This window comes from Patagioenas fasciata, chromosome 1 (assembly GCF_037038585.1).
Source record: "Patagioenas fasciata isolate bPatFas1 chromosome 1, bPatFas1.hap1, whole genome shotgun sequence".
Classification (NCBI taxonomy): domain Eukaryota; kingdom Metazoa; phylum Chordata; class Aves; order Columbiformes; family Columbidae; genus Patagioenas; species Patagioenas fasciata.
Window position 1 is genome coordinate 158,524,741 of NC_092520.1, and position 115,875 is coordinate 158,640,615.

General features: G+C 42.8%; 4 protein-coding genes across 10 annotated transcripts; 3 read left to right on the forward strand and 1 right to left on the reverse strand.

Moving 5' to 3' along the window:
* The first annotated feature begins 2,735 nt into the window (after positions 1-2,735).
* On the forward strand, positions 2,736-9,149 carry HMOX1 (heme oxygenase 1). Its single transcript, XM_065862535.2, has 5 exons — positions 2,736-2,889; positions 3,214-3,334; positions 5,730-6,221; positions 6,821-6,929; positions 8,412-9,149. Exons 1-5 carry the CDS (start codon positions 2,858-2,860, stop codon positions 8,546-8,548), a joined length of 891 nt encoding a protein of 296 aa, XP_065718607.1. The 5' UTR covers positions 2,736-2,857; the 3' UTR covers positions 8,549-9,149.
* Positions 9,150-12,028: 2,879 nt separating this feature from the next.
* Positions 12,029-22,922, forward strand: MCM5 (minichromosome maintenance complex component 5). Its single transcript, XM_065842349.2, has 17 exons — positions 12,029-12,119; positions 12,338-12,520; positions 13,426-13,552; positions 13,664-13,792; positions 14,447-14,619; positions 16,518-16,673; positions 16,778-16,944; positions 17,527-17,698; positions 17,881-17,992; positions 18,767-18,910; positions 19,200-19,265; positions 20,230-20,406; positions 20,512-20,624; positions 20,865-20,993; positions 21,254-21,396; positions 21,991-22,118; positions 22,563-22,922. The coding sequence occupies exons 2-17, from the start codon at positions 12,354-12,356 to the stop codon at positions 22,662-22,664; spliced, it is 2,205 nt and encodes a 734-aa protein (XP_065698421.1). The 5' UTR covers positions 12,029-12,119; positions 12,338-12,353; the 3' UTR covers positions 22,665-22,922.
* An 11,248-nt stretch (positions 22,923-34,170) lies between these two features.
* Positions 34,171-51,847, forward strand: MDM2 (MDM2 proto-oncogene). Of its 6 annotated transcripts, none has more exons than XM_071798945.1 (12): positions 34,177-34,309; positions 34,706-34,788; positions 34,928-35,276; positions 36,764-36,838; positions 37,203-37,336; positions 37,495-37,544; positions 38,802-38,869; positions 39,023-39,116; positions 41,627-41,787; positions 42,737-42,892; positions 44,471-44,548; positions 46,087-51,847. In XM_071798945.1, the coding sequence occupies exons 4-12, from the start codon at positions 36,830-36,832 to the stop codon at positions 46,654-46,656; spliced, it is 1,320 nt and encodes a 439-aa protein (XP_071655046.1). In that variant the 5' UTR covers positions 34,177-34,309; positions 34,706-34,788; positions 34,928-35,276; positions 36,764-36,829; the 3' UTR covers positions 46,657-51,847. The 6 variants fall into 6 exon arrangements, with proteins under 6 accessions (XP_065694522.1, XP_065694541.1, XP_071655046.1 ...); XM_065838459.2 differs by having other exon boundaries at positions 34,928-35,000; XM_065838450.2 differs by lacking the exon at positions 34,706-34,788 and having other exon boundaries at positions 34,171-34,309; positions 34,928-35,000.
* Positions 51,848-53,061: 1,214 nt separating this feature from the next.
* CPM (carboxypeptidase M) lies at positions 53,062-90,589 on the reverse strand. Of its 2 annotated transcripts, XM_065838492.2 has the most exons (9): positions 90,494-90,583; positions 90,197-90,347; positions 67,778-67,875; positions 58,611-58,783; positions 56,955-57,139; positions 56,546-56,716; positions 55,609-55,761; positions 54,424-54,572; positions 53,062-53,706 (listed from the first exon to the last, which is right to left on the reverse strand). In XM_065838492.2, the coding sequence occupies exons 1-9, from the start codon at positions 90,509-90,511 to the stop codon at positions 53,473-53,475; spliced, it is 1,332 nt and encodes a 443-aa protein (XP_065694564.1). In that variant the 5' UTR covers positions 90,512-90,583; the 3' UTR covers positions 53,062-53,472. The 2 variants fall into 2 exon arrangements, with proteins under 2 accessions (XP_065694564.1, XP_065694573.1); XM_065838501.2 differs by lacking the exon at positions 67,778-67,875 and having other exon boundaries at positions 90,494-90,589.
* Between the last annotated feature and the right edge of the window lie 25,286 nt (positions 90,590-115,875).

The window sequence follows — 115,875 nt, forward strand, 5'->3', positions numbered from 1 at the left end:
TTCCTCTGGGAATCACTTGCAAGGGTTGCATCAAAAGCAGCGTGGCCAGCAGGTCGAGGGAGGTGATTCTGCCCCTCTGCTCCGCTCTGGTGAGACCCCACCTGGAGTCCTGTGTCCAGCTCTGAAGCCCTCAGCACATGAAAGACATGGACCTGTTGGAGAGGGGCCAGAGGAGGCCACAGAAATGATCAGAGGGCTGGAACAGCTCTGCTGTGAGGACAGGCTGAGAGAGTTGGGGTTGTTCAGACTGGAGAAGAGAAGGCTCTGGGGAGACCTTATTGCAGCCTTTCAGTGATTAGAGGGGGCCTATAAGAAAGATGGGGACAGACTGTTTAGTGGGGTCTGTTAAAATAGGACAAGGGGTAATAGTTTTAAACTAAAAGAGCGGAAATTCGGGCCAGACATGAAGAAGGAATATTTTGCAATGAAGGTGGTGAAACACTGGTCCAGGTTGCCCAGAGAGGTGGTAGATGCCCCATCCCTGGAAACATTTCAGGCCAGGCTGGATGGGGCTCTGAGCAACCTGATCTGGTTGAAGATGTCCCTCCTCATGGCAGGGGGTTGGACTGGATGACCTTTGAAGGTCCCTTCCAACTCAAACTATTCTATGTTTCCAGACAGTCCCTCACAGATCTCTGCCAGCACTTTGGTGCACTCGGTGTCATTAACCTCCCCGCATCGCAAAGCAACAACACAGCAGAAGCAATGCAAGTCCTCACTGCAAAGCACCGGATGGAGCCAGAAATGCCTCAGGCCAGCAACTACAAAGATGATGACACCCTACTTTCAGTTCTCCTTCCATCTTGCTGCAGGGCATTTTGGCCTTTCTGGAGACCTGGGCCCAGTCTCACGGCTGTTCCATTCAGCTGAAAAGGACAGAAAATGTGAGCTATAAGTAGCAGTACCAGAGGGAAGTACTCATTTTGGGGCTGTATTTGTGGTAAAATGGCATCAACATTTTCAGGAGGGACTGGCCATGCAGCCCTATGCTCCCATGGGCTCTCCACAGGAACCCTCTCCCAGGGGATATTTGGAGCTTTGTCACACTTGCTTTAAAGATTCACACATCCCAAGAAACATTTATTTTACCTCACAGAAAAACGAACAAGCCAGCAGCAAGTTGTCTGTGATGGCATGGGGGTAAAGAGTGGAACGTGACAGCTTTTGCTAGCATGCACTGTTGCTTTAAAAGACAAAAGCAAGACAGGAAAAGTCTGGCTGAGTCAGGGTGGAAACGCTGAGTAATCCTTCCTGAGCGCTGCACCGCACACCAGATGTCTGCCCAACTCGAAAAACAAGCATGGAAGCATATTTCCTCCAGGATGTCTCTCTAACCTACAGCACCAAGCCCAGCTGTGGCCAGATGTAGGTGCAGGGACAGCGAGACAGGCAAAGTGTCTGGCTTGGACAGCCACATTCACCAGCAAATCCATGGAGTGGACTTGCTGGAGGGGAAAGACAGAGAGACAGAAGATGCCACAGCCCTTCTCCCTCCTCCCCAGGCTCTGCCTTCCTACCACCCCCTGCACGGGGCTTTCTCACACCCACAGCAGCAGGGGAATGGTGGCTTTAAGTGCCCTGCTCTTTGGCTGCAGCACAGAACCTGTGTTTTTCCAAAGCACAGCTGGCCAATGCACGGTCTGTCCAGGCTGGCCCTGCTCCCAGCACAGCTACAGCTGGAAATGAAGGGCCCCGCTTCACCTCTTGGCAGCCCCATTGACCACTTCACCAGATAAAACAGCAGAGCAGCCAGCTACTGGCAGAAGCACCTTGCCCAACTCTCTTTTACCAAATCAGAGAAATTATTTGCCTTTGGAAGTCTCTGCAGACTTCCTCAGTGACATCTTTTCAGTCCACCAGCTACCCCAGGTTTCTGGCTATCCAGGAGATGGAGTGCCGTTCTCCTAAATCGCGCTGCACACAGCTGCAGTAACAGCAGGGGCCAGTTGCCACACAAATCAGACGGTATTTTCTCCGTGCACAAGAGGGCACGGGAGGGATTTCACTGCACAGGTGTGCTGGCACACCTGTGCTGGCCCTGTGCAAGGTGACAGGATTTATTCCCTGGCGCTGTGCAAGGGCAGTTCTGGCACTTGCAGACCAGGGCTGGTGTGTGCATGTGCCACAGCAGCCAGATCACCTCACAGTTGGTACATCCCCCAGGGTTCCTGCTGTGCTCCCTGCTGTGCTCCCTGCCATGAAGGGCGGGAGGGGGTATGCTCCCAATCTGTAGTGCTGAGCTCCCCATCCCCTGGCCCACAGGTGCTGTGTTACCTGAGATACTCTCTGAAGATGTGCAAGGTCATGGGAAATAGGAGGTTTACACCAGTCATGCAAGAGCAGGTGCTGCATCAGCTCCCCCAGGCAGGGTGCCACAGACTGGGGTGCAAGGAGAGGAGGCTACCCACCCTGCCCCAGGCACTTGCCCTGTAAATCCAGCTCCCCTGTCCAACCCCACTGCCCCCAGCATCTCCTGCAGCACTTGGGCGCCTGCCGTGGGTGCTGCGCTGAAATGGTTACAGAGCCAGACACCCTGGAAGGAGAGAAGCTGTTGGACATCCTCTGGTTTGTGCTTAGTTACCAAGAGGCATCAGGTGACTTTCTTCTGGTCCCTGGGGGCTGCAGGCAAGGAAAGGGTGACAGCCAGGCTGGGAAGGGAAGTGCAGTTGTGTTGCAAGAAGTTTGTGCTCGCACTGAGGTCAGCGGTTCGGCTGCTCACGTGGCTTGGAACTATAAAGCTGGATGCAGGAGCTGGGCTGCTCAGCTCAGAGCTCCACTGTCCTGGGAGCAGAAGGAGGAAAACACAAGCAAGAAAAAAACAACAGGGAAGCGGAGGAGTCAAAGAAAGTGGGGAAACATGGAAACATCCCAGACACACTGCTCTGAAAGGTGAGAGCGGGACGGGAACGAGAGGGAAATTTTTTGCCGGCAGAGTGTTGTGTTTCTCCCCTTGCTTTTAGGCGTGCTGTTCCTGTTCCTGCTCTGCAGGGAACGGCACGCTCCTGCTTTCACTTCTGGATGGAGTCTGTCAGTCTTCCTCACTTGGGACAGCATTTGGGAGGCTGGTGCTCCCTGGTTCCCACCTGTGGCTTTTAGGAACGCTCTGCTCCTTCTCCTGCCATCCCAGGCTCCCCCTTTTTTCCTGGAGAGTTAAGATCCATTTTGCCAGAGGAGAGCGGCAGCACTGACATCTGTTTTGCTGCTCTTCCCCAGCATGTCCAAGGACCTGTCAGAACTGCTGAAGGAAGCTACCAAGGAGGTGCACGAGCAGGCGGAGAACACGCCGTTCATGAAGAATTTCCAGAAGGGGCAGGTGTCACTCCATGAGTTTAAGGTACTTGGTAGCAGCATTGCTTTGGGATGGGCTTTCCTTGCCGGGAAATGCACTGTTAGATCAGACAGGGCTGCGTGGGGACTAAAGCGGGGAAGAGGAGGATGGCACAAGGAAGGAGGTGCTTTGCATTACAGCTGTCAGGGATCAGCATCTCCCCTGCAATATATGCTCTCCATCAAACTCCAGCACCCTAAGATCTTACTGGCTCCTCTTGCAGAAATCGGGGTGGGACTGTGTATATGAGGACAGGCAGCCAGGCTGAAACAGGATGAAAAGACAAAGAGGTTGATGGGATTAATCCAATTGCTTTTCTCTTCATAAGTTACGGCATGTTAAATATTGGCAATGACAGTTAATGGAAATGGGACTATGCGCAAATAGTTGAGTGGCTGAAATGACAAAAAGAGGGATAATAATAAGTTTATAACACTCTAAGCAGCTACAGCTAGAAATAATGATGGAAGAGGGAGAAAATGAGGATGTGGGATCATCTCTGGCACTGAACTTTGCAATGTTTCAGTTGTCACTTGGGTTATATCAGAGCTGAGACCATGAACAATAACAACTCACAGGCAGACTGAGTATGAACATGCCATGTCTGGCACTAACAGGTAGAAGCTTGTTGCTTTACTTAAAACAAAAGAGAAACACTTGCAGATATTAGTTTGCAGCTAACCTGCCTAGATACATGATTCCTGGGATCTGAGCCACATAACAAAGCCATAGGTAAAAAACAAAGTACACACCTAGGCCAGAAATTCCTAGGAGGCTATAGGATGTGATGCACGGGCTTGCAAATAACAGCCAGTGATTCACCCTATGGATTAATTACTTTGTTGTCGAATTGTTCCTTGGCAAATAAATCCACAGGAGTAGGAAAAAGACTACTTATTTCTGACAGGTCACATTAAGGACACTTAGTCAAGCATAAATTTAATCTCAAGTGCTGACTTTGTGCTGTTAGAAATATGACATTGGTTAGGCAGTGAACTTTGAGACAGGCTGGCAATACTGTAAATTAAACTCAGGCCTTCAGAAATGCAGCTCAGTTTCTTAGAAGATACATACATGCTATCGGGGGAGTGAGATGTGACGTGAGTTTTAAAAAGTAATGGCTGTTTTCAAAAGCCACATTTCCCATTAAACCACTACCTGCCTCTGAAAACAACCAGTCAAGTTATACTTTCTTGATTTGTTAGGCAATGTTCCCGTATTTATTTCTTTCCTAAGAAGCTGGATAGCTGGTTATTGTTTAAAAAAAACCCTCTGATTTTGTTTACTCTCTTGGCAAACCTATGTATCTACCCTCACACGTGGGCCCTCAGAATCGGAATATTTGTTTCCACAACTAAGCCACTGCCTGTGTGCTTATCAAAGTCCTATTTACTGGAACATTGGGGAAAAGTTCAAACGACAACTCTGATTGCTTTGTTTGAGAGTAAACTGCTTTCTCTCCTGTCATCGGTGTAATCCCCCCCAAAAAATCCTGGCTCACCTGTACTGCTATACCCTTGTGTTTTACCCTTTTCTGCTGAGAAGGGATTCCAGTGCAAGGAAGGGGGTGGTGTGGGTGTAAATATACATACAGCCTCTGAAAAGAGCATGCCCAGGGAAGGAAAGAACACAGCTGGATTGTCTTACGCCACGTGGAAAAGCTGGCAGATAGAAGAAAGTATCGCATAAGCTGGGAAAAACAACAATAACAATGGTTTAAAAATAGAGAGGAGAACACAGGGCCTCGCAGGGCTCCCTCACAGAGGCGGCTTTCAGAGGCAGGCTGTGCTTCCAGCCCCCTCTTAGCTTGTCTCCTGGGGGCAACCGAGGAGGCAAGCCCACTTGCAAGTCTGAATGGGGAGAGCGGTGGTGCCTCAGTTCCCAGGGCAGTGGGATGCCAACAGGATGAATATGTTGGGAAATAAACAGGGTGTGTCATCGTCTGACAAGGTCCCACAAAGGGAAGCCACACATTGAAGCATTCAGATTTGAACAATGCACCAGAGAATATACCTTTGGGAATATCCCCCCTCTATTGATCAAGGGAACAAGGAGAATAGCCCAGGCATGATTTCATAGGGTTCCAGTTTCCATTACATCAAGCTGCAAGAACTTCGACTTGATAGTGAAGGCAGTGGCTTTTAAGGTCATGTAAGACCAATATCTGCTGGAAAGGTCCTAAGTCCTACTTGATGCTGCCTCAAGCAGAACGGAAAGGGCTAAACGGTGTCCTGCTGCACCTTGCAACTCTGTTTTCTTCATGGGAAATCAGGAACATCACAGATATCCCTGACCCGTACAGTGTGTGCCCATGGGTAACTTTCATTAGCAGGATTTGTCCCCAAAACCTGAACAACACAGACAGATGCACCTGTAACTCATTCTCTTCCTTCTCTTTCAGCTGGTTACAGCATCCTTGTACTTCATCTACTCTGCTCTGGAGGAAGAGATTGAACGTAACAAGGACAACCCAGTTTACGCCCCCGTCTATTTTCCGGCGGAGCTGCACCGGAAAGCTGCCTTGGAGGAAGACCTGAAGTACTTCTATGGCAGCAACTGGAGGAAAGAGATCCCATGTCCTGAGGCTACTCAGAAGTATGCTGAGAGGCTCCACTATGTAGGCAAGAACCACCCAGAGCTCCTGGTGGCCCATGCCTACACTCGGTATTTGGGAGACCTGTCTGGGGGGCAGGTGCTGAAGAAAATTGCCCAAAAGGCCCTCCAGCTGCCCAGCACTGGAGAAGGGTTGGCTTTCTTCACCTTTGACGGAGTGTCCAATGCCACCAAGTTCAAGCAGCTCTATCGCTCCCGCATGAATGCCCTTGAGATGGATCATGCCACTAAGAAAAGGGTCTTGGAGGAGGCCAAGAAAGCATTCCTGCTAAATATACAGGTGAGTAACAACCAGCCAGCCCACACCCTCTGGCAAACAAGATAATAGCTACAGGGGAGAGGCACAGCTGGTATTTCTGCTGTGGAGCTTACGGGAAGTCATGGATTACGGCGAGCTAGTCAGAGTTGGATGGCTACGCTTGTCCAATCTAGGAGCCTAATAAAAGGGTTGTCTGTGAACATCTCTTCTCCCTCCCCTACAGTTTGAATTCAGTCTCTTTCATGTGCCATTATTCAGACGTGAATGAGGGCTTAAACTGGGAGTGGGGATCACCACCTATTTGTCCTACCTCTGTGGTACAGCCCCATAGGTCCTCTGTGGATGCTGACTAGATGCACAAGTACCTTGCTTTCCTTCCCATGAGAAGATGTGCAACAGCCTTCTCCTGAGCTGGAAGCTTCAGGGAGAACCTGTAAAGTGAACAAGGAGTTTGAAAGACATGCTCTCAACCACACAGGCAGATTATGTTCTGTCCATAAAGTGCCAGGAGACTTGGACTGAAGGCTTGTGTCTTCCTCTAGTTCCTAAAGTGCCTGTGGCAGGGGCAAGGGGTCCAGTGAAAGGAGGCCTCATAATGAGACAGTGTTCCCTCTCCTCAGGTGTTTGAGGCGCTGCAGGAGCTGGTGTCTAAGGGTCAGGAGAATGGTCATCCTTGGCAGCCGAAGGCAGAGCTTCGCACAAGGAACGTTAATAAATCATATGAGCACGGTAAGACACTTCTAAGTGCAGGTGTTTAACATTGCCCCTTGTGGTTTTGTTCTCTTCCTTTCCTCTCTTCTTTACAAAAGCCACTGAGAAACAGGCATGAGGTGTTTGCCCCGTCTCTTCTCCAGCCATCAGTAGGCAGGGCAAGGAGAGGCACTGGTGTGTGCAGAGCTGCTTCTAGACCTGACCACAGCATAGATGATACATGTGGGTTCTCTAGAAATCATGTCAATGGGGTAGCTTTACAAGAAGAGACTCCCCTCTCCTCCTCTTAGGTTTTAACAAGCATAAGGTTCATTTGCCATGTGAGTTTTGACCGCAGGGAGAACTGGCCTTGAGTTCACAGAAGCAAAGGTGGCAATTTTGGGTCCAACAGATCAGCCGTGGTGCTGTAATGCTGACAGAAGGTTCTTCTGGACACACAGCCCCATCCAACATCTTGTCTTTTCGGACTAAATCTCCCTCCGGCCATTTTCCTGCCAGCCAGAAGTTTTTTCTGAAAACACTCCTGCAAGTATACTCGGTTTATAGTGTGTTGTTCTCGATGGTGAAATGTAACCAGCTGGGAAGTGGAGATGTCCTGGCTGCCCATCAGTTCTGCAAAACTGAAAAAGCTTCATCTGCTGCCAAGTCCCGGCCTAGAACTGGGTGAAGCCCGAGTAGCGGCTGTGAACAGTGCAATCCCTTTTCATGAAGTCAGGCCTGTGATCAAGTTAGGAGCAGGCTCAGATGTTTACGGAGGAGAGTGGTTTCCCTGATAACATGTGGTCCAAATAAAAAAGCCCTTATCACCTACACATTATAAAACTATAACATGTTTTTTCAGTGCATACTGGATTGAACCACCATTTTTATGTGGCAAAGCATGAAAAGCAAATATCGTCTTGCGCATCTCCAGACAGCAAAGCTTAAACCAACTTATTTGGGAAAGGCAGTAAAAGTTCCCTGTGAAACTTTGCTGCTCCTTTCGCAATACACTCTTAAAAGTAGGATTTTCAGAAGAGTTTGGTGTTGGATGAGGAACACCATCCTGCAGTTGTACTGGGAAAATTATTTGTCTGTTGTGCTACCTGTTTAAGGTTATTAGATGCCTAACCAATTAAATCAATTGGAAGCAGGAGACAAAATGCCTTTTAAAATTCCAGCTTAATTATCTGGCTCTCTTCTGCATACACCAGGGGTTTCATGGAGCTGGGCGGAGCATTTATAAGCCTGTAAGGAGACAAGGGAAGAGGGTGGTACTCACGTAAGGTAGAGGGGTTGTGAGCCTTTGTGATTCCCAGGTCAAATCTGCTGGTTCCCTTATTCACTCAACCCAGGAGAGCAGAACCTGCTGCTGCTGTTTCCCTCAGGGATTCCTCACTCTCCCCTTGACAACTCCAGCAGGGTCTGCTCCAGCACTGGTGAGAGCAAGCATGGCCAACCAGCAGCTTCTTGTCTCAACCCTTTCTCACGCACCTTTTCTTTTTTTCCTCTTCAATCTAGGTGCAGCGCCTGGGAAAGAATGCGAGAAGACAAACAGGAGACACACAGGCATGATGCCCACCACTCCCCTGGTGCGGTGGATCCTGGCACTTGGCTTCCTGGCCACAACAGTCGCTGTGGGCTTGTTTGCCATGTGAAGAAGCAGAACCTTCACCTTCTCTTCGTGCCTTCCCTCACTATGAACTAATCTACCTTCCCCAGTCCTCCCAAGAGAAATTCCCTCTGACTGGGTACTGTGATCTTGGCTCTGCCACTAATATTAGGAGACTTTTCTCCCCAGAAATCAGAGTGTGCTGTAAGGGGGCTCAGGCAAAGTCTCACCCATGCTTGGTGTGAGCTCTTCTCAGAGACTAACTTTATCACCAAAAACTAAGGGTAGAAAAAGCTAAAAACAATGGCCAAGAATTGTTGTTGCTTTACAGAGTGCCTGCAAAAATCCTACAGGATCAGAAATGCAGCTTTGACATCTGTCTTTCCTCAGAAATGCAAAGCTCCCCAGAGCTCTGTTTGCTCAATATTTTTATACTGCTAGATAATACTGTGATCACTTTTTCTGTGGAGCCACATGGTTCCTGTGAGGTATAGACTGTTTTATATGACACTAGTAGGTCTTTGTTAATTCTTTTCCAATCATTTTTGGTTTTTTAAAAAGCAGAAAACAGTTGTTGAAGATACAGTGTCATTCCCTTGTCTGTTATCTAATTTATACACATAATAAACTTCAACGTAAAGTCTTTACACCTGATGTTTCTTATTATTAAAACCTTACCTGGGGAGAAAGGAGGTGTCTTTCTTCCTCCCAGTTTTATGTCTTTTGGAGCTGCTGCCTCTGCAGACATGACAACAGAGGAAAGTGGTAGCTACCGCAAGAGCCAGACTCTGCTCCCACTAATAATAACCTGTCACAAGCTGAGGCAGATTTCTTCAGTTCCAACATGCTGGTCCCTGTTTCTCGAAATGGCATGGAATTATATGAGTGTACAAAGTATCCCTAAGGGGTGCAAGCCGTATGGAAGAGCTGGTTGCTATTCTATTAAAAGCAAAAGGTGATGGGTCTAAGCCAAGACAGCTCTCCCTGACGGCTACCAGCTAAGGGCTCCGTTACCAGGCTGCCTTTGCGAGAACTTCAGTAGGAATCAGAAAAGCAAGGATGTTTTCAGCAGTCAGAAATGAAATGCAGACTAGGTTTTGATCCTACAAGGCAGTTAAATGGGAGCCATCAAGCATGTAACTGCGTCCCTCACCCAGTTGACAAACCCACTCAACTTACACCCAGGAGTTGGCACACACATGGCGTTGCTAAGGGCATCCCAAACACACAGCTTTCCCCTCCCACTTTTGCTGAGACAGATCTGGAAGGCTGGCTTTGTGGCCAGCCACTGCTATAGCCACAGGACCTGTCTGCTTCAGAGGGTCTTCTAACACAGGAGTCACTGCAGGAGACGCTGAGGTTCAGGTATGGCACAGCAGGTACCAACAAGGCCGCTTCATGTCACCTCAGAGTCCTCTCCTCTCCAGAAAGCCTCTGGGATCAACCTGTCTCAATGATGCTGCCTATTCTGGTAGCATCTTTAATCCCCAAAACACGCTTTACTACTGATCTAACAACCAGCACTGAAACTCCTCAAAGAGCAAGAATCAGAAGGCAGGTCCTGCTGAAAATAAGCAGTGGGAAAGAGGGAGTGTCATTATTCTCAGTCTCTTATCTACCCTACGTCCCTTCCAAACTCCCCTTTACTACTTCTCCATTTGAACTCATTTGCCAACAGCTGGTAGAAAAAAATTAGTTAATTATTTTAAAATGTAGTCAGATGTTTGAAAAGAAGGGTTATGAGACTTGATAGCTATTCAAATATAAGAACTTACTCATTCAAATTTTCATTCTAGCTATTCAGTCCCTCTGACCCACCCGAACTAAATCATTATGTTCATTCAACCATGCTGGATAACTAAACATATCAAACACACAAACAAACACCCATGAGCTCAAATGCATTCTACCACCCTCAGACTCTCTCTGCTACCTGTCTTAGGGCATAACTGTGACCTCAAAGTTAGGAAATCTGGATTCAGTCTGACATCATCCCCTCCCTGCTCATGGCAGAAGAGGTACGGTGCTTGGAGTATCTCACGGCCATTGTGCTATTGCGCACTGAAGGACAGACTCCAGACTGAATCTATAGAAGCCTTCAGAGGTGAAGACTAAAGGTCTGCTTGTACTTGTCTATGATCTTTATTACTATACCCCGTTTCTCTGCGAAATGAGTTGGTTTCACTACAACAAGAGAAACTTTATTTTCCCCATGCTGCAGTTAAGACCTCCCTTGCAATGCACTACACTTTGCGGATTTGTTTTCATTTAGGATGCACTACCATATTTTTGAAGGACCAAAATGCTTACTCAATGACCTCCCAGCCTTCCGCCAAAAACTCACTACTAGTCAGGAGAAAAGTATCCTGGAGAAAAAGTATCCTGAGGCGGTAGCAGCCTGTTCACAGGCTCAGCCACTGCCATCCCCATGGGGCCCTGGCCAAACAATCTGCCTGCAATTTCACAGAATCACAGAATGGTTGGGGTTGGAAAGGACCTCTGGAGATCATCCCGTCCAACCCACCTGCTAAAGCAGGGTCACCCAGAGCCAGTTGCACAGGGATGTGTCCAGGCGGGTTTTGAATGTCTCCAGAGGAGACTCCACAGCCTCTCTGGGCAGCCTGTTCCAGGGCTCTGGCACTCTCACAGGAAAGAAGTTTCTCCTCATATACAGATGAAACCTCCTGTGCTTCAGTCTGTGCCCGTTGCCCCTGACCCTGTCACTGGGCACCACTGAAAGGAGTCTGGTCCCATCCTCTTGACACCCACTCTTGAGATATTTATAAACATTGATGAGATCCCCTCTCCTCTTCTCCAGACTGAACAGACACAGCTCCCTCACTCTATCTTCATAGGAAAGATGCTCCAGACCCCCCACCATCTTTGTAGCCCGGCGCTGGGCTCTCTCCAGTAATTCCTTGTCCTTCTTAAACTGAGGAGCCCAGAACGGGACACAGGGCTCCAAATGCAGCCTCACCAAGGCTGAAGGGGACGACAACCTCTTGCAGCCCCACCACACCCAGTGGGTCTCTCTCTGCTCTGCCCTCCAGGGCTGTGATGCTGCAGCACAGCCAGACCAGACCCCTCCTGCCCACAGGGTCACCCCACTCGGACCCTGCCACCCCACCAAGCCCAGCCACAAGAGACTCCAACTGTTCCCAAGGCCTTTACAGCAGTAATTTATTTTGCTGTCGGTAATTAATGTCTCCGCCTCCGCCCCGGCCTGCAGCGGCCCCTCTTTCCGCCACCTGAGCGCAACTGACGCGCTCCGCGCCCCCTCCCTTCCCCTCCCCCCTCCCCGCCCCGTTCCCACAATGGCTTCACCCGCACACCGCCATTTCGCCTCCCCCCACCCTTGTCTCCCAGATTTCGCGCCAAACTGCGCTTGGCCGGCAGGGGGCGGAGCGCCCCGGCCAATCGGCGGCAGGAGCTGTGCAGCGCGCTTCCTCTCGGGGCGGGGCTGGAGGGCGGCCGGGGCCCAATCCGTGGCGGCGCGCTGCGGACGGGCCAATCGGAGTGCGCGGCGGCGGCGCTCCCTGTACGGCGGGGCTGGTTTCCGCTGCGCGCTGCTTTTGCCGCGAAAAAGTTGGTGGCGGCGGCTTCCCGCGGGCGGCGAGGTGCGGAGCGGGACGGGATCGCGCGTCGGGGGGACGTCCCGTTGGGTTATCCCGTCGGGTTATCCCGTGGGGTTGGGGGAGGAGGGCGAAGCAGTGCGTGGTGCGCAGTGCAACCGGGAGGGGGGGAGCAGCCGGGAGGGGGGGCAGGATCCCGTGGGGCATTTGGTGCGAGGGAGGAGGGGGTGGCTGGGACCGACCGTGCGCTGTCGCCCCCGCAGAGGAGCAGCAGTCACCATGTCTGGCTTCGACGACCCCGGCATTTACTACAGCGACAGTTTTGGGGGCGATGCGTCGGCGGACGAGGGGCAGGTGCGGAAGTCCCAGCTGCAGAAGCGGTTCAAGGAGTTTCTGCGGCAGTATCGGGTGGGCACGGACCGGACGGGCTTCACCTTCAAATACAGGTGCTGCTGCGACCTCCCTTCTCCTTCTGTGGCCTCACCCACCCCTTTTTGCACATCTGATCTGCTGTTAATCTCCCTCCTGCTGTGCACTCCCCTGGTATACAATAGTGCATTTTAGCATTTTTCATCCCCTAGGCTGTAAAGAGCTCTGTCAGTATAAGAAATGTTATTGTTTTCATTTAACCCTATAGAAAAACTGAGATCTGGTGTTCTCCCAAATTTTTAGACAGCCAGATGGTGGCAGAGGTAGCAGTAGAGGGATCCGTGGTGCCAAACTTTTACCTAGTTCTGAAATTCAAGGTCTGGCTTCCAGTTCTAGTGCTTTCTGGTCTGGAGTTTTGTCGGTAGCCATTAAAATCGGTACAGCACTGTCCATGTGTGCCTTCTGATGCTGTGAAGGTTCCTTGGCCACCCCTTTGCCTGTGCAGCTTGGAGAGACAACTGTGAGAGGACATACAGATGTGTCATGCAAGGGCTGGGACAATCTTTCATCTCTGAATTTCATGCACCCTGGCTTTTTTAAGGAGAACATTGCCTGCTATGCTATTACTTTCTTTTTTAAAATCATATTTTATGTATAATAGGTATTACTCTGTGTAGAATTTTTGAATTTTTCTATTTGCCTATCTGGTTATGCAACTGTAGTAAACAATTAGTTCTATACTTTACATTGTCACAGTAAGCACTGGTGTTGCTGATCTTTTGTCACATTTCAAAGTGGGTTTGGGTGAAAAATTTGCCCAGATCCCCTTACACTTGGCAAGTCTCCTGATTTTCCTCGTTTGCTTTCCAAACTAGGGACTCCCTGCAGAACCTGCCTTCTCTGCTCCCTATTTGTCATAAGGTTACTGTGCGTGACAGGTGCTTTCTGGTCTGCAAACCTTTGCCACTTAACTCCCTTTCAGGGATGAGCTTAAACGGCACTATAACTTGCGTCAGTACTGGGTGGAGGTGGAGATGGAGGACTTGGCCAGCTTTGATGAAGATCTTGCTGACTATCTGTACAAGCAGCCAGCAGAGCACCTGCAGCTGGTAAGGACAGAGGAGGTTGGCAACCTGGCACGCTGACATTGTCACAGTCTGAAAGCAGCCCTGACGATATACTGTAATATACCCCTGACAGCCTGCTCGTTCCCTTTGTAGCTGGAAGAAGCAGCAAAAGAAGTCGCAGATGAGGTCACTCGTCCTCGTCCTTCAGGGGAGGAAACTCTCCAAGACATCCAGGTGATGCTGAGATCAGATGCCAATGCAGCCAACATCCGCAGCCTGAAGGTGAGGTGCATCAGCTGCCACGCTGGGCAGCAAGTGGCAGGGCTTGCTTGTGTGGGGGTTTGCAAGGAAGCATTTGGTGCTTGATCACATAGTTCAGGACATGACCTGTATGCTATTTTACGAGCAGGGATGCTCTGCAACTTAAATCTGACCACAAAGGGCTATTATTACTGTTTCCTGCTGTGGGGACAGTTATTGCTGTTAGTGATGTTCTGCATGGAGTGTTTTGTCCTTTTCTCACTTTCTTTGAAATGATAGATTAGAAACATAGAATCATAAAATAGTTTGGGTTGGAAGGCATCTTCAAAGCTCATCCAATCCAGTCCCCTGCCGTGAACAGGGACATCTTCAACCAGATCAGGTTGCTCAGAGCCCTGTCCAGCCTGGCCTGGAAGGTTTCCAGGGATGGGGCATCTACCACCTCTCTGGGCAACCTGTGCCACCCTAAAATCGACGTGGATTATGTCATACAACATTCCTCTACTACTGTAGAGCAAAAGAGTGACATTGTGCAGGCTTTTTTGTTCTGGTCCCTTACTCCCATGAATGTGGGAAGTGTCACTAAGAAAGAACTGTGTTTCTTTAACATCTTTAGTTTTCTATCCATCCTTCGGTGATGGCTCTTTCACCTTCCCTTCACCTTTTCCCTTTCAGTCTGATCAGATGTCCCACCTTGTGAAGATCCCTGGGATCGTAATTGCAGCAACCCCTGTGAGAGCCAAAGCCACCAGAATCACCATCCAGTGCCGCAGCTGCCGCAACACCATCAACAACATCGCTGTGCGCCCGGGCCTGGAGGGTTACGCTCTCCCCAGGAAATGCAACACGTAAGGACTGACGTGGGGATGGATGCGTGTGGCAGGGTGGTGGTGAACAAAAGGCTGCGTCCCCTCCTGCTTCCCCTCCATCCCATGTATGCTGCATAGAGTCAGCTCCCTGTTGCACAAGGCAGAGATGTCTGTGTTGCTCTCTGCCTCATCCCTTTGTGTTGCCCTTGTGCCTGCTTGCCCCCATGGCCAACAGGTTATAGCTCCATCTGTCTGTAGTCACACTGGTCATGACACTGCATGACAGAAAAGACATGGACCTGTTGGAGAAGGTCCAGAGGAGGCCACAAAAATGGTCGGAGGGCTGAAATACCTCTCCTACAAGGACAGGCTGAGAGAGTTGGGGTTATTCAGCCTGGAGAAAAGAAGGCTCTGGGGAGACCTTATTGCTGCCTTTCAGTACCTAATAGGAGCCTATAAGAAAGATAGGGACAGACTGTTTAGTAGGGCCTGTTAAAATAGGACAAGGGGTAATGGTTTTAAACTAGAAGAGTGGAGATTCAGGCCAGACATGAGGAAGGAATATTTTGCAATGAGGCTGGTGAAACACTGGCCCAGGTTGCCCAGAGAGGTGGTAGATGCCCCATCCCTGGAGGCATTTGAGGCCAGGCTGAACAGGGCTCTGAGCAATCTGATCTAGTTGAAGATGTCCCTCCTCATGGCAGGGGGGTAGGACTAGATGAGCTTTGAAGGTTCCTTCCAACCCAAACCATTCAATGATTGTATGGCCAGTGCCACAAGCAGTGTTGAGTGGCTGTGTCCAGGAAGTTCTTTTTATCTGTAATGTGTTTTGCCTATTGTAGATAAAGGTTCATTTCTGCCTCCAGCTGCCCCATAATGCTGCATTCAGCCCTGTCCCTGCCCGCATGGAGCCAGGCGTTGGTAGCGAAATACTGAGACAGCAGCAGGACGTGGAGTTGCTCCTTGTTTTGGAGAGCTCGTATTCTAGCAAGGCAGATACATCTCAAGACACTGGGAGGTTGATGGAAGCCTCTTCATGTTGCTAATTGCTTTCTCGCCAGAAACCACTTAATGTGTGCTTCCTGTGCGAGATTATAAAGAAAAACACCTTGCCACATCGCTGAGTCTACTGTTACCTTCTAAGTAATGAATTACCTTCCTCCCTGCTTTTAGTGAGCAGGGGAGAGCTGGGAGAGAGGACAAGTATTCAGGCAAGTCACCCTGTCTTTGCCTTGGTCTCATGCCCACTTTTGGTGTTAAAGGCAAGAATCATTGAATCATTTTGTTTGGAAGAGACCCTTGATATCATCAAGTCCCAACATGAACGTAACAGTATCACTAAACCATGTCCCTAAGAACCTCATCTATCTGTCTTTAAATAGCTCCAGGGATGATGGCTCAACCACTTCCCTGGGCAGCCTGTTCCAATGCCTGACAACCCTTTCCATGAAGAAGTTTTTCCCAATGTCCAATCTGAACCTCCCCTGGCACAACTTGAGGCCATTTCCTATCATCCTATCGCTTGTTACTTGGGAGAAGAGACCAACACCCTCCATGCTACAACCTCCTTTCAGGTAGTTGTAGACAGCGATAAGGTCTCCCCTCAGCCTCCTTTTCTCCAGGCTAAACAGCCCCAGTTCCCTCAGCTGCTCCTCATCAGACTTGTGCTCCAGACCCCTCACCAGTTTTGTTGCCCTTCTCTGAACTCTCTCTAGTACCTCAATGTCTCTCCTGTAGTGAGGGGCCCTCTTGTCACTTAAGGCAGAGGACTTGATGAGCCTTTGGTTCAGACCTGTATCACTGCCCTTCTCGCCTACTGGGCATGGGTCAGAGGGGCGGCTGCTCTGGGCTCTGTCATCACTGTCCCCTCTACAGGGGGGCTTCCAAGGGTGACTCTTGAGTGCCAGCAGCCTTCTCTGATTTATCTCTGTGCACAGAGAACAAGCCGGACGCCCAAGGTGCCCACTGGACCCCTATTTCATCATGCCAGATAAGTGCAAGTGTGTGGACTTCCAGGTCCTGAAGCTGCAGGAGTCTCCAGATGCTGTGCCCCATGGAGAGATGCCCCGGCACCTGCAGCTGTACTGTGACAGGTACCAGCGTGGTCTCCCCACTCTCACCCCTCAGGGATAGCGGGTGCTGCTGGTGCCATCCTTTCCCCTCCTGCCAACCTCTGCTTTCCCCTTCCTCCTCTCAGGTATCTGTGTGACAAAGTTGTCCCAGGGAACAGAGTCACTATCATGGGCATCTACTCCATCAAGAAGTCTGCCCAGAGCAAGAACAGAAGACGTGACAATGTGGGCGTGGGCATCCGTAGTGCTTACATCCGTGTGGTGGGCATCCAGGTGGACGTGGAGGGCTCAGGTGAGGGCTGCTTTTGGTGCCTGTCTGGTCTCTGCTGACCCCCAGTGATGGGAGAGCCACCTCCTTGGTTCTTCTGCAAGGGCTGTGTGAAATCAAAGCCTGGGTCCTTCTCTGCTGCTTACATAGCAGAAGGTTCAAGCCAGTCCAGGGCTCTGGCTTGCTCTTGATGCTCTGTACTCAGGTGTCCTGTGTGACTTTTTCTCAGCGATATGAAATGAGGCTTCAGCCTGAGTCCTTCAGGGTATTTAGGTGTTTTTATCTTATTGATCTTAGTGGGAATCTGCTAGTACATCCCTCAGGATCTGGGCTGAAGCTGATAGTTAAAATTGAGCTATATATTTAAAACATGGTCCTGACTGTAATTCTCCCTCTGGTTCCTCCAGAGCTGCTCTGCCCAAGATCTTCACTTTTTCCTACCAGCCTTGCTGGGATAGCAAACGCCTGCCCTCTCCACCTTCCCACCTGGTGGCTCTTAGTATGATCTTAAAGAAGGGATTTTTGTGATAGTGGGTGTGGGGGAAGTAGTGCCGTTTACTTTAAAATACCTATTTGTTTGCTGTTGCTTTATTCTCCTCTGTACAGGACACAGCTTCACTGGCTCTGTGACCCCTCAAGAAGAGGAGGAACTTCGTCGCCTCGCTGCCATGCCCAATGTCTACGAGACCATCGCTAAGAGCATAGCGCCTTCCATCTACGGCAGCACCGACATCAAGAAGGCCATTGCCTGCCTCTTATTTGGAGGCTCTCGCAAGAGGTGGGGAAAGGCCAGCCTGGTGGAGAGAGGGTGGTGACAAGGGTGTCATTCATGGCACACAGCCCTTGGATAGTCTTCTGGTGGTGCTACCAACCACTTGCCACTTCTCAGCAATGCTTGGTTATCAAAATGAAGGCTCACCATCACTTCTCGTGCTTTTTTCCCCCACCCTGTTCCTCCAGGCTGCCAGATGGACTGACCCGCAGGGGAGACATCAACTTACTGATGCTAGGTGACCCCGGCACGGCCAAATCCCAGCTGCTGAAGTTCGTTGAGAAGTGTTCGCCCATCGGGGTAGGTGGTTTGAAGTGCCCACTTGTAGTGTGGCTCTTTTTTTCCTTCCGCTCCTTGTGTAGCACTGAAGACCAGACTCTGGTCATTGCAGATACAAACTTGCCTGTACATCCATGGCTGGACAGGCTGGCAGAGCTGCAAACCACCATTTCTGGTGCTTGCCTGGAAGAGATGGGCTGCAGGACAGGGGACAAGGGAGGGAAGGGGAAGCAGGTAGTGCCTTTCATTGTGAGATGAGCTGGGCTATTTGCAGATGTCCAAAGATATGAATGGTGCTGTTGTTTATCACTGGGACTTGATCAGTGGAGAGCCTGGCTGGTCAGGACAAACGAAGTTGACTGCATCTCAGACATGGACCTCCAGACTGAGTCCAGGCATGAAATTAGATTTTCAGCTGTGTTTTCTTGTAGTTTCCATTAAACTCAGCTCCTGACTGCATTGTTCCCTCAGGGGTAAAACAAAGCTAATGCAGCAGCCCACCAAACAGTGAATCACTCTCTGTTCTGTGCTTAATACCTGTATTTGTGTGTCTGCAGCATCCCCGGTGCATTACAGCTGCTTAGTCCAAGGCCTGGAACTAGGCAATATTCTTTCTCTGCAGCAGATCTGCTTTTGGCATGGGCTGAATGGTTTTCCTGGAGGCATTTACATTTTTTCCAGCAGCTCTGGATTTTGCAGTGCTGGGGGATGCTTTGTCCTCCAGCTGGGGTGGTGGGATCCTTGGTCCTGCGGTGGCTGATGTGCTGTTCCATCCCTTGTCCCACACGCTGCTAGGTATACACCTCAGGGAAAGGCAGCAGTGCTGCCGGCTTGACGGCCTCGGTGATCCGCGACCCTTCCTCCAGGAGTTTCTTCATGGAAGGAGGGGCCATGGTGCTGGCAGATGGAGGAGTGGTGTGCATCGATGAGTTCGACAAGGTACCTGTGGGGCTGCCTGTACGGGACCGGGGAAGAGAGCCCTTGGGCTGTGACCTCCTGGGAAGGCCCACACCTGAAGGAGAAAGGGCCACTCTCCTGGGGCTGCCTTGCTTGCTTTTGGGGAAGATCAGGGATGGGGCTGCAGGGAAGTTCTGGTTACTTACTGCACTCTGGGGCAGAGATTCCTTGGGAGGTCAGCATCGGTGGGTGCGCAGCTGAAGTCCGGTGGAGGTGACTGATGGTGACTTTTTTTTCTCCCCACCTTGTTTCTCCCACCTCAAATGCGAAGATGCGGGAGGATGACCGCGTGGCCATCCATGAGGCAATGGAGCAGCAGACCATCTCCATTGCTAAGGTGAGCTGTGGGCACGCATCTCCCTGGGGTAGGAGCCTGACTTGCCACTGGGTTTCCCTGAGAGCCCAGCAACTATTGATCACTCATCTTTTGCCAGAATTGCCCATTTTAGATTGGCTTGTCTAGGCAATGGTTTTGATGGTTACTGGCTTCTCTGATCTGAGACCAGTCAGCGCTGACCGTAGGCTTTAGGTTGTCTTCTCTGAGGCAGCCTGAGCTTCAGGAGGACTGAAATGAGGTCCTTCTGCTCTGCCTGCCCTCTGCTCCTCTCAGTTTAGTAGTTCTGCTCACATCCCTGTGTCACAGGTTGATGTCACTTCTTTATCTTCCTTCCTACTGCTCTCTCCACCTCCCCAGAAGATCCACAGAAACTACCTGACATCCTGGTACCAGGTCTTCTCTCAAATCAGACTTTCTCTTCATTTCCACTGCTCTTTTTTTTTTTTTTTTTTTGTAGCACCTCTGCTCCCTCCTGGTTGCTCTGGCTCACCCCTTAGCTGTTCAGTCTCTGGTAACAAAGCACCCACCTTGACTTCTTGCTGGTCACTCTTACCATACTGCCTTCCGACCTGCACTTTGCCCCAAGGGCTGCCCAGGAGGACTGAGCCCTGACAGACCAGCTTCTGTCTCAGGTTGCACACTTGGTGATAGGGTCTTGCATGTCCCTGCCCTTGACAGGCTGTTTTAAATGAAGTTACTCAGTGCTCAAGCCTCAGCTGAAGCCAGTCTTCCTCCAGAAGGACAAACAGGGCCAGCCCCAGGCAGTTCCTGTGCTGATCCTTCTCCAATGTGGAACCATTGCAGAGCAATTTGGTGCTACTTAAAAGGTTTTATTTAAATGCAAGTGCTTGAGGATGTGTCCTTGCAAACTGCTTTGGACCTCTTACTACCAGTTAGTAGCGTCCTAGCCCTGCTGGGACATGGACATGGTCTTGACCCCATCCATTTCTTGTTCTCCCCACAGGCAGGAATTACAACCACACTCAACTCCCGCTGCTCAGTGCTGGCAGCTGCCAACTCCGTCTTCGGGCGCTGGGATGAGACAAAGGGTGAGGAGAACATTGATTTTATGCCCACCATCCTGTCTCGATTTGACATGATCTTCATTGTCAAGGATGAGCACAACGAGGAGCGAGACATGGTAGGTTTGGGGCATGTGGGTGCAGCTGGGACCTGTGGTGCCCCGTTTTTCACAAGGAGGGGACAGTGGGGTTTCCAGCTGCCTGACTGCCCTCTGCTCTCCTAGACGCTGGCCAAGCACGTCATGTCCTTACACGTGAGCGCCTTGACGCAGACCCAGGCTGTGGAGGGTGAGATTGAACTGAACAAACTGAAGAAGCTCATCTCCTTCTGCCGGACGTGAGTGAGAGGCATGATTTTTTGGCTATGCCCAGGCTGCACAGTGGGAGGTGGTGGTGAGAAGCAAACCACACAACTGATATTTGCAAGCTATCTGGGTGACCTTTTTTTAACTCCTGCCTTGAAAAAAGGGAAGCGAGAGCAGCTTGCAGCGGTGCTGCAGTGTGGCACGAGGAAGCAAGGGGTGCCGAGGGGACCCTCCCCAGTGGTGCCGTCTCCAGCTCCTGTCCCCTTTTGCAGGAAGTGTGGCCCCCGGCTGTCGGCAGCGGCGGCAGAGAAGTTGAAGAACCGCTACATCCTGATGCGGAGTGGCACTCGCCAGCACGAGCAGGAGAGCGACCGCCGCTCCAGCATCCCCATCACCATCCGGTGAGCGACCCTGCCCTCCTTGCCCCACCCAGACCCTCGGGGTTGGGGCTGCATTGCTGGGTGTCACCTGGGATAGCCCAAGAAGGGGTTTAGTGGGGTGCTGGCTTTTGAGGGAGCCCTATGTGAACAGGGCAACACTGGAGGTGCCACATGGGGAGCAGGAGTGCCTGGAGTGGGGTAGGTGAGGGTGTCAGTGGTCAAGGGGAAGAAGACCCCTTAGAGCTGCAGAAGAAAGCAGGGAATGTCTCCTTTGGCTGCAGGCAGCTGGAGGCCATTATACGCATCGCCGAGTCCCTGGCGAAGATGAAACTTCAGCCCTTTGCCACCGAGGTGGATGTCGAGGAGGCCTTGAGGCTCTTCCAGGTGTCCACACTGGATGCAGCCATGTCGGGCAGTCTGTCAGGTGAGGGGAACATGCTTTGTGCTAGGGAAACAGGGAATGTGCTGGCCCTGGGTGCTCTGGGCACAGAGAACCGAGCTTCTCTCCTGGGACCAGGCTGGCAGCGCCAAGGGGTCTACTAGATAACCCCTGAGCAGGTGCTGGACCTGCTTTCTGAGCTAAGGCAAAGTGATGCTTGTGGAACCAAGGGGCCATGGGGGCTGTGGCTCACAGGGCGGGGCAAGAACAAATGACGCCAAGGGTCTCCATTCATGCTGGGCCAGGGGAGGGATGGTTTGGCCTCTCATGGTCCCAGGGGCAGAATACAGTGATGGAAGTGGTTCCCCAATGTGTTTGTCCTCTAACTGCTTTCCTGTGGGGGTGGAGACATTTCCTTGGGAGGCAGCATGGCATGAAGGGTTGGAAGGAAGCTCCAGCAGTCAGGTCCACATTCAGCTGTGTCTTTGAAGCTTCACAGCCTTTGATGATGGATTTGCTCATGGGTTCTTTAAAGTCTCTGAGACATGCAGGTGTGGTGGGAGACACAGGAGATGGGCACTCTGGCTTTGAGAGTGATGTCTGGGCAGCGCAGAGAGCTCATGCAGCCTCTCCCTCCAGGGGCAGAAGGCTTCACGACACAGGAGGACCAAGAGATGCTGTCCCGCATTGAGAAGCAGCTCAAGCGCCGCTTTGCCATCGGCTCCCAGGTGTCGGAGCACAGCATCGTGCAAGACTTCATGCGGCAGGTGCGCCAGGGACCCTGCAGAGGGTTGGGCTGTGAAACCAGGCACCCCAGGCTGCTGCTCAGGGGTCAAAGCCATTCCCCAAGAGACAGCCTTTTTGTCGTATTTGCTTTTGAAATTGTTTGTAGGGAGTGTTGCAGGATGTGATTGTAGAGTTTAAAGAATGAGGCGGGAACTCATTTTTCTGCAAAAGCACTGGGGTTTGGAGGCTGTTCAGGTAGTTTGGGGCCCTACCCTTGAAACCAGAATGGTTTGATTTGTAATACTGGCTTCAGTCAGACCTGAAACAGTGAAATGAGAAAGGAGCATGAGCATCAGCACCTGGTGCTCCCAGGCTTCTCACTCTGGGGAGGCACAGCCAGGCTTCAGGACTGGTTGCAGGTTCCTGCTGGACTCTGGTGAGATTTTTCTTGACTGCTCATCTTCCCCTGTTCTCCCCTTTTCCAGAAATACCCAGAACATGCCATCTACAAGGTACTGCAGCTGATGATGCGGCGGGGGGAGATCCAGCACCGCATGCAACGCAAAGTCCTCTACCGCATCAAGTGACCTCCCTGTCCCACGTGTGGGGAGGGACCTTCTGCTGCCTGGCACTTATCCATGTGTGGGCAGAGAGCCTCGTGGGGTCAGCGCCTGCTTCTGGAAGAAGTTTTTCCTTTGGGAGGCAAACAGCCAGGAGCTTCCCTCTTAAACCAGGGTTTGGGGTGGTTGGGGTTCCCCTTGGGTGCTCTGATCCTGTGTCACATCAGTGTTTCTTTGAACTCCAAAATCTTTTAGATTATATTAAAATAAAAGCTGATATTGGTAGCCCAGGGTCTTTGGCTGCCTGGAGGGACAGAGGGGATGTATCCTCTTCCACCGTTGGATTTTGGTTGGAAGAGCATCCCTCCTGCTTGCTCTGTGTTACCCACTGCCCAGCACCCACCTCAAGGTGGAACACAACCGCATGGGAAGCACCAGCAGCCCTGAAGGCAGAGACCCATTTCTCACTTGTGGTTTGATCTGTCTGTTAAGGCATAAATCCTGTTAGCTCAGGCTGCCCTGCTGGGCTCGGCCACATAAGAGGCTCCTTACCCAGTCACTGTGTGCAGGCTGCAGCCATCTTCCCTGTCTGCCAGCAGCAGCAATGGAAACAACCTGCTGTTCCCTGCTTCAAAGCTGCTCTTTGCTTATCCCTCTTCATCTCCATGGACTGTGGTAAGCAAATGCTTTAGCCTGCAGTGTAAAGGGCTGTGTGAAACCCTTGCTGGAGGTGTGGGCAGAGCCCTCTGCTTGCCTCAGTGTGGTGGAGCAGTGCCCAGTGAGGATGCAGGGTGATGTCCAAGAGCTGTGTGCTCTCTTCCCCATGCCTCTACCACCTTGTTCGTGTGTTGGCAGCTATAGAATCATATAATAGTTTGGGTTGGAAGGGACCTTCAAAGGTCATCTAGTCCAACCTCCCTGCAATGAGCAGGGACATCTTCAACTAGATCAGGTTGCTCAGAGCCCTGTCCAGCCTGGCCTTGAATGTCGCCAGAAATGGGGCATCTACCACCTCTCTGGGCAACCTGAGCCAGTGTTTCACCACCCTTATTGTAAAAAAATTCCTGCTCATGTCTGGCCTGAATCTCCCCTCTTTTAGTTTGAAACCATTAGGGGGAGGGATGTCCCACTTGCCAGGAGCTTCTTGGGCTCTCTGCCCTGGGTGCACTTCTGCAGCCACTCACTCTTCTGTGTTTGTTGCACAACCTTGCACTTGTCAAACTGCAGGTTTTTGTCATTTCTAGCAAAGCAGTATTGGTTTTCATAAGTGACCTCCTGAAGATGCAAGGTGTGGGTAGGTCTCTGCCCTCAGCATCTTGGGGCCAGCTCAGATGTCTGAGAGTACAAGTGGGGGACACTGAAGACCGTGCAGCATTGGGCATCTCAGGGGAGCGAAGCTGCTGTGGTGCTGGAGAGGCTGCTGTCATGTCTGCGAGTGGCCTTTAGTCTGAAAAACACACCCCAGCAGAGGCTTCATTAGCAACAGAAACGTTCAGGGCCAGCAGAGGGTACCAGAGCATTAAGCTTAGATCCTGAGCTGCAGCAATGCACGCAGTGCTGCCTCCTCCTCTGAGAGGGGAAATCGAGGGGTCCCTTTGTGCCTGGGTGGTGGGGTGCAGGGTGCACCCAGCCTGGCAGCTGTCACACAAGGGCTGAGCTCTGCTGCAACCTTTGGGGGATTCAAGAGCATTTCTCTTTTATAGAATCATAGAATCTGTTTGGTTGGAAAAGACCTTTAAGATCATCAAGTCCAACCATTAACCTAATGCTGCCAAATCTACCACTAAACTATGTTGCTAAGAACCTCATCTGCCTGTCTTTCAAACACCTCCAGGGATGGTGACTCAACCACTTCCCTGGGCAGCCTGTTCCAATGCCTGACAACCCTTTCCGTAAAGAAATTTTTCCTAATATCTGTTGTAAACCTTCCCTGGCATAACTTGAGGCCATTGCCTCTCGTCCCTATCGCTTGTTACTTGGGAAAAGAGACCAACCCCCTCCATGCTACAACCTCCTTTCAGGTAGCTGTAGACAGTGGTAAGGTCTCCCCTCAGTCTCCTTTTCTCCAGGCTAAACAGCCCCAGTTCCCTCAGCTGCTCCTCAGCAGACTTGTGCTCCAGATCCTTCAACTTTGTTGCCTTTCTCTGAACTCTCTCCAGCACCTCAATGTCTTTCTTGTAGAGAGGGGCCCAAAACTGAACACAGGATTAAACTTGTGGCCTCACCAGCACCAAGTACAAGGGGAGGATCACTTCCCTGGTGCTGCTGGCCACACTGTTGCTGATATAAGCCAGGATGCTGTTGGCCTTTTTGGCCACCTGGGCACACTGCTGGCTCACGTTCAGCCAGCTGTTGACCAACACCTTAAGTCCTTTTCCAACAGGCAGCTAGTTTTCCCTAAGTCTGTAGCACTGCCTGGGGTTGTTGTGACCCATGTGGAGGACCCAACACGTGGCCTTGTTGAACCTCATACAATTGACCTCAGCCCGTCAATACAGCTGGTTCAGATCCCTCTGTATGGCCTTCCTACCCTCCAGCAGATCAACACTCCCATCCAACTTCATGTTGTCTGCAAACTTAGTGAGGATGCACTCAATCCCCTCATCCAGATCGTCGATGAAGAGATCAAACAGAACTGACCCAAATACTGAGCACTGGGCAACACCACTCATGACTACACTTTGGGCCCAACCATCCAGCCAGTTTTTTACACAGCAAAGAGTATACCTGTCCAAGCCATGAGCAGTTTCTCCAGGAGAATGCTGTTGGGAAGTGTCAAAGGGTTTAGTAAAGTCCAGGTAGACAACATCCACAGCCTTCCCTTCATCCACTAATGGGTAACCTTGTCATAGAAGGAGATCAGGTTGGTCAAGCAGGACCTGTCTTTCACAAACCCATGCTGATGAGTCCTGATCATGTGGTTGTCCTACATATGCCACATGATGGCACTCAAGATGATCTTCTCCATAATCTTCCCCAGCACCAATGTCCTCTCTCTCTCCAAATCTTCCCTTCCTAATAAAGACTGTGGATGTCATCCTGATCTCTGTTGCCCACCAGTACTTAGAAAGAGGTTTCAATTTGTAGGGCAGCTGGGGTGGGGGATTCCCCTTGCTTTTCCTGTTCCATATTTAGTAACAAAAAAATAATAATAATCTGGTAAGAAAAACAAGTCACGGACAAGAAACACTGGTCTTGATCAAGTTTCTCTAGTGCAGCTGGGCCTACCAGCGTCCTTCTCAGGCTAAAACATACCACGCACTGGAAACCAGTACCAGGTGGCTTTCAGGTGGAAGCGATGAAGAACTAAGAATCTACAATAAAATAAGAAAGGCAGGGTATGAAATATATGGATATTAAAACACTTTTTAAAAGGAGTAAACTCTCTTGCTATATGCTTCTTTATTGATTTAATTCCACAAACATTTTCACATGTAATTACCAAAAATTAGGATACACAAGAATATTTGCAGAATAGTTTGCAAGCTCTTCATATTAAACTATTTTATGTCTAGAGAGTATATATATTAAAATCCTGTGGAAATATTAGCAAAATCTGAAAAGTAGCAATGACATGGATGGGAGAAGGAGACAAAGAATATGCAAGTAGTAAAAGAAAAACACCATAGGGGGCAAAGTGAAGGAACTGAGAGGTGAATGTTAAAAAGAAGCTTAAGACAGCGCTGGTCATTCCAACCAGTGTCTGGCACCTGAACTCCAGAATGCCAAAATCCCACTTTCTTAGCATTTCTCACTGCAGCTGTGAGTGTGGAAAACAGCTATGAGAGCTTTCCCCTTGATTTCTGTGGCTGTCATATTCCATGGCCTCAGCACCCAGCTTAGCACAAGGACATTAATCATCAAGGCTGTTGCAGCAGAACTGCCCACTGGGTCTCTGTGGGTGGCAGAACTCCTCCCAGGAACACCAGGCTATCTTCTTAGCCAGCTCAGTCCCCTAAAGTTCTCCAGGCATTTGGAAGGGCCTGGGTACCTGTGCTTAACCCCTTGTACCTCATCTTACAGATCTTCCACGGAAGGGTTTTCTCTATGGTAGATGGCCATTGAACGACAAATAATTTCTGCAGAGATCTTTAGATCTCCAAGATCTTTAGGGACATACAGCTGCTCTGTTACAGCACAGAAATATTTCCTGCTTTGGTCTCCCTTGACAGTAGTAGATGATCAATTCTGGGAGATGAGGTTTAGTCCCTACTTTCTCAGCACTTTCTTAATAGACATTTAAATAGGAAAAAAAAAAAAAAAGTGCTGTAAGATTAACTGAGCAGCTGCGAAGAGCAAAATGATACAATTGATGCACAAATGGAGCCTAAATGCTGAGGCTGAAGAGCTGCTTTTCGTGTTTTAGGTAGCCTTTCTGAGAGCAAGGGACAAACTTTGAGGATCAATGGAAGGAACAGGTCAAATAAGACCATTAAAAACATCAGTGAATAAACAGCTTTTATCACATCTTTAACATTCACTAATATGATTATGTCATCTTGATTAAGTACTTTGACAATCCTGTCAGGTTCTGCCAAGGGAGAGCAAGATGACTAATTATGTTCTTTGTGGAGATGCAAGTACACAAAAGCTGTACATGGGGACTGGAGGAAATAAATCACATGATCAGCCATTAAAAAAATTAAGGTTCCAAGTTTTGAATTATTTCAGAAATACGAACCCTCCAATTCTAACTACTGCTAGAAGAAGAAATCCAGGAAAAGATCACTCAAGATTAAAGTATAGTGCGTGTCCCACTGCAACTATCACATAACTAGGCTTTCTGGAGGTTAGGACAGTTAAAGCAGAACCTCTCTATATGTCATGTGTAAATCTCCTTCCTTATAGATCTTTTTTAAATCAGAACACTAATATACCACTGAGAACATAAGAAAAAAAATTTTTAAAGTAACTTTACTGCATCTTAATTATGCTACACAAACTTAAAAGATCACAAGATCACACGCTTCAAGATGACTGTCTCTCCAGAATAGCCTGTTTTCTGTGTAAAGCTCAGGATGCTTGAGATGTAAAGCACTGTCTCACAGACTACTCTGGCAGTTAGATAAAAGGACAACTTGGTACAAGTTTGTCTGTAGCTGTCTGGGATTCACTGATGAATTTATTTTCTACTCTGCCAGGCTGTCACTCTTGTACATACGTGCGCTCTCTCTTACCTTCTGTTTCTTTCCCACAAGACAGACTTTTAGTCAGACCAAATACAGCCCCCATTTTGAAGTGGAAAGGGCAAGAGGACTGAATAACCACTGTCTGGACATAAAGTTAAGCAGTGATTTGGTTTACTCACAAAGAAAGCAACGCAATGCACACAAACTCAGTATTAGGAGCCCATGGATTCAGTTCTCTTCTTGCCTTGGGTCTCAAGTGGAGCTCGGGTTGATCTGTTGACGGTGATCCAGACTGCTCCAGGATCTCTGGGAATGTTGAAGTTTGCAGGTTTCACTAGATGGACAAACATCAGTTTTGTGTATTGGTCAGTAAAGTCCGGATCACTATAGTCACTGAAAGAGGACAGAACTAGCACAGATATAGCTCCCCTCCTAGTAAAATTGCACCCATTCCCTCTCATATGTTGTGCTGATGTTACTATTTCCTTGGTGCACAGAGAGAACTTTCTGTTTCAGTGCCACAAATGCGTTCTGTATTTAGATGCTGTTGCTTCATGTCTGTGTTTTAAAAAGTACTGATTAATAGGCAGGCAACTGGACACTACAAAAAACTTCTCTCCATGCTTGGCAACAAGTAGCTGCATGCCACCAATTTGATGGTGAGGTGGCATTTGATCAGGAACCACCTGAATCAAGGGAGGGCACACAGGTAAAGAAAAATGCAGATTGGGTAGCCAAGAAAGCAACATGGCTCTTCAGAAGGATGACTTAGCAAGGTACAACAGTCTATTTCAGGAGGTATTTGCATCCATGCCTGATTTGGGGGAGACTTTATCTTAGGGAAACTCTAAGAAACTCCTCAGTAAATCCACTTCCAAAGTGGACTTTGGAATACACATCCCAGACTGATAACAGCCCTGCTTGTGGTGGTAAGGAACACATAGGGAAACTACTCAAATTAACCTTCAAGGTTTCAAGTCAAGGCTACACCAAGGCACTACTAATACCTCTAGTAAACACTCCAACCTCATTGTCTAGCTACTAGCATTGTTGTTTAACCGTACATGCTGCAAGCTGTATGTTAAAAGCTGTATTGCCAAAGCTATGCTCTCAGAAATAAAGAGCCATTTGGTACCAGCAGAAAGGTAACTTTGTAAATCACAAGGAAAATTAGCCATATTAGCAGGAATACGGCTTTTCTCAGGAATGGATAGCTCTTTCTGCCTCAAGTAAAATAATACACTGGTCTGTAAGGCTGCATCAACCAAACACTAAATTGTGGAGCAGACCACAAAGTCTGCAAGGGAGGATGGTACAGCAACTCTGTGGTCCAAAATAAAGGATGTATTCCTCGTATAACAGGCAGCTAGAATGCAAGCATGGAAGCCTGCAGGGGAGATGTAGACAAACAGGTTAGCAAGGCTGGGGCAATTCTAGGAGATTTGTGATCCGATGCAGAGAATGGGTCTGAGTTATGAAGCTGTGTAATAAAATGCCCTGCAGGCTTTTGTTGTTAGTAACAAACAGTTCCAGAGCAGCAAGACGGTTAAAATACTTTTTCTTATCTTCCCCTCCTCTAACCCAAACTGCAGCCTGACTTCAGGCCTGACCTCATAATCAGCTGTAGTTCTGTCCATACATGGCATCCCAAACAGACTGGGTTTAGACTGCACCCTACGTTTGCTCTCAGCCTCTCCTAGATCTAGGTTCTCCCTAAATACATTTCAGTGTTTCCTCAGCAGCTTCAGATTTCAGGCTGTTAGCCTGTGCACACCCCACGAACACTTCTGGGCCACTCCCTTGAGCAGACACGGGGGTTTGTGCTGGACTGAATAGTAGATTTGAATGACAAATGAACACTGAATTGATAGAACAGTTCTAACCTGAACTGGAGTCTTCCTTGTTCGCTTAAACAAGGCAATGACCATTGTTAAACTGGGGTTTTCTGTGATCTAATGACACACAATCAAGTACTCCTACAGACGAAGAGATCACTGGATTATCTAATTTTCACAGCTACAGGTTAGTAAAGCAGGAACTAGTCACAATCTAGCCAGATACTTCACCCCTGCTTAATGAGAATAGGGGAAAAACCCATTTCTTCACTCAGTGATGTTCCTAACAAAAACTAATGAAAGTAGGAAGAGCCTTTTCCTGAGATTTTTCCCTTTCAGTTTTTAGTTACTCCATGGGCTCCAAAATTGAGGACTAAACAGAAAACCAGGGAGGGAAAAAAACCACCCAAACCTTCCATTCCATGTTAGATATTGAGCACATCTAAGGAGAAGTTCAAGATTTGTGGTTTTGCTAGTTGGACTCCCTTCAGAAGGCATACACTATTGTTTTGTTTAATTTTGCTTGTTGCTGATTGAGCTGCTACCAAATAGGAATCAGATTTGGACAGACAGACTACCAATGTCTCCCAGATGCATGAAGGAATGTGTACACCAACTAAACAAAAGCAGAACAACTTCTGTCTTCTGATACGGGATTGTTACAGCTCCAGGTGGTTTTGAAGCAGTTTGTACTTGAATCTCTCAAGAGCATGGCACACCTGGACTGAGTGCCTGCGGGAAAGAGGTAAAAGGTTATAAAAAGCTGCTAGACAAACATTTTATCTGAGACCACCTCTGCCGGTCTACATTAAGTAATTCTACGTTTTTTGAAACAAACAAGGTCGAATCTGGGTTTAGGGAAATGTAGGAAACTGCCAATCCCATATCCAAACGACCTATAAAATACTGCCTGCGGTGGAGCCCAGGGTGCGCACATGGGCAAAGCCACCCAGTCCCCAGAGCAGCTGGGTATGCTGGGAAGGGCAGTACAGCCCTGAGCAGCCCAAAGACACAGCTCCTGTGCACCAGAAAAACACAAGTTCAACAGCAAAGCACAGCTTAGTGTTCCATGTTCAACAGCTGCAATAGCATGGCATGCGGTCTTTGGGTTCCCACTGCTGCTATGACCATTGCTCTTGGTTTCTGCTCATCATGAACGTCTGTTCAAAATTAACATCCAGGAAGGCTGCATCACCATTTTCATTTAGTTGAATCTGAGTATCATTTAGAGTAACATGTGTCTGGTGGTGGTACTGACAGACTTCTCCATTAGGACAGGTCTTAGCTTATAAAGTATAAGTTCTCTGAACCGAATATGCTATTTCTGGCATAAGCATTTCTTATCAATGTACTTTTTGTTGCACAACAAAACAGGAATGTCAAGGCCTGGCAGAAAGCCCCTTAAGCCACACATGCCCCAGCTGCATGTCAGCATCCTTTTGCCTCTGTCCTTTTGTGTGGCTGTGCCTGACAATCTGAAGCACATGACCAATCACTGCTTTGTGTCACACTAACAGAGATGCAGTCTATAGACTTTGGAAACGATATATCAGATATATCAGCACAACGTAATGCCCCACAGGCTTCTTCTGAATTTGTTTGTTTGTTTGTTTGTTTGTTTTTTCTGGGAGCAGCTGATAACAGGTGAGGTTAATCCATCTGATAGCCAAGAAGCAGTAAACAGGTTAGAGATGAGACCTGACATGCCCTGGCCACCTCTGCCTCTGCTCAGAACTTGGGAACCTGGGACCATTTCATTTATGTGTTGGATGCTGATTAGGCAGCAGTCGGGAAAGGGTAACTAGGACATCTTGGAAAAAAAAAATACAGCGAGGAACAAAAATCTGAAACGGAAGTCCTTGACGGTCCATCCATTCACTTGAGCTGGGCACCACTGAAGCACAGTGACCCATCTTTCCTCTAGTATATGTGCCTATAGGTAGACCAGATCTATCTCAGAAAATAATTTAACTTGGAAGTGTTAAACAATGAGATGTGTACAGTTAGAATGTGCATTTATATTTAAAAGGATCTCATGCCATGTTAGTTAAGCACAATGTAGAGTGGGTATCACCAGTTAAATTAGTTGGGCAACATCTGCTCCAGGTATTTTCTGTAGCATCATAAATAAAATGCACAGATCGGGTCTCACCGTAGCAGTGTCTCCTTTTCTTTGTATGACCTTGAAATAGTGGGGAAGTCAGCTTATACAAGTTTATTCCTCACCCTTCAAGTAAAACTTCATTATACTTGTCCAGAGTTATCAAGCATAAGAAAATAATTACACATGTTGATGATGTAGCATGTGCTGCGTTAGTGACAACCTGGTGACAAACAGGACAGAAGTGGTGCAACAACGCACATCAGATAATATCCCCTGATTTCCCTGAGCAAGCACAGACAGCATATTTTCCTACTCGCAGCCTCACCTTACTTGAGATTAGTCTGCCTGAGAAAAGAGAGAAGATGACTGACGACAAAAATTCTCAGAAACTGGTTTTGTTTATTCTTAGCAGTTAATGAACTGGTAAGTTCTTATTTAAAGAATCCCAATTTAAGCTCAAAGTCATTGGTCACAAGATGTTTATTGGCTGAGAAGTGGAAATAGAAAGTCATAGTAACCAGTTTGTTAAGTCTCAGACTGTAGAAAATTCATTGCAAATTTAAAAAGCACCTTAATTTCCACACAGCCTTACAAAATGATACTGTGCTTAAGATGAGGCTCAATAATGTGCTATGGTTTTGGGAGAACTACATAAACACACTATTTTTGTTTTGCTTCAGTTCAGTAAAATGCATTTTGTACAGGAATGAAATAGTTTTCATGCCACATCAGGACAAGAGTGAGCACCGATAATACCACTGTTCAGTGTTACATCAACTGAATATAGCCATTCGATTCTGTCCTCTTGCACTTCTGTGTAGATGTAATTTTCTCCTAATGATGAAGCTAGCTACGGAACTCAGTAGCTGGGGTGCTGTGTGGAAATGAGCAGTAATGTGACTTTGCCGTGGCATGACATTTCACTTAAACCAGATTTGTTTGCCTCGAAACTCCAGTGCTAACAAGAGGTGAACATGCTTTGCAAAATTCTGGCAGCTTCTCAACTGTCCGTCACCAGACCTTGAGCTTTATGCTCCAGAAGGATAAGAAGCTCGTCTTGAAAATCCGTCATCACACAAATAACTAGATAGAAAGCATTCCTGGTGCCATGGTTGCTGAGAATCTATATTTGGGCAAGGGACAAGTCCAGGCAGTTATCCACTGCTTGTTTGGACAAGTTAGTTGTCATGGAAAATCAGCATTACGCTCACTCTGCTCTAGTGTACGTATCTTTAAACACTATCTCCAGCACTCATGTTGTCTAACAAATCTTTTCACTATTCAAATATGATTTTAAAATGTCACCATGGGCAAAGAAAAACAAACTGAGAATTAGAAAAGGGAGACTAAAAATTAAGCAATTCTAGTTGAAATGTAGTAATGAATAAGTAACTAGCAAAAAAAACCCAAACCAAAACAAACCAAAACAAACTTCCAAATATCCTACACTTTAAAGATATTCAAAATTATAAAACGGGAGATGACAGGAATACAGGACAATATGACAGCCTGCAATAACCCTCTTTGATTGTTAATTTTTCTCCCAGTTTCCTCTCTTAAATATCAGTGAAAAAAACAAAAGGCACAAATGAGCATTGGAAATCAAGCCAGTATCCAAAGGTGTCATTGCCGGGCAACCAACATTTTCATTATTGTGTCCCTGAATTTGTGAGGACTATAAGCAAGAGGCTCTGCCTTTGTTATCCACGAAATATATTGGCGTGATGAAGTTTTCTATCATTAACACGTGCTGCGGCTGGATTTACGGAATCACAGAATGTTAGTACGAGGTTGCCTTAAGGCTGTTTATCCTCAAAGGAGGTCCGATGTCTGGGAGCCGGAGCTCACGGAGCTGGGGCCAGAGGTCTGTCAGCGGTGGGGCCCGCACAGCCTTGCCCTGGGCTGTGCCCCAAACCTCACAGATGAGACCGAGGGGAAGTCAGAGAGATGTTCAACATCAACGGAAGCTTTTTTTAAATTTTTAGTGAAGTGGAGGCTCTGTAGGAAACTCTCATACTGTTTTAGGCTTGCTCTTAGCAACAAGCCCGGCTCTCCCTGCTCCATCTCCTCGATGCTGCACATCCCACACGCTTTGTTTACCACAACCCGACCGTTTTTGTGCAGCGTCTGTAAACACAGTCGGGACGGGATGAAAGGATCGATGGACAAAAAAATAATTAAAAAAAATAAAAGAAGGAGGTGCGCAGATGAGAAGAGAAAAAGCCGCCTGCAAAGCCCGAGCGTCCTGCTTCCCCGCAGCCCCCGGAGTGGGTCTCACTGACTGCTGCCAGGCCTTCACCCTCCTCGTCCCTCAGCCCGGGCACCGTTTTTCTGTTCCGCCCGTGGCCGCGGGCCCGGGCTCTGGGCTCTCTGTCCCGTGTGGCCCCGGGGACGGGCGGGCGGCGCGGCCACCCCGGCCCGAGAGGCGTCGCCCCAGGCGCGGCCGTTGCCCCGAGCCCGTTAGGGGGCGCTGGGGAGACCAACGGGCCGCACGGCGCGGCGGCCAAAATGGCGGCGTTGGGTGCAGACCGCGCTGCGGCGTGGTAGGGGCCCCTGGTCCTCTGCTCCGCCGCGGGCCGGGCAGCGGAGCGGGCGCGGCTGGTGGTGCGTGGGGGATCCCGCTTTGCTGTGGGGCAGGAGCTGAGGCGTCGCTCGGGACTGGCTTTTTGCGCGCGGCGGCCTAGGTGCTGGGTGGGGGGGAAGCGGCTGAGGCGCGGCGGGGACGCTGGGTCGGATCGGGGCGCGGCGCTGGGGCGGGCGCTGCTGCTTCCTCCAGCAGCGGGGGGAGCGGGGCCTGCACGGGGCGGGGAGGCGCGGAGCCGGGGCTGTTCTTCCGCGCCGCCGCCACCCGCTTCTGGCGGCCACGGTGAGTCAGCGTTGTCCTCCCCGCCCGCCTGCCCCCTGCGGGGACTCGGCAGCGCCGCCGCTGCGGGTCATGCTCAGGCATGTCGGGCCGCGGCCGCCAGAGGAGCTAAGTCTTGACTTGCCTCCTCTTGGCAGCGCTATATAAGGCTCATCCCGGCCCGGTCCCACTTGGCCCATACACCTGCCGCCGGCGTGTGGGTTGGACGAGGGCAGCCGAGGTGAGTGGGCACTGCCGCGGTGGCGGCTGCGCCCCCGGGTTTCGGCCCTGTGCCCATCCCGGGGTCGGTCTGCGCGGGAGGGGACGTGGGTTGTGTAGCTGCGGTACACGTTTTGAGGTGGTTCTCCCCTTAATTGCAGGCAAATGTGCAATACCAAGATGTCCTCCCTTACGGATGCCTCTTCTGTCACCGCTTCGGAGCAAGAAGCGCTGGTCAGTAGCTCTGTTGGACGTGCGAATTTTTCATGCTTTTTTGCAGATTTTTATCTGCTAATTCAGAAGGGCGGCTTTGCTCAGCGAGTGATGGTTAAAGCCAGGACATCCGGTGAAGATGGTCTCTCTTTGATTCGGCAATTGTGAAGCAAATGTTTCTCATTCATGGTTGAGAGTTGAGGGTGATGGTGTAGGTCTAGACTGTTTCCTGGAGAATTTGATGGGCTGTTTGCTTTCTTTAAATGAAAAAGAATCTTTCGATCCAGTTTAATCACGGTAAGTATTTTGTGGTGGAAATTGTTATCAGTTCATAACTGAAGAGTTGTGGAAGATCTCTGTTGTGCAAAACTGTGACATAATATTGTCATTACATCTGAAGGTTTTTTAAATATGGCATTTTCGCTTCCTCCTCTACTGGGATTCATAAGCAAGTTGTAATCAGATTCTTCCTTTGTGTTTATGGCTTTGCATATCCAGGCTTTCCATGATACAGTGCCAGTTCTGCTGTCCTGCCTTCCTTTCCAAGTTGTCCTGAGGATGGAAGTCTGTGTGTTATACTTGAAATGCGAGTTCAAAATGGCATGTGTACAATTGCAGTTGAACTCGATTACTTCTTGTAGAAGGGTAAAGCTTAAAAGTGTAGACTGATAGCAGAACTTCAAAAACAGTGAAGTGACAGAATAGCAGACTGTTCAAAGTTGTTTGTTGTTTTTCATTGTTTCTTGTTTTAAGTCATCGTAATGCGATGCTACTGTCTGCTGTCAGATCTGCAAGGCAGAGAAAGTTCATACTTGTGTCAGGGAGAGAGGGCTGGGGAATAAAAGGATTTGAACCCATGGGTCTAGTTGTGCATTCAGAGATCCGAAACTGTACTTCGCCTTCTTATGCTCAGCTGTCATTAGTAGTTTAATAAGTTACTGTTTGCTTCCTTTATGAAACTGTAATATATGCTGCGTGCTCTAAATAATGCAGCACTTAGGAAGGGGTAAATAGACATCTAATATTCTCCACAAGCTTGTTTATTGCTTTCATTATGTGTGATTCTTGCAAGTAACCACTGGTTAATGCACTAAGACATAACATCGGTTTTAGCAGATATTTGAAATGGAATGCAGGGAAGTTCCCCTCCTTCCCTTAAGTATTTATTCCCGGTCTCATAATATTATTCATACTTTCCTATAAAATGTTTATTATCTATAATTTTTTCTCATTTTGGGGAATATGTTGGGATAGCTAAATAATAGCCTGTTCTGATAATGGTTATGCTATTGTTAATATAACAATACTAGCCACCAGTGGCTCCACAGGCATTTTCTTTCCAGTTTTGGCAGCCCTGCAGCTTGTTCTCATCTCCTGGACTGGTACTGGCAGAGCTGTTTCTGGAATAGTGCAAGGAATTGGGATCAGGACACTGTTCTGGCCAGAAGAGAAAAAAAAAAAGCAGGGGGGGGAATGATTTTTTTTACTTTTTTTTTTTTTTTTCCAACTTTTACCTCCTCTGCATCTGAAATTGTCATAGACTGGCTGCAGGTGTAACTCTGCTGGCTCAGTGGCAATAGTGGGAGGTCATTGCAGAGTGATTGAAATACAATGGAAAGGACAGGGTGTGCTTAGCTCAGAAAAGTCTTCAGAATGTGTGCGGGTTTTAATGTAGTTGTGTATTTATCTAAGAGATGAATATAAAAGGAGGAAGCCAGCCTGTATAAATAGTGTTTTGTTTGATGAATAATTGGTGCATACTGTTTTTCTTCTTCCCCATACAGGTTAAACCAAAGCCACTATTGTTGAAGTTGTTAAAGTTAGCTGGTGCAGAAAAGGACACTTTTACTATGAAGGAGGTGAGAACTTTTAATCACTAAAAGTAGATTACAGTGGATCCAGATAGATTGTTCCTTTGTTTTGGGTGAATGAGGGGCACTGTAGTTCACAGCTTATCTAGAAGATACTGAGACAAGGTATTGTTTTTATTCTCCTGCTGACTTGTTTGGTGATGTTTAGCAAGTTTCTCAGCTGAACAAAAGTATCTGGTGTTCAGCAGAATAGCAGAGTGCTTGGGGAACCGTAGATTAAAATCGCAGCTCAAAGGGATTTTTAGGCAATCCGTGTGAGAAGAGTGATGAATTTAGTGTGTGTTTTCTTATGCTTAAACTTGAAACAACAGAACCTGATATTAAATATCTGTTTGTGTCATTTATTTTACAGGTAATATTCTATCTTGGACAATATATTATGTCTAAACAGTTATATGATGAAAAACAGCAACATATTGTACACTGTGCAAATGATCTCCTGGGGGATTTATTTGGAGTAACAAGCTTTTCAGTAAAAGAACACAGGTAAAATGGGATTCTTTTCTGAGAGTCGGGTTGTGAAATAACAGAGAACATAATGCGTATGGCCTTCTCTAACTCTTTGCATCTTCAAAGATGGTAAGCTCTCTTTTATAATTACATGTAGCTAATTTGCAACATCTCTTTCTTTATCCCCATCTAAGGAGACTGTATTCAATGATTTCCAGAAATCTGATAGCAATCAATCAACAAGGTAAGCTAGTCTGGGAGGATCCTTACATTAATGCATCTTGCGTGTAGTGATCAGATACATCGATCTCTCCATAATTAGCTATTTGGCTTTACACAGTACTGTCCAGAGCAATCACCAATAGTGAATCAAAGCAAACACTGTTTTTTCTCGGGGAGAAAAAATCTGAATGGCATTTGAGTAGTTATTTTGGACTAGGGCAAGAACAAGTACAATCAGAGCTGAACACAGAGGACTACATAGAAAGATCAGTTGTTTGCTTGTATTTCTTACACAGAAAACCCTCAACAACATAGGAGGTTTTAATATTAAAAAAAATCCTCTTGCATTTGCCCTGACTTCATTAACAGCACAAGTTCTTTTTATTCTTTTTATTAGTGTTTTAATTTTCAAAACCAAATGTGGAGCACAGTTAGAACTGGTCACCCTCAGCTACACTGAGTCCTCTTTTAAAAGGTCTGTGTAGTTAGCAAAGCAGCTTTGTGGTAACTTTGTGGATAGCCACTCCATAAATAGAGAATTGTTACATATGGTCGCCTTTCCTGCAGCATAAAAATGCTCAATATGGCTGTAACTTTTGGCTAATGCACAGAGTGAAACAGACATTAAACAATGGAAGCCATTTTGTAAATTTGCTTCTAAATCCATATTAAGACACCCTTTGTTTCTGATTCTTTCTAAAGACAAGCGTGCAGTTGCTGAAAGTGGGAAACATGCTCTTTATTATCCCTTGCAAATGTGGATTATCAAATGATTTTCTTGAAATTTATTATTTCAGGGTCTGTCTGGTAGTAAGTATATATAATTAACAACAGTTATATTTTCTTGTATTTAATGTCTTTTTAATTCAGTGTCCTTGTAAGATGGTAACTAGTAAAATACACTTTCAAGAGGAAGAAGTGTGAAATATTTCCTGCTTATCTTCTTTCATATCTGCAGAATCCCAGTTAATGCACAGCCTTCATTTGAAGACATCTGTAATAAAATTCTGAGCCATTTTGTGGTTGAGATTTCTTCTTCCTCCCCACCTTCTTGCTTCAGTAATGTTACTGGGAAGGTGCTGCACACACCTGAAAAGCAACAGAGCAGGGTTGTTTTTTCCATGGTGGCAAAATGTCTGGATTGCAAGTTCTGTTTAGAATTTACTTTGTAAATGCTGTGTGCAGTTAACTTCTGTCTCTTGCTATTACACTACTGGTTTTGAGCCCAAAATTTACTTTTCCTGCAGTACTGTATTAGGGTGGTTTGGTTTGGTTTCAGGCTCTACGCTTGCTGACACACCTGAGGACGATGCCAGATTTCAGCTTGAAGAAGAAAATGTTCTAAAGGTGATTAAAAAAAATATTTTTAAAATAAATGTTCTGAGATGTAAATTTTATTTAGCTTTGCATAATAGTGTCAATGATTTAGATGCAATTAGTTGATTCTAGCCTTTTACCTCCTATTAATGCTCAGGCTTACTCAGTGTTTCTGTTAACCAGGAATCTATGCAAGAGTTAGAAGAGAAGCAGACTTCCTCAAACGTGGCTTCACGACCAGCTACATCTTCTAGGAGGAGAACACACAGTGAATCTGGTAGGTGTAGATTTATGGTGCAGAGCTTTCAGTAGCATGGCTGCTTAGGAAAAACAGTATGTTCTCTTGCCTTACTGACTTTGAAAGATGCTGACAAATACTTTTCATATTTCTCTGCTTATCTGAAACAAAATGTTCAGTCTGGAAGAAATACACGATTCTTTGCATTGCTCCAGTGTCATGTTACAGTTTGGATCTCTAGAACTATTAGTAAGATGATGGAATAACTTGTTCCACAGATCTGTTAAACTTGTTCACATCAGCAGGACTTTATCAGTTATGTTATCTTTGTGATGAGAACACTCTTGTTTGTAATAGACTGATGTACTCAAATTCATATAAGTTCCCTCTCTAGATAGCCACAGATATTTACACTTTGCTCTTTAAAAGCAGTTTTCATCAGATTTCAATTGGTGGCAAAGACATCAAAGGTCTGGTTAGTAACATGGGATGATTTTGGATATGTATAGGTACTTGGCCATTCCTTAAGCACTTTTAAAAAGTCTGACTTAAGCATCACATTTGTCTCCTTTGCTATGGTCGTTCAATAGTCACTGGAAAATACATTTTCAAATAACAAGCAAATTAATAAGCTGGTCAGCATAAACCTGGATAACTTTAATTTCTCAATGGAAGTGTTCTCTACAGTTCTACTTTAATACTATTCTGTGGAATTTCTTACATTAGTTTGTTCCATCACTTCTGTTACCTCATGACTTGACAGCTGTAAATACATGGGCAGTGATAACCTTCTGTCACTGCATAGATCTTTCTTTTCTTGAATTACTCAGGAACATTTTTTAGTTCCTCAGCTTTTGTGTAGTATTTTTTTTTGTGTTCATCATAGGCCACTGTTATGTTAGTCAGTCCAGAAACTGTGCTGTGTTGCTGAGCGGTTTGCACTAAATTAAAAGAACTTTTTAATGTTGTAACAAAAACTGGTGAAAGGATGGAAAGTCTCAGTTAAACATCATAACCTGTAATATTTAGGCATAACCCAGAGCACATAAGGTCCTGTGTTGTGCTTACTTATTGGAGGTTTGATTATTAACTTGGTCTTTGCATCCGTTTATTAGTTTGTTACAGCCTTAAAAGTTCTTTTAATATAGTGTTTTTATATACACTTTTTTTCTAATTTATAGGAAATCTTCCTTTTAAACCACTCTTATTGTTAAATTGGGGTGGTAGCGGCTCCTTTGGAGCCGCTTATATAGTGTATAGAAACCTTGTGGTGGTACAGTATCAGTACAGCATGGAGCCATGACAACTAAATGAGGACAACGATGGACAGGAGCAACCCTTGGGCCTGGGGGCACCAAATTTGGTGGGGCTCTCAGGGCGAAAAAAGAAAAGAGAAAAAAGAAAAGAGAGGGGCTGAGCCAAGAAGCACCAAGGGAAAGTAAGAGAAGTCTCAAAGTATGTACAAGCGTTTTGTTCTCTTTTCTTTTACAATGAAAGATCCAAGACTTGAAGACTCGTGGATTGTCAGGATGTGTTTTACAAGGCAAGGGAGAGGATGGGCAATAGAGGGTGGGTTCAAAGGGCATGCGTAGGGGGAAGCAGGCTCTTACTGAGGTCTGTGAACCAAGTTGTCGAGCCTCTTGGGGGAATTTTCACTCCGCTGCACTTACATACCGACTTTGCAACACCTTTTTGAATGAAATTGTTTCTCACCAAACACTCTTAAAAGTCAGTGGAGCTGAATTTTGACTTACCTACCCCTAAAATGCTGTCCCCCTACTCCTTATGCTGCTGTAGGTGGTTGTTTCAAAACATGATATATTTAAAAAGCATTGTCTTTTTGCATTCAAACCGAGCATATTTAATAAGCACGGCTTAAAGCGATGCTTTCAGAGTTCAATTTTTACGTACTATGCCTTGAAGACTTTCTTGCTAGTGTGTGTGGAAAGTCGTAACGGTTTGTAATAAAATGTGGTTGAGTAAATGCACTATATGTAATTCTAAATGTTAAATTTGTTGAGGTATCCAAAACTTAAACCTGAACTTACCTTGCGTAGCGTGGGGTACTTTGTATACATGTGACATGGGAGCTAGTTGCTCTGTCCCCCTGCAAATTCTGTTTGACCAAGGAGCTCTCTGAAAGTGCTTTTCTGCCTAGTGACTGTAGAGGGAGCTAGGACAATTAAGATCCCAACTGTATTTCTTAAAATTAGGAGGGGTTTAATGTGTCATGTGTGGTTTATGAATGCTTCCAAATTTGAAATTGTTCTATTTCCTGCATGTGGAGACTGCTATTTGTAAGCTGTACTGATGGGACAAGTGCGGAAACCCAGCCCCTGAAATACTGTTTTCAGGAATATTTCATACTTTTCATGTTTCTTAGTGTTACTCTGTCTTTACTCAGTGCCTTTTTTCCCTATAAAATAATGACTATATTTTTCTTAAAATACAATTTACATATATAGGAATTTAAACTTCTGTTAAGAATATTCAAAACTGTACATTGCATAGATGTTCTTGGAGTAATAAATATTCTTCAATGTACCCAGAAGAAAATTCTTCAGATGATCTGCACAGTGACAGAAGAAAACGACACAAGTCAGACAGCATTTCGTTGACGTTTGATGAAAGTCTCTCATGGTGTGTAGTCAGTGGTCTGTGCCGTGAAAGAAGCAATAGCAGTGATTCAACAGATACTTTTTCCATTCCTGTAAGTCAAAATATGTGTTTTTGTGGTACCAATTTTGTAGGTATCGCAAGTTCAAATACGCATCTTAAAACATTATGTTACTAATTTAAAGCAGCAGTGCCTTTGATGGTGTCTCTGGAAAGAAAGGGAGCTGAAAGAAAAGTTGATGTGTGGGTGGACTGGGGTGTTTCATAGCTGCCAAAGCTGAAGGGAATTTTTTAAAAATACTAACTCTAGATATTATTGAAAAAAACGAGATTCTTACTGCTTCGCACAGTATTGAAAAAATGCCAGATATATTTCAAAATAAGTATTAGAATGCTAAGAGAAGAAAAGCAGACACAGACATTTTGTAATTCAGAATGGTTGATGCTTCTGGATATGTGGTAGTTCTGGTACAGTTTCGGTAACTGGATGTGGTAGTGCCCTGAAGAGAAGCTGTATTCGTTTTCCAAACCTTTGCTGTTTTTCGGTGTTTTCGACAAACACTGAAGCAAATTACCTGTTAAGTCATGAAGAGCTAAACTAGCAGTATTCCTAGTCATATACTGTATTCTCAATTGATAGAACTAATACTGTATCTTCACTTGTGTTGTTTTATAATTTAGTCTCAAATTACAGTTTAAAAAAAGTCCATGAGAATAGAAAATTTAATGAAGGCAGCTGAAAGACAGTATCTTCTTGCATCTGTTCTTTCACTTGTAGGAGAGCCTTTGTCAAATAGTAGCAGCAGTCTTCAAGCTGACTGCAGCCTCTATTTCAGAGCTGTCAAAAGGCTTTCAGATGTAACTTTATTTTACCCACTTGTAATTCGTTTGTCTCATAAAAGATGTTCCATCTAGCATCAGCTGGTCTCATTTCTTCAACAGCTAATTAAACTGAGTAGCTTGGTTTAATGTTACAAGTATCTTAACAGTAATGGTTACGGACTAGTGAGGTTCAATGTGTACTTTCTTTCTCTTTTTTTCAGGATCTTGATGCCAGTTCATTAAGTGAAAACTCTGATTGGTTTGACCACAATTCTGTTTCAGACCAGTTCAGTGTAGAGTTTGAAGTTGAGTCTATTTATTCAGAAGATTATAGCCATAATGAAGAAGGACAGGAGCTCACAGATGAAGATGATGAGGTATGTATTTGTTTTGCTGGGTTTTTTTTGACTCGGTGAGGCGGGGAGGAAACTTCCAGGAATATTTCATGCTGAGATTCCAACAAGAAGAAGTAACTTTTCAGGTTTATTTCAGGACTGCCTGCTATGTGACAAACTGCACCCAGCCATTCGTTAAATTACATATCTGTGCAGTTGCGTCACCGTTATGCACCCGCCAGGCAGTAACCAGAGCAATGCTAAGGCTTTATGGAGGCTCTGAAACAGTCTGATAGTCTGGAAAAGTCTGTTTAACTTCACTCACTAGCTGTTGGAGTCAGTGACAGCATGTGTACTTGAATCTATTCTTACTTTTTAATTATAGAAGTATGTGTTGAGCTTTGGCAACATTTCTAATATGAAGTGAAAAGTTTCCTCCTAACTCTTTGCAAAGGTTTATTTCTGAATTATTTGCCTCCATGAATATAGGTGTTTCATACATATGCTGAAACACAGTTTTAGAAATTTTCATTAGGAGGGAAGAAGGCAGTAAAATTGTGATTACCATCATTTTTAAGAGATTTAGATATCTGGAATGTCAGGAACAAAGTGGGAAATTATTTTTTTTCTGTGTTCTTTTTCTGCTACTTTAAAGAGGTGAATCAGGTTGAGATCCAGAGGCAGAATTTGCTGGGGACACGCATGATTGTGGTACTTGAAGGGCTGCATGGGACTGACTGTACTGATGTACACTGAGTTTATAGCACTGTGGAGCTGCACCCCGAGATAAGGTGGTGATTTGGAGGAAGAAAAGGATTGAGGCGTCCCCCTGCCCCCAGCAGCAATGTTGGGAATGGCAGAATGGTTGGGATTGAAAGGAACGTCTGAAGGACACCCTGTCATCTGCCATGGCTCAAGCAGAACTGATTGCCCAGAGCTGTGTCCAGATGACTTTTGAATATCTCCAGGGGTGGAGGCTCTACAGCTGCTCAGAGCAACCTGTGCCAGTGCTTGGCCACCCTCACGGTAAAAAAGTTATCTCCTGATGCTCAGACGAAACCTCCGGTGTTTTAAGATGTGCCTCTTGTGCCGTCACTGGGCACCACTGAAAAGGCACTGGCTCCATCTGCTTTACACCATCCTTTTAGGTATTTACACACAATTGATGAGATGCCTCCTGCACCTTCTCCAGGCTGAACAGTCACAGCTTTCTCAGCCTTGCCTCATGTGAGAGCTGCTCCAATCCCTTAATCATTTTAGTGGCCCTTTGCTGGACTCTCACCGTTAGCTCCATATCTCTCATGTACTGGGGAGTCCAGAGCTGGACACAGTGTGTATCCAGGTATGACCTCACCAGTGCTGAGCAGAGGGGATCACCTCTACTCCAGAAATTGGTCTAGTCTACATTTTTCTTCGAATTGTATATTTAGAGTGTGAGCGGAATTATTTTCCCCAAAACCAATCATCAGATTTTTTGGAGTTATTTGCTAACATTTTATTAACATATATGTGCTATTTGTTGTGGTTGATTAGAAGTCTATCAGAAAATCTGGAATTAAAAATCTATCAATTTTTAATTGCCAAGAAACAATTACATTAATACTTTTTTATTTAAACCAGGTGTATCAGCTGACTATTTATCAGGATGAAGATAGTGATGCTGATTCATTTGATGAAGATCCAGAGATTTCTCTAGCTGTGAGTAGAAACTTGACTGGCAAAGCATCATAAGTTGGGTGAACTGACAGAGTAGATCAAGGAATACAGATGGATTCTATTGTTATCGGTGATGTTTTTGTGTGGGTTTTTTTGTTGGTTTTTTTTTTTTTAATCAACGTTTTCTTGTATGTCTGAAGATTCCAAGGCAATATTTTAATTACTGAACATGTATCAAGAAACCTCGATCCTAAAAAAAAAAGTAAGCTTCCTAATCCATTAAAAAAAACCCCTAACTCACACTTTCAGTGACTTAATGGAAGGTAATTATTTGGAGCCTAAATCTGACTTTTTGCACAAAATGGTTAAAAAAAAGTCCTGTATATTTAAAAAAAAATCTTCCTGTAGATAGGATTGGACAATAAAAGTAGATATCGCTAATGAAGGATCTGTAGCATACAGATGTGAAGGCAAACCTGTTTTGAGAACAGTACTGTAAAATTAATAGATCTTGAGGCTTTTTCTAGATTTTGAAGTGTGGGAATAAATTCAGGAGTTTGAGACAAAGTCTGTAAACATATGTGAAAAAAACACACACTAGAATTAAAAAGCAGTGTATCTTTTTATTTATACTTGCATTTCACAGTTAAACCTTGAACAAAGCTGTTGGCCAAAACTGTCTGAAGTGTTCCAGTCCCTTGATGGTCTCTAGGACTGAGGGACTTTACTATGTTTGTAAAACACAGGGCTAGCCACCATCTTAAAACACAGCACTGCTTATGTATGGAAAAATACGTCTGTACGTTATTTTTAGGAATTAGAATTGGTCTCTGAAGCCTTTGATGTCACTGCTGTTATTTAGGACTCCAACCATTAAGTGCTTAAAATCTTCTAAATAAGTTTTGGGTTGTTTTTTGTTCGCATTCCCCATACAGCATGGATTATTTCTAAGAAGGATCTTTTTCCTTAAAAACAAAGTGTGTTTTTGATGAGTTAGTGGCATATTTTTGGTGGAAAATTTTCAGCTATGGAATAACCTTTGAGACAGTGATGCAGCCTGTTTTTTTTTTTTGAATAGCCGATGTTTTCTTGCGTTTCATTCTGCTGTGTCACAGCGCCCTCACCCGGCCGTTTTGCACCTCTACAGCTTAGCATCACAAAGGTTCAGTGTCCCTTCAATCTCGAATAGTTTATATTTCAGAAGTCTGTTGTTGAAAATAGTGGGAATGGTGACCATTTTATCAGAAATAACTTTTCATGAGGTTCTCTGAAGACTTTTGTGGTCTGGTTTGTTCAATTTTGCATAAGGAATAGTAAATCATTATTGTTTCACCTCTATGTTTATTTCACAAATTTCCTACAAAATGAAAAAATTCAGAGAATCATTTTAAAATCAAGACTATTTTAATCTAGAATCATAAAATTGGGCCCAACACTAAATGGAACTTTTAAACTATAAACAACTTGAAAGCTCAAGATAACTATTATTTTGGCAGTAATAAATTGTTTATAATCTCTGAATACTTGAATTGTAAGCTTTCCAAGTAGCTTAAGCTGTTCCAACCTTTAATTCACTAAAGGATTATTGGAAGTGTCCTGAATGTAGCGAAATGAATCCTCCGCTTCCACGACATTGCCACAGATGCTGGGCCCTTCGTGAGGACTGGCTTCCTGATGAAAAGAGTGATAAATTGGTGAAGAGCAAATTAGAAAGTTCATTCCCCCTAGAGTCTGAAGAAGGTTTTGATGTTCCTGACTGCAAGAAAGGGAAAATGACTGAGGATAAAGAACCAGCTGCGGAGGAGAACGAGGACAAAGCAGTGCAAATTTCCGAGTCCCAGGAAAGTGAAGATTATTCCCAGCCATCGACATCGAGCAGCATGTTTTGTAGCAGTCAGGAGGACTCTAAGGAACCTGAGAAGAGAGAACCACAAGACAAAGAGGAAAGCCTGGAGTCCAGTCTGCCTGTTACCAGCATCGAGCCCTGTGTCATATGTCAGAGCAGACCTAAAAATGGCTGTATAGTGCATGGCAAAACGGGACACCTCATGTCGTGTTTTACATGCGCAAGAAAACTTAAGAAGAGGAATAAACCCTGTCCGGTGTGCAGACAGCCCATACAAATGATTGTACTAACTTATTTTAGTTAGGTGGATATTGACTGGAAAGCAGCAAAAGAGCTTCATAAACTGGTTAAGAGAGTTAGAAACTATTTTTGTATGCTAATTGGAAAATTAATATTTGGACTGTCTTTTCATTTGGTATGAAACGTAATTGCTGAAATAAATGCACCAGAGTTGTGAAGAGGCTAACCTAATATTCGTAAGTCAACTTAAAGATTTTTAAATCCTTCTTAATAGAAATAACCAATTCCTGTAAACTATCTGCCTTTCCAAGTGCTTTAGTGACATTTGTTTTACTTGATTAAATATAGAGATTAAAAAACCAAATTCAGTGATAGTGGGAGGAGAGATGTGGTTTGTTAATGTGAGTTCCTCCTCTTAAGAAGATAAGATTCCCTAGATTCCAGTATCTGTTGCCTGATGAAGAAGCCAGGCTCAGTCAGAACCCTCTGAATAAGTCAATAAAATAAATAAATAGAATCTTGTCTCCTTTATTCCCAAAGCTTGAATTCCTCCAAGTAACCAGATCACAGAGGAGTTCTTACCAGGAAGCGGTGGAAGATGCGATAGAAAATCATGTAAGGTTTTGGAAATAGAAAAGGGTACTGTGTATCTTTTAAAGTGTGTAAATTCAGGGCTGTGTGTGTCCTGAGAAGTCATTGATTCAAGTTCAGTTTTACAGTTCTCTCTTAGCTGTCCTGAGAAACTAGCTTTTAAGATTGTTTGGAGGTTTGTACTATCCTGATGATTATTTTAGCAATATTTGAACAGGCAAGATAGATGAAGGAGATACTATATAAAATTGAATCACCAATATTAGGAGACGATGGTATTCTTTTTGTGCACTTGTTCTTGACTTCAGCAGTATAACATGCAGCTTGATCACTACCTTTGCTTGAATAAAAATAGTAAGGAAAACAAGTCCATCTCCATCTGCAGAAACAAGCTGTTTAGTTCTAGTTCACGTAGACATTCTTTAAATTCAGCAGTCTTTCCAGCTTACACTGTGTCACAAGAATTCTGAAAATCTGTCGCAAGGTATTTGGCCAACTCTAAATTGGTCTCATGGGACCTGCCCTTTACTGCTTTTAGCTCTTGTCTTCTCACTGTAGTTTGTCAAAAATTTTGTGAAGCTTGTTAGTTCCTTTATTAAGGAGTCTACGGACTCAGTTCTGTGGTGCCTTCAGAGTAGGTAGTGTGAGTAAATTTTTGTAAGCTCTGGTATCTTCAGGATATAATTAGGTTACTCATCTGGGCTGTTTTTTAGATGGACAGTTTCTGTACCAGTGAGTTGTATTTTTTCCTTTGGAGGAACTGCAGGTTTTCAGCACCTCATCATCTGGCCAACAGAGGTAGATGAATCGTTTTGGCATCAGGGGAGTGCCAAGAACAGAGATGTAGCCTGAATGCAGGAGTTGTGCTGTGTTACCATCCTGCAGGCCAAGGTTCGACAGCTTCCTCAATGCCACCTGTGCCCAACTGTTGATGCCCATGTGCTAGTGCACAGACTTTTATTGCTGTCTAAATTCCTGTCAGAGTTACTAGTTATCCAAGTATAAAATATTTGTAAACCAGGGCTGCAAATGCCTGGAATGCAAGGAAGTACCTGGGAAAGGGCATAGAGCTGTAAGGAGAGACTCCACAAACCTTTAGTTGTTACTTGCCTCCAAAGAAATACCATCATAGACAATTTCCAGGATTGGTGATGTTTAGTTTGTGCATTTGAGTTAATTTTTGAAAAATATTACTAAAAGGTATTGGTAACTCTCAAGTTTTACCACTATTGATTTTAACTAAACAAAATTTAGACCTCAGTTGTATGCATTTCCTCACATTCTTATTTGCAATTTTTTAAGGTGACAGCAGGTGGCTGCAAGTTCCTGAAGTTCTTTGGTTAGTCAAAACCTTTCATGGGGTTTGGTAAATCTTCAGCCAAACAGAGAGAAGTTCTTTGGGCAGATATTTAAATTTTCAAGTAGGCATGCTTACCTGCCTTAAGTCACACTGTTTTCTATTTTTCTTACTTTTTGATTTGATAATCTGAAGTGCAGTGAAGCTTGCAGAGGCTCTTCCATTGCACCAGAACCAAATAGTGCTCCTATCACAGTCTGGAATCTGCAGCTGAGAGAGAACTCTGGACACCTATGTTCAGGATAAGCGCTGATACTGTGGGGACTGCACTTTAAAAACTTCAGCCATTGCATTGTCTCTATGTCTTATGCTTTTTCAGTGCAATACTTTTTTTCTACAGTCACTGTGATGGCTGCGTAACTGCATTTGTGGGAGAGCAGCTTTTCTTACCTAGTTCCTGCTGGGACAAATTGTACCATCCTGCTCTTGGCATTCTCTTCCACTCCCCTTAAGTGATCTTTGTATTTTAATAAAAAAAAAAATCAGCTCTCAAAAAGGCATGTATTCTAAGAGCAATGATCCTTGCAGTTCACAGTCCCTCAGGTTTGGGATTTTTCTTCCAAACTGATTTAATCTCCCACTGATGCTTTCTGTTTTGGCAAAAGATGCAGTGAGAGCATACGGCATAATGAATTTTCCCTTTTATGATCTAAAATTGTACTTCCCTAGCATGTCTCCTATTGTGGAGAATAGCCCCGGAATTACTCATCACTTCATACAGTGCTGAGGACGTGGGTAATTTTGATATCTGCATCTGTTGCCAAACGACTGTGTCGGAGTGAATCTTTGTTTTGAGCTATATTTCCTGGTTTAATGTTATTCCTAACACCTAGTAAAGCTTTAGGGTTTGGTTTGTTTGGGGTTTTTCCCCCCGCAAAGCACACCTTTGGGGAGGGATGAGTGATGCCTATCGTGGTTCCTGTAGGAGATGCTGGCAGGCAAGTGCCGATCGGGCTTGGGGGGGTGTGTGGGTGACGTTGTGACCCCGGTGCCCCAACCCTGGGGGGGCTGCAGTCTGAAAAGGTGAAATCTGGGTCTGCCTCCACCCTGTCACCCCCACCTGCGCTCGGTACCTCTGGGGAGAGTGGTGACCAGCCTTGTGGTCATCGCCCCCTTCTTTCTGGCCTGGAAACATGTTTCTGGCCTTGGATAGCAGCATGAAATTCAGAAAAGTTTTAGCACAGAGGCTGACAATTGTTCTTACTTGGTGAGGTCTTTGGGATCGTTATTTAATATCAAGCACATTTTAATCTTTAATTTATTGCAGTTTGTAAATATTCTTGTGCTTACAGTTAGCATTTTGAGCTTTAATTTATTGAATTAGTCTATTGGTACGTGTGTAGATAAATATGCATAGCTAGTAAATCACAGTCACAAGAAAAATATTTAAGAAATTGTATTAAAGAGAACTATTCAGATCATATTCTGATTAAGAAGAGCATAAGATTTATGGCTTTGTTTTCTTTTTTTTCCTTCCCTTAAACCAACTTTTGTGTTGATCCTGAACAACATGTATTAGAGATGGAGACTAGTGGAACATTAGCAGAATGAACATATTTAGATGGTGTTTGTTTTCCTTTGGAATACTTCAGCATCTCAGAGTACAGCCAAGAAGCAGACAGACTGCTTCGTTGTGCTGCGGACATTGGGGGTGATGGCCTGGAAGATGGGGGGAGGTTTCAAGGTTAATTTGAAACAGGTGGTAATTGCTTTTGTCTTCGAATGTGTCCAGGAAAGCTGGAGGTGTGGCCACATGCTGACAAAAGTGACAGGATACAATTTTCAGTAACTGTCTTAGTCTGTTCCTTCATGTACCTAAGGTAGACAATAGTTATGTACAAATACTACAACTCACATTTATAAAAACACAATTAACCCACCTTTGTATTAAATATTACTTTTTCACTATGTAGCTATTTATTAGTATTGAAATTCAACTCTTCACCCAAGGAGGTGAAGTGCAAAGTGAAATATGTGAGGCACAAGGAAAAACTGTTTTGTTTCAGTGTCTGGCATTTCTCAAAAAAGCTCAAGTGCTGAATAATAAAATATTTGAGAACCTTTAATACGACGTCTTGACTTGAGATTAGTTATGAAATCTGCTGCTTTTGTTCTTTAAAAAACTTGCATGGCTGAACCAGAGGTAGATGGGTTGCTGGTTTTGTTGAGCATTCGCACTGCACAGATTTCGCTTGCTGTTGAGCAGCACGCCTTGAATGTTGGTTGTGTTACCCAGGAACACCCCAGAAGAGACGTGTCCTGTGCCGTAACTGTGCAGGGGCTGCAGCTGCTGCCCTCAGCAGGTGGAGTTGGAAAGGGGAAAAGTGCTACAGAATTTTAAATGATGAAAAACCTTGCATTTCGTTGTAACAGTGTGCCACAATTTTCTCACTGAATTCTGTTTGCTTTGAATTTAAACGTCGCTGTCTCTGGTGTCTGTCTCTGTGGGTATGAAGGCACGTGCAAGACTTCAGGCGGATTTTTTCTTTTTAAAGACTAATAGGAGGGAAAAACAATCCCTGCCTTGACCAGCTGAGCTTTTCCAGCTCATCCATACCTGAGCCAAAGTCTTGTCTCAAGCTACTTGTCATTTAAAGATTGCACAAGCAATATAAGGTAAAAAAACACCACCACCCCCATCAAACCTGGGATTAAGGTATATTTTAACAATTGTAGATTGCACTTACTGAACATGAAAAATGGTTGCTTTTAACTAATGTGTGATTTTTTTTTTTATTTAGCACAGATGCACTGAAAGCTTCTAGTGAAGAGCTCTCTGTAGTGTGTATATATATATTCTACATGTAAAATTTGTTGGTGGTACTTAAAAAGGTGTTGTCTTCCCTTTTGAGTAGATGTTGCTTTAACTTAACAGCCTGACTTTTAAAGGACAGTTCTTTCTTGAGCTAAATTAATGGCCAGCAGCATGACAGTTACGTAATACCTAAAATATCAAACAGCTTTTCCAAAAGCAGAGTCTGTGTTGTCTGACTACACATAGCTGGAATGACTATTCAGCAGACTGGTTTATAGTACCTATGCAACTTTGCCACTGCTCCTAGATGATCACGCTTTCAAGGACTTGCCATGGTGTGTACCTTCTAGATACCCAGTGCACATACTACCACAGTAACCATTAAAATACAAATAGCCACTCAAATTGCACAGAGTATAGATCCATTTATGAGAATAATTTTTATGTGTATTGCATTTGTATTTTGATTTTCAGTTTTTCCTTTTCAGAGGAAACTAAATAGTATGTTTCATTTAAAAGCTTTAAATAAAAATTTGTTTATGTGTTTCTTGATGCTCTTCTTTTTCATGTCAATGACTTGATTGTTAGAAGGTCCACTACTTGGTTTTCAGACAGATTTTTAGTGGGGCTTGCTCTGGCCTTCCTCAGCTGATGGCTTCTCACAGATTTCATGCTTTTGGGGAATTTTAAACTTGAGGGGGTCTCTAGTTCTTCTTGCTTTAGGTGACAGAATCAGTGAAGGGATTAGAGGAATAGATAATTATCCACTAATGAGTAAACAACCCAAAGTAGTTAAAAGGGGGAGAAAACATGGAAAATTCAAATGGCTATGATGAAGGTGTTCAACAATCTTGCACACTCAGCCCTCTTTCCAAACCAGTATTGCTGTTTTCAGTTTCTAAAGTGTACCTACAACTTCCTATGCTGCACAGAACAAAGCCAGCAGCCAGAGCAAGTGGCTGATGCCCAAGCTCCACAGCCCAGCTGGTGGAGCTTGGTGTAACAGGCAAGAGCACCATTTCAGTGGAGGTTGTATGTTTAAAAATGCATAAAAGGATTTAACCGCTTTGCTGCATTCTTTAATTTACTGCATAGAGGTAAAGGTTGATATTTCCCAATATAGTATCTTTTGATTACTTTTGAAATCGCTTAAGAAAATTATTGGCAGATAAAGTTTTAAACACAGGAGAAGGTATGAGCTGGCTTTTCTTGATAAGTTGTGTTTATTGGACAGCTGCAGACACCCTGTAAATGCCTTGCAGCCAGCCCAGTGAAAGGAATCTGCTCATTCTGCAGGCATTGCAAGCCAGCCAGTGGACCAGGGGTTGTTCAGCCACCACTGAAACGAGCCCCTGGACAGGATCTATGTTAGGGCCCAAACAATGTACTAACAGGGCTGGGAGAATTACTTCAATGCTCTAAAGCTCTTGCTAAAACTATTCAGATTCAAAAATTCTGAGTTGTATGCAGTTCTGTTCCATACCAAATTCAGTGAGGAGATGGACAACAGCAATGGTATAAAGCTGTCAATGACTTCCCACTTTGTTTTCAACAGCTCTCGGGGCAACACCATTGCAGAACTCTTGAGTTACAGTCTTTTGCCTGATGGGACACAGTAGCATCAGGCTTCCAGCAACACAGCCTTTTGGCACATACTCACACTTCATTTCCATCTTCTTGTCTTACATGTCCGTATCATGCTCATCTTTACCTTAATTCAGCACTGAGCAGTCTCATCTGTCTAGGTAAGAGCAAACAAAAATTCCTCATTTACAGCAGTGGCTTTATTATGAGAAATTAGGATAGACCTAATTGCCAACAGTTGTGTGGCACATTAACTTTTGGTTGAATGTACAGTACTATCAGACTTTTCTGAAATCAGGTAAATTCTTCTGAATATATTTGCACTTTCTGCATCAAATTTCTACAGTTATCTTCATAGACTGTACAGAATTTCTTTAGAGTAAAATACTTACATAGAAAAATATGATAGTCTATCATAATCAAAGTAAAACATCTGATTGTCAACCCAGTATTTTACAAAATACAACAGACCTAATTGTAATTTGAGAATTTGGTTTATAAAAACCTCCATTCTTTTGCATATACAATTTCTTGTCTGAAAAAACCCCACATTTGTGCAGGAAGGTTTTTGCCATCTCGTGTCATTCCTGACTTCATTTGAAAATCGCAAGCACAACGGTCATTAAAACCAAGATATGTAGAGTTGGTTTCACTGCAGCTGAAGCCCGTCTGAGCTGTTGATAGAGGGGAGATTTGGGACATGAAGCAGCTCTTGATCTGATAGAGACTTCTGAGAAAGAGAAGTCTTGTTTCAAAGCACTGAAGTTACTCGTATTGTCAGTTATTTCCACTGTCTTCAGTATAGATTTATATCCCGGTACAGTAGCCTAGGAGCAAACATGAAAGATTTCTTACATGGTTTGAAATGTTTTCAGCTGTGAAACAATCATTCTTCAATGTGCTTATTTACACTGTCAACACATAGGAAAAAGTATTCTAAACATAAGTATGAGAACACAATGAGAAAAGACTGAAGTTTTTGACATTACAGCAATGAGAGTAAACCCTCAAAAAGTGACATGGAAACTAATAGAATATTTATTTATCATGAGGGAGCACCGCACGCTGTACAAGAGCACAAATCCCGTGGTTACCCTTAAGCCAAAGGCCTTGGCTGACTGGAGGCAGCGCCTGTGCTGCATCAATGTTCTCTGATCCCAGCCATTGCCAGCCTCTGCAGAGAAGCCATTTCCACCCAGGGAAATAACCGGCACTGATGGTGCTGTTAGCCCATCGCTCTTGGACTACATGGGTGCTGCCTCCACCTCCTCACCCCTCTGGAGCTCTGTGGTTTGTTTCAAACACCTCAAGCTACTGTCAGCTTGGTCCAGACGCTCATCCCAGCTGGCTCCACCACCCTGGTCAGATGAGTGCTTATCTCTGGACAGGCCAGGGACTCGAGATCCTACTGTATCAATTTCCTTTCTGCTAAAGAGTCTTTAGAGCTCCTATATATGACTTGAGCAAGTTCAGCTCATTCATCTCTAAGGATGCCATCTCACTGTGCAATTAGAAACAAGACTTCAGTAAGGCCGCACACTTACATTGATCACGTACGTCCCAGGCAAAAGGAGAAGAAAGTACTCCCCATGCTTGTTTGTTCTGTAGGGGCAGACATGGGGCCTTCCTTTGGCTTCCACGATGGCATTGGGAATAGGATTCCCATTCCCGTCTGTAACTTGACCCTTGACACCTATGAAAGAAGGAGAGGAAAGAAAGATCACAACTGCCAACGGGTGAGCCTCCCTCTCTGAGAAAGTCAGACTTTGTTGCTGGATGCACTCAAAGGCTATTTCACTGATTTCGAGCACATCTGATAATATCTCTAGTCACTTCTGTCTTACTGAAGGGAATTAAAATAGAAAACTCTTTGCTGTTAATAGTTTACCCTCATATAAAGTTAGAAAGCAGCATTGTAATCTCTGCTTGTAAATCTCATTCACTGCATCACACGTACTTTTTGTATGTGTCTTTTACTGAAGTGCTTCAATTTTCATGACTGGTTTGAGGGATTTTTGCAGTCCTCCCCCAGCTTTTTTTTAAATTTAAAGTAAGTCAGCCCTTTTTCTAGTACTTCCCAACGGCAGAATACCAGCAATGTCTGCTTGTCAAGTAGTTTCCCTGAATTCTCACACACCACCTTCAAGACAGCACTGGCATTAAACAGACAGAACAGCAGTCAGACATTCTGGGCCACAGAATGCAAGATAAGCAACAGATTTATGCGAACCCTTCAACTCACTGTAAAGTGCTGCTGCTACACTACGCAGCAGCTCTCCCAACTGTGAAGTCAAGATCACACCTAGAAACACCCTAGAAAAATACAAAATCCAAGCAGCAAAGACCTACAAAACATTGTGCATATGCACACACACATTTAGAGACCACTGAAATAAATGACTGCCCCAAGGCTGCTGGGGAAAGTGGGCTCCCTGAGGGGGTGTATGGTAAGGTGGCTGCCAGGGCCTGTCCCTTGCTCCTGCCCAGCGCATTTTAAGCCCCTTGCACCATGTAACAGTGTCCATCACCCCACACCTGACACACGTATAAGTTCTCCTCCCTGACCCAGCCCTGGCCTTGTCGCACTCGCTGTTCAGAAGCCATGGCTCCCAAGTTCACTCCAGGGCTCCTCACCTGTGAGCCCTGACGCAGGCCCAGGCTGTGGAAGTTTCCTGCTTTGCCCACCAGCCTGGCTTCAGTTTAACTCCCTCCCCCGTTCGCATACCCACCTAGATGCACTTGTTTTATGTATTCGATCAGAGCAACTTTGTTGTCTCTCCAGAACTTTTCCAGCTGGTCTGCTGGAGGATATTTACAGCATGACAGCTCCAATGTAATTTCAAAACACTGTCCCCAGACATAGTTGTAATCTTGCATTCCACCTTAAAAGTGAAATAAAACAGTGTTTAGCTGCAAAGAAACACCAAGTTCAAACCAGATGAAAAATAGGAGAGGTAAAATGTTGGTATTTGCATCACACCTGTTAGAAAAGTAAATCAGGTAAATTATTCCTCAATGCCACACTTGTATTTACGGCCTCCTGTGGAAAACCAACTTAATTACTCTAGTTACACACAGAGTGTTGTTTTCTAAAGCATGGTGGCATTTTGGGAATGATGACTATTATGGCTGATGACGGGTGGGTCTTTGACTTAAATTCATTCAAGCACTTGCAACTAAATAGGGGCAGATAAATTTGTAGGTTGGAATAAAGTTTGTCGCTGCCAAAGCCACCCTAAGAGCCTTTTCAAGGTTTCAAATTCAGACTGTGAAAGCAGCATGCGGTGCCAAAGTACACAGGACATATATCCTATTTGCCTACCCATAAAAAAAGAGATGATATATGGACAGAAGGTTGGTTTCCTTTCTGAAAGGACAAGACTTTGGTGACACACCAGCACGTGTGTGTGTGTATAATCCGTAGAGCAATGCAGCCTTAGGAAAGGGCACAGAAGCAGCCAGACAGCAGAGGCTGCCTCATTCACTTGTGGAACTGCTGACTGGGAGAGCCTGTAGACACCCACGTCCTGCTCAGAAAATCCACGTGAATGCCTTGGCTTATTCCTTTCATCAACCCTCTGCCCTGGGCAAAAGCACGGCCCTTTCATCATCAAAGATGGCAGGGGAAAGTGAAGCAGCTGAAAAATACACCACTGACATTCTTACCTTCCAACTGGTACCAAGAATACCCGTTGGTAATGCCTTCTGGAAAGCTTTGTCTGTTGTCACACCCAGTCCCTTTGTACATGCTGGCATGGTTGGAAGAATAGGTTTTTGCCAGATGAATAAAGACATCATCATCTGGAGACCTGCTGTAGCCTTTTGAAGAGATGGTAACTGCAGAATAAAGTAGCCATCATGTAACTCTCATGACTGGTAAAACATACAGTGCTGGCTTGCATACAGCAAAAACATCTCCCAAATAACTTTATCAGGCAGTGAACTTTGATGGGATTTATCAAAGTCTGCCCATCCCAGCTCAAAAGCTGGAAAAACCTTGCAGAAATCCTTATGAATTTTGCTTTGGTACAGCTAATGTTCCTAAACAAAATCAGCTATGGAGAAGAGAGCTTACCTGAGTTACCGTTGTCAAAGGTGTAACTGGCAACCAGGGCACCCCCATGCAAGTTTGCTGAAAGAACAAACGTTTCATTTTTTATCCAGTTCATTACTGCTTGAGTTTCTGGCTGAATACTAGCATTGTTCCTTTCAAAGGCATCAGGAAAATTTCTGTTCAGATCTTCTCCATTCTTATTGTACCTTGGAAAAAGAGAAGACATTCCCATTACTGTTTTGCTTATAGACACTTGTACATCATCAGCTTCCCACTACTTAAGGTCCGTGGCATGCTACTGTCTTCAGGAAACACTGCAAATCTTCTCAAGCATTAAGGAGATGGACTTCAGTTTGCTTTCTGGCAGCACTGGGTTTTCACAGGACACAATAAAACAATTCTATTATATTTCAGGTAGAAACTGTGAATAATATTTAACATGACTATAGCATGCACACACCTACAGAGACATGAATGAGAAAAATCTGGGCCAGATAAGGAGGGTGTTGTCCTCTGGTGTGCATTCTTCACACTTGTAGAGAAGACCAAGGTAACTACTGGATGGCTGTGTCCCTTGTACTGCTGTCACTTGGGACACAGAGCAAAAAATTTGATTCAAACACAGGATAAATTCTCTTCCCCCTGTACCTGAAGGTCCAGCCTGTGGCAATGCCCTTTTCCCTTTTCACTCAGACGGGTCAGTACAGAAAGTAGAGAGGGTATTCAGCATCAGCTGTATTAATTTTTAAACTCTCTCTGTTTGACAGTGAGGGGATTAAATATCCCACCCTCCATTAACGTCTTATCTGTTTGCTAAGGAGTAGATTCCTTTCCTGATAAAAATGAGGACCTACACCGGTCACCTAGAGAACTAAACTGCCTTTTCACTTGCTTCTGACATTGCCATGGCCAGTGATCCAAGAGAACTTCTAGCTCATGAGTTTGCTTTTTCTGCACATTCCAACTTTGTCCCATTGGTATTTCTTCCCATTCTCTCACACCTTCCTCTTCTTCCCTCTTCTAGCTCGTTAACCTTTTCCTCCCTTTCTGGTCTCTGCAATAGTTACACTAAAGAATGCAAAAGTAGCACAAGATGCAACACTAGGTTACATTTCCTTCTGCGTAAGTTGTTTTGTTTTGTTTTTTCCTCTTCTCTCCGAGCACTACTAATAGCACAGCACCTACTATAGCTAGTAGATCTGCTTGCATAACTCATCCCCCTTACTAGATCTACATTAAATATGATCTTTAAACACATTTCTAGAAGCCCATTCAACAAGCTTAGACACACCTTTTTCTCACTCAGAAGGGTTTGTGTTCTCCAATTGAAATAGATCCCTGTGGGTGGCATTTTCCCTCCTCTTTTTCTAGCACCCTAAAGGTCTAAATAGGTTATTGTGCTTCTATTTGCAATCTGAGTCTCCTGCCTAAAAGGTGAGGTCATTACACCATTCTGACCAATTTTCTCTAGCTGCCACCCATATAAACACCAGTCTGACTCAGTCTTCCAAAAACTCCATGCCGCAACAGTGCATCTTTAGAACAGCACAGGCCAAAATTAGCCCTAACACTCCTCTATGCTATCCCTTCCATCAAATATGATTCAGTCTCTAGGCTCTGATTATTACTGCCCACCCACTTCCTTTACCTACTCCCACCCTCCTAAACCACCCTTACCTTCCTCGTGTGTAATAGCAATCCGGCACTTTTGTAGCTTCAAACCCATCAGGGTTCATTGTTGGCATGATATGAATCCGGGTGTTATTGAGCAACCGGGTAATAACTGGGTCATGTCCATAGCTGGTCACCAAGAAGTCAATCAAATGGAGCAGGATTTCTCTCCCAACAGTCTGTATAAAGAAGCACAGATTTCCTTTTAAGTTTACTATGGAAGAAGAAGGGGGGTTGGAAAAAAAGGAGGCTCACCACCTCGCATCTACAGGTCTTTCTTACTGGATTAAACAGACATACAATACCATTCTGGTCAACACACTTTTGTTCTATGCTCTCCCCTAAATATATTTAAAGGAATTTAATAGACAAAAGGAGTCACTGGAGGATTTTCACAAGGGTTTTATACCCAGATCAACCAGAGCTTTCGGTAATGGGAAAGTGACTGTGTCAGCTGGACGCTTGAAACCTGCATGGATAAGGCATGGCCTTATCAAAAACTGTAGCTGCATAGGTTGCCTGATAAAAGAACTTGTGGGCTTGGAAAAGCACCACCACATGATCTCAGCTGTGCTGCACAGTCAGCTCTGTGCTGGTGCCCGAGGGACCCCAGGCCCTGCAGGTAAGTGTCAGTGCTGCGCATCACCGCTCAGCAGTGATGGTTCACAAGGAAGAAGACAGCCCTTCCATGTTTCCCAGGGTGCTGCTACAGAGTAAGATTTATTTACTGTTGATTTCCTTTCATGGGAAGTCATCTTTAACATGGGATCAAGAGAGGCACCACAGAAACTTCTGTTATACTCTCTGTTGCATTGCTTTATTTTAATGCCATGAACACAGGCACTGGGGAAACCAAGCAGGTATATAGAAATCCTTAGAAAGAAGAAATGGAAGGATATTTGGATGCAGACTTTGGATCAGGGAAAGGCACTGGCAAAGAAAAAGCTAGACACCTATTTTTGTTCATTTTTGTACAGGTTGTGAAAGCTGTCAGGATGTCTCCCTCTAGTCTACACTATCAGATTCCAGGCAAAACACTGGCAAGTTCCAGCTCTTGTGAGTTAAGAACAACCTATTCTACCCCAGAAACCACTAGTACAGTGTTCACTGGACCACACTTTCCAGAAGCACTTTCCGTAGTGCTGTGACCTGTGCCTCAAGGGTGCTGTAGGGTTTCTAAGCCCTGGCTGGGGTGGGAACAAATCAAGACTTGCAACTAGATGAGCTCTGGAGATAATTCTACTTTATCTCCAAGAACAAAGCCTGGAAAATCACTGCAGGCTCCAGCCCAGAGCTACAATACCTCAGTTTCTTTAGAATGAGTCTTGCCTCACTAAAGTGCAAATACTGCAAAGACTTTTTTCTTTTTTCTTTCCTCTAAAGTGAGGAACATGGAGTGACATTACTGAATGAACCTGGTGTCAAACAGATAAGCATCTTCTTGCTTGCAAACTGGTACAGGCCTAGGTAAAGGACAAGTGAAATCAGGCAGGGGAAAAGGAATATTTCTCCACAGCTATTTGCTGCACTAATGTCCAGTTAAATTTTCACACTGGTGCATTTTAATTGGCAAGTCCTGCTGTGGGTGTTGAGGTAAACATGAACACAGACACCGTCCAGCAGGAGCTCTGGCTGCAGGAGCTGGGTTGGTACACAATGGTGTGAGGAGGGCTGAACGCAACTGCTGTTCAGGTTGGAAGCAAACCTTATCTTGCCAGTTAGCTGGCAGTCGCTATCTGTTGCAGGAGAAAGAAAGAAACAAACAAACAGTGTAGTGCCAAACATGACTCTACTAAGTTGTGGATCACACCGTTTTAGGTGTCATGCTTGAAGGCAGCCATGCTCTCTGAGTAGCTACTTGAGCAATTCTGCCATGTTGTTTGTACAGGGAAAAAGAAGGATCTCTTCCCACCCTGCCCCTCAGCAGATTTGTTCCCAAGCTTTCTAACCCTTGTCTGTAAGCTCTTGCAAGCCACCATCCAGTAATCTACTAGGTAAAGCTGCATTACACAAATGTATTTACTGTCCCGATAACTAAGCGGTTCTTTTTTTAGACCCTACAGCAAAGAAGCTTTGACAAGGGGGGAAAAGGTACCTAATTTCATCCATTACCGATAGTTTTTAGATCAGTACCTGAGTACATGAAAGCAGACTGCTCTGCAGGTGTGATACCTTTACTCTGTGAAATTTAAGGGATGCAACAGAACCTGTCTTGTACATGCAGCTCAGTTCCAGCTCTGGGTGATAGGCATCTTGGGATGCATATGGAAAAGGGGGGAAGAAAGGAGGGGAAAGTAGTCAGCCAAATCATGGCCCTGGGCATGGAAGATAAAGCCAGCAGACTCAGAAGCAGTGAGAACAGCCCTACCACAGAGATAGCTGAACTACAGACAAGACTGGACTGCTCTCTGGGGGAACTGGGAAAGTGCCTCTGCTCCTACAGCACTTGTCTTCAGTGCCTGACAAAAAGACATCCAGAAAAGAAAGGGTGGAGAAGTAGGAACAGGAAAGGGGGAAAAAAGGTAAAGAAAAGCAACCAGAGAAGGCAGTAGAAAAAGGACGATGTTTATAAAGAACAGATGATTACTAGTTTTACAGAAATGGCATTCTTTGCACTTAAGAGCTAAAGCCATACTTACATCTACAGTACTTTAAAAACCAACCCTATTTTATAGGATTCCTTGTGTAGTCATTGCTGTACCCGAATACTTGGTACATTAAGCAATTCAGCTAATCTCTATCACAGAGAGGTGGTACTTTGATCATTCACCAGTGGGGGAAGAATGTATATTTATGTATTTATTACCATTCTATTTTGGTGGAGTGACAGAGGGGTGGTTTTATTTCAGTCCAGAGCACCAGGGCATTTCTAGAGGTGTTCGAAGAGAGCTTTAATTTCTGGGAAAGTAGAGCTCAAGTTTTGATCAAGTCCTAGGAAGGCATCTCCTGCCCAGCCAAGCTTTACCCTGTTACTAGAGAGGCCAGCTGTACCTATGTAGTATAGTTATGAGACACTTATTTTTACTTTAGAGCTTCAAATAAAGGTTCTAGACACGATGGAGGTAAGTTGCTGACTGTAAAGCCAAGGACAGACAACCTAACTTGCCTCTAGTCTAATATGAAGATGTAGGGAGCAAGGGACAGCCTTCATGTTCTCTGAGGCTTTGAGAACACATGATGAATATTTGGTTTTAATTGCACGATCCCAAGGGTGATGCCCAGGTGTGTTGTTTTGCTGTACCTCAAATGAGGCCTGACACAAAAGCAAATGAGAGCCCTTTCTCCCACCTTTAGGGACACAGTTAGACATGAAGTTTCTCTGTGCACTTTCAGCTGTCAGGTCTCCTTGTGTGCCCCAAAGGTAGAGAGTCAGCAGGGGAGGCTTTCAGTGACCCTCAGGGGAAGTCCCGAATGAAGCAGCCAGCCTGTGTCAGGGCATGGATCAGCACTGTAGAAAAGGGTGTGACTGCCATTTCCACAGATATACCCTTTAAACTTGCTGACTGTCGCTTCTGGCACAGCTGGGTCAGCACCCCGTGCAGCTACTGAAGGTCTGACTCAAGAAGCGCTACCAGCAGCCAGTTAAAAGATTAAGGTTAGCTCCAATTGCACCTGCACTGTTGCGCTTTGCTGCAGTACCCCTGTTTTTAAAACATTTTTGTTACCACATGATAGAAACCTAATGCCAGGGGACTATGGGTGTACAGACTCTGCCCATTTTTATGATTAAAATCCTTTCCTTAAACATGGCCTTATTTGTAAGTTGCACTATGTTGAAAGAAATATCCAAACCATCAGGTAGGACCTGTTTCAGTGCAACACGGTCTTGCCGGTCTCCTTGCTGCAGCCCTGACTGTTCTGAAGACCTAGTGCAGCATACCAGGCACAACCCCGCCTCAGGAAGCAGAGTTACAGCAGAGAAACCAATTGTCCATCCTGATTTGTCACTTAAATGTCACACTTAACAAGATGTTATTTTTTTAACACTTGTAAAGCGCTAATTATTATACTCAGTCTAATTATTATGCAACACACCCACTGTGTTTGCCCTTCTTTACTATTATAAAATTCACGAGTGCAAAAGCAACTGTGCAAATACAGTTTGGCACATATCCATTTCTTTCTGAAGCAGAAATCACTCCAGAAATATAAGAAATACCACATGTATGACAGGGAATTGCAGTTCCTTGATTTATCCCTGAAGGAAATGGCAACACAAAGTCTCCTTTTGAACTACTAACTGCCACAAGATGTTACCACCTGGACAAATTCCACAGGCTTCTCAGTATAGGCTTCACCTGGCTGAGAAATGGAGCACTGTTTCTTTTCCCCCCCTCAGAAGAGTGGGAGTAAAGATAAAGAAAAGGGTAACTGGGGTGAAGCAGCAGCCCTACCTGTGTTGAAAGAGTAGCATCCAACTTTTTTTACGCTCTGAGGTTAGCAAATAAATGTGGTTGTTTTGAATTTTGAAATCTCTGGTGCTTCTGACCTTTACATCACATCAGCTGATAGTGAAGCCAGGTGGAAAAAAGTTTGCTAAACAAGAAATAATTATTTTTTTAATTTCTCTTTTCTGGAGCATGTATTAGTTTCCCTGCCACGTCACTTCCATACTATACTGCACAGCACAAAGGATGTAGGAATATGTGCTGAAAATTCCTTATAGCAGGTTGTACAGTACGTGGACACAATTATTTTTGCCTGACTTGGTGATTTAAAAAAAAAAAAAAAAAAAAAGCCTTTTTTTATACCGGCATCTTGATAGTGTACGTGCAGCTTTCATTCATTTTTTGGAAATAAGAGTGAGAAAATCTACAGAAGACTTATGAGTCTGTTGTTTGTTTTTAAGCCCCAATGATACCAATCAGAAATAAACCTACCCCAGTCCTCAATCACTGAATGCCTAATAGGTCACCGTACCTTAGGAAATCCTTCTGTGGATATGACTGCGTATATGATGACATGGAAAATAGGGTCTAGTTGCTTTAACTTAAATCACAAGACAAGCCAGCAAGATAAACACATCCTTTCACGTAAGCTAGCTCAGCCCTATCTGTATAGCCTCAGCTTTACGTAACAAAAGAGGTAAAACACTGCTACACTATACTTAATACATTAAGGGGAATAAGCAGCAATGTACAGGTTGTTTACACTTTGTTCAGACATGCTTTTCCTTAAAGAGTTTTCCAGCTGTGATATATGTGGTTTAAGAACAGCCTTTTAATTAGATCCTGTGGTTCCATTGTGCAGATTGGACTCCAGTCACTGGTACAGCTGGTCAAGAGGTGATAGTTCTGCTCCATTTATGACTTAGCAGTGTTTGAGGGTTTGGTTGTGGTCAGTGTTAACTGGAATGAGTTTTTCCCCAGGGAGGAACATGCAAATGTACACATTGAGGAGGAAGAGGTCTTTCAAGTAAGAGTACAAGCCTGAGACAGGAGAGGCTGCTGCTTAATTGAGAAGCAGAGGTACCCTAGAACAGCAGGAAACTTCTCCCTCATCTTCCTCAGCACAGACTCTATCAACATTTTACAGACTTGTGCATTTTGCACAGTGTATTAGTGCCATTTTGACTAAAGTCTCACATAGCTGCAAATGACTGAATTACCTCTAATGATCAGTCTTAATCTGGTTTGGGTTAAACAAAAAGTAATGCTAAAAAATCATGTCCAACTTTGTACAGGCACAGAAAGAATGGGGGAAGTATTTTGTTGCATCTCTGGGGATCTGGGGCAAAAGTTCACTCTATTTGGCAACAGTGATCATAAAATAAAGTCATTTAAACCTTGTCTGGTCATGTCTTAAAGTATTAAGAAAAGTTAACCTACTTAAAAAAATAAATCCAGTTCTGAAAAAAATACTCTCCTCCTAGCATTGTGTACTGGTATGATTTTATTAGAACTTTCCTGTTGGGCAGCTCTCCAAATAACCTAGGTTTTCTTCCAGCAGCACGTGTGAACACCTGCACACATACAATTTGGGCTCCTTACCCAACTTCTACGTTTTAAGAGCAACCAGCCAGCTGAGTTAAAAAAAGAAAAATGTCACCTGTGTGATCATGACCCATTAGAAGGGCAGGATCCCCAAACAACACCTGAGAACAGAACTTTTCTCACTTTGTACCATTTGTGGAAAGCATCACTGAAGCACAAAAGACCTAACTAGATCAATGAAGCCATAATCCTTCAATCTTAAGTTGTGAAAGACTGTAGAACACAAGTTGAAGCTTGTCACAGTTAGTGCAAAACCTAATCTGCTTAATATATTATGGGGGTAGTTGAATCCTTCCCCAGTGACTAGTCAAGGAGACTCTTAGATTATGGGAAAAAAATATTCAAGTTCTCCAATGCTCCACTATATGAGGAATTCATTTCCTGCCATCTGAAATACATTTAAGGTCTGATAGGAAAAGCAAACACCAACTGTGCATTATATCAATATACACAAAAAAGCATAAGGCAAAGATCATCATTAGGGCCTGAAGAGGAGGAATAGCTCTCTTTCCAGAATCTTCTCTAGGTGTGTGCTTGGCCTAATGAACAAAATAGAGTGTAGCATGATGCTAAGTGCTATATGGTACCTCAGCAGCTCAAGGATCAATGCTGTTCAGAAAAATTCAGACAGTGCCAGATACCTTCACAAAAAAACAAACAAACAAAAAACCCACGAAACAGTCTTGCCTCATTTCCTCACAAAGCCAATATAAAAATTTAGATCCTAGACAGTGACCCAGGTTGCCTGCTCTCCAGCACTTCCTGACCTTGTGGATACACAAACAGTGAGCCTCTCTGTGGTCCAAGTTCCTTAAGCACATCCAGGTGAGCAGTGATAATGGCAGGAGTGCTTCATTGTGGAGGTTTCAATAGGAGGCAAGGCCTTCTGCAGTCCAGCGGTTTTGGGTCAGACCATTCTGGATAAGATAATAACCTCTCTCCCACCAAAGCTGGGATATCAGTAGCCATTGGTTTCCAATTCTCTTTGGTAGTCCACAGGGACTGTCATAAGGAGCCTCAGTTTCTGGGCACCCTGGACCAGCCTGCTGATGCACACCAGGGTTTAGAATCACAGAATGTCCTGAGTTAGAAGGCACCCACAAGGATCATCCAGTCCAACTCCTGTCCCTGCATATGACAACCCCACAGTTCACACCATGTGTCTGAGGGCTTGTCCAGTCTCTTCTTGAACACTGCCAGGCTTGGGGCCGTGACACCTCCCTGGGGAGCCTGTGCCAGTGCTCCACCACCCTCTGGGGGAAGAACCTTTTCCTAATGTCCAACCTAAACCTCCCCCAGCACATCTTTCTGCCATTCCTTCGAGTTCTGTTGTTGGTCACTAAAGAGAAGAGTTTGGTACCTGCCACTCTTCCTCCCCTTGTGAGGAAGTTGTAGCTGCCATGAGGTCTCCCCCCAGTCTCCTCCAGGCTGAACAAACCCAGTGACTTCAGCCACTCCTCATACAGCTTCCTCTCCAAACCCTTCACCAACTTTGCAGCCCTCTTCTGAACACTTTCCAGTAGCCTTATGTCCTTTTTATCCTGTGGTGCCCAGAACTGCACACAGCGCTCCAGGTGAGGCTTCACCAGTGCAGAGCAGAGTGAGACAATCACCTCCCTCGACCGGCTGGCAATGCTGTGCTTGGTGCACCCAGAACACGGTTGTCCTCTTGGCTGCCAGGGCACTGTTGGTTCATATTCAACTTATTGTTGACCAAAACCCCCAGATCCCTCTCCACGGAGCTACTCTCCAGTATCTCGTGTCCCAGTCTGTATGTACAGCCAGGGTTGCCATGTCCCAGGTGCAAAATCCAGCACTTGCTCTTGTTGAACTGCATGTGGCTGGTGATTGCCCAGTTCTCCAGTTTGTCCAGATCCCTCTGCAGGGCCTCTCTGCTCTCGAGAGTGTCGACAGCTCCTCCCGATTTTGTGTCATCAGCAAACTTGCTAAGCAATCCCTCAAGTTCTGAGTCTTAGTCATTTATGAAGACATTGAAGAGCACCGGCCCTAAGATGGATCCATGTGGACCTCTACTAGGGACCATTCGCCAGCCCAACATAACCCCATTTATTAGCCCATTTAGGAGTTGCAAGCCCTACCTTGGGCATCCAGTAACACATGTACCCCTTCGAAATGGTGAATCAGCTTCCTCCCACACAGAGTTAAATTCCAAAGAAGACTCGTAGCAGCACTTTGAGTACAGCCACTGTCAAACAAGGTGAAACTAGTCTAACTTGGGGAAAATTCTTGGCACATAATGTCACAAGTGCCTGTAGGCATGAAAGTGCTCACACACAGTACTAGTAATAGCAATATCTTGTGATATGCTACGCTCTACACACGATACACTTCCTATTACACGTATTTTTCTTGGATTTGGGAATTCATAGTCTTGTTTTTTTTTTTTTTTTTCCTTTTTTGCCATTTCTGTTGAAATATTTACCATTCATATTAAAGGACACATAAAAGTATATTATTTCATTTAAACTTATCCTGAACATGACTAATATAAGCAGATAAAGCTAGAGAATAAGGGAAACAGAAAGGAAGATTATAAAGAAGAGCGAAGCTTTGAGTCTTTCTGTTCCAGATTCACGTACTATATCAGGAAAGCTCATAGTCACCATTTTCTCCTTTATCATTAATAAGTGGGCATTCTTTCCAGGGCAAGTTAATCCTGAAATTGCTTTTTGTTTTGTACTTGTGCTATCTCAGATGAAACTAGGCATTCCTAGCTTAAGGTACCCAAGAGAAATTTTCTTCCTTAAATAAACCATTTGGTGCTTCACAGCAATTATTATTCAATCAGAATATATTTTGAGAGTTCAATCAGTCATACTTCATGCCTAGGCAGTAATAATACCCAAGCAAACTATTGCATCTGACTCATTACCAGGAAAGTTAAAGCCTCTGGGTTTATTCACACAGATAAGACAAAGCTCCCTACTTAAGAGAGGTCTTAGGTGTAGGATTCATTACCATCATCTAAGGTCTTATAACGCCCTTCCATCAAAACAAAAGAACTTTATTCTTGCAATTCTTTAAGAAATACATACATATTAGGTCCTCTTTGAGGTATAACATACCTCAAAAATAAGTAATACGCGCTTGAGATAAGTTCACTCTAAACCTCTGGTAAGCATATTTGGTATAAATGACATTGCAAAAGTTGAAACGTACCTCATCCCCATGCATATTAGCAACATACTTGAATTCTGGAATGCCAATCTTATGACGGGTTGGAAACCTTCCCAGAACAAGAACCCACAGGTCTCTACCTTTAAGAGGGGAAGGGGAAAAGACATTTTTTTAAACATGTACAAAATCACATAAAACTTGGAGAAAAAACAAAAAACGTGGTCATTAAGACCACTGTACAAATTCTTTTATTTCATTGTTGCCCAGTCAGTACTATATATAGCATATCAAAGTAGACTGTGAGGTTTTGTTTATTCTATGAGTACTTGATAAGTTAGTTATAGGAATAAATATGTTTTGCCTTCTGATCAAAAGTTTGTAACGAACACAACAATTTCAAAAGCATTTAACCAGTGCTAGGAAGTAGTTGGGTTGTTTTGGTTTTTGTAATAAATATTTTTGAAATGAAGTTTAGCAAGGAAGATCTTGTTAAGCAAAGTCACCAAGCAACTAAAGAGCATTTAAAACACACTCTTCCCCCAAAAAAATATTAAATTACAGGGGTTTTCTGAAGCACTTACAGAAGTTTTCATCATCACAAAGAAATAACTTTTTTTTTTTTTTTTGTATTAAAGATAATGCAGAAAAGCAAAACACATTCATGAGCTACTGCTCAGAAAACAGGAGATACTGGGCAGAGCTGCATCAGAAACATATTAAAAAAAAAATCAGCAGGGAAAGAATTAATAGCTACAGAAAGAGCATTAGTTGGGATTGCTGAAGCTGCACAGGAAGCTGAACTAATTAACAAAATAAACAAAACAAACATACATTTTGTAAGTTCTCTAGGGGGAAAAGGGGAGGCATTTTTATTATTATTTTTAGTGATATTGTGGCATTTCAGATCTCATTTGTGAAACTATGCTTCCCACTAGTCTGCTCAATGAGGTGGAAAGCTCTAGTTTCAGTAGATGGCAGCAATGAAGCTGGACCAGTTCCTTGATAATAGCAGTCATAGCCCATAGATTTCTAATACGCAAACCTTGCACACATGCTGCCTGTTCCCAGGCCTTACACAGGGCTTGCTGGGACCTGTGAGCTGTCTCAGAGGATTCCGACTGTCATTGTGACTTACAGGAAAGAAAAATCTAGGTGTTTCCATATGCAGTACTGTAAACATTATTTCCTTAATCTTTGTGAGTTACCAAATCTGCAGTAAATTAACTCTGGAGCATAACAATTTGCCATGACCCTCATGGTATAGCTGCAGTGAGCCAGTGACATAGCTATTAGAGAAATGAAAACAAAAATGCTGTGGCAACTGCAGTACCTTCAGGAAGGGGAGAAAGAAGCTGAAGAAGACAGAAGGAATGCTACGAGATGCACTGGAACAACTGCGAGATGGATAAAACTGAAGTCAGTTTTTGGCAAATAAATTATTATTTAACAGGTTTAATTCCTCTCAGGCTTAGGATCAAGAAGCAACAAGACAGCACTAAGTGCAGACAGATCCAACAAGGAGTGGTCTTGGGATCCCCTACTTTTACACAGCCATTCCAGAAGACATTGGTGTTCAACCCTCACATCCATATGTTACGCACAAAGCCGTGGGATGCTGCTACTGACTCATGAAAGGACGATGTGAGCAAGCAATCCATGCTTTTAAAAGTTCACAGTAAGTGCTTTGGTGAGGAAGCTGTTTATTTGGCTTTGTTCTATGCAGAGCAAGTTTCATTAAAAACAAACAAAAAATAATAGTTTTACCTCTGTAAGTCTAGACAAGTTAGAGTGGTGAAACCAGAGGCGTCAGTTTTTAAGCACCTGCTTCTTCAAAAAGGAAAGGAAAAAGAACCACCAGTCCCCACCACCCTAGACCATCTCCCATCCAAAACCTCTAGAGGTTCCTTCCAACCTCAAACATCCTGCAATTCTGTGATAATAGAGGACAAGTCTGGCTGCAGTAGTATATGTTTGGAACTGAAAAAAATCCTACTAATGAAAAAACATGCTATTTTTACTCATAATCAAGCTGGGAGAATAATCTCCATTTCCACCTCTGCATCCTTTCCATGATTGTATCCAGGGGCAACCTACATAGTACCAAGGAAGTCCTGCCAGAGTGCTTCTGTGATTCTTTGTCCTTATGCCCTCTGAGCCATTCTGTCCAGCTCTTCTTCCTTTTACTGGAAGGAAATTTCAGACATCCCTCCTTGGTGCCCAACTTGTCAGTTGCCGTATGGACTGCTGCACCGAGGGGAACATACTTGCTTACCATTGTGATCACAGCCTTTCCACGACAGCCCAAACATAAGATGACTACTCTGAACCTACAACGTGCAGCTTCCCTAGCTAGGGATTCATCAGACCAAGCTACATTGTGAAAGAGCACAGCCAACATCTAAAAGACAGAGGTGAAATTATAAGATTATGGTAGCAAAGGACTTATACTGGAGATCTGACGGTGTCCCAGCACTCTCTTAGATGAGGTGGATACAGCTAAACTGTATAATACATGGTTTCCTACAGAAGAGACATGTACTTTCTATGAGGCTATAAATTCATTCAGCCCTGGGACTGCCCATTGTCTGTGTGAATACCAAAGATGCAGACAGGGCTTCAAAATATCTCAGAGACAATGGGTTCAATGAATTACGTGTAAAAAGCCCTTCCAGAGCAAGTGAAATAAGTGCTAATTAAAAGCATTAATTTCCTCACATCCCTGATGATTTCCTATACAATCACAAAGCAGTGACCTAGAAGGTGAGATACCCTGTTTCCCCTGAAAATAAGACAGGGTCTTGTATTAATTTTTTGCTCCAAAAGATGCATTAGGGCTTATTTTCAGGGAGTGTCTTGTTTTTCCATGAACAACAATCTATGTTTAGTCTTGAACAGGGGAAAAAAAAAAAAAAAAAAAAAAAAAAAATCAACATTTATTCAAACATAGTCACGTCATCACATTCTGTCACATCTGTCCTGCTGCATTCTATTGCCAATTAATTTTACTTTTTTACATGTGTAGCTGCCTGGATACTATTTAAATTGACTTTTTTAATGAACTGTAACTAGGGTTTATTTTTGGAGTAGGGCTTATACTTCAAGCCTCCTCAAAAATCCTGAAGAGTCATGCTAGGGCTTATTTTCAGGGTAGGTCTTATTTTTGGGAAAACAGGGTAGCTTAGTGCAGGATCAGGACATTAAACCAACAAATCTATTTGTCACATTTATATTACCTTTCTGTACTTAACTATTGTCTAACACATAAAATACTCAACCAATCACAACAGCCAAACAATATTGTAGTCCCTAGGACATGAAGCATCTTATCTCACAAATAACCAGACAGCCCCTGGAAAGAGAACAGATCACAAGGGTGGTTTTAAATCCAGCTACTAGCAATTACAACATCCACATCCATACATACAGGTTTCTTGAAACACCTCCTGAGTCAATGTAGAACAGTGCCATATTCTTTATCTGCTTTCCCATAGCAGCACTAGCACTGATTCAATACCATATACACTAAATCAACTAGAGTCAAAGTACAGCTAAAATGCTATAGTTATATCTGCCATTTAAGACTTTCTACAAATAATAGTGTATTCTGATATCAATTTAAATATATATTTTTTTTTTCCAGTGCTTTGCCATCAGAACTGTTCATTCCTGCTGCTATCATTGTGAAATTGCACTCATGGGAAACACAAGAAAGAACTAAATATAGACTACTATTAAGTACTGATTTAAATTGGCCTTTCCAGCATTACTGTTTAGACTATTTATAGTTTGTGTGAGGGCCATCTAAATGATAAACACTCCCATGAACTGAGACACCAATTATTTCCTGGCATTTCCAGCTTGTAAGAAGTATTAAACCTACCATCAACAATTAAAATAAATTCCTGTGTCTGCTCAGCCTGCAGTACTGGATATTGTACCTATGAGGGATGAGGTAAGATTTCTTCCCATACAGCAGTAATTTACTGCATATAAAACGATCCAGCATACAGATAAAGTTTCCTTTAATCAGTAAAGCCTAGATAACTCTGGTTTTGTACATGAAGCGAACAGCTAAGCTACCTCCCATGCTTTGAATCAACTGAATGTACACCAAAAAGCTATTTCTCACTGCCAAACCAGGACTGATTTTAACTAATTAGTGAATTATATTTCAAGTACTCAAGACAAACATGTGTCTCTGTATCTCGCAACAAGACTTGCATTGGACCAGAGCTAGATCCAGATCGCACAGGTTCTAGTAGAATGAGCAGTCTTTTTAGTTTTATAGCATTGCCACAGGTCATGGCACAGTATCAGTATTCTAAATAGATCTACAACACCTGGGAATTAAGATGGATAGTTGAATCTGATCTCCAGAGCTAGCGGGAAAGAAACCAAATCAATTTGTAGATGTTACAGTCTGGATTGCACTCCCTGGTTTATTTTGTTCTGAAATTTATTTCTACTTTTCTTCATTCTTTACAGGTTCATTTATAGAAAAAGGAACTGTTGTCATTTCAAATGAAGTTATGGCTAGGAAATGAAGTGAAATGACTGGGCAATGCACCAGTCCAACTCTCAGTACCACTCAGGCTAGGCTACTGATTCAAAAGTTTGCGTGGAGGTCCACTTTGACCCAGAAGTTGACTACAGTCCTCCTGGTCTGGCCATGTGTTGCACACTGACTTCATGGGTAGGAACTGCAGTAATGCTGATCCATGTTGAGGCAGTCCCTACCTAGAAAGGCACAGGACAAACAGAAGAGGAAGAAAGACTGATTCTGACTAGAATACAAGGTCCTAGTACAATTTAATCATAGAAACAGTCACAGAATCATAGAACAGCCTGGGCTGGAACGGACCTTCAGAAGATCATCTGGTCCAACCTTCCATGGAAAAGTGAGCCTACATGAGACTATTGAGCACTCTGTCCAATTGCATCTTCAAAACTTCCAGTGCTGGGGACTCTCCATGACATCCTAGGGAAGTTGTTTCAGTGAGTGATTGTTCTCACTATAAAAATGTCTTATGTTGAGGTGAAACCTCTCCCAGTGCAACTTGTATCTGTTGTCCCTTGTCTTGTTCACCTGGCTCCTTGTGAAGAGTGAGCCTCTGTCCTATTTGTAGCCACCCTTTAAGTACCCCAAGCATTCTCTTCTCCAGGAAGAAGAGTCTGAATTCCTTCACTCTTTCCCCACAGGGCAGGTTCTCCAGCCCTTTGATCACCTTCATGGCCTTCCCTTTGGACCCTCTCCAGTCTGTCCACATCTTTCTTGATTTGTGGGGACCAGAAATGCACACAACACTTCAGGTACAGTCTGACAAACACTGAGTAGAACAGGATGATCATGTCTTCATCTCAGCTAGTGACACCCTTGTGGATGCAGCCCAGGGTCCGATTTGCCTTCATTGCTGTAGCAGTGCACTGCTGATTCATGTTCAACTCATTGTCCACCAGGACTTCCCTGGTTCCTTTCAGCAAGGCTACCACTCAACCACACAAACCCTAGCCTGTACTGGGCTCTTGAGCTATTCCATCCCAGGTGCAGGACTTTGCATTTGTCTTTGTTAAACTTCATACTGTTCTTGCTATCCACCTCTTCCAGCCTGCTCAGGCCTATCTCTGTCCATCTTAATGGCTCACCCATCTGACTTGTCTACCTCACCACCATTTGGTGTCACCAGCAAACAGGGTGACAGTACTTTCAATCCCATTGTCCAGATCATTTATGAAGATGATGAACACTGTAGGGTCCAGTATAGATCCCTGGGGATCCAGCTTGTGACAGGCTGCCGGCCTGAGTAAAAACCACTGATCACTAGAACCTCCAAATATGGCCTGTTACCCAGTTTCCTACCTATCTCATAGGCCACCTATCCAAACTCCTTCTTGCCAGTTTGTCCAGGAGAGGGCTGTGGGAAACAATGTCAGAAAACATTTACTCTGGCTCTAGATCTGACCAAATACCTATTTGAACAGTACAGCACTGAACATAATTCATACAAAACTTGCTCTGACACTGGCTACAGAATTGAGTTTTTCTATGTCTAGATCCAAGCCTCAGATATGAATCTACTTTTATCCATCTATGCTACCTATAAAACTAGATTATGAAAAAAGACAACATGACATTATACAAGATAAAAGTCATGACCTCAAATATATACCTTTGAGATTTGATACAGAGAGAAGCAAATTGTTGTGACTCGTATTTCATATCCTCTTCCACAAAATGTACTAATTTTTACTCTTACTTATCCCATGTTTGGCAACAAACTCTACACGTGAAATAGCATTTATCAGGGTGGTTTGCATATTACCTGGAAATTTGTGGCCCTGAGCTGTAGGGAAGGCCACCTTAGTAGTAAGAAAAGAAGACAGATAAGTTAAATAGAAATGGCAAACAACTTTAAAGCTTTATTATTTTTCTTCAGATTATTGACTACCATTATCTCAGCAGTCCTCAGAACTTGTCCTATCAGGGCTTCATTCTATCACGCTCCACACAAACTTTTCAAATATATGTTTCTGACCCCCAAAGCATGCAATCAAAGCACTGCAAAATAAGAAGGGGGACCAGACAGACAAGGTTTTAGTCAATGAGAACATAAGAGGGTGGTGACTATGCCTTAAGCATAGCCTATATCAATCCTGCTCAGTTCCAGTGTAAGCAAAAGAGCTTCAGCCTAGATACTGTGGTGAGAACAACAAGTAACAGTAGTGAAATAAACATACCAGCTGATTTTTGTAACAGATTCTACTGCAAGAGCAACCACTACATGATCATGGTTTGACAGAAGAAAGAGAAATTATGCAAATAACTAGCATTTGCATTACTTACACAAAATATTGTGGGGAGAGAGGATGGCATAAGAGTCACTCCTTGATAATTCTTCTGTAGATATATTATAATCCCCATATAATCTCCCATATGCTCTTTAATCCACTTTAACGATGCATACTAATACTGGAAACATTTCCCTAACTGCATTTGGCAACATACTCTGTTATGTCTTGGGATAATCCATCCTTACTGGATACCTGTAATACTAGTGTAAATCTAGGTTAATTGTTACCATACAAGATACTAAGACATCTTTACAGTTTTCTTTTTATTTCAGAACTATGTCAGGGTATTTTCCCAGATGCATCTGACACCCGACTTCTGAGACTAAGTCAAACTATGCTTATTACCACATAAAGTTTCTAATCTTCCAGGAAGAGAGAGATCAAGAACTTGATCCTGACTTTATCCCTTCTAACTTTTAAATCACGTTCACAGTGAATCAGTGAACCATTCTTCAGCTTTTAATTTTTCTGATCTGTACTTGTATTCCCTGCAAAGCTCAGTAGTATCAGTGTGTAACACAAGAGTACAATTGACAGTTATGTGCACACACATAGGCAAGAAGATGGAAATATAAGAACATTAAATGCTTATCTAACTTAGTATTGTACTTCCAAGCTTCAGTATAAAGATGAAGTGTTAGTTTCTCCATTATAACAGTGGGGTAACACTGTCTTCCAGCAAAACACTACCACAGCTAATTAAGAACTTCGGGAGCAATTCCCTTTTGCTAAGCAAGCACCAGCAGCATCCTTGCCCTACAGTACTCTGATTTGCCATCACCAGTTCAAGATGGAAAACCTAAAGCTATTTTGGAACTTGTCTTCCACAAGAGGACTGTTCAAAGGTACACGCAGCTTAATTGAAATTCTAACAGAATTTGAGTTACCAACATGTTACCTATATAACCAGAAACTTTTAATCAGAATGACTGTTGTAGTAGCATTGCAGAAGTAGCCTTACAAACATGAACAAATACATGAATTTAATCTAGCCAGACCGTTGAATAAAGTACCCTCCAGATTACGGTAAGTAATACAAATGTATCCTTTGCGGATATAAATTTTGTAAATTACCAGCCAAAAAAGGCAGCTGTCTTGGCTCAGAAAACAGATACTCTGTCTAGTTTATACTCAGAATAACCTACGTACCTGAAGCTGGGATCACATAGACATATGTATGAAAAACTGTAGTACATCAGACTCTCTTGTGAGAGCTTATCCTCACTTTCAGTATGCTATGCTCTCATGGTCCACTGAGACAGAATTATCTGAAGACTTGGCATGTATTAGCAGTAGTAATGAACAAACCTCATATCCCAAGAAGAGCTAGGGCACTTCCTATATAAGAAATTCTTCATGGTATTTTTAAGGATTAAAAAGATCCAGATCAATCACATATGTTAACTAGGCATATCTGGCAAAATTCAGCATGGTGCATAGGTAAGCAGAACACATCAAAAGAACCCAAGGTAACATTAGACTGCAGGTCTTACCATTGCCACCCCCACTCCACAGTGATAGCGTTTCTTATTTAGGGAGGGAAGCCAAGGTTTTACCACCTGGTTTTTACTAATTATTTTGTTTTCTCAGTTTCGTTTTGTTTTTTTTTTTTTCTGTTTTACTGCTTGTTTTATTCCCCAAGTACCCTGCTTAATGGAGAGACTGCAAAAGAGGTCATACTTAACAAGAACTAACCTAACCACATTGTTCTTAATAAGCTGTTGGAAGGAGTAAAAACCATCGATAAGGAAGCAAGTGCTGGCTTGAAGATAACAGCAAGACAGATCAATTGGTACAGTATCTGTTCAGCATTTTTAAATTTTGTTTCAAAGTGTCAGGACTATCCTGTGCCCTCTGTTTCTACCTGTTCACTTTCTGAGTGCTGATACAGACAGTTTCATCTCAACCAATTTGTGGTATTTCTTGAGATACAAAAGACCAGAATGTTTCAGCAACAGATGCACCACCACTGATGTAGTTACTATGCTGGGGCCACTACTTAATACTCCTGGTCCTTTCTCATGTATCCCCTATTTCAGGCGTAAGGTCCCCCAGGGGTCAGTGTTGGGTCCAGTCCTGTTTAACATCTTTATTGATGATTTAGATGAGGGGATTGAGACCACCATCAGCAAATTTGCTGATGACACCAAGTTGGGGGGCAGTGTTGACCTGCTGGAAGGCAGGAGGGCTCTGCAAAGAGATCTGGATAGACTGGAAAAATGGGCTGATTCCAATGGGATGAAGTTCAACAAGGCCAAGTGCCGGGTCCTGCACTTTGGCCACAACAACCCCCTTCAGCGCTACAGGCTGGGCACAGAGTGGCTGGAGAGCAGCCAGACAGAAAGGGACCTGGGGGTACTGATTGACAGCAAGCTCAACATGAGCCAACAGTGTGCCCAGGTGGCCAAGAAGGCCAATGGTATCCTGGCCTGTATCAAAAATAGTGTGGTCAGCAGGACAAGGGAAGTGATCCTTCCCCTGTACTCTGCATTGGTGAGGCCACACCTGGAGTATTGTGTTCAGTTCTGGGCCCCTCAGTTCAGGAGGGATATTGAGGTGCTGGAGCGGGTCCAGAGAAGAGCAACAAGACTGGTGAAGGGACTTGAGCACATGACCTATGGTGAGAGGCTGAGGGAGCTGGGGTTGTTCAGCCTGGAGAGGAGGAGGCTTAGAGGTGACCTCATTGCTCTCTATAACTACCTGAAGGGAAGTTATAGTCAGGTGGGAACTGGTCTCTTCTCCCAGGCAGTTAGCAATAGGACAAGGGGACATGGGCTTAAACTCTGCCAGGGGAAGTTTAGGCTGGATATTAGGAAGAAGTTCTTTACGGAAAGAGTGATCAGGCATTGGAATGGCCTGCCTAGGGAGGTGGTGGACTCACCGTCCCTGGAGGTTTTTAAACTGAGATTGGACATGGCTCTTAGTGCCATGATCTAGTAAATGGGCTGAAGTTGGACCAAGGGTTGGACTTGATGATCTCTGAGGTCTTTTCCAACCTAGCCAATTCTGTGATTCTGTGATTCTGTGATTTCTCTCTCAAGGCAAAAAATAAATAAAAGTAATAATTTCCCACGATTTAATAAGCACACGTCTATTTCCATATATTATACAAGCCAATCCAATTTTAAGTCAGTACCTTATAAGCAGAACTGTAGGAATAACCAACAACTATAAAAATCTAGATACAGTTTATTTGTAACCAAAGCACTTGGGAAAGGAAGGAAGTCACAACAGTCATGATTCATGCACTTACTTATCTTCCTAAAGGTTTACAAATCATTGGTTGATTGGGGCATCTATAGCTGCTTCAAACACTTTCACAGGACTTGCGTCGTATGAGAATGACAACCCTTTCCCATGTATACATGACTCACGCTATATTATTTCCAGTTCTCAAGCTGAGCACACTCTTTATACACAAAACCACGAAAAATTGCCAATCCAGAGCACAGTCTCTACATCACCACCTTATGGTTTATGTGAGCAAATCAAGAAATAAAAATAAATTTTAAAAAAAAAATCAAACAAAAACAACCCAGAGGAGAATACTGTTTATAAATTAATATACACTACCCTTATTCAGTATTGCTCACTGAGAAGAGAACACTGCAAACACATAGAATTAGCCTGAATAGGCATTCCCCCACTATTTACACTGACTGGTTTTACATTCACTCCCAGAAACCAAACAGACTATTTTTCATTTTCACCAACTCTTGTTTCTATTACCACAGAGTTTTTAAACCTAGTTCTAAAAAAGAGTGTTTATTTTCTGAGAAAGATGTGAGACTGGTATGCATCCAGTAATTTTCAGAAAAGCTATTGTACGCATAAAGAAAAATCATCCATTCACAGCAGTACCGTGGGATCACCATGAGCAAAGTGATCACTTACAATGCAAACCAGGCACAAAGATGGGGCTGGTTTGTTCAAGTACAATTTATCAAGATTCTACAGTTTTATTTGGCCTGCCCTTTTACCACCAGAAGCAAAGGAGGCCAAAACTATTTCTGCCACCTGAAGGCAAGGGAGGGAGTAGAAAACCAAGAGGAGACTACAGGTTGTTGCTCCTTCATGGCTGAGAAGTTGCTGGTACACTTTGAGAGTTTAAGTGCATTAAAATGCCTCATCAAGTAACCTGTTCTGCATATCCTGTAAACATCCTTGGCAGATCCCAGACACTATGTTAGCTTCAGGAATAGGAAGCCCCAAACAGTACACACCTCAACACTGCCAAGAGAGTCCTACAAATTCAGAGAGTGAGCTGCTTTCTCTTGTTCCCCCCCACCCCTTTTTTACCTGGCTAGAGAAGAAAAAATGCAAAATAGAATAACTTTTTAAAAATAATCCAATTCTTATCATCATTGTCTGTCTCTGATTTAGTTAACAAGCCACATTAGTTTGACCAGTTCCTTCCAGATTCTCTCTCAAAATGGGTAATGTCTCCTTAGAAACATCAGGAACTGCCTTTTAGGAAAGGTAACAGCACTACAAGGAACTAAAACTCGGGCAGCATTACTATCCACAGAGTAACTCAGTCCTTTGTCTCTTTAAGAAACGTGTTCTAGGTGGCCTTTGTTTCCTCTTGGATTTTGAGATCAGCTTAATGCAATTGTGCATCAAAGCAACCTTTGTACTTAACCTACTTTAGGTCCACCACGATTAGGAAAAACTCTTTATCAGAAACAGCCAGGTTGCTCATTGCTGGAAGTGCTACTGTGTAAGTATCATTCTGTGCCTACCTTATTCCTAGGCTTTTCTCTAGCAATTACTGGAAAAAAGAACATCGGACCAGACTGGACTTTTGAACTGATACAGTAGGACTATATTTCTTACTGAGAGCACAGTTTGTTTTTATTTTAGCTTTAGGACGAATGTTACTTTTGCAGACCTGATCAAGCTCTGCTTTGATGCCTCAGGTAACTGCAGGACCCATGGATGTAGAACAATTGGCTCAGAACAAACAGGAAATGTAACTCAACTGTCCTAAATCCACTGTGAGGTCGGCATGTTACACAACAGCTACAGTCATTTAATTAAATAACTCCAGCTGCCATGAACTGACCTTTCCCACAACAAGTCAGCCCTACACATCAAGCTGCGGAATCATCTGCTTAGAACCACCCTCTAAACTTTTCCTCACATCTGAACCACTGTATAGATTATAAGAGTTACTGTGCCAGAAGTGGAGCAGTTTATGGGTAGAGGGTGGCATTTCAGCTGGGAGGGGAAGAGAACTACATCCAGACCTATGCATTGTTTGTTTCATCTCCAGTAGTTACCTAATTCATAAAAAAATTCTGAAAGTAGAACTAGCAATCATATGCATATCCAGCTTTCATTCAAAGCACAAAACCAAAACAAACAAAAAACTAATACCAAGCAAACATACCAGAAAAAAAAAAAAAAACAAACAACAGCCTTAGAGAAAAAGATCTAGATCTCTCTTCTATGCAAAGTCATGCATAGAACAACTGCCTAAGGAACAAATGCTTCAGGGTAAGAAGTCACATCTTCCCTACCAAGTAATTAATGTATGATGTCTCCGTTTGTACTTATGCGAACTAGCTGAACATAATATGCCATACCATAGCTACATACAGTAAGGCTTTAATTAGGCAGCCCTGAGAATCAGAGACATTGGTAGCTCCAAGGATCGACAGCCAGAGGTGGTAGGCAGAAAGGCCATCCAGAAGGGATGCATTGCACTCTGCCTTCTGTGGGACATGAATAAAAAGCTACTAGAAACACTTTTCTATTAAAAATCCTCATCCCCTGAAGTGAGGTAGGAGGCATGTGTTCCTGAGCTCTCCTCAAGAGGAGAATGCAGGCCATCTACGTAAAACACAGGCAGAGGATGAGAGTTTTGTTTCTTTTTAAGTAAGTCCATTATTAGAATTTGTTTAAAAATTAAGAGCATTGTACTGAAAGGGCAATTCTACCTCCATCATTGATCATTACCATCAACGTTCACCCAATTTTCCCTGTAACTAGGGAAATATAAGCCCTGTAGCTAGACCAAAAGACTAGCAAATACAAGTTGTGACAGGCTAATAAACAAACCTAATCTGGTGGTAGAAGACCCTTAAATGATATCCGTCTCTCGATTAATGATTATGTTTTCTTTTTTCTTTACTACAGAATCTCTTTCTCTTGGTGTGCTACTTTACAACATCTGAAAAACAGCAGTCTGAGGAAGTTAATACTTATTTAGGACCAGTATAAGTCAACACTGAGTTACATATAAAAAGTTATTTGAAGTCAGAGTACAGGTGTAATTTGCCCCTTGTAATCAGCAGACCATAAATTACAGTTAAATTATCAGGTAGTTATGAGCAATACAAAGGACCACAAGCTATGTTTCAAGATCACACTTCTTATTTACATGGCTAAAAATTTATGTATTATTCTCCAAAAAGCAGAATCTTACAAACGAGAAGGAAAAACTCCAGTAATGTATCTGTCCATAGTGCACCATTCTTAGTATCCTGAGCTCTGTGGTTTTGTGTTTGGTTGGTTGTTTTTTTTTTTTTTAGAAAACATCTTCTACATATTTACTTTCTCAACACCAGCTAGAAGAGATGGAGACAGACAAGAATCAAACTGCATCCACCAGCTGCAACTGCTGATTCTATGTTACACAAGCTCCCTAGTATTGCTAACTTCACTGGTGTGAATTGTGATATCCAGTTGTCAAATCTGCCTACTTCTAAACAAACGTGGGAAGCTGAAAAGTGTTGCTGAGGGAAAACAGGGTGGCTTCAGACCTCTGTTGCTCTGAAGAAGAGCTTGACAAACATACGCTGCAAGTGGACAACTACAAAGCAAGGGGCAGAGCGAAGGCAGGAGAGCAGAAATTTTCTCCCACAATGCTGGTTTTAAACAAATGCTGCTCATGTGAAGAGGGAACTATTTCTAAATAGACTGGATCCTTCCATTTCAAAGTTACAACATAAAGACTGCAGTACTAGATAACAGTTCTTTTACGAGAAGTGTTTGATCTACGTTGCTAGGATAGGTTCCCTTCAAACAGGTGCTTGAATTTTTTTTCTCCAGGCTGGGACAGAAACCTCTGGTATGGCAGCTTTCACAGAAAAAAAAACTTTCCACAAGATTCTATTGTTGTGTGTGTTTGCATGTATGTAAAATAAGACTGTATAACATACAAATACATACATACACTTTCATTATTATTTTTAGGTGTAAGAGATAACATAGATGGAAAGATAAAGACTATTGACCAATTCACAGCAAGCATAAAGAAGAGAACATTTAAGCAAATTATTTTACTTTCAAGGGAATGCTCAGAGTCAGTGAGTCACTGCATCTCTAAGAGTAATGTCTTAACTTACCGATCTTTAAAGCATCTGATGCTGACCAACCTGTGTATTTTTTATATGCTGTTTGCATAAAAAACCTAACCATATTGACGGGAAAGCGATGTTAAGTCATGTTGTCATTAGACAAAAATCTTAGTGCTTGGCTGTCAGAAGACTGATTGCACACAAACCTCTGTCACATTATGGTAGTCAAACTGCTTGTTGCAGATGGTAGAAGTGCTATGACTTTTCTCCTAGAAGTAGACATACACAGTATTCACATTTAAACTAGTTCTGGTAACTAAATTGTTAGAGGAGGCAGTCAGATGAGATACGAAATTGCGTTTCAACATTTAAAGTCTTTTTAGCTTCGGTTAGGACAAATGGACTCAGAAGTTAAATCTAATGTAGTAACAGTGAGTTCTATTTAAGCACATGGTTTAGAGCAAAGCTCAGTTGGAAGCTGAAGACTTAAAAATACAGGCTAGTACTCCTTGTTTTTAAAGTCACGGTTTAGCCTTGACTACATAAACCCTGAAGGAGCCAGTCTTCCTCCTCTGTTTTTTTTTCCCTTCCCATCACGGTGACTCACATAATATGCTGCAAATAGAGCTTACAAGGCTGTTAAGACCAAACCCATCCATGAACCGAAACACTCTTTCAATAATAAAATGAACATATAAACCTACCTAGACTCATGTTAACCTACATTTATATGCCACAAGCACTAGTCACTAGACAAGGACAAATGAAAAAGACTAGAACAAAGATGATTAAGAAGGAAAAGAGCAAATGGCACATAAGGGGAAAAAAATTTCAGAAGAGTAGGCAAGAATGGGTAAAAGTTTAACTACCACAATAAGCTTTAGAATGCCCATTTTTTAATGAAACTCTGGACTTGAGCCAAGTGACTTCAGTACGCTCTGCATGAGGCCCTCAGAGTGGGAAATGTCACTCTTGTTTCTAAAAATGAACACTGAAAATCTCAATGCTTATATTATCTATACATGCCATACTAAGGAGATTTGTGGGGTGGGAGATGAGGAGCAGAGAAGGAAAGGCAAGGCATTATCAGAGATTGGAGACAAGAGGAAAGCCATCTGCAGCAGTCATTCAAATGGAACAAACAGAAGGTAATAGTGTTCTATGCAAACATGCCTCACATCATGTAACCACAGGAAAAATAGTTGCAATACTCTCTTTAAACACATCACACTCCCTGTGGATTTTCCTCTAAACAGTTTTTTAATTCAAGATGAAAAGAGTCTTTTTTATCACAATTTTTTTTTCCTTCCCTCTTTTTAAAAAACACACTGGTACTCGCATTCATTTTGTAAAAACATTTAATAATGGGTAACATGAGAAATTTACCTCTAAGTACACTGGGCTATGTATGACCTACTCATTCTATTTTTGTACAATGCCAAGACCCCTGAAACTAACCTGATAAGAACAATTCTAGTAAAGTACAAACATTTTATGGGTGTCTATTTCAGGTTTTGTTTTCTCCAGTACTAAAACTTGTTTTCTGGTATTTTAAACTAAGTAAAACCATCCAGAATATAAGTGTTTTTAATGTAAATTCAATAGAATTACAGTGCATTTTACTACGGATGATAGTAACCCAGGCTCCTTCATACTATATCACAAGCAATGTCTGAAAATAAGTTCCTACTTTTCCCCAGATAGACAACATTTTTCATCTGAAAACACAGATTATAAATATATAGACAAGCACAATACCTGGCCTTTTGTTATTAAAATAGTTCCACTGGAGTGCAATGAATCTGAAGGTAGCACTTCCCTGTTCTACAGCCTCCCTTACATGCTTCAAAGCATCAATCACGCTGTCTCAGAAAAGACGGGAGATTTAAACTGATCCCTGACATCTCTTGGGCACATGTTCCACTGATGTTTGTACAAAATGATGTCAGGGATAGGTTAATTGCCTAGGTTCTCTATTAACCACAGCACCAGGCAGGCACACACCTCCTACTGCACTACCCGACTCCTAATCCCAAGTGCAGGGGTATAACTACTCCTATATTTATACAGTCCTAAAATTACATTCAGCCCTTTGAAGGTAACCGTGAGGCTGATGTGGCCCTGGTGAAAATGAGTTTGACACCCCTGCCCTAGTGCATCCTATTGCTGAAGTTACAGCTGCTTGTGAGATGGAAACCTGGATGAGATGGAAACCTAGGCATGCACCATTCTGTTCTGTCTTCTGAGGAATGAAACCCATGAATGCAGGCAGGAAGGAGACATAATGAGCTCCAACAGGCACCTCATCTGAGCCCCTGGAAAACCTGGCGTGCTGTGAGCTCTGTTGAGCACATCTTCCCTGTGGTACAGAGTATCCTCCATGCACACAGCCATGTGGAAGTCCTGCTCATGTGTGGACCCTAAAACCAAACCAGCTTCTCTCTCCATAGAGCAGGGATAACAGAAGGCTAATAAGTGAGACTTTTTGGGGTGGACTAGTGAAAGTTAGCAAAGTGTTTAAGATTAATGGATGGAATGTGCCAGTTGGAGGGCAACAACGAGAGCAATTGAATAGCAAGCAGCAGAACAGGATGATTAAACCACATATTTCTCACCTAGAAAAGCTCTCAGGGCAGCTCTTTTTCAAGAAGCTTTTTCTGAAAATTTCTAATGAAAGTACAATGAAATCTATTCAGTTTGTTTTGCTTTTTGCCTCTCCAATGACAGAATCTGCCAAAGAGATGTTAATCCTTTAAGTTAACTTTGAAGTTCTCCAGTAGGTAAAGTCAAAGGTACTTTAAAAATACACCACTTTTTGCTCAGTAAGCAGAATTCATTTTAAGGATGATGTTTACAACTGTTCTAATTTGACTGGAATTCTAAAAATGCAGACTGGCCTCCTGAAAAGCTAGAACTAAAACAAGCTGTAATTGACATGCTATCACTTTATCTGAATCCAGAGTGTATCTCAAAAGAGTTTTTAAAGAGTGTGGCTCTACTACAAAAGCCACTCACCTCTTTTAACCTTGTTTGCCTTTGTTCTCTTAAAAAGGTCATCAGGTCTATCTATGAGAAGCCACCACACTTTTTTTTTTTTCAAAAAAGAATAGCACCAGGATATCTTGAACAATGAAAAGCCACAGATCATACACATATATCAAATATTCTCTTTTTGGTAATGCATACTGTAATATTTCCTTGCTGAAGAGTCAGTCTGTTTTTCACAAGCTTTAGGTAGGACAAGTTAATATATTACATAAGGTCCTGATCTCCAGACTGCTACAGATCTGCAGCCTCCTCTATTATTATACAGTGCACATACTGTACTGAGGTTGGATAGCGTGCATACCAGAAACAGAGTTCCTGCCAAAGATCTTTTATTAGCTTGTTCAACAATACATCTGAAACAATATAAATAATCAATGTATTTTTTGGGCCACAACACACCTCTGCCTACCTGCTTATAAGACCATATCAGCTCTTTCATAAACTACAAATCACAAATCTTGAGGGATTTGAGGTTACCTACTAAATTAGACCAAACAGATAACACTCAGTTTTTCAGCCAATGTGCTACATCTTTTTCAGCTCCCATCTCCCCTTGTTTATGGATAATAACTTAGCAGATGAGGTGCATAACTACGTATCATGGCTTCCAAATGTACAGATCTGGAGACTGAACAGGCCATTGCCAGTCTAGAACATATTCTTCCCCATAATCTGACAGAAGTGTTCCCAGTAATCCAGCAGAGGGGTGGTAAATTTCCATATGATTGTGTAAACCAGGACAAAACAGATTCAGTATCTTCTAGTTTGTTTTACACTGGTGCTCTTTGTACTAGTTCTGTTGTGTACCTTGCTGTTGTAGTCTACATACATCAACTAAACACACTTTGTAAATCTCACCTGATATCTATCTGTGACAAATCATACTTGACTGCTTACCTTTTATGCAAAAATCACTTTCTTAGTGAAAGAGTGGAAAGCACTTTTATTTCTTTAGCTTTGACCTTAGCAAAGCTTTCAACAGAACCACAGACTCAATTGGAACGGACCTCTGGAGGCTGCCTGGTCCGACCCCCCCAAGTCAAGCAGGGCCACCTAAAACCAGTCACCCAGGACTGTGCCTAGACAGGTTTTGAGTACCTCCAAGGATGGAGGTTCCCCAGCCTCCATGAGCAGCCTGTTCCAGTGCTCAGTCACCCTCATAGTATCTTTGTAAACAAGCTGGGAACATATAGATTAGATGAGTAGACTACAGTGAGGTGTACTGAGTTTGTGTGGTAAGGTTTTGGTAGCAGGGGAGCTGCAGGGGTGGGTTGTGTGAGAAGCTGCTAGAAGATTCTGCTGTGTCTGATAGAGCCAATGGCAGATAGCTCCAAGATGGACCCACCACTGGCTAAAGCTGAGCCCATCAGCAAACAGTAGTAGCATCTCTGGGGCAGCATATTTAAGAAGGGGAAAACAACGTTGCAGCACAACAGCAACTGCAGCTGGAGAGAAAAATGAGAATATGTGAGAGCAACAACTCTGCAGACACTAAGGTCAGAGAAGGAGGGGGAGAAGCTGTTCCAGGTGCTGCAGGAGAGATCCACCTTCAGCCTATGGGAGCCGTGCGATCTCTCCCTATCCTTATCTCTACCCACGAGCCTTTTGTTATATTTTCTCTCCCCTGTCCAGCTGAGGAGGGGAGCGGTAGAGTGGCTTTGGTGAGCACCTGGTGCCCAGGCAGGGTCAACCCACCACAAGAGGTCAGAAGCTGGTGAGACTGCACAATTGGTGGTTTAAGTGACAACAATTGATTAGCAGCATTCCTCAGGGGCCAATACTGAGGCTGATATTGGTTTAATGTCTTATCAGGGCCAGGGCTACCATTCAGAGGGGTCTCGACAAGCTGAAGGAATTTGTTAACGGAAAACTCAAAGTTTGACAAAGGTAAATGTACAGTCCTGCACCTGGAACAAAAGAACCCCATCTTGCGATTATCAGCTCAAGAAGATAACCACATGCTTGTACGGGCTGCAGACTAACTGGGCTGCAGTTCAGCAACCTGAGGGTTGCAGGGTGTGGAAGGAATGTCCAGGTGGACAAGATAAACGTGAGTCAGTATTGTGCTCTCGCAGCAGAAAAGGCAACCTGTATGCTGGGCTGCATCAGCAAGAACATAAGCCAGGAGCTTGAGGGAAAATATGATCCTCCACTCAACCTTAATAAAGCTACATCTGGAGTAGCATGTTCAGCAGTGGGTTCCCTAATGCAAAAGAGGCACCACAACACTTAAATCCCATGGAGAGCCGCTGAGATGATCACACTGCATTCAGGGAGGCTGGTTTGTTTAACCTGGAGGACGATACAGCTACAACCTTCCACTACCTGAAGGGCCGTTACAGAGAAGACAGAGCCAGACCCTTCTTAGACATACACAGCAAAAGGGCAGGTAACAACTCACAGCAAGGGAAACTCTAATCCAATGCAAGAAAACAATTTTGAACAACAAATGTAGTTGAGCAGTGAATCAGCTACCCAGAGACCATGTAGAATCTCCATCCTCGCAGATATTCAAAACTTGGGTGGAGAGTGCCCTGAGCATCATAATCTAACTTTCAAGTTAGCCTAGCTTTGAACAGGAGCTCAAACTAGATGGCCTCCAGACCTAAATTACTTCATGATCTGCACATGAGGTTTCTGACATGAAGAGTGTTCAGTTATTTCTGTCAAAGACCTACATGCAATCACTTTCTGAAATGGTAATGCAAAGGTCCCTATTACCCTCCACATTTTGGCTTCCAGGAGTGGATTCTATAGCCTTGTGGAGCTGGTTCCATGCACACCAATCAAAAGTCAAGTCTTTACTTCACACTCTTCATAATCCAAGTCTAGACAGTAGTATATAATACTAGACTATTAGTTAAAATTAGAGTAAAACCTAGATTAGATTTAAGAATAACATGGGAACAATAGCCATTCATGGTACCAGTACAATTATGTCTGGTGGCTTTATAGCCACCACTCTGATTCATAGGATTTTGTATTCATTATCCACAATTTCCACATCAGGAATGTCAACAGCTTATTAGAAAAGTTACCACATCACACTGATCTCAATGTTACAATGTTTAAATTAATTTCTGCTTCTCATCATCAATAAATACATTTTGTTAACACAGTTTAGCTAATTGGTAGTGGGACAACACTAGTAAATCCACACAAGTCAGCACACATGCATGTGCATACACATGTTTTTGTCAGTTTATCTAAGAGGAATAGAACTTCAGCCCATTGACCAAAATTGAAACTTCATTTTCACGAAAGCTATATAAACACTGTTGTCACAAAACTTTCTGAAAGTCTGAGGAAAAAAAAAAAAAAAAAGAGAGTAACTCTAATTTAGTGCCATCCTCTACCGTATTTCAGGAGATTCTAAAGGTACCTTTTTTAACAGAGGTAGAAATCTCTTAACATTTAGAAAAAAAAGAATAGAGAAGTACTGAACGTTTTTTCCCTGCCATTCTGCTTTATGTGGCACTGGGAAAATTTCCACTGCCCACCTATTTCATTCAGCAGTATGCTGCAGGCACACAGGACATGCAAAAACCATGATGATCACCTTTTTGTGAATCATGATGTATAACTGGCAGAACAAGGGAGAGCCCACATAATCCTCTTCTCTCCCACAGCTGGCAAAGCAGAAGGCAGCAATATACTAAAATCTGAATAAAGTTTCAGTGCATTGCTCAATCACAATCAAGAGATGATGCATTTCCAGTTTTCATGCCAATGGAACTCAGACAAGTTGAATACTTCATGTTATCAACTTTCATACATCTAGAGAGCTAAAACCAAAATTTCAATCGCTATGGTTAGATGAAAGGTTTTATCCTACCTGCATGAAGATAAACCAAGTTCATGCCAGAGATGTCAGAATCTAGCTAATATTCTAATGATAGGACTTAGTCCCCTTAAGGTAGGAACATGAGGATGTGGATAATTGGTAGTTTGGCCTGGAGGAAACTGTACTCAAATGGACTAGACTTCTCCTGTGTGGACGAATAAAATAAGCTAACATGATTATGTCTTTGACAAAACCAAGAACAATACAACTTAAATAACTTAAAGATTCCTTGTCCAGTTTGATTCTTCCCGCAAGAAGAGACTTTCTAAAAAATGAACACAGACATGCACTGAGACAAGATGCCATATTCATGGCAACATGACAGCTGAAACAGAACACTCTTTTCAACTAGAAGTTATGTCCTGGAAAAACACAAGTATTCCGAATACACACATCATAACACAATTAAGTACATATGAAAACAAAACTGCTAACATGAGGTATGAAATGAAACTACTAGTATCCTTCATTATTATCTACCCAGAAAACTGTAGATTTTTTTTTAAACACAAGCATAGATTTGATAATAGATTCTACAACTGTCTCATTTAATGGCATGAAATGCGATTACAAGAACAGATTATGCTTCTAAAGAATAAACTTCTCTATCTAGTTTCATGCCTCTTACCAAAGCAATTTAATTTTCCAAAATATATTTAAGGGTTGTTTTTTTTTTTTTTTTGCTTAAAAATAGAGAGATTTATATTATTTATACGCTAATAAACACTAAACTCTCTAATATCTTTTAAAAAATTAAATAGACTTTTTTCTATAAATGTATTGTAAGAAAGTACTGGTCAGAGAGAGATACATTCAAATGTCTATGAGGTCAAAAAGGTGATTATCTATTTCAGTGTATTTTCCTATAGGGTTTGAGACTGAAACCCCATTCTTCATTTAAAAGAAGAGATCTTGTATCAGTATGGAATTTGAAATATTTTTTTTCCTAGTCAGTCCAGATTTACTAGAAAAATAGGTAAAGACAAAAAAAAACCCCACACATATTTTTAACATACCCACAAGTTCCTATTCCAGCCCCACCTAGAATGCGCATTTAGTAGATGGGGTACCACGGATTTTAAGCTCTTTCAAGACAGCTCCGTTCCTGAAATCACCACTAAGAAAGTTTCAAATTGTCAGCAAAAAAAAAAAAAAAAAAAGGAATTGGGAGAACTTCGCCTCTAGCTGAAGCGTCATACATGCCATTAGAGTTTGTTATTCACGCTTAAGCAAGAGAAAGAGGAAACTTTGACAGAGATGTGAGCAGAGAGGAACCCGGCACTGGGCGATCAGCGAGAGCAGCCCCGCCGCCAGCAAGCGCGCACCGAACGCCACCGCAGCCGCTCTTACCAGTGCTTGTCCCGACTTAAATAAACCAGAAAGACTTCGCTCCCACCCCCCATCACCACCCCCTACCTTCCACCGAGCGCCCGATGCTGTGCAAGTGCGTGAAGGAGGAGTAGGCGTCATGGACCCCCTTCAGGTACGCCTCCAGCTCCTCAGCGTGGTGGTACTTGAACTCCAGCGCGGCCGCCACGGAAACCAGGCAGAAGATGCCCACCGCGTCCTGGAACGAGGCACATGAACCCAAACAGCCAAGAGGACCGGCGGGTTCGCCGCTGCAGCCACAAGCCCTCCCGCCTCAGCCCGTATCCCCTCTTTGGGGAGCAGGTACCTTCCCCCACCCTCCAAACCCGCACCCGCCGCTCCTACCCCGGCGGTCGCCCGCATGGTGCCGCCGCTCCTCCACAACTGCAGCCCCAGCGCCGGGCGGGGGCCGCCATCCCCCAGCGCCGGCCTCGCCCTTGCCCCTGACTGACGCGGGCTTCATCCACTCAGCTCCCCCCGGCCCGCCCAACTGGCAGAGGGGGGGAGGACACACCCACTCCCCGTTCTTCCCTCCCTCCTTCCCGCCGGGACAACGGCTCTCACCTGCGCCCAACGACACGAACGGCTCCTCCCGCTGTCCTCGGCAGTCCCACACCGACTCTCCTCCTCCTCCGCGTACCGCTCCCTGAAGGCTGGAGCAGGGGGGAAAGGGCTCAAGCAACTCTTATTTTATTTTATTTTATTTTATTTTATTTTATTTTATTTTATTTTATTTTATTTTATTTTATTTTATTTTATTTTATTTTAATGAGAGGTGTGACAGCAGCTGGGTCCTCAGCGCCTGTGTGGTCCTGACATGGGATCCAGCTGTCAGCACCTGGGGCCCATATACAAAACTTGCTGCATGCAGGGGGACTCTTCAGAGAACTTATCTGCCTAAATCTCTGCCTAGTATGTTTGTGTCTTTAAATGTATACATATATGTATATTTAAAATTACTTTTTAATAGGCTTGCATTCACTCACTGAAAGGACTGGATTATATCTGCAGAGTTAAACGCTTTTCTTGGTTTTGCGCTAACCACATTGCCTTGGGGACATCCTAGTTTTGGGATTCACCACAAAGACGTTTTCATCACGTTTTATTGTCTTTAAGATTGTAAAGGACTAAAAGGGAGGAAACAAACAAACAAAAAAAAAGTGTGAAGCTGGCCTCCAGCAACAAAAATTAGGATAGCATCTACATTTATTTAAAAATATGATGTGATTATAGCTGAGTGTTAGAATATAACCAGTTGTAAATTCTGCATATTTTTTTCTGAGAAAGAAAACGGCAGTTTCTATTATAACCAGTACCAGGATTTCATCTGCCTTCTTCTGAAGTTTGCTATACAGGACAATGCCAGGAAAAAGATATTGAAGGAGATGAAAGTGTGACCAATGCCAAATAATAAGTCCTGCATTCCAAACAGGAAATGCTGTATTTAATAAAAAGCTCTTGCTAAATAAAAAGTTACTGTTAAATCTAAAGGTACTTTATTAAATCTCAAAGCTTTAAGGAAAAAAAAAATCAAAGTATACTTTAATACTATAATTTCTTAATGTATCAGAAGAATATACCTATAAAAATGGTGGTAAGGTATCTACCTTGAGAACGCACAAGTATTCTGAGTTCATATGAGGAACTTTCATATCACCTATGACGAGGGATGTGTGCAATGTACAAGTCTACTTGGTTAAAAGAGATATATATATAATATCAGGCTTCTGCTGAATAGTGTTCCTTCTAGCACAACATTTTTGGGCAGGCCCCAGAGCCTTTCCTACTCCAAGTCCACAATATTTTAACTCTTGTAACTTGACAAGACCTTCTCTCACATATCACCAAAACCAAATAAAAATTCTTGCAAGACCTAAATATGGATGTCTTTTGCCTTCTTCATTAAAAAAAAAATGTTAATAGTTGGTTAGATTTACTTGCATTTACTACATGGAATGGGAGTGAAACTGGGGGTTACATTACAAATATGTCTGCAGAGAAGCAGGAGGAAGGAGTCAAGCATGTGAGCTTTATGTTTGAATTTGTGAGGCTTGAACATATATCTATCTATCTATCTATCTATCTATCTATCTATCTATCTATCTATATATATGTATATATGGGCTCCTTGAAAGATGATCTGGAGATATCACATGAGTAAACAGGGAAGAAAATGTACTCAGGTGATAATCCAACATATACATACTTGGAAACTGTCCCAAGATAATCACATGAAATCAGAGAACTAAGATTCCAAGACACAGAGTAGGGTGTTGGCAACACGGTAAAAATTACAGGGGGCTGTAAAAACTTAATCTCAGCGCAATGACTAAAATCACCTTTGATACTGGGTAATCACACAGCGTTATCTCCTTTGGAAATTACCCCACCCTTTAATGTAGCCAACTAGTCACAGTTAAATGAGAGCATTACTGTACTTGGGAATGTTCAAAATCAAAATGATAGATTGTTTCCACGCCAGGTCCTTGCAAGTTAAGACAAGTCAACCTATTTCGCAACATTTGAGTTACATGTGACAGAATCAAACTTTTTTTTTTTTTCCCCCCAATCTGCACAAAACTCAAAGATATTTGTTCTTCTTGAGTCATTTAAGGTCAATTGAATCCAACCTGGGCAAATAATATTCTGCTATACGCAATTGTGGGTAAAAGTCAGTGTCAAAGACCAAATCCTGGGTGAAATTAAGTCAGCGATAAATCTCTCATGGGCATCGGTAGTTAAAAATCAGGGGCTATGTGACTGAAACTGATTGCAGCTCCTGTTCTCAGCACTGCAGTGGGCAATCACTCCTAGGAGGAAGCCCAATAAAGACAGAAGTGTTATTTCTGTAAACAGCATTAATTGTTAGCCTCTCTGTATCATTCTGGACCGTCCATTCAAAACTATTCAACAAGTAACTACTAAAGCTTGCACCTGAGCATGGGGTTTGTGGAAAAAAACAAAAGGCAAACTTTGAGGTGAAATTCTCACCCATGGATCTCAGCGGAGTTGCTTGGAACTATATGGGGGTGGTGTAATGATGTGAGTAGCTGTGTTGCCCTCTAGTGACGGGTTAAGAAAATCCTATTACCAGCAACAGGTATGAAAAAATCTTCTTCATGCAACAGTGAGGTAGCACCGTGAGCCTGACATTTCCCAGACACACAGTTAAGATAGGTCTCAGCAGTAAAAACCTCTTCTGGAAGCTTTTGTGGTTTAGGAGAGCCATTCACAGAGGCAGTCTTGGAATCTGGAATCTTACTCAGTGTTGTGTCATCTTTCATGCAGGATTTCTGCACTTTCCAAAAATTAATAAGAAAAATGAATGTCCCACATTATAACTGGAGCTTCAAAATACTTTTGGCAAGAAATACAAAGAGTTCACTAACAAGGATCAAGTTTTTTTAAGGATCAACACTGCTGTTAAAACTTTCTCATTTGAGATCATACCCTAAGCACACAAACAGCCTCAGGTTTTGTGCACCTCCGTAACACCAAGGACTCGACAATCAGATTTATGGTGTGGGAAAAACAAGAGATAAAGGCTTTCTCAGGAGAGATGAACCAGACAAGTGAGTTCAGTACAAGTGATGACACAGACACATGAATTTGATAGGACAGCACAGTGCTGGATTAATATAAACCCAGATACCAATCACCTGAATTATCGGCAATGAAGCCATTCTGGTGTATAATACTGATGGATTACCAGGCTGATATTAGTCTGGCAAAAGACAGATTCCCTGCATGAAAGAGCACAGAAGCACCAGAAATTGCTCAAATATTCACCACCTTATTAGTTGCTTCTACCACATAGGCAATTCTCAGCTGACGTTTGCATTTTTGGTTCATAAATCTCCTCCCCTCCATCCCAGCACGTGGTTTACCCCAGAGAAGAAAGAGATGCCCTGCTGTGTTTGGTAATCTGCAATTACAAAGTGATCCCAAGGGGCACTATGAGCAGCTGGTCTAGTTTAGAGCTGTCCAGACAAGCACTGAATTGGCCAGAGAACCTGGAACCACAACTAGCTGCCTGACAAGCCTCTTGCTCATCTCTTGTTGCAAACAGCAAAATCTGCATACAGCAGAGATTTTGAGCTACCACATGATGTGGTGGAACAGGTCAGTTCTGCTCCACGGGGGGCTGAAGCGTGGGAACATGATCTCGTTCAAGACAAATGTCTTGTGTGTTGGGTATTGTAATACAGTTGTAAAATGTTTGGGGTTTATCTTTCTTCTCTTAAATTGACTTATACTTGCCCTTTCATCAGTTCACATGGAAATAGATGTAATTTGAAAATAAATTTAATTTTGCACCCAGGGCATATATGTGTCTGTGGGTGGGTAACAGCAAAGGACTAAGAATGAGGAAAGCCAGGAAGGTCTGGTGGGAAGTTCAGTGGGCTGGGGACCCATGGATTTCAGTGAAGTAAATGGGAAGAAGGAAGGTTAAGAATGCCTATAGAGGTTTTGAGGAAGTGGGAGGACTGGAAACTGCGGAGAAGGGCTGGAAGGTGGAAGGGTAATGGATACCGTTGTTGGGGGAAAGCAATTGAGAGGATTTGGGCTGGGGATGTCACATGGAAAAGGACCGAGACTAGTCTTTCTGCTCACTAATGTCTTGCAGCTCTGACCCTAGGATAACAAAATGTGAGGGATTTAAGATGTTGACATAGCATCTTCTCAGGTCTGCTAATTTGTATATGAAATGCATTGCAGTTAATACCATGGAAATTACAGAGATTCTTCATAGCTGATTCCTTGTTGATATTAAGAAATACTTTTGAGTAATCCAAAATTTGTCCCAAGAACTGGACTCATTTCAGCTCCCAACATTTGGAAAATCCATCATGCTTTGGAATAGCATTTTGCCATTTTTGCTAATTACCTTCAGATCAAAATATCTTCCTAATTGCCATTGTCAAGAACAATGCAGCACTCTTACTCAGAATGATGGCTAATCTGTCTCCTTAAACAAAATTCCTCTGGGTCCCTTAACATATCTGTTTCAAGTAAACAATGGTGCCATTTCCTGAGCAAGAAATTAAGACATTTTTTGGAAAACTTCATTGTGTAATAAAACAATCCTCTATTTATCTGCACTGATTTATGCATGGATGGGCCTCTACACTGACAACCAAGTAAACAGTATGCGCTGAAATCTTCTGTCAGTGGAAAGTACACATTGTGGTGTTTTGAACTAACCTTTTTCTTTTGGGAGAGAAATGAAAACTGAGCTTTCTAGATATACAATTTCTATTAATTTGCTGATCAGCAGTTTAAAAATGAATGTTTAGTGCTGCAGTGCAGTAAACAAATATGCCACTTTCTTGACCTCACTGAAAGCAGCTGGCAAGTCTTTTCTTGGATTAATCTGTACAGACTGTGTACTGCTTAGACTGTGATTTATTAAACCATACAGCTCTGTGAAGGCTCTGTTTTTTGGAAGATACAGATATGGTTTTGTGGCCAGCTTAAGCTAACCTAAATCTGAACCGATCCTGAGAGAGGCATCCCTGCCCCAAATCCTGCCCCCTCTCTTTTTTTCAGTGTGAGGACTCAAGCAGCCATGTGGCCAGTTGGATCAAGGAACTGATGTATCTGGAAGCTAATCCAAACACACACACACAATCAAAAAAAAAAAAATCTTCATTTTCAGATGGCTCAGCTCCCTGATCCATCCCATACAAGTACTGGCCTTGGCTGAGGAAGCAGCAGGGCTACATGGCCCATGGAGAGTGAGGATGACCTGAGAGTGAACTAGAGGTAGGTATGAACGTGATACTACAGGTCAGCAGAGAGTTTCTTTGAAAGAGGTGTGCTCAGAAGAAAGAGACTCTCATCCTGTGCCTCAGTTCTGGCAACAGGTTGTTCCTTAGAGATAGCCTGGACATGAAACCCAGTTACTCTCCTACCCCACTAACGATGTAGGAATGGTAATGCTGAATTTAACTGTAGATAAATTAGTGTTTGTCAAGCAGTTTTGTAACGCCAATTAAATACAAGAGAAAGAAAATGGCATTTCAAATATGCAAGCCTCTGTTAAGCTTAGTCAAATACCATTCCTTATTCTATATAGAAAGAGGTAATATTTGGATAGTTCCTCTAGCCAAATGAGCCTTCCAAGGTAACCTGTCATGACAGAAAGCATATTAAGGTTATCTTGATCCAATCTGTATTTACAAACACAATCACCTGCACAAAATAGCACTGGAAATAACAACTTTTATTCACAAATGTTTGTAAACCCATGGAGAAAAGCCGCTCTTGTGTTGGTTATGAAGGCTGCCTAAGAGCAGCCCTTAAAAAGACACAACCTGGGGAAAAAATAGTCTTCCAGTCCTCAGGCTTTGAAAGTAGCTTATTGGAGGTCACACATAACCTCATTAGAAAATCAGAAATTAGAATGAAAAAAGTTGTTGCTGACATCAGGGAATTTTTTTTTTTTCCTATTTCATGTTTTACAGAATTCTTACAAATCTGTAAAAGTAGTCAAGCTTTGAAATGAAGCAAGAAAGACAAGGTAGGCTTTAATTTTGTCTTGGCTCATCGAATTTTTATAAAATTAAACTCCTTCTAATGTTACTTATTTACAAAGACTTTCAGTGATTTCTTGCTTTAGAATGCTTTGTACTTAAACTACATGATATAAGAAGAATTGTTTTGCTACCACAATGCATCTCTTACTCAGGAATTTCTCCTGCACCGTGAAATCAATGTTTAGAGAAGATGTGTAGGATAAGGGATACTCCTGCATTCTTGGAATATCCTTAGAATGGGTGTTTCAAACCAACATACATTACAACAGCGTTAAGCATGGTCATCAGGCACCAAACTGACATATGAGCAAGCCCCAGACTGGAACGATTTCCTGTACCGGCTTCAGAAGGAGACAAATCTTGGCAGTCAGATGCCTTCATTTTTACTTTGTTAATATGTGACTGTGTAAATATAATATAAAATTCTCCATTGGGAATGAGGATTTCAAGTGTTTAAGAAAGAGTAGTCTCATCTCATTTAAATTAGTAATCCTTTTTGGCAGTCTTGCATACAGGAAGCCTGAAAATACACACGAAGAAAAACATTAATTCCTCAGAGACCCTGTGGTAAAAACATCACTAAATTAAGATAACTTGAAGGATGCCCTCATTTCAAGACGGCTATTCAAATCTCCATGACAGATAGCAAAGCTGAATGTTGCATGCATTGTAAAGCCTGACATACTGCATACCAAAAGCATTTCTGCAGTTGATTTTTTTTCATGTAGTTTTAATTATTGTTCATCCTACAGGGTTTTTAATGGATGATTATGGAGCCTCAATCTGCCCTTTTTGTTGCATACTGAGTAACTTTTTTGAGCCTTTCCTTTACCATGACTGCCCCATGTAAGCCTAGCTGCATAAGGGATTCTGTCTTTGATAAAAGATTGGACTGTTCAGACTGGCCCTTACAACTATCTTGCTGTGGGCTAATAGTTTAAATTGCACTATATGTTACAAAAATTGCCATAAATTGCCATAGATATAGATATTTGATAGTTCTACCTTTTTTGAACATAAATTATTTCATCTTGTCCTAATATTCACACATCTATTGTGGTCCAGCATTCGGTACTACTTTAAAGTGGCTATCAAAATTATAAATACATTATAAAACAAGCCTGATGTGATTGCTGGCTTATAGACTCATGGTACTGATCTTGGTTTTGCAGTGTCAGATAGATGTTTTACAGGACTGGAATGTCAGGCAGTTCTTATATGACCTGAAGAAAGTTCTTGATTTTATATTACCTCTAATCATTTTAGATAATGGACTAAACTTAAAGCAGAAGTTGGCAGAACTTGCACATTCTCCTGATCCTATGATTAATGGAAACTCAGATTATTTACTTGTCTTGGTTCCCTTAGATTCACATTTCATGAGATTAGATCTCTAAAGTCGGCCTTTTTAGTCTGAATGTAACCGAAAAGGGTAGTAACTCTACTAGTTTGTCTTGTCAGACTGCCTTCTTTGTCTTTAAACAAGGGATTGTTTCTTTTCACTGCACGTGAGAAAAACCACATAAAATATTATTCCATGCATAAGTTTATATCTAGGACATTATTCCTTACTAAAGGATCAAAATTTATTTCTTCCTCTCCAGCCAGTGTTGTCCTCATTACTCTCAGTCTTTTTGGTACTTTTGTCTAGATCTAGAATTACAAAAAAAGATCCTTATCTCTATCTGTTGGCCAGCCTTACCCAGCAAATAGAGAATCTCAACCAGTAAATCACACAACCATATGTTCAACAACTTTGAACTTAGGCCAAAGTTCTCTTGACTTCAATCACAGTTAAGCATCTTATTAAGATGACACGTGTGCGATCTTGTAGAAGAGGGAATAGGCTTGAGAGCTTTCATAATTGGGGCTTCTACTGTTCTGGAAATGTCTGTTATCAGTAGTAACTCTAGAGTTTACATTGGTTTACATAAAACCAAAGTTGATCCATGGACATAAACATTTGTATTTTCTATTGTTTCTTCTTTTACTGATTTGGGCTCTGAATTTTGGTTGTTGTCGATTTCTGCCATCTATTTTGGATCAAAAGCTTAGTGAGTTACTAGATCAATAGTGATTTAATGAACTTTCCCTGTCCCGTATGGGTGTTTTGTCTGTTTAAAATATGATATTGTTGTTTACTCTTATTTGAAAATCTTTTCCTTTCTGTTTGTTTTCTATTCAGAACTGATTAATGTGGAGAAAATTCTTTCTCCAATCTCTTTGAAGAATTAAAGAAGTGGCAATGATTTATCTTTCTTCTCCATTCAAGATTCATTCTGCTCCACTGTAGACTCAGTTCTGGTTGTCATTTATGTACACAGAGTAATTGAAGAGTGTGCAAAAGTGATAAATTAGCATTTTCCATACATTTGGGACTGATGTATTGATTGAGCCCTGGAGAATAGGTCTACTATCATTTGACATTCTGCAAAGACCATGGGCAAGTAACATGGAAACAAAGCTGCTTGCAGAAGCTTTCTGCTTATTTAATTGCTTACTTATGTCAATAGGGTTAATTAGAAAGTCGCGGTTCTTGTAATTCTGCTGACATTAGCTGAACTTGTAGGTAGCAATAGCTCATTCCAGAAGTTTATTGAAAGTGGAAAATTCTTTAAAAACAAGGCAATGATACATGTGTCATAAACATGGTAAGAACACAATAAGTAGTGCCACCTGATGAGCAACTACTTAATATTTTGGCTTATATTCATTTTTCAGAGAGTGGCCTGTTCTTATCTGAGAGATCAGTCAACACTCAAGTTCTTGTCGGTGTTCCCTTTAAAAGGGGAGACTGGTGATGGAATCAAACATTTTGTTAATTCAATTCCTTTCATTTAGAAAGAATGGACAGTCATGAAGAGATATTTTTCTGAACTCAGTAGGAGTCAAACAAGAAGCATTTTCTTTTCTTACGTTTTCCAGCAACACTAGCATTATTTCTGCCACTGTTAGTTTCTGTCCTGCTTCTGCTGGCATCTCCATCAAACAATACCTAGTCTCTCCAACTAAAGCTCACCTAGACAGGGAGCTCAGCTTTTGAACAAGTTTGTATATGAACTGTGTTTTCAACTGACTGCCTTCCAAAGGAAGTGTAATCCTCCTATTTTATATTCAGGGTGAACTTTAAAAACAATCACATTTACATTATACTGTTACATTTCAATAAGCCACTGTTTTAACCACAAGAAGACATCCCAAGCCCTGCTAAGAGGACCAAATTGTTAATTTCCTCAAGGTTTTTTTTTTTTGGTCATGTTGATGAAAATGGAATATGAATAATTCACAAGCATCAACATATATTCATGAGCTTCTCTGAAGATTTATGCTATCCTCATTTTACAGATGAGGTACTGGAGCATAGGAAAAAATAGGATCAAAAGATTTAATCAGTCTTAGGAGCCATTCTGAAACATCAGCAAACTGATTTTTGAGGGCAGTTAGCATCATATTACTTTATGCTTAAAAATCAACTCTCACTGACTTCAGTTGCAGCTGTAAATTTTAGACACTTCTACGAATTTGACCCCTCCATTTCAGTGCAGGTCTCCAAAAATAAGGAACACACCACATCTGGTAAATCTGGTTTTACAGAGTTGCACCCATAGCAAAGGCAGAGACATGATCCCATTCAACTGGACAGTATTTGCAGCCTTAACCACATAACTCTGTATTTTCTTCCTGCACTCCATGATCACAGATAATCCTTTCCAGCTTCAGCAGCAAATGAGAACAGACTCAGCTGTGACCCTTATTTACAGCCTAAAGTCAAGGGTCATTTGGTAAGTCTGTTACAGTGCCTACAAATGAAGGAGCCAGGAAAAGGAGGTGTCGATGCTCTAGTTTGCAATGATACTCTTTTAGTGAAGAGACTTTTTGTCTGATCTTCCACATGATAAATCCAAAACAAGTAGAAAGAGCAGGCATTCAGTCCTGTGAAATGTCATGTTCTATATGGTTCACGAACAAGGTTATATTTGCTTTCCGCTGATTGAGTTAATTAGACCAGCAATGGTTTATTATCTTTTGTGTCAACAGGTACATCTAGGAGAGTGCCAGCACCTTTCAGAGGTATTTGGTGCCAGCCAAGTTTTGGGAACCTCAGGGGAGGGCACAGAATCTGTTCTTACCCAGCTGGACTTCTCATTCCCTCTGCAAACCAACCTCTTCCTTTTCTACTCTGATTCATCCTGGTGCTTGGCTTCTTTCTCCAGTTTCATTTTCTTTACTTAACAAGATACACACAATGTACCAAAGACATTTCTAGGCCCAGTTTGCTTTAATTTACCTAAACCAGGCTATTCTACTACTTCCATATTATCTCACCCACTGTATTTACTAACTGATTTTTAGCCATTTTCTAAATATAGAGGAGACTCTGCATACCTCCAGCTGAAGCTGACATTGATAAACTTGAACACTGAAAGTCCTCATCTGCCTCAAAGCTATCACTGTGACTTCTTTTCTGTACACACAACATCAAAACCCTTCCTGTCACTTTCAAGACCATCAGGCCTAACAAAGTCCCGTGCTTGCATTTCTACTCACAGCATTGTATTCAATTGAATGCTCAAGAAATTAAAATAAACCAAATACCTGTACCCCTGAAATGAATATAACTTTTGCCTGCCACATTGGGTAAATCTGGACAACATTTAAATGTTTACATGCTGTCTTTTTCCAGGGTCAGAGCCTACGATATCAGTCACTTAATTTGTTTGTTTCCTACCACTGTCTACCTTATTTATGTTAGCTCAAGTATTTGGTAATTTCTGTCCTCTTTTCAACACAGATTAGCATCTTATCACATTAACTAAAAGCCTAATAATCTGCAAAGACAGCACTGAGAAGACTGAAAAATAAAGTGAACTAAACTTTTTGCTTTAGAATCTTTAATACACTTTTCCCCCTTCAGTCTGAGTACCAAGTATCCAAGATATCCAGCAGATCATCCGGGCACTCCACAGATTGTTCTTAAAGGCTACAAACATTTTTTCTTTCTCTCTAGTAACACTGGGGAAAAAACTGATGGACTTCTCGGAAGTATTTAGGAAGCAATCTAGGTCATAGCAAGACAAACCACTCTAACCACTCATTCATCAGCTGCCTCTCTTAGATGGCAGTGTGCCTTCATGTCATCAGTGGCCACAATCTCCCGAGCCTTTAGTGACTTTTGGCTCTGTCATCCCTATTTTACCTACTGTTGCCCCCCTAATAGCACTCTGATAGTGCAATGAGGCATAAGAAATGCTTTGTGGTATTTGTCACTTTGGAAAATACTTAGGAAATTAGGAAAACGTAAGAATACAATTTCCACTCTATGTCAGGTTTTCAGGGTGAAACAAAAATGATAATGGGACTTTTCAGAACCCTGGCTTGCTGACCTCATAGAGGACACTGATTTTCCATGTGATGCCAGCTACCAATTTCAACTTTAACATCTAGTTTGAAAGGAGCTGCATGGTTTTGTATACTGCAGTGTATGAGTTCTCACAAATCTGATTTCTTCTCTTTGTTCATATAATTCTCTCCTTTTGTTGAAACATATATTAGAAAGTTTGTTCGTAAAACATAAAGCAATTATACAACCATAGAGATAATCTAAGAAGTGGATAAGAGAGCATTACATATAAGAATAAATGCTTATAATTGCAAAAAAAACCCTGTTTAAGCTGTTTATTCAGTGATAATCACAGCATCATATGTTAATGTCCAGTCACAACCCCAAGTAGGATGTTTAACCAAAAAAATGACCTTTTTTATCTGAGGCTGAGCATTACACAGAATATATACTTTTTCAAAGTTACTAGCTGTGGTGCTTTGGGGATTTAAAATCAGAGAGCCTTTTTCTGTCCAAAAATACTCAAGGATCTTTTTTTTTTTTTTTTAAGAGTTCACTAGGTGCTTTCCTCTCTGTATCTTCAAAATTGGGTAGAAATATTTCTTTCAGCAATTTCAAAAGCTCTTTTGTGCTACTTCCACTAATATAAGAAGTATCAGTGAAATGCTACAGTTGGATAGTTTGGATTTTAAAGAGGGTAGCATTAAAAGTCATCGATATTTTAATCTATTGCCTTAGCTTGGTGGGAATGGCCAGTGTCTACTGGGGGTTTCAGCCAATTCTGATTACTTTTGCGAAAGACATAAAAGTGGTAGGAAACAATCTATCAAAGCTATCAAAAGGAGGGTGCTAACAAGCTTTGGGAAAGTATAAAAAACATCCAAATGAACTGGAGAAGAGCAGATATGGTCACTTAAAAGGATAAATTATCAGCAAAAATCAGAGAAGAAGAAAATTTGACTTGGAAGTGCCCATTGATAATGCAGAACATTTTCTGACCGTAGTGTGAACATACCCCCCTCCACCCTTCAAAATCCAACTGTTTTTACCTTTTTATGGTCCCATCCATACCTGGAGTTTGAATACAGTGTTCTGATTAATGAGAGACCCATAAGACTGGAGACAGCAATCAGGCTGGTAATCTATGGATCTCAGGTTCTGATTCAACACCATTCAACCAGCAAAAATTCTGAGTACTCAGGAGTCTTATCAAGAAAACACAAAAAGCATGAGTTGCTAAGCAATTCATGGATAGAAAGGCTTTGATGTATTTGTGTAATATCAGCAAAGAAGTGGGTCCAATGCATTTTGTATAACTAATGACATGATTCATGACTAACAACCTAAGCTCCTTGTTGTTCCTTATTCCTTATTCACAAAAAAAAAAAAAAAAAAAAAGCGGTGTGTCAAATTCAGATTTGCATAAATAGATACAAGTGCCTTCAAGTTCCTGGAAGACATATCCACTTATGTAAGGGCTGAATTAAATCTCTCTATATATATAGTTAAAGATTAAGCATAAGTTTCATTAAGAAGAAGATATTTGGAGTAGAAAGCAAGTCTTCATATTAAATACTAGAATATAAAGAATGACAAGATACACACAGAGAAATGACATTATCAGGACATTAAAACAGAAATACTCAAATATTGATGAAGCTGATATATCAGTGTTAAAACCCAAAGCAAAATCACTATATATATATATATATATATATATTTTAATATATATATATATATATATATATTTTTTTTTTTTTTTAGGTCATATAACCCAGACCTTAAGACTAATTCCACTCTTGGAACCGGCTATCTTGACTCATCCTTTTCTCTGTAAAAATGATAAACCAAACACTTCATAGTCTGAAAAGACTTAAAACTCAGAACCTTAGTTTCTTTAGTTTCATCTCTGGTTAGAACGCTCAGGCTGTGCATGAAGTAAAGTGACAGGAGGCTTATAAACACATTTAATAAAAAGTTATTTTAAAAATAATAAAGGCAGAACAAAAGAGCCTTTCACTAAAATTTCCTATAACAAACGTTCGTGCTACAGAAGGATACTGTCACTTCATTGCAATCAGAAAAGACTTTAAATTGAATAACCAAATAAACCACTTATCCTTCTAGTGTAAGATTGCTCCAGGGCACAGAAGAGTTTGCAGCAGCCCTGTTGCACTTTTGGCTCTTTCAACTTCTACATTTAAGCAAAGACTGAAATGCAATTTGTTGCTCTGTTTGCTTAAAATGTATGTTTTCTGGACATTTCAAAGTGATCTGCTAAATACTTTGGGAAAATTAGACACCAAATTAGAAACCGCAAAATGTAGACGGGGGATCTGTGGTTACACCCTGCAAACAAACACAGAAAAATGGGGTAAGTTTACTATAACTCTGTATGGAGTGCAGAAAGTTATGCTATTTTGCCTAAACTGTCATATATTCAATTTGCTTTTATTTTACAGGCCCTCTGCACTTTATCCTATGATAAATGCTATAGCTCCATTAATATTACTGTAGCTCTAGAAATGGTAAGTTAAGGTAAAGAAAGAAAGATGCAGACAGGAGATTTAAAATGTATCAATGTATTGTGCAGAAGGATTTATCCATTTGAAATGTTGTTACAGTTCCCAAAAAGTGTTGTTACAATTTATAAGACTATTGGCACTGTAGTATAGGATCAGATCCTGACACAGGAGATTAAGGTGACCCTTCAATTTTACTGGGAAATAGATTGTTAAATTCACTGTTACATGATGCTAAGACTGCTGAGGCTACTTTGGGAAAACCAGATTCTTGCAGACTGTGGTGTGAATAATTCTGTGTAATAAATCCATTGAGTGAAGAGTCACACAACGGTCGTCCTGTGTCAATAAATGATCGTCTCTGTTTGCAATGGCGTGTGGGGCTGCCACAAACTGATATTAGGTATTGCATATCTTTGTAATGACAAAGACTCTCTAGACAGTGTTTGGACAAGGTTCCTGAGAAGACTCACACGTCAGGCTCCTTTACCCTTCACTAGCAGTCTTTTCAAAGCCATCCTGCGTTGCAGGGGTATTTTGTTATGTTCTGAAAGGTTTAATATTGCCCGTAAGTCACTAACACAGCACTGTGGTCTTCTGGTACGGGCTGTTACTGTGTTAATCCTCTGTATTCACAGAATTAAGCTACAGTAGGGCTGTTGTCCAGCTTCTCTGCGATGCACATCACTCTGAGCCAATCTTGTCCTTTCACTGATGGTATCTGGACTGTTCTGAGGTCTGGGACACTGCAGTTTTGTTTCCATTTCTCTGACTATATGCTTTGTAATGCAGTTTCCTACTAGCATGCCCTTTCCATTCTGGTACACAGGAATGTGGCCCCAGAATCTTTCTTCAGCTGAAGGCAAGTTTCTTCTAAATGTGTCCTCATCATCACAAACTTATTACTCTGAAAAGCAAGGAAGCACAGAGACAACCTCTGTGATTCCAGGAGAAACTACTGCAGGGCCAGTCCATGAAGTCTGTTTCACTGTCACCTGTCCTACAGCAAGTATTATTTCTGATATTACATATGCAGCATTGTTACAGGCAACCAAAACTTCCCCTTCTGACAGTCTGCAAATGGCAAGCTGTGTCACTCACAAGAGCAGAAAGGATACTGCAAATACCGTTTTGGCTAAAGGCTTCTGATCAGGAATAAGCAAAGGCTCTTCAAGGAGTCATCCGCTATGTCCTACGACGTCCTCCCTTGTAATGACCTTTATAGGCCCAAGGATGGCCTGTAGTCCACAGCTTTGGTGTATTGCTACTACTTATTTTGCTATTTTTACAGCCAAAAGAATTTGTGCAGTTAAATAAATCATTCTAACAATTAAAATGACAACTGTAAAAGGGAAAGCCTCATTTGAAAATGCCCGTAGCTGTGGGGAGCCACCATTAAGAGGGGTTCCCACCATGGCTGCAATATGAGTAACATCCTTGTTACTTAGACTGATGTTTGGAAAGCTACCAGTAAAGGCAGGGTGTTTCAGCATGTACCTCAGTAGTTTAGCACGCACCTGAAAGCACCAGTTCAAAGCTATCAAACAACTGCCTTTATGTGATGGAGTTTGATGGTCATTTCTACACGTCATGTAATCATAAGCATGTCCATTTGTGGAAATCACACTGCAAATACACGTATTTTTGCCATTTTATCCAGTGAAAGGATTTACATACACACCTGTTCTGTTTCTAACCAAGCTATACTGTCACGTGTGATTAAGTTAAAATATAAGCAATTATCTGATGGCTGTAGTTGCAGGTCTTCACAGACGTTTTGCACAGGCTGATTTGTGATTTAATGTAATCTGTATGGTAAAACCACTCAGAGAGTTGTCTCCTGTTCTGATCTATGTTGACTAATAAACAGCAATGTTAAAACATATTTTGGATTACCACACCCTGAGTGAGCAGGTGGATTTGCAATTATATGAACCCACTGGCAACATGTTTTTCTTTTAACATTGTTGCACATTTCTAATATTACCTGGTCATCTCTTTTAGAAAAACAACAACAACAACCACCAAACCAAAACAAAACCAACCGAACAAACAAAAATAAAAACACCTTTTTAATTAAAGTGGAATGTTTGCATATTGTACACATACAGAAAGTTTTTTTATCCATATCCACAAATGACAAACCTCTGTTTTTGACCATGTGTTTCCTTTCCATCAGTTTCCTCCCACAGGCATTTAAAAATAACCCCAATATGGTCCTGCACAAAGTGACTTCTTATAACCTCAGTGCTGTAAAAATATACATGATGCTATACAATCTTTCAAAGTACTTTTTACCATAATAGGTACATCTGTACTCAACTGATTCACCATTTCTTTTTCACAGTGTTCAATATTTTACAGACACAAAATCACATCTACCTGTCTGTACTTTGTTACATACACAGACATTGTTTACATGTTAGTGATCTGTTAGTCACGACTCCTATTAATCATGGAGGTACATTTATCCTCATGGAGAGAAACAGTTTAATGTGTTTGGAGATGCAGGCACCATTACCTCAATTTGTTAATACTTTTTCTCCTGTTTTTAAGTTCAGCTATAGGAATCAATCTGATAATAATAACTTTTCCTTTTCACTTGCACTTATAGGATAATAAAACAAACAAGCAAACAAAAAAGTTAAAACAGAGCTAAGCAAACTCTCCTCTGGTGAAGTTCTGGTGATCTCTTTATCAGGTTTTACTTTGTGTACATTATCCATTGCTTCCACTTCTTCTCTGTAACAAAAGATGAACTTTATGGCTTAAGTTAAATCAACAGTCCCTCTTTACATAATCAGAAAAACTGGCTTTAATGCATCGGTTAGCACCATACTTATAGAGCTGACTTCCAGCTTTCAAAGCCAACTGCTTTCCTGTTCAATAAAAATATCATTCATTCTCTCCATCTCAAAACTTCAAATGCACATGCTAAACCACAGTTCTCTCAGCCCTTAACCACTTCAGTACCAATAGCTTTTATTCAGGTTCTCATTTTTAAATGTCTCCTTTTTCTTTTCTTTCCATCACTTACTCTGCAGCCAATGTATACATTCCTCCAAGACTTCATTCATGCATGTACGTATTTACCTGAAAATACATTACTGATTTTCATAATGCTACTGTCATTAAGCCTGAACTATTGATTTTTATCTTGATACCTCTTAGATTTGCCTATCTATAATCCCACACTTCAGTTGCCTTAAATTGGCTTACAATCAGGAATTTTTTTTTGTATATAGGTCTCTTTTATTTCTGAAAGCTTTTGGCAGCCATATTAGAGATAGATTCCATGAATGTAAAAAAAAAAAAATCAGAAAAAAAGAAAAAGGAGGTGTGGGGGAAGAAAATAAAAGAACAAGAAAAGCAAATGGTTATGGGAATAGGGAGCAGAAAATTTATTTCCTTCTCTTGGGAGGTCTGTGTGTTTAGTGCGAGACAACAATCTGGCCAACACAGGAACATACCTGATCTTCCATATGGACTACTTCTACCAATCACCAGTGCATTTCTACTTAGCTGTTATGCTGGAAGTCAGTGCTTGTAGCTTATTCCATCAGTAATGGCAAGGAGGACAAACAGGGAAAACAGCTTTCTAAAACTCACAGTCTCCATAAATTATAAGAGACTGACATTTTTAATTAATAAATGGAATGATCAAGATTATTTTATATATATACAATGAGATGTGCTTTAATTTGGACATCTGCAAAGAAACTGTGTTGTGGCTTTCAAAGCTAACACTATCCCCATTCAATTAGGATGTTTTATTACTCATTGACTTCTTCCCAAACCTTCCAGTACACATGCAGCGTTTGTTACAGTGCCAGGACTTTATTGGCTTGGTAAGGACCAAGTACTCAGCCTAGTTGAGAGCTAAAGACGTCTGCTCTCTTGACAGCATCTGGTAATCTTCTTCTGGTACATCTTCTTCTATCTTGTCATAAAGCACACAATTCTCAACAATGAGGAACATACTATATCATTTTTGCTGATACATCTCCAGTTTGAAAAGTTCTCACAGTGGGCATAGATGAAACCACTCCCTGTGTCACGTTGGAAATAAGGTACATTTGATAAATGAATTAAGATTTCCAGTCTTACTGGAATGTTGAGCAGCATTTCAACAACAACAACAAAGAAGGATAAGGGATTTGCAATCAGGTTTAAAAGCCAAAAACAAAGTAAGGGTCTATCTTTGCTTAGGGAACTGTTCCAAGTCTGGATTACAGCAGTTCCACATGTTGATATTGGAGTTACAGGAAGACCTGCCCATGCAATATTACACACCCATGATTATAGATTATTTACTCTTTTTAATGAGAAAGGGATAAAACGCAACCCCAGACAAACCAACTAGATGAAGAAGACATAAATAATTTAAATCCTCTAACACAGTGATTCTTCTGTTTGTATTTGGAAACATGCTATGAACTCCATTTCTAAGACTGCATGTCTTTTTTGTATCCAGAGTTCTTAATTCCAAAGATGTGGAGGCAAATCTAACACCCAAGGATTGTGAAGGTTCTTTCTGTTGTGTTTTACCAGCAGTACCTGGGTGGGTTTATCTTGTTTCTGTTTGTAAAAGAGCTTTGCCATACACATTCTGGGTGTGCTCAAAAACAGGGAACCAATGTTCCTCGCCTTTATTTACAGGTTTTTATTCCTTTTTCAGAACTTGACTGCTAGATGACGTCCCTTAAATGTACATATGTATCTCTTTCTAATGTACAGCAGTGTTTTGGATATGTAGTCAGTCATGGTGATCTAGCTGACGGGGTTTTGCCTCTGTGATGCCTGACGTGACACTGGTGGTTCATCAGCAAAACCGTAGCAAAGAGAAGCCCCTCTAGTTGCTAATATATAGGAAATTTTACGCTCAGGAAAAGCCGCCCTTAGACTGCCCCTACGCTTGTCAGCAGAAGCAAAGTAAAGCCACCCTCTGCCCAATTTGTTGTCCACCCTGGGGAGCACAACTGGAGGGAACATAGGTGCCTAGGATGCCAGGTACAGGACATACCCTGCCAGGGCCAGATGTCTCTGAATACCCACTTATCTTCAGAGCTTCCATCCAAACCCTCCAGAATAAAAGAGCAGGTGCCCCAAAACTTGCGAAAATACCATCAAGAAAGCATCTGGCGAGAGAAGACTGTTGAAAGAAGAGAAGAATGGAGAGTCACTCTCTCAAACAAGATGGCTGCCAACAAGGGCACTGAGGCCCAGATGAGAAAAATTATTTTTAGTCACTTCAGAAAATAAAATCACAGTGTCCAACAATACTGTTAGATGCTACTTAATTAATTCTTCTTGGCAACACTACTGGGACAGATGAATGAACCTCAAGGGGGATATTTGTGGTGGAAGATGAAGTCCAAGACATCCCTGCCCAGATCCAGAAAAGTCTTCAAGACAGATATATCCTCTGTACAAATGGACTAGCCAAATCCTGCAGCCCACAAGGAGAGACAAACCCTTAAACCTTGTCATCTTGTTCCTTACAAAAAATGCTCAGATGTCTGCTGGATGGCGAGTTTAATTTGGAAAAAGCTCTGCAACTGACTCCAGTTGCAAATATCATATACCGATATTTACTCATCTCAAATTGATTACAAAAAGAGAAAAATACAACTCGGTGAAAAGAATTCTTTTGGGGATGCCATATTAAAAATGCATCATTTTCCACATCACCTCTATAAAACTAGGAAACCTGCCAGGTGGCAAGGACTTAGCTTTTTAATGAAGTTTCCAGTTCAGCTCTATTTCCATAGAACTGTGAAGAGCTGCATCCCTTCCAAAAGTTACTGATTTCTAGTCTTTAACTTTCAACGGTTCACCTTCTGCTCACTGGAAACATGAGACTTCTGTTTTCAGGGAGACATCATGAAAAAATTGTCAAGGGATAGCTCCAGCAGTCAACAGAGTGGAAGAAGACATCAGCACAGGATGATTCACATCATTTGTGTGATCTCCCACTAACCTGTTCCCATTCTTCAACTGTCTGTACTCTTCGTATCTCCCCTCCTCCCTTCTTTCTTGCCACTCATTCTTCCCTCCCACGGTTTCCATCACCCCACCCTCCCTTTGATTTAATCCTTCATTCTCTATGTCCCTTCGCTCAACTTCATGCACCACATGAATCCAGACCTCCCATGCATGAACCTGGAGTGAAAAGCCTCTAATAAAGAACCAGTCACTAGCTTTTATTGTTCGTGCTTTTTTTTTGCTGAAGTTTACAATTTGTCCCAGCAGTTAGATTTTCCCCCTGATAGCTGAGTGTTTGCTTTGTATGGGGGAAGGATAGAGACTGCCTGCTAATGAAGCATGGGGAAGGAGGACATTACTGAACCCTCCCACTCCCCCAGCACTTAACATCTCACTGGGAACACAGGACTGTTTTTGAGGGAATTCGGTTTGGCAAACAATAAATCCCAGAGCCAGCAGAACAGGCAGACACGTCCTGGGTTAAGGAGCATGCCTGCTGAGTGAGGATCTGCTCACACAGAGTGCTTGCCCCTCAAGCGCTGGGCTCCGAAGGTGGCAGGACACGTCCAAGGGCAGCAAAAATGCCAGAGAAGGGGTGAGCACTGTCCAGGTGGCAGGGTAGTCACCTCAGCTCCAGCGTCTGCTTCCAGAATAGATGGTTGTGGTTTGTTCATAGCCATAACAAGCAGCTTTCGCTGATGCTGCCTTCCTTGAAATGCAAGTCTCTGATGTCCTTCCTCTCCAGCCTGTTGTCTGTGCCGGGGTGGGTGCGAGGAGCAGGGGACTGGGAAGGAAGGTGGGCACACTCGTCCCTCAGATATACCTTCCATTTCCTTATAGCCACTTCCAGCTGCTGCTGGTGGCCCTTCCCCTGGTGTCCTCCCTTCCAGCTTCCTCTGGTTGTCCTGCTGCTGCCAGTGGCAAGTCTCAGCCACTGTCTAGAGCAACTGGTGGGAACTGGTCTCTCTCCAGTATCACAGGAGTTGCCTCTAGGGAAGGTTTCCTTCCCATACTGGTCTTATTATGGCTCCTGCATTGCTCATTTACAGCCAAAAGACCAGTAGCATCCTGCTTACCAGCAAGAGAGCTGCAGTCACAAAGCCAGATTCTGTCTGGGTATTCCCTCTGGCCTCAGAAATTGTTGATTCTTTTCTTCACAAGGGCACAGATTCAACTGGAAGGTGGAGTAACTCACAGATTAGTGGTTAGGCCAGTCTCTGAAAGAGACGGGAGCTGTGAAATAGGAGTTGTTAACGCTCCCAGGCAAAGGAGCGAACTGCAGCTTTGGGGCAATTCTGTGAAAAAGGGAGTAATGGTGCCACACCAAACACACTACAATTTAAGTGGCATCAGTAGGCTCCAAGAATGTCCCTCATGGTGCATGAGAGAGGCTTTGAGGCCTCCTGGAGTAGACCACCAAAGACACTTTGGTAGAGAAACTCTTGTTTCTGAATTCTGGTGAGGTACACGCAGAACATGCATGAGACACAAACCAGTTTGCTGAACCCTGTCGAAACTTTAGTGCTTCTGCATATGTGCAGAGGCTGAACCTTCAGGATGTTTGACAAGCGAAGGATTTTAAATGCCTCTCAGGTGAAGTCATATCTGAGCACTGGTCTGAAGGGCAGCAATTTTGGGTGCTGGTGTTCAGAGCACTATGGGTACCAAAGTCCTTCACATGATCTCGTCTTTCAGCCTTAGGAACAGATGTGATCATCAATATATGATGTTTTAGATTTAGAAAAATCTAGGCCAAAGCAAAATAGCACATTTGAACCCAGCTCAATTACCACTGAAATAATATGTTCCTGCCACAGAAATTAGGTGCAATTTTGGACATATTCTGGCTTTGCTGCTGGGTCCTATCTTGCAACTCTGTTTCTGTGAAGAACTGTGGCATTGCTTAAGGCTGTTGGACAGTCTACGAAGTGTGTGGTATTTGACAACATTCATCAGCTGCAAACTTGGGTTTTGCTTTTTAAACCGTTGCTTAAAAATTAGCAATATTAATAATAGTGACTACATGGTTAGGGTATATGTATCATATGCTTATTGACACCTGGGGTTATATATGTCAGCGAGAAATTTGGCACAATGATTTAAATACCTTCTTGATATATTAAAATGTAGTTTGTTCCACAACACAAGGCCAAGCCTGTATCTAGCTTCAGTTCCACATTTGTAGTCCACCTCACAAAGATGAGGTAATTCCTGACAATAAGTCCACACACTCTCCACTGTCAAGACATTTTCAGGCTTCACCTTCTTGCAAAATCATGGCTATACCATCACTATATGATCCTCATCAAAGTCCTGAAATTCACTACAGGTTCTGCCTTTTTTAAGATCACCTTTTGTAGGGGAAAAATGCTAATACATTATCTCAATGACTTCATATCTGTATTCTCTATTGAATGTTCAAGAAATTTATTTACAGATACATTCAATATTCTCAGCATTCACTTGGTTTTATAAGGATTGCTGGCAGCAATCACTTGATTTGCATGTTAGCTGTAATTCCTGTATCTTCTTTGTCTACTGTAAACACTAAACCACAAGACTGAATTTGTATTTTTGTGGACTCCTCAAGTTTAGGGCCAATAATCTGGGAAGCCAACGAAGTATTTAAAGGTTTGTGTTTTACCCCATCATCCATACATATTGGTGTGGCAATTCCACCTTTCTGTCATAAAATATGAACTTGGGAGGGAACACAGGAAGAAGACAAGGACTGACTGGAATAACTTCATGATGGTAATAAACCACCTGACCACTAGTTTAGCACTGGCCATTCCACTGCCTGACTCACTTTTAATTTCACAGAAGATTTTTAGGATTTAATCCCTGAAAATTGTGATGTCCAAAGTCTGCTGGGTCAGCTAACAGACACAGAGACCTGTATCACCACTGAAGACTTACCTACCTGAGCAAGTTCAGTATGGGACAAAGTATGCATTTGAATAAATTCAGTATATGGATATAATAACTTTTCTTCAAAAATCACTGCATATGTGTTGGAGTCATACCAAAGTTAGCTTAAAAACATCTGCTTGTCTATGCTGGTGCTGTTACATTAGTATGACCAGTAACATTTTCACACTCTAACAAAGCTCAGTATTGTCCAAAGGTTTAATAAATTAAGAAGACTTAAACTATAGTTGCCTTGGCTCTGTATTTAAGATTAATATAATCACAACTAAATGGGACTTTCTGATTTCTTGCATATAATCATTACAAGCACAATGAATAAAGACATGTAAGTGAAAAAAAAACATGTACTTCTAGTAAAATCAGTTGTTAAAAATTGGAGTGTTTGGGCATATTCAGACTTGATTATGATAATTATTTCCCATGTCTATACAGCATTGTCACATATATCTATTTTTGAAGTTGAAAAAAGTTAAAAAATAAAAATGTGGAGTTCCATTTTCAGGACAGGCAGTCGAAGTTGCCACAGTTTCTAAGGCTTAAGGGTAGTAGGCATAATCTTCAGACATCTCTAAGAGTCTTTTCAAAAAACACCAGACACCAAATCACTTCATCCAGTTCTGAAAAGATGGTTTGAAAATAAAGAGCTACATGGGGCTGGTTATTGAATGAACGTTTGGTGAGAGAATGCAAGTTAAGGAGTGTGGAAATGAAGGTTGAATGCTGCTCTTTGGGGAGTAATGCAGTGCACATTTAAATAGATGGCATTTTTCCAATTACTTTCCTTTGTTCTTAGTGGTCCTTAGGAAGGAGGTTAGGAAGGACTGCACCTTCTAAACTGCTCAGACTGGCACCAGCAGAACCGTGCTTTTAAATGTTGGGTTCTTGCCTCCATTTTACTACCCTTTCACACGGGTAGTCTTAACAGTAAGAGCAAAACTCCACCGAAATTTTGATGTCAGTTGTTTTCTCTAAACAAAGGACTCCAAGAAATATAGCTGTAAACCGTGCTGAACTTTTGCTCTGCTCAGGAAAAATAAGATGTGTGTATGGATGGATAGTCAGATGCACTAAACATTTCACCCCATACTTGAAAGCTAATGGAAAACATATTTTGTGGCTTTGACAAACTATCAAAGCAGAGCAACCTAGTTTTATGTATCGCAATCTTATTATTTCCTGTTTTTCTAGTGAGTTTTGGCTTGGAAGCAAACGGACTTGTGCACAGATGAGTAATGTGTTTAGCTTTAGAACTGGCCAGAAAATAAAATCCTGGAAGATCTTTTTACTGGATGGAAATAATGTATGTTACTGGGATTCAGTTTTGTTGCTGTTTTTATAGCTGATTGCAATGCGCTAATGTGATAGGGTCAAATCTCTATAGAATTAGTGAAGTCAGTGGGAGTTTTGACGAGTAAAATTTAAATTATATCTGACGAAGGACGTTAGGACTTGGTCTATCCTAAGTCTTTCACCAACACCCTTAAGCCTTTATGCCCTGACAAAAAAAAAAAAAAAAAAAAAAAAAATCAGAGGTATTTTGGAAGAGTCCTAAACACTCTGTAACTGAGATGGTTTCCGGAGTGCAGGCAGGCACTAAGGAAAACAGCTGTAGGACTGTCTTCCAGTGACCCCACCAAGTCACAGTGCATAGGGCATCGCAAGAACAGAGTAGAGAATGGTATGAACCGTATGACTGGACGATCAGAAACGCAGTTGTAACACACAGCGCTGGAGCCAGGAGAGCTCTCAGTGCAAGCAGCATAGTGCACAGAAAAGAGTTCATGTCAGACCCATCCGTCTTCTCATGTTGATCCCTCCACATTATTTAGGAAAGAGAGATGATTTATAGAGCACGATCAGGAGTGCAGAGTTTTAGAAGAGAGCATCAGCTTTCTTCCCTCTTGAACTGAGATTTCTGTCAATAGCAAGCAGAAACTCATGCCTTAAATTTTGTGGGTTTATTAAAAATTATCATCCTGCTGTAGAAAGTACTGATCTAGTTGGACTAAAACTCGGGCCTGATTTTTACCTACACTAAGCGCCTTTTGTAGTGAAAAGCCCCATTTGTCAGTGTAAAGTCAAGCTTATAGTTTAATTACATTATACAATGGTCTTGGTTGCTATTTGTTTGCTTCTTAAGTAGTTGCATTTTTCGACGGATTTCAGGCCTGCATAGGAAGAAAAAGTGAATGATATGTGTTTAAAACCAGCATACCAGAAAAAAGAACATTTACTATTTTTAAACTAAACTCATGAAACATTAGGTTCTGCCTCTGGGGTTTTGAAGGGTTGCGATTCACATCACTTCCCAGCTCCAGAGGGTGAGAACTGTTCAGTGCTCTACTCTCCTTGAAATTTCCATTAAGTATATAGATTAGTGTATATTGCTATGACAGCTTTGTAATCAGA

Bases quoted from the DNA above. Each gene is read 5' to 3' on its own strand.
- MDM2 (XM_065838450.2), top strand. From the start codon at position 34,932: ATGTGCAATACCAAGATGTCCTCCCTTACGGATGCCTCTTCTGTCACC. The intron at 36,839-37,202 runs GTGAGAACTTTT...TTTATTTTACAG, and splicing joins ACACTTTTACTATGAAGGAG to GTAATATTCTATCTTGGACA. The intron at 44,549-46,086 runs GTGAGTAGAAAC...AATTCACTAAAG, and splicing joins ATCCAGAGATTTCTCTAGCT to GATTATTGGAAGTGTCCTGA.
- HMOX1 (XM_065862535.2), top strand. From the start codon at position 2,858: ATGGAAACATCCCAGACACACTGCTCTGAAAG. The intron at 3,335-5,729 runs GTACTTGGTAGC...CTTCTCTTTCAG, and splicing joins TGTCACTCCATGAGTTTAAG to CTGGTTACAGCATCCTTGTA. The intron at 6,930-8,411 runs GTAAGACACTTC...TCTTCAATCTAG, and splicing joins TAATAAATCATATGAGCACG to GTGCAGCGCCTGGGAAAGAA.
- MCM5 (XM_065842349.2), top strand. From the start codon at position 12,354: ATGTCTGGCTTCGACGACCCCGGCATTTACTACAGCGACAGTTTTGGG. The intron at 20,407-20,511 runs GTAGGTTTGGGG...CTGCTCTCCTAG, and splicing joins ACAACGAGGAGCGAGACATG to ACGCTGGCCAAGCACGTCAT. The intron at 20,994-21,253 runs GTGAGCGACCCT...CTTTGGCTGCAG, and splicing joins AGCATCCCCATCACCATCCG to GCAGCTGGAGGCCATTATAC.
- CPM (XM_065838492.2), bottom strand. The intron at 67,876-90,196 runs GTAGGGGGTGGT...CCCCTCTTAAAG, and splicing joins CATCGGGCGCTCGGTGGAAG to GTAGAGACCTGTGGGTTCTT. The intron at 53,707-54,423 runs GTAAGTGTGCGG...GTTTGCTCCTAG, and splicing joins CTGGGACGTACGTGATCAAT to GCTACTGTACCGGGATATAA.